Raw genomic sequence first — 144,179 nt, 5'->3', positions numbered from 1 at the left:
AATCTGGTTTCAATTTGGCCACTGTTGTTGATATTTAGAGAGTAAACTATTGAATTACATTTAAACGGCCAATAATGAGAAAATGACATTAAATTGGAGTAAAAGGAAGTCATTTGATGCACACATCAGCTCGTTAATATAACCATTCCAATCTGCAATATTAAATCATACAAATGCTTTTACTCCTGCGCCAACATGGATTTCCCGGAAATGTGATAGGCTTTCTCTACAATCATTCCGTTTGCAATTTTAAATCATGCGAATGCTATTCCTGTGTCAATTTGGATTTCACAGAAATGTGAAAAGCTTTCTTTGTAATAATTCTATTTACTACAATAAAAAATCATGCAAGTGCTTTTACTTCGGCGCAAACTTAAATTTCATGAAAATGTAAAGCCTATCTCCACAACCGTTCTTTAAAATCCTAATAACTAAAGGAAACATTTCAATACCAACACAAAATCCTCTTATTATAATTTCAAAAAAATCCAACAGTCAAATTGTTAAAAAAACAAATGAATAAATAAAATGCAACAGAGTACTGCATACACTTGCAGCATGTACAAATTATTATTTTTTAATGCAAAAAAAAAAAGAAATTTGAAAGTTAAAATTTTACAGAAAGATACTCAGTAGTAACTTATTTTCAGTACGTAAACATAAAATACTAAAATACCGCAACAGTGGAAGAAATAACTTCATATATATAATAGCGAATGATCGAGTAACGCTCCTGGCGTCATCAACAATGAAACTCGCTCCACGACATAATAATTTGACAATATTTTTTTTATTTCGATTCCGAGTCCCACCTGACTACAACTGTATTTATGTCGAGGATGCATACTAAGTGCCTTGCCTTCATTATTTTTTATACTGATAGATGGCAGCACCATCACCGGATCGAACAGTTAATGAGAATTTAGAACTAGACCAGGAGCTAATATCTACCTGGTGCTAGCACCCCCAGAGGTATCGTTTCACTTGGAGGACATTGAGACCACGAGCATATTTAACGTCGCCCAGTCCCCTTTAATGACGACGGTGATTCTTCGACCATCGAGGTTCGAACTCAGGACCCTCCGGTCCCGAATCCGACACTCTACCGATCAGGCTACCACGGCCCTATTTGACAATATGTTTTGGTAATGTTTGACATGCAGGGAAATGCTTTATTGTGACGAGGCGGAACTGGACCCGGTAACTTAACTGTTTTACAGGTAAGACTGTCATTTTCAGGGGAATGAAGAAACAAAAAAGCGGTCAACTATTAACGCAATCAACTGGAGCTTAGGGTTCATCCACTGGAGTTAGGGTGAACATTTCAACTATCAAAATATCACCAAACAGGCAATTTCTTCGTTCAAATGTAGAAGCAATTTTCACCCGTCATACTGTCCAACACGGATTGCATGGAATTTTCAAACGTCCAGATAAGACGAATCTATGTGAATAAGGGGGAAGGTAAAAATTTAATGCGCGTATTCCGTTATTTGAATGAGACTCTTACTTGTGCAAAAGTTGACATCGGTAAAAAAAAAAATAACAGATTCGTCCACTTCCGGCTGTAAAACGGATGTTTATCTTTCCATACAATCCGTGGTCAAAAAGTACCTTAACGGGTGGTTTTCTAGTTATAAAAATAACCACTACTTCTGCAAGAATTAAAATTTTACTAACCAGGTGGTAGCGGTATTTTTAAAATGGCGACAGCATTTTTGAATCCTGGACACGAGCCTGGTCGCTGCCAGTAGTTTTCTTGGTAAGTATATGTTTGTAAATTTTACCACTACCTAAATGTACGTTTGTACAATGCAATGCTCTCTTGTGTGTAGACATAACGGATTACGTTAAAGTTCTGATAAAAAGAAAGCGTGATGTTGTTTTTATAGCTAATGTGTGATTTTGTCACTTTAATGGCATTACTCCTCTGCATAGGCGTGCGTAGGGCTTTAGAAATGGGGGTACCACTGTACCAGGAAGTTGAAATTGTTCTTATAAAGGCTTCTATACTTGTTCGTTTAAGGAAAATTTTCAAATATTATGAGTAAAAAAATATTTTTAAAGCGTATGAGGTAAGAAATTAATGAATCTAAATATGTAAAATTTTAGCCACTTTCATATTAACTGACAGAACATTTTCCCCTAGTGTCTATGAAACTCAAAAAAGTTCAAACACCTTCAGGCCTTCATCTTTAACAAAGCTGACGGTAACTAGTGAAATAATGAGTATTAAACAAAACAGAAAACTGTTTCTTTGGACGCAAAAAATTCATTTACCGTATATATTCACCCAGATCTTCGTAAATCGTAACCCGTTTTAGAAAGTCACAATGGAAGAACACAAAATTTACGTGAGTGACCCGTTCATAGGTGTTTGTATATGAATGTAGCCAATGTGTGATAATTCAACAGATTTTTGCTTTATCTTAGATGTTTTATCTCCCGTATCTAATCTATAGTGAACCATAATCCTTGCACCGGCTTTTAAGCTTGAAGAATAACGACGTCGCAAAGCAAATAAGAAATTTGTCTAGTGCAAATTGCATACACGTGCACTGCACGTGTGTTCGAAGTTACGAAGATCTTGTTACTCAAAAAATGAAATTTGCAAAGTAGTATGCAATTTTCAATCGATACTTGTGCAGTGATTTGCTTTGGTGCATTTAATTTCTATGAATATGAATATCCGTTACTGTATTAAACTGTAAAAGTCCATAAAATTGAATTTGGTTTCGGTACATAAAGTGTACCGAATGAAATATGATATTCTATATATGATATATATGTATGCTAAATATGATATATATGTAGCAAATGAAATATGAAAAGTAGCAATTTTAAATGACTTAATTACTTATTACTAATGCTGAAAAAAATTGTTGCTGTTCCATCAAAAAGTTATTTAGTGATAAGTGACATGTTTAGGGAAGGAAATTCAGCTGACTTAGCATCACAAAGACAAAAACATTCTCATTTTTAATAGTTTCCCAAATGATTCAAAATTTTCCCAATTGGCTATTTTTCAACTCAAAGTAGGGCTTCGCTCCCTGCTCGCTTCGCTCTTCAACAACGTTTTCCGCTGCGGCGGGTGACAATTGATGATTTTAATGTTATTTTTATCAATCTCCGACCCCTCAAAGGTTTAGAGGGATGAGACAGGGCGGAATGGCTTACCCTGGAGATTCTATGTCCAACGGTACCAGTATTTACTCGTAGACATTAACGTAGAAGTTGATACACAGAAACAGACGCTCACAGATTTCAATAGTAATTTTTCACACCGTGCGTATTTTTCATTCAAGTAAACTAATTTATACAAATTATTTCTACTTTAACCTCAAAAGTAAATAAATAAATAAAACTGCAGAATATCTATCTGAAAATATACATGACATATTAAACTTATGCAAAATCCAGCTGGTTTGTATTGGTCGACCCAGTCAGAAAAGTGAAAAAAAAAGTGAGCTGATGTGTGCATCACATGACTTCCTTTTACTCCAATTTTAATTTCATTTTCCCATTATTGGCAATTTTAATGTGATTCAATAGTTTACTCTCTAAATATCACCAACAGTGGACAAATTGGAGCAAGATTTATAAAAAAAATCGCCAACTTGGCGACCAAAAGACTGGCGATATATCGCCAAGTGTCCGCCAAATTATAACACCGATTGAGTATACATCGAAATTAACAATGATTTCCCCCCAAAAAGGGGCAAAAGACCACTTTAGAAACACCCGAATGCATCCAAAATGGGGGGTGCACAACTAGACCCCACTAGGAGTCTACGTACCAAATTTCAACCTTCTAGGACTTACCGTTCTTGAGTTATGCGACATACGTACGCACATACATACATACATACGTACAGACGTCACGAGAAAATTCGTTGTAACTAACTCGGAAATCGCGTCATTACGGATATTTCGCGGGTCTATACGTTCTTAGGCACTTATCCACGTGTGGTCGAGTCGAAAAAAAAAAAAAAAAAAAAAACTCAACATTCATTCGGGGGGAGCAAAATGGAAATTAAGGTCGATTTTTGAGTGAAACTATTTTTGCGAATACAATACTTCCTTTTTTGTAAAAGGAAGTAAAAAGGCTTTCGTGTTTCTGGGCTGGACCGTGATGTCGTGATAGGTCACAGCTGGATCCAGTTCGCCAATCCTGCAAATGTTTGATTACAAAATTTAGAACATCCTCTTTCCACCATTTATTAAACACCGAAAATTGCCCCTCGTGAAATTCCTGCAGAAGCACTTCAGGGTTTAATACTTACGAATTATAGATCGATATCGCTATTTTTTTAGAAGAAAACTAACATCAATTTCGGAATTAAAGCGCATTTGATTTCTTTGGTTGCCAGAGGAAACACATTTAGAGACAGGTTCTCCCACTAACAAGAAGAATTGTCTATAAATACTTGTAATTAATCCTCAAATATACAGAGCATAGAAATTTGAAAATAAAAATAAAGTTTCAAAAATATAAAAAAACGATGTTTCAGAACTTGGGTAAATGCTTGATTGCTAAAATTGTAATTAGTCAGGAACAAATTCAATTTTGTTTTTCAAATTATTTTTAATTCTGGAAGTCAAATCGTACAGAAACTATTACAGTACTTTTTATACGCAGAGAATACTGCGAGAAATCAAAATTGGTTCTATTTGAACTAACTACGAATAATTCGCCATTACGTTTCAATTGGATTTCGTCCATTTCATGGGTGAAAATAACGCGTAATATTCATGTTTTCAGGATACTTAAAGCTGCATATTTTGCGTAAGTCATCTCTTTATTACTTTCTCTTTTGCCGAGGTAGAAATACTACCTTAATTTTTCTCCTTTCAAAATGAAACTTTTTTTTACTTCTGCCGTTCTCACAGACATCTATCATTATTGAATAGCCCGACTAATGACAGATGTTTTGGAATGATTTATTCAATGCGTATAATAGACGCATATGTTTCTTTACACCGAGTTTAATATTATTGGTTTCGAAACATTACCTGAAAACGATGAAGGGAAGTACAGTAGTCCCTGGTTTTACGCGGGGGTTACGTTGTAGACGGAGATGACGCGTAAATCAAAACCACCTAAAACTAAGACTGAAAAGTAGTGTTAAAATAATAGAGTAAGAGCCCATGGGTGCCAGACATACGTCATAGTATAAAGGCCCAAAACTTTCCTGCGTAAGCGCACTGGAGCAGGTATGAAGGGTTCGCTATTAGTTAAGCTGACTCGCGCTGGCTTTGGCGGGCAAGAGGTAGCAAAGGCGCGAAAAAATGGTGAACAAAAACATCATAGTATAACGCGTGATTTTTTAATATTTTATTAGGGGTACTATTACGAGTTAAACCTTACAAAGCCAGACACTTAGCAAGCTGGCTTTGCGCAGCCAGACACTTCAAAGCAGGGAAAAATCGTATCCAAAAACATCATAGTATAAAGCGTGATTTTTTTATATATTGTAAGGAGTGCTACTAGGAGTTACGCCTTACAATGCCAGACACTTCGCACGCTGGTCTTGCGCAGCCAGACACTTCAAAGTTGGGAAAAATCGTGTCCAAAAACATCATAGTATAAAGCGTGATTTTTTTATATTCTGTAAGGGGTGCTACTAGGAGTTACGCCTTACAATGCCAGACACTTCGCACGCTGGCCTTGCGCAGCCAGACACTTCAAAGTTGGGAAAAATCGTGTCTAAAAACATCATAGTATAAAGCGTAAATTTTTTATTTTTTGTAAAGAGTGCTACCATTAGTTACGCCTTACAATGCTCCGCCCCTGCTTTTCGTCTAGTTGCATTACAGAATTGTATTACTACTCGCCTTCAAGATGGTCGAACCCGCTTAATGGAATACTCAATTTTCAGCGAAAAATTATTATAATAAGTGGGATATTCCATTAAACGGGATTTAAATAATAGACATCAACGATTTGGTACATTTAAAATGTATTATTCATTTTTAGTTTTATACAGTACAACTTAGTTAGCCAAAACTGTTTAATTGGCATGGAAAGCAAGTGTTACATAATCTGAAGAGAAATATTCAAAACAAAAACAGTCGAACTAAAAATTAAAACAATATCAGTGTAAAATGTAAAAGTTTTCAAGCAGAAGTCCACTCTTTTGTAAAACAAACTAATTGGTATGAAGAAAACTTATTTGTAGAATCCTTACATTGTTCTGTTAGCTAGAACACATTTATGAAGAGTGCAGTTTGAGATATTTGACGTTTTTAATAGATATGAATGGAAAATACATTCCAAAAATTCAAAAAAATGTGTACAGAGAGCAATTTTTGAATATTTTCGTACTGAGTAAATTTTACTAATTTCAGTATACTTGTCGTAACTACATTCAGTAGATTTTGAATAGTAAACCTAAATGATAATTAAATTTCTAGTTCTAAGCTTCTACTTTTTATTGCTATTTAACAAAATGGTTTTGGAACATAAATTGTTCTACTATAATAAATTAAAGTTAAAATTTCATAAAAAGTGCTAAAACTTTTTAAAATATGATAGAAGTACAATCTTGCATTTCATGCAATCTTTACATTGTATTTAAGCTAAGTTGTAATCAACTTCGTTTACCTTAAAACAGTAGATGTTTAGTAAAATTAATATTTAACAGATATCTGCCAATAATTTAAGATTAAATGATTTTTGATGAAATATATATGTTAAGTCTAAACTATGACCACTTTACCCCAACTAGTTATTCAAAATATCGCATAAAATGAATCTAGCTTAGTGTTAATGCAGACGGATTCTTGAAAAGTGTGCCTTCTTCCTGCACTGCCAATCTGTTTAGAAATGGAGTTTTCTAGTGGTGTATAACAAGTTAAAGGTCTAGTTTTATCGAAAATTCAAGAAAAATATATTGTATATTTATTATTCATCGTTGTAGACGTTATGTTCAGTTTCTTCATCACTACTACACCAGTTCACATCTTCATTATTTTCGACGTCCTCTTTGTCAGTTTCTGTAAAAATATTAACTACGTTTTACAATCGTGAATATTTACGGCAGTGGTTTCCAAACGTTTTGTACCCTCACGCCATTTCATTCACAAAAATGCGCTGTCGACCTTCAATTGCATAAGAATCTGATTTAATAAATGCTGTCCCTGTGTTAAAATTTTATTTACGGATCTTTTATTAGAAAACACCACGTTTCAAAATACTTTGCAAACTTCTTACGTATAGCATCATTTTACAGGTTTTTTTTTTTGGCAAAAACTAAGGGACAATTTCCAATTTGGTTATTTTGCCGGCTTGGTTATATAGCGTCTGGCATTGCAAGGCGTAACTAATAGTAGCACTCTTTACAAAAAATAAAAAATTCACGCATTATACTATGATGTTTTTAGACACCATTTACTTTGAAGTGTCTGGCAGTGCAAGGCCAGCGTGAGAAGTGTCTGGCATTGTAAGGCGTAACTCCTAGTAGCACCCCTTACAAAATATAAAAAAAAATCACGCTTTATACTATGATGTTTTTGGACACGATTTTTCCCAACTTTGAAGTGTCTGGCTGCGCAAGGCCAGCGTGCGAAGTGTCTGGCATTGTAAGGCGTAACTCCTAGTAGCACCCCTTACAAAATATAAAAAAATCACGCTTTATACTATGATGTTTTTGGACACGATTTTTCCCAACTTTGAAGTGTCTGGCTGCGTAAGGCCAGCTTGCGAAGTGTCTGGCATTGTAAGGCGTAACTCCTAGTAGCACCCCTTACAAAATATAAAAAAATTACGCTTTATACTATGATGTTTTTGGACACGATTTTTCCCAACTTTGAAGTGTCTGGCTGCGCAAGGCCAGCGTGCGAAGTGTCTGGCATTGTAAGGCGTAACTCCTAGTAGCACTCCTTACAGTATATAAAAAAATTACGCTTTATACTATGATGTTTTTGGACACGATTTTTCCCAACTTTGAAGTGTCTGGCTGCGTAAGGCCAGCGTGCGAAGTGTCTGGCATTGTAAGGCATAACTCCTAGTAGCACCCCTTACAAAATATAAAAAAATCACGCTTTATACTATGATGTTTTTCGACACGATTTTTCCCAACTTTGAAGTGGCGCAAGGCCAGCGTGCGAAGTGTCTGGCATTGTAAGGCGTAACTCCTAGTAGCACCCCTTACAAAATATAAAAAAATCACGCTTTATACTATGATGTTTTTGGACACGATTTTTCCCAACTTTGAAGTGTCTGGCTGCGTAAGGCCAGCTTGCGAAGTGTCTGGCATTGTAAGGCGTAACTCCTAGTAGCACCCCTTACAAAATATAAAAAAATTACGCTTTATACTATGATGTTTTTGGACACGATTTTTCCCAACTTTGAAGTGTCTGGGCTGCGCAAGGCCAGCGTGCGAAGTGTCTGGCATTGTAAGGCGTAACTCCTAGTAGCACTCCTTACAGTATATAAAAAAATTACGCTTTATACTATGATGTTTTTGGATACGATTTTTCCCAACTTTGAAGTGTCTGGCTGCGTAAGGCCAGCGTGCAAAGTGTCTGGCATTGTAAGGCATAACTCCTAGTAGCACCCCTTACAAAATATAAAAAAAAAATCACGCTTTAATACTATGATGTTTTTGGACACGATTTTTCCCAACTTTGAAGTGTCCTGGCTGCGCAAGGCCAGCGTGCGAAGTGTCTGGCATTGTAAGGCGTAACTCCTAGTAGCACCCCTTACAAAATATAAAAAAAATCACGCTTTATACTATGATGTTTTTGGTCACGATTTTTCCCAACTTTGAAGTGTCTGGCTGCGCAAAGCCAGCGTGCGAAGTGTCTGGCATTGTAAGGCGTAACTCCTAGTAGCACTCCTTACAGTATATAAAAAAATTACGCTTTATACTATGATGTTTTTGGACACGATTTTTCCCAACTTTGAAGTGTCTGGCTGCGTAAGGCCAGCGTGCGAAGTGTCTGGCATTGTAAGGCATAACTCCTAGTAGCACCCCTTACAAAATATAAAAAAATCACGCTTTATACTATGATGTTTTTCGACACGATTTTTCCCAACTTTGAAGTGTCTGGCTGCGCAAGGCCAGCGTGCGAAGTGTCTGGCATTGTAAGGCGTAACTCCTAGTAGCACCCCTTACAAAATATAAAAAAATCACGCTTTATACTATGATGTTTTTGGTCACGATTTTTCCCAACTTTGAAGTGTCTGGCTGCGTAAGGCCAGCTTGCGAAGTGTCTGGCATTGTAAGGCGTAACTCCTAGTAGCACCCCTTACAAAATATAAAAAAATTACGCTTTATACTATGATGTTTTTTGGACACGATTTTTCCCAACTTTGAAGTGTCTGGCTGCGCAAGGCCAGCGTGCGAAGTGTCTGGCATTGTAAGGCGTAACTCCTAGTAGCACTCCTTACAGTATATAAAAAAATCACGCTTTATACTATGATGTTTTTGGTCACGATTTTTCCCAACTTTGAAGTGTCTGGCTGCGTAAGGCCAGCGTGCGAAGTGTCTGGCATTGTAAGGCGTAACTCCTAGTAGCACCCCTTACAAAATATAAAAAAATCACGCTTTATACTATGATGTTTTTGGTCACGATTTTTCCCAACTTTGAAGTGTCTGGCTGCGCAAAGCCAGCGTGCGAAGTGTCTGGCATTGTAAGGCGTAACTCCTAGTAGCACTCCTTACAGTATATAAAAAAATTACGCTTTATACTATGATGTTTTTGGACACGATTTTTCCCAACTTTGAAGTGTCTGGCTGCGTAAGGCCAGCGTGCGAAGTGTCTGGCATTGTAAGGCATAACTCCTAGTAGCACCCCTTACAAAATATAAAAAAATCACGCTTTATACTATGATGTTTTTCGACACGATTTTTCCCAACTTTGAAGTGTCTGGCTGCGCAAGGCCAGCGTGCGAAGTGTCTGGCATTGTAAGGCGTAACTCCTAGTAGCACCCCTTACAAAATATAAAAAAATCATGCTTTATACTATGATGTTTTTGTCACGATTTTTCCCAACTTTGAAGTGTCTGGCTGCGTAAGGCCAGCTTGCGAAGTGTCTGGCATTGTAAGGCGTAACTCCTAGTAGCACCCCTTACAAAATATAAAAAAATTACGCTTTATACTATGATGTTTTTGGACACGATTTTTCCCAACTTTGAAGTGTCTGGCTGCGCAAGGCCAGCGTGCGAAGTGTCTGGCATTGTAAGGCGTAACTCCTAGTAGCACTCCTTACAGTATATAAAAAAATTACGCTTTATACTATGATGTTTTTGGACACGATTTTTCCCAACTTTGAAGTGTCTGGCTGCGTAAGGCCAGCGTGCGAAGTGTCTGGCATTGTAAGGCATAACTCCTAGCAGCACCCCTTACAAAATATAAAAAAATCACGCTTTATACTATGATGTTTTTGGTCTCGATTTTTCCCAACTTTGAAGTGTCTGGCTGCGCAAGGCCAGCGTGCGAAGTGTCTGGCATTGTAAGGCGTAACTCCTAGTAGCACCCCTTACAAAATATAAAAAAATTACGCTTTATACTATGATGTTTTTGGACACGATTTTTCCCAACTTTGAAGTGTCTGGCTGCGCAAGGCCAGCGTGCGAAGTGTCTGGCATTGTAAGGCATAACTCCTAGTAGCACCCCTTACAAAATATAAAAAAATCACGCTTTATACTATGATGTTTTTGGACACGATTTTTCCCAACTTTGAAGTGTCTGGCTGCGCAAGGCCAGTGTGCGAAGTGTCTGGCATTGTAAGGCATAACTCCTAGCAGCACCCTTTACAAAATATAAAAAAATCACGCTTTATACTATGATGTTTTTGTGCACCATTTTTTCCCTGCTTTGAAGTGTCTGGCTGCGCAAAGCCAGCTTGCTAAGTGTCTGGCTTTGTAAGGTTTAACTCGTAATAGTACCCCTAATAAAATATTAAAAAATCACGCGTTATACTATGATGTTTTTGTTCACCATTTTTTCGCGCCTTTGCTACCTCTTGCCCGCCAAAGCCAGCGCGAGTCAGCTTAACTAATAGCGAACCCTTCATACCTGCTCCAGTGCGCTTACGCAGGAAAATTTTGGGCCTTTATACTATGACGTATGTCTGGCACCCATGGGCTCTTGGACTATAAGGGTTAGGTTCCACAGATGAAAAAAAAAATATTTGAATTTTGACATCTGGAATTCAAATTATGTTTTTCGCAATCAGGAGTGTGTGTGTGTGTGTGTGTGTGAATGTAGGCGTGTGTGTTTGTGTCTGTGTGCAGGTATGAGTGTGTGAGTAGTTGTGTGTATGAGTGTTTGTGGTGGGGGGGATGTGTATTGTGTGTAGGCATGTGTGTTTGTGCCTTTGTGCAGGCATGAGTGTGTGGGTAGTTGTGTGTAGGTGTATGTATGTGTGTGTATGTGTGTAGGCGTATATATGTATATGTGTGTGCGTAGGTGCTTGTATGTATGCGTGTAAGTGTAGGATATTGACGAAACCTGGAGACGGTTTTCGCTATAGGAGCAGCATCGTGAGGAGCCGATCGACGGTGATGCTGCAGAGGGTGCTGGCGGGAAAATAAAACGATAGCACATCAAAACAGTCAAATAAAAGCAATAAGCAATCGTGATTGCTCAAAAAAAAAAAAAAAAAAAAAAAAAAAAAAACTTTATTCTAGTGATAGATAATTAGAAAGTCGCCCGTCAAGGTATGACGGGTGAAAATTGCTTCTACATTTGAACGAAGTAATCGCCTCTTCGATAAAATTTTGATAATTGAAATGGTAACCCTAACTCCAGTGGATTAACCCTAAACTCCAGTAGATAGCGTTCATGGCGGACCACTTTTTCATTTCTTCATTCTCCTAAAATGACAGTCTCACCAGTAAAACAGCTTACTTACCGGATCCAGTTCAGCTTCGTCAAAACAAAGCAATTCCCTGCATGCCAAAGATTAGCAAAAATACAGTTGACTCCCGCTACAACGCGATCCGACTTACGCGAAATGGCTATAACGCGAATTTTTCAGGAGTAACGAAATTTAGAGCTAACGCGAATTTTTCGCTCACAACATGATTTTTTTTTTAGAAGTAAGTATCAGCTTCGTTATTGGCTACTAAATATTGATTTCGTGAATATTTTTACGTCCCCTTGAGCATCACTGACAGCCAAAGTTCCCACGCCAAACTAGTCTAGTGCATCAAATAACCATAATGGCACCTTAGTGTCACCTTCATCTAAAGTTTGAAAATGTGAAGAAAAAGAAAGTTTCTGATAAAAGAAATTACAAAGGCTAAGATTCTTGATATGCTTGAACAATCACAAAACGTCGAAGGTAGTGCGACAATAAGTATGAGTGAATCTTCCACATGTACAATTAAGAGTCAAAACAAAAAGATGTCCGTAAAAGTTTAGAACTTATTTTTAATATTGAAGCTTGCAGAGCAGTCTAGCAAAGTAAAAATGATGAAAATGGAAGCTACTTGCTCTTGCATTGTGGATTAATAAAAAGATTAGGTAGAGGAGATGTAGCCACCAATTGAAACGTTTTAAATAAAAGGTGAAGCGTATTTAAAAATGTATTAGATAAGAATAACGATCTGATCTTGGAGCATAAATCATCACTAGTGTCATCTTTTTTTAACTCGTAAATATTGCTACTGTATCTACTGTACAGTACTATTTTGTGCATCATTTTAATTTTACTGCATGCAGTGCGTACTTAAGGAATGCTTTAGAGCAGTTTGAGGGGAGTTTATAAGTGCCTAAAAGTATTTGGTATGCTTTAAAAAATTTGTATGCATATATTTTTCCACAACGCGAAATTTCAACTTACGCGAGGAGTCTTGGAACGCATCCCTCGCGTAAGTCGGGACTCGACTGTATTATAAAATTATCTTGCCGTGGCGCGAGTTTCTTTTTTAGTGACGTCAGGAGCATTACTCAATCATTCGCTATTATGTATACGAGAATAAATTTAAAGTGTACTTATTCCAATACATAAGCACAACGTGTGTAAAGAAAATACGAATTAACTTAGTGTTTGTATTAAAACAAAGGTGGTTATTTAGCTTTTGGGAGTCATTAGTTACTGTTCTCGGTAGTTCTTTGTAGGCATTAACGTATCCATGATCACTCGCGTCACTTCCATGACTGGATCTTCCTTTTCACTAACAAATCAGAAAGATTATTTGCCATTGTCAAGGAATGGTTCAAAATTTTCGATGTGTGCTTTTGGTTGTGCGTCGTCGATGTCAGTATCCTCGTTGGTTTCGTTCTCCTTTGTCACATCTAAAAACTCTTCTTCCAGTGAACTCTGAATTGTGTGAGTTTTGCAACATTACTTCTGGACAGGGCCGCAGAGAGCCAAGGCGGGACCCTTGTCAGTTATGTCGCCGGGTCCCTCTCGCCCTCCCCCCCCCAAAAAAAAGAAGAAAAAGAAAAGAAAATGGTTGAAAAGGAGAAAAGAAAAAGGGGAAAAAGAAAAGAAAAGGGGGGAAAGATGAAAAAATGGGGTCGGAAAAAGGAAAAAAAATAACAGAACTGCTTATTAGAAAACAACTAACTCTATTTGCTATACAACAGGAGAAACGAAAAGAGTAATTTTTACTTAATCTTTACGTTTTCTCTTATTCGGAAACCCTCCCCCTCCCCTTTTTTCCTTTCTTTTTCTCTTTTTCCCCTCCTTTCTTTCTTTCTTTCTTATTTTTTTTGCATCAGTGTCACCAGGAGCCCCCCCCCCCAAGGCCCGGGCCCCTAGTTTCCGACTAGGCTGACATGGCCTCTCGTCGGGCCTGCTTCTGGAAAGAGCTCTGGAACCAATTGCTAAAAATGTCTCCAGTATCTCAAGATCTCTTATTAACACGCCACAATGCAGATTTTAGCGTTATGTGCAATTTCATAAGTTTTGACTTCGAAGGAGGGGAAATTCTTATCTGTCTGCAGTGCTGCATCCGCGTAAAATCAAACCTCTTCAGCGTAAAATAAAGTAAAGGTGTCAAATCTTAACCGCGTATTGTCAAATCCGCGTAAAATGAGGGTTTACTCGTGCATTTGTGGGAAACGTAATGTCACTGAAATCGAATAACTAGAGAAAGGGAAAGCTGTATCGCAAACCACCTTCGATGCGTCAACGGAAAGGAGAAAACGGGAGAACTCATCGATTAGAAAGAATCTCTGGTCTTCTCTTTTGAAATCGATAATTTCCGCCGGATCAGCGGACTTTTAAAGCTTTAAAAGGACGCATGCTCCTTACTTGTAAACAAAAAATCTCTGTTATGAAAAATTTTATTTTGGAGTTTCAAAAACGCTGAGATTCGCGAAATGAGAATTCGTTGAATGCGCTTTACAAATCAATAACATTTTATGCTGAGATGAAAATGAAATTGTGTTTCATACCTGCTGTGCAAAAGATTTTTAACTTAAAATGTTGTTTTATTATTAAAGTGGTTTTCCTTATCACCGATTTGATGATACAAAGAATTATAAAAATTAAATTTTGAGGAGAACAAAAATGAAAAATGATTTTAATGGGTTTGTTTCCTTCAGTGAAAAGTACTACTTTTAGTCACTGAAATTGATAAGAATAAGCAAAACAATAACATGGAGCGAGATAAAACTTAAATTTTCCCAACGCTTAATTTTTAATTATTTTTTTTTAAATGCCCGATTTTGAAAATAAGGCGTGATCTTTATGGCGTCACAAATCGTGTACTTTGGCGCATGTGTCTACCGTGTTTCCACGTTATGATAATCCAGAAGAGAATGAAATACTGCGCTCTATGCTTGCTATCAACCATATCGTGGCAACACATGGGAGTAAAGAAGCGAATTAAATATTGTACTCTGCGAAAATGGCATTTCATCTTCTGTGATGTCATCGGCAAAAACGTAAACAATGAAAGCACACCGATTAAAATATTTCTTTTTAAATATTAAACGTATTCAAATTATTTAAAAAATGGTCAGATTCTATGTTTTAAGCATGCTGTTTCGGAAAAAAATACTTTTAAAATTTCGGAAACGACCCCATTGACCGAATTATTGCATTCATTCACCACACAACACTACATTAATAAGAAGTGAATAAAATAAAGTAATGGTCTTTTAAAATGTGCTAAAAGTGAGCAAAAAAAAAAAAAAAAATACGAAGCATAAAAACAATAAATAAATATGTGGAAGCATTCGAAAATCTGAAAAAATCCTGGAAACTACAAAAATTCCTATCGGATTCCTTTTGGAAGCATAGTTTCTATAAACCCTCGATACTAATCGAAATTCTCAGCGAAATTTGTCAATCAGTTTTTTAGTTTTAGGTCATATATATACGAAGATTGCCTTTTATTTTCATTGTGAATAGATAGATGTAGCTTTCTTTAATCATTAGCAGAAAATTCCAAATTTATTAGAAATTAGGAAGTTTTCGGATTGCAGAAAAAGAAAAGATTGTTGATGGTAATCAATTGGTGAAAAATGAAAAAAATCGGACGAATTTCATCACATTTTAGAAAGTGAAGAAATTATTGTTTTAATGTAAAAAATGAGATATTATCTGTGATCCTTAAGAGATATTGGACGATGGATAAAGAAAGCGATAGGAAATCGAAAAAGGCTCATTATGATTATGAAGGGTTAAAAAAAAATGTAGGTGCAAAAGAGAACAAGGAAAGAGTGCTTCGGCATTGGATATTTTTTTTAGTCGATTATTATAAGATATAACAACACGAAAAAAAAATTAAACTGAGGGACAACTGCAGTAGAGAAAAAGAATCTGCAAATTTTTCATTTTTTTGAATTTTTGTCATCAATTGTACTTTAGCTTTACTGTACACTAGCGGTACCCGCACGGCTTTGCCCATAGTAGAAAATTAAAAGGTCATTTGGTTCACCTGCAATTTACAAATAATGGATGATGAATTTCTCGCCAATTTGCTATGTTCATTTGCTCGCCCACGTTATAATAATTTGCTCGTCCACGTTATGATAATTTGCTCCTCCACGTTATGATAATTTGCTCGTCCATGTTGTGATAATTTTCTTGCTAAAATGTTCTTAAAGTTGGAATAGAAAAAGAACAAAATCGAATTTTCGAAAAATCGCTTCGAGGTGGATACCCCCATGCTACAAACTAATTTTGTGACGAATTCCATGAAAATTGGCTGAACGGTCTAGGCGCTATGCGGTCACAGACTTTCGGACATTCAGCTTTATTATTAGTAAAGAAGAGTGCTTGTTGCTTATTTGACTTCCGATAAAAAAAAGCACGAAAAAAAAAAAAAACGCCAAGATCCAACATTTTTCTACTGTTAGTATGGAATCAAAAATGCGTTTTATTTTTTGGAAGAATCTCAAAAACTTATTTTTACCCTTTACTTTCCTACAGCATAATAACATGCTAAATCGTTGGGCACGAGTCGTTGCCCAACGGTAACGCAATCACGCACAAGAAGCTCCGGGTTCGAATCTTGGTATCGCAGTTACAGCCCCCCACACATCCTCTGAGGGCACTAGGGATAGGGGTACAGCAGCAGAGAAGGGGGTTGAAAATATAGAGGGTAAAATTAAGTTCCACGTATATTTTCTAAGCTTGTGCCTGCAATGAAAAATCTGAAAGCAATTTTATTATTGTTAAATGTTTTGAACCACTTGGACTGTAATTGGAAATAACGCTTATTATTTTCCCCCTTCTTGTTCCCCGGCGTTTGCAGAATATCTACAGAAACTAAAGAAAACTTGCAAAATTATTTGGGGAAGGGAGTTTTGGAGCACACAAAATCTGCAGCTTTTTTTCTTTTTTTCTGCAGGAAATAAACACAGGGATATTCGGATCACAGAAATTATTTTATACCGAAAAGAAATCTGAAGAACCTGTGTACTTTCCGCAGATTTTTTTTTTTTTTTTTTGAGCAATCACGATTGCTTATTGTTCTCACTTGACTGTTTTGATGTCCTGTGATTTTATTCTCCCCCCCCCCACGGCCTCCAGCACAACCGTCGGCCGGCTCCTCACGATGCTGCTCCTCTAGCGAAAACCGTCTCGAGGTTGCGTCCATATCCTACACACACACGCATACATATACGCACCTACACATATGCATGTATACACCCACATACATACACACACATACACACACCTACACACTCACATACACACAACTACCCACACACATGTGTCATGCTTGCACACAGACACAAATACATATGCCTACACACACATACCCCCCACACACAAACGCACTTATTGCTACATACACACGCACTCGTGATTGCGAAAAACATAATTTGAATTCAAGATGACAAAATTCAAATTAATTTTTCCTTTTTTTAAATTAGGGTAGGCAAAAATGAAAAAAAAAAAAATGACCCAGGCTCGTCATTTAGGAGGGTCAGGAGTGGTGGACAACCTACCCCGTTACTGGCTTTGGAAAAAATCAATGTATGTTCATATATGTGAGAGAGCTTTTTGTTGTTCTCGATGAAATGTACCTTTAGTGTATTCTTTTCGACCCCCACCCCCCCCCCCCCCACACACAGAAAAATTGAAATGACGGGTCTGAAGGGGTCCCGAAGCAAATGCGGAGTTTATGATTTCTATTTCTGTGTTTCTTTTTCGTTGCAACTCAGTATAAAAACTTGAACGAAGATGGGTAGGAGCGGCAGTTTCTAAATTTGCCTCGCTTTGAAAAAAATAGTCGATCCGGCACTGTGAGCCCCTGCTTTTGTTCCTCACCAGGTAAATGAAATTTTAAGCCCAAGAAGGAACAAACAAAGGCGGGAACAAAAATAGCATTTCTTTTGTGCGGTGCTGCGTGACCGGTTTATGGTTTCTGGGTTAATGGCCAGACGACCAGAGCACGTGGATACGCTGGCAGTAGACCATGGACAGTTTGAAAAATAATCTTTCCTTAAACGGTAGTCTAAGTGAAGAACTTGTCTGAAAACATTTAATGCATACTTTAATTGATTCAGAAACGTTGTTGATTTTGGAAAAGAATCTACATAACATTTTTAAAGAAATATAGCATGTTTTTGTAAACACCTTCGTTTGTTGTTTCTCCTCCTGGGCAGATGACAGAAATTCGATAAAAATATATTTTATCCCAGTGAGTAAAAGTTAAATGCGTTTAATTAACCCTTTCTGACCCGAATTTTATTTTGAAAGTTATTTTCTTTTTTCTTTGACTTCCTCAGACTGAATACGAGGAGAGATATGAATACTCTTTCTACGAGGAGAAATATGCATTTTCCTCGAGTAGCTCACACTTTTTTTTCGTTGGAAAGGTTTTTTTTTTTTTTTTTTGAAACCCTGAAACTAATGTGTGGGTCTCCCCCGCCCCCTTCTCCCTGCTTGTGCTTTATTAAGCTTGTATATTTTTGCTTCTTTGTAAATGTTCAAAGCCTTCACCGAAATGCTATGCGATTCCATTTACAGTTGGGTTATTTCCAAGAGTGTGTCCCCCCCCCCGGGAGCAAGCGCGCACCTCCTAAATATCGTAACGACCCCCTCCCCTCAAAAAGCAAGAGACCCCCCCCCCAGAAAAAACGAAATACATCTCAAATCACCCACCCCTAAAAACTTCAATGTTGCTGCCTGCACCATGACACCCCCCTTCCCCCTTCTAGGAGGGCACCCCTGTTATTTCAAGGTTATTTTATCCGATATGGAAGGTTATCTTTGAAGTTCTTTATTTATTTGAATAAAAAAATTCAAAAAGGGCCTAACTCGAGATTTTCCCTGAATTGCCTTTTTTGCTTTTTTTACTTGTATATACAGTGGCTCCCAAAAGTCTTCGTACACCTACGACTTTCAACGAAATACGCCCCAATCCATTGGTTAGAATTAATATTTCGGAATAGGTATTAAATTATAAGATTTATGATCAACTTTTAACAAAACTACATGAAAAGTTTTTAAAAAATATTAAAACTTAATTTTTTAAAAATCAAAAACCAAAAAGTGCCGGAAATTTTATCTCACAAAAGTCTTCGTACACTTTATAAAATGTCTATATATTATTAAATAATCTAACCTTTGATTAAGTTATTAATTAGTAGAATATCATACAGTATTCATAACACCTTTTAAACGTCTGGGAATAGATTTCATTCTTTTTCTTTCTTTTTTTTGCGTAATTTCTGAGTAAGTGTTCAACCACACTTCGAGTCTCACTGTTTCTACTCTATTTTCGTCTTAAAGCCCTATTTTCGTAATCTAGCCTCCAAATATCTCTAAATACGTTACATTAAGTTAAAATCTGGAGATTGAGGGGGTATTTTCTAAATTTAAGGACAATTTTCGAGGCACCAGACGCAAACGTTGAAAACCGTGTGCTTCTTATCGTTATCTTGATAAAAAAACAAAGTTATTTCTAATAACCAAATTTTTGGCTAAGAGTTCAAAATTGGTTTTTAAAATATTTAAAGGAACAGCATGATTCATTATTTCATCAAAAAGTTACAAACTACCAAGTCCTGATGCTGATATGCACCCTCACGCTAGAACACCTCCAACGTCCTGATAAACTGATCCAAAAAAGTTCTTTAGATTAAGTTCCTAATTTTTTCTTCTACTTACAGTTATACAACAATTTAACCAAAAATGTTGAGTTAATATTTATCTGTAAGTAAGACATGATTCTAAAACGATTTTAGCTTATTTATCATTGATTTTGCGACGAAAAGCATAAGCTTTCTGTTTTAAGCACGACCAAGAAAATTTCTGCGGGAAGAGGTCCCATTTATTCCAGCTAATCAGAGACCTTGGCGAACAATTTTATATGAAAATTAAATGTAAAATGTTTCAGTTAACTCTGCAGAAACATTTACAGCACACAACTGTGTATTTTTCATAATTTTTTTAATTTTAAATCTCCGATCACGTTTTGTCAACTTTGCCGGTTAACCTTTTCTTACCTTGTTTTCGGTCCGTTTCCTCTCTTTAAAGCATTTTATCAAGCACTTTACTATACAAACAAATAAATTAACTAATTTAGAGGCATTTCAAACCAATTTACCACTACTGTGGGGAAAAAAATTCAAATTTTGAATGGTGTTTGCCATTTTTTACGAATACCAGCCTTTTTACAGTAATAAGCATAATATTAAGGAATAGATAAACAAAAAATTAAAGCAAAATGACTTATAAAGGTCAACACAATGCAAAAATATTAATAAAACGACATATGATAATTTTAATCATGAATTTATTCGAAAATATTTGAGTGAACGATGACTTTTGTGGCGTGTTATTTCTCTGTCTCTTCGTTTTCTGACCCATTTCGAAAAAAAGATCCATCAATATTTTGAAAAAACCAATGGGTTGTATTTAGAATGACATAGGAATGATGTGAAAAAATATTGGACTTCATATTCGAATTCAGTTTCGAGTTATTTTGGTTTTACTAAAAAATTTCAAAGTGTACGAACACTTTTGGGAGCCACTGTATGTTACGCGTAGTTCTATATTTTATCGAGCGAGATAGGCAAGTATCTGGTTTCCATTCTGGTGAAAAACACGTGATTTTTTGCAACAAATTTCGAAAGGTCTTATTTCGCTGAGATTGAGATCAGACCTTTTTGAAGATTTTTTAAGAAGACTGCAGGTATGACGGCATTCTGCAGCAACTGACAGATGCGGCATCACAGATGGGCGTCGAAGAAGATTTTTATTGAAAATATTATGGTGGGATATTTTTTCAGAAAATGTTATCACAATGCATAACAATAAAGTGAAATTAAGCATGTAGTTATTTTAAAGAACATGCCCAACTGTTCTGATGAATTTTGAAAGGGATGCATCTTAGAAAAACTGAACAACAATCAAGGGGTGCCCATCCACCCCTAAGAGCAAGGGTACACTCCCCCCCCCCTAAATATCGCGAAGACTCCCAAAAGCAAGGCCCCCTCCCAAAAGTGAAAAATACCCCTCAAAGCAACCCCATCTAAAATTTTCAATGGCGCAGTCTGAGCCAGATGGGCACCCCGACATTCATTTTCTCCCTCAAATTTTCCTTCATGGATACTATTTTGCCTTGATATAACTCGCACTCTATTCGATAATCTTACCCCCCCCCCCCCAAAAAAAAAAAAAAAAAAAAAAAAATCCTGCTTCAATCAGTTGAACGGTAAAACAGAAAATCAGTGTTTTGTGTCTCCTGCAAAACTTTAGCTTTCAGAATTGTGACATTTTGAAATTTGCTATTCATTTGTTACTTTACTGAAAGCGTTGTTATGCAATTATCACAAAACGTCTCCTCTTGCAACTTTGTAACACCAGCGGCAGCCCCTGAATCTTGAAGGGTCCATTTCGTTTCTTATCAGCAAGGGCGCCGAAACAGGGGAGCAAGGGGGGCTCAAGCCCCCCCCCTAGAAATTAGAACTTCCTTGCTTTTAGTACTTTTCCTTTGCAAAAATGTAAAAACAATTGTTTTCCAGCCATTAATGAATAAGTAATTAAAAATGTCAAATTTTAATGACTCTAATCTGTCCTAAAATCTGCTTCCATGGGAAAATATCCTGCTAAACCATGGTTAAAATATCTGAGCCCCCCCCCCCCTTACAATTTTGCATATGGGCGCCCATGCTTATCAGGGTTCGTGATTTTTTTTAAAAAGATCAAAAAAGTCGGATCTTTTAAATTTTAATCAGATTTTTGTATTTTTCTTTAAATCTTCAAAAATTTGTAGATATTAATAACTTTACATTTATAAACATAATGTAACGGATTCGGCGAGACTTCCAACTTTCTTGAAAGGACGACACAGTTCTTGATAAAAATACAGGAATTTATTTACACTATGTACAGGAAAGATCGTCAACAACTGCTAAATTAATCATCAGCAATTAAACAAATATCACTCAACACCGTACACTCAGCGGTTACACACGTATTTACTTCCAAATACGAAAACAACACAGCGAAATGCCTCGCAATAAACAGAGCTAATACACTCTCAGTTCGAATTCTCAATCGAAACTCCACTTTTTATCACGCGAGACGCTTTTATAAACATCGAAAAGTTTCCACAACATTCTTACTGCTTCTCGAAATGCGTAGACCGTTATCAAATTTTATCAATTAACAAAAAAGAAATAGGGGATCGTATACTTTAGCCGAATGTATAGGGGTTGTATATTCATTACGGGAAACTATTTACAGGTTACGTTACTACAATAATTACTATTTACAGAATTTGTAACAATAATATATTTCATACAATAGATGAATCCATTCAGCTTCCTTTTAAAATTAACACAGTTCTGTAACTATTTAATACATTTTTAAAATTTATAAATGCGTTTTAATGTTTAGATAAGATGTGATTTTGTTTAATGCTTTGCTTAAAGATAACGTTTCCATCATCATGTACGTTTTTAGTGTAAAATAATATGTTAAACAATTGTTTTTCAAAACAATATTAGTCATGGTGTATAAGGAAAAACTGCAAATTTTTATTTTGTTCCAAACTGTAATTTTGGAGTAAAAGCAATATTGAAAGAATGTAAATCTGTTACATTCACAGAAAGAGGGACCTATGTAGTTTTGCTTGTTGAAGTTGAGATAGTATAATGCAGTGAAGTTAAATTTAGAGCAATACATTTAAAAAATGCAAAATTAATTTATAAAACTAAAATCAGCTGATTTTAGTTAATGATTTTCTTAAAAAATCACTCGATTTAAATCAATGAATTTTTTAAAAAAAATCACTTGATTTAAATCAACGAACCCTGCTTCTTATGGCACCTTTAAATGTGGCACCCTTAAAGTATGGCACCTCTTCTCTCAGAGTGCCATTAGGCTCCCTCTGGCAACCTTAAGGGTACCATAGTGATAGAAATCAAATGGTACTTTTAAAGGGATGCTACTGGAGCGACAACGTTATTCCCAAATAGGTGGTGCCCCCTACCCAAGGCGATGACGCAATCCCCGCAAATACTGAAAAGCACCCCCTTTAGAACGAGCACCTCCAAATAAGATCAAAATCCTTGACAAGTTACCCCACCCCCTAAAAATTTCAATAGCGCAGTCTGCACACGGAACCCTTCCCCCCTTCCCCATTTGTGGGAACCCCTGATATGCAACCTGTAGTTTTAAGTGTTTCAAGTTTTCTTTCCTTTACCTGGAAGGTAAAGGACACGAAAAGTCACAAAAACAGAATTACGCAGGATATGAGTTTAAATGTTTACTTTTGTGATGATTTGTATTACCGGATTGTCATTCTCGAGCTTATAAAGTGAAAATTTATCTATCAAAATCTTGGTCCTCTTTTTTAAACGTCCGATTTTAGAAGTAAGGCGTGGTATTTTTGACGTCACAAGTAGTGTACTTTGGCGCGCTACTCCATTGCCGCGCTAAATGTTAACGCTCTGCTGTCAACCGCGTTGCGCTAATGGTATCAGTGAATGGCATTTCATCACTTGTGATGTCATGTGCAGAAGCGTAAAAAATGAATTTCAATCTGCACACCGATTAAAATAATTGTTAAAAAATATTAAATTTTGTCAAATTGATTAAAAAATGATTAATTCCTATGTTTTTAAGCATGCTCTTTCAGAAAAAATACTTTTAAAATTTCGGGGTCATTTCGTTTTTAGGGTCATTTGCGATAGGACCCTACTCGTTGGGTTTTCTTGTCTCTATTAATGACTTTTATCGTAACCACAATTTGAATTCAAGGCGTCAAAATTCAAATGAATGTCAGGAGCTGGATATTTTTTTTTTGCGTAAAAAGAAAAAGATTTGCGTGAAGTCGAGAAGGTCGTTTATAAATAATTTGATTCCAAGTCACATGGACGCCTGCATTATAAGCATAGAAATAGAAAAAATAAAATCAAAAGACAGATGTCATTCAACGGTCAAGTGAAAACAATAAGCAGTTCGTGCTGATTGTTCAACTAGAACCCTGTTAAGGATTCTAAATCGGTTTTCTGCCTTTTATTTTAGAAAATAAATTCGCATACAGGAGCACACCGAACTAAAAAAATTTTACATTTAGCGAATGGAACTCCAAATTTTGCCGAAAGATGAAACCAGAGGCACATCTGATGAAAATGGACATTCGAGTATTTAAAAATTGAAGCATTGCAATCACGTCCCTAAATTTGCTGAATCGTCAGACAAAATCTGACGAACAAGGAAATTTTTTAAGAGGTTGCCGTGACGTAACACCAGGGTGCCCCTATTCGCAAAACTGTGCGCAGCAAATTATATATATATATATACAGTGGCTCCCAAAAGTGTTCGTACACTTTGAAATTTTTTAGTAAAACCAAAATAACTCGAAACTGAATTCGAATATGAAGTCCAATATTTTTTCACATCATTCCTATGTCATTCTAAATACAACCCATTGGTTTTTTTCAAAATATTGATGGATCTTTTTTTCGAAATGGGTCAGAAAACGAAGAGACAGAGAAATAACACGCCACAAAAGTCATCGTTCACTCAAATATTTTCGAATAAATTCATGATTAAAATTATCATATGTCGTTTTATTAATATTTTTGCATTGTGTTGACCTTTATAAGTCATTTTGCTTTAATTTTTTGTTTATCTATTCCTTAATATTATGCTTATTACTGTAAAAAGGCTGGTATTCGTAAAAAATGGCAAACACCATTCAAAATTTGAATTTTTTTCCCCACAGTAGTGGTAAATTGGTTTGAAATGCCTCTAAATTAGTTAATTTATTTGTTTGTATAGTAAAGTGCTTGATAAAATGCTTTAAAGAGAGGAAACGGACCGAAAACAAGGTAAGAAAAGGTTAACCGGCAAAGTTGACAAAACGTGATCGGAGATTTAAAATTAAAAAAATTATGAAAAATACACAGTTGTGTGCTGTAAATGTTTCTGCAGAGTTAACTGAAACATTTTACATTTAATTTTCATATAAAATTGTTCGCCAAGGTCTCTGATTAGCTGGAATAAATGAGACCTCTTCCCGCAGAAATTTTCTTGGTCGTGCTTAAAACAGAAAGCTTATGCTTTTCGTCGCAAAATCAATGATAAATAAGCTAAAATCGTTTTAGAATCATGTCTTACTTACAGATAAATATTAACTCAACATTTTTGGTTAAATTGTTGTATAACTGTAAGTAGAAGAAAAAATTAGGAACTTAATCTAAAGAACTTTTTTGGATCAGTTTATCAGGACGTTGGAGGTGTTCTAGCGTGAGGGTGCATATCAGCATCAGGACTTGGTAGTTTGTAACTTTTTGATGAAATAATGAATCATGCTGTTCCTTTAAATATTTTAAAAACCAATTTTGAACTCTTAGCCAAAAATTTGGTTATTAGAAATAACTTTGTTTTTTTATCAAGATAACGATAAGAAGCACACGGTTTTCAACGTTTGCGTCTGGTGCCTCGAAAATTGTCCTTAAATTTAGAAAATACCCCCTCAATCTCCAGATTTTAACTTAATGTAACGTATTTAGAGATATTTGGAGGCTAGATTACGAAAATAGGGCTTTAAGACGAAAATAGAGTAGAAACAGTGAGACTCGAAGTGTGGTTGAACACTTACTCAGAAATTACGCAAAAAAAAGAAAGAAAAAGAATGAAATCTATTCCCAGACGTTTAAAAGGTGTTATGAATACTGTATGATATTCTACTAATTAATAACTTAATCAAAGGTTAGATTATTTAATAATATATAGACATTTTATAAAGTGTACGAAGACTTTTGTGAGATAAAATTTCCGGCACTTTTTGGTTTTTGATTTTTAAAAAATTAAGTTTTAATATTTTTTAAAAACTTTTCATGTAGTTTTGTTAAAAGTTGATCATAAATCTTATAATTTAATACCTATTCCGAAATATTAATTCTAACCAATGGATTGGGGCGTATTTCGTTGAAAGTCGTAGGTGTACGAAGACTTTTGGGAGCCACTGTATGTATATATATATATATATATATATATATATATATATATATATATATATATATATATATATATATATATATATATATATATATATATATATATATATATATATATATATATATATATATATATAAACAAATCTAAACTTACTACTTAGAAGCTATTTTGGAATGTCGATTTGAAGTTGTTGAAATTTGTGCTGCAGAATAACACTTATAGAATCATTATTTCATTCTATGATTGTTATGTAACTGTAACTTTTCTTTATTCATCATAAAGAAGAGTTACAGACAGAAAAAAAAAACTTTATTTGTCCACTCTCTGTTACATGAAGTGATTGAAATGTCTTCAAAAATTACTCACGGCCCAAACCATTGATTCGCAACTCCAACGAACTATAGGGTTCGGCAGTCACTGTCTAATGGCCGACTTAAAAACTAAAACAAACGCATGTGGTAACGAAGAAAATGCTAAAAGTGTTGTGATTTTTGTTCGTATTGTATGATATTTTTCGCTTTATTCTTTTTAAATTAATTTTCAAAGTCTTGTGGATATTCTGGCCCACGTAGAAAGAAATGAGAATTCAAGAAGCATTACTAAACGTCAAAGATTAATGCAAGCTATGTAGTTCGTAGTTCTAAGCAGCTATTTCCACGATGTTGAATTCGATATTTATCAATTCTTGATAAAACTAAATAATAATTGTGGCCTGACAAGAACAACAATTAATGCTAATAAATTCAATATGACATTACAAATTATTATCGAAAGAAGATGATACTTCTTTGCCTTGCTTGGCTAGCGCTTATTGTTTTGCATTTGTTGCTGAGTTATTTCTCTCGAATTCCCGAATCGGTTAATTTAAAATTTTTCTGTTTCGATTTTTCTAATTTCTGAGTTACGATTTAATTATGTCAAGTTATGCAAATCATCTACAGAATTCTTACGGATATATGGTGGTAGTTTTCTTTTCAGTTGATTGACCATTATTTCTTTTTACTTATCGAATTCTGTAATCTTACTACCATTTAATTCCACTCATGATAAAAATTAAAAATGGTTTAAACTAAAAACGCGAAATCCCGCCAAGGCTACTATGCTCGCACAATACTAAAACTATAACCCTAAACAAATTTGGCGAAACCTTTCAGCTGAGAATAAAAGGAATAAAGTAAATTCTTTCTCGGTGAAACAATTTTCATTTTGTTCTACGATAATATATTCAAGAAAATATTTTGTATACCGTCCATTCCAACTAAATGCTGCTGTAAAAGATGGTTAGTTAAATTAATTTAAGATTAAAAAAAACTCATATTCTTACAAATTCATACAAAACAATAAAATTTTTTACCTTGTATAACGTTATCCAAGTTTGTTAATCCAGTTTTCGCTTTCACCATTTTCAATCAACTCATATTTTAGAAGGAAATAAGGAAAACTAACATTATTTTGAGAAGCTCGAGAATACTACTAAGGGACGAATCAATCTCTGTAGCTGAAAGCAAACTAAGACACATCGATTGCGTTAATAAATACTCAGAACAAACTGCCTGTGTTTACGTCAACAGACACACGTGGAACGCAACGTGGCAATGTTTTAGTTTCTTCGGCAGTTTTGTAAATCACCGCAAGGTAGCGTATTCGAGCGCTGAAGTTCCGAATTCTTTATTATACAGAAATAAATGCAGAATCAAGGGGAAAAAAAAAAAAGATTAATCAGTGAAAAATTATTAAAATTCCAAAACAAAATCCAAAAATGTCGGACATGATTTGTTCTATTTTTTGTGAGAACGAGCTGTATTTTCATTGCAGAAATGGTCTGATAGCCGTTACTACGTACTTGTAATAACACTAAATAATAATAATTTTTAAAAAAATGTGTCGTAAAGACACACGATAGAAATGAAACTTTTATCTTTTCTCTTTTTCACATTCTGCTTCGCCCAAACGTTTTTTCTCACGCCACGCTCTTGTTCTTTCTGCGCCTGACTTGGGCAGATTCACAACAAAACTGTACATTTTAGAAAAGAAAATAGATTATAAACTACGAGAAAACTTACCAATTATCGAAATTCGCTTTTTACTTGTTGCCAGAAACAATAAAAACGTGTAAAAAATTAATTTTGATTATAAAAGTTAGCAAACTAATTTCAAGGCTAAACTTTAGCAATGTGGATTGTGCTTCTAAACTTTCAACTTGAATCAAAGAAATCTTGGAAGTCCTGCATTGTTTGAAAAGTTTAAAACCAAGAAATCCACAAATACGCTTGTTTCGGTCCAACCTTGAAATTAATGTATTCAATTTATTAGAAATACTAACTTTATAATCACTATTATTTTTCATTGTTTTTGGCAACAATTAAAAAACAACTACATCATTTCCGTCACACACGCACACACACACAAAAAAAAAGGTTGTGGATCAGAATTTCAAAACCCTTGCATAAAAAGTTTCACTTCGAAAAAAAAAAAAAAAAAGAAACAAAATGAAATGGGTACAATAGTTCTTTTAAAATGATCCACAAAATAGCTTATTTACAGAAGAACCACTGATTAATAACTACACACATTATTCATTGTATTGCTCGTGATCATCTTAAGAGATATATGTCATTTGAAGGACGCGTTCAAGGCCAAACTCCATAAGTACAGGTTTTCTCCATTGATGGCTCTCAGAATATATTAGTGAATAACTATTGCAGTTACGGTTTCCGCGTGATGCAGGACAATAAAATTCTTTAAGCACATTGAACTCTATAATGTTCTTCAAAATTTCGACGTTTTCAATGAAAATACGTTTTAGATAAGGAAAAAAGGAAAACAAAAAAGACATTTAAACTGTTGATGCAATATAAATGATTATGGGACATTAATATAAAAAACATCCAGTTAGACTTAATGAAAAGGTAAAAGTAAAATTTACATGTTTTTAAGTAATTCTGGGATAATTATTTGGATTTCGAAACCAAATTATGAATAAATGTCAATCACAACCTAAAGGTTATATTAATAATAAAGGTTATATTAATGTATTAGCCTTTGCACTGTGTTTTTGCGTATTTTGATGTAAATACGTGTGTTGTAGTTGAGCGGTGTTAATTGATATTTGCCTAATTGCTATAGTTAATTTAGCAGTTGTTAACAATATTTCTTGTACATAGTCTTTATCTTTACTAATAATAAAGCTGAAAGTCTCTCTGTCCGGAGGACGTCTGTAGGATGTCTGGATCTCTGTGACGCGCATAGCGCCTAGACCGTTCGACCGATTTTCATGAAATTTGGCACAAAGTTAGTTTGTAGCATGGAGGTGTGCACCTCGAAGCGATTTTTCGAAAATTCGATGTGGTTCTTTTTATATTCCAATTTTAAGAACAAAAATATCATAAGATGGACGAGTAAATTACGAAATTATCATAACGTGGAACCGTAACATGCGCACAAGCCAATTGGCGAGATACGAAATTATCCTAACGTGGAACAGTAACATGGGTACAAGCCAATTGGCGAGAAAATTCACCATACATTATTTGTAAATATACAGACGAACCAAAAGACCTTTTAATTTTTCTATTACGTGCAAAGCCGTGCGGGTACCACTAGTTGTAAATGAATCGCCTGTGTTTTCTCGAGAACTGTGTCGTCATTTAAAGAAAGTTTGAAGTTGCATCGAACTCGTAACAATATGATTTCCGCTCACATACATCGATGACTGAGACGGATTAGCTGGATTAGACAATTTCTCGACAGGCAATTTATCGGCGCAGTTGAATGTTTTTAGAGCACGGCTATTACGCCTTAAGTAGCATAATTATCCTTTTTGGAGTTCGAGAGACCGCGTTTCAAATGCTGCTCGAGACCTTTAGTCGCCTTTTTTTGGGGGGAGGGGGAGATTTCATGAATATAAAAAATTTTGAATTATGTTGAAATTAATATTTTTTCTTAAAATAAGTTAAACAAAATAGAAAGAAGAAGGAAAAAAAAAAAACCACACACACACAGAAATTTAAAATAACAATTTAAAAAATGAATTTATTTTTTTATATTTTTATTTATTTTTTTTTGTCTTAATATTTATTAAGAAGACACATTTTAGTCGCCATGGTTACAAATCGTTTGAATTCATTCAAGGCTTAACTTAAGCAGATTTTACTTTTAAAAGAGGGAAAATGTGTGAAATTACGTTTTTTTAAAGGAAAAACAAACTTTTGTAGCAGAATGAACTAAAAAGTAAAAAATAATCTTTAGATGATAAGTATATAAAGTAATTGACCAACACACTTAATTTTAATGTAATACAAAAAAGCTTGGGGGGGGGGGGAGTCTTATCAGTTGTCTTGAATTTCTTCCATTTGTTGTCCTTGCAAAAATGTAAATCGACAGTACCCTACGGTTTTTTTTTAAATATTTTTATTACATTAAAATTAAGTATTTGGTCAATTACTTTATATACTTTTATACTTATCATCCAAAGATTGTTTTTTATTTTTTTTAGTTCATTTTGCTACAAAAGCGTGTTTTTTTTTATTGAGCAATCACAATTGCTTATTGCTTTCATTTGACTGTTTTGATGTGCTATCATTTTCCCACCAGAGCACCCTCTGCAGCACCACTGTCGACTGGCTCCTCACGATGCTGCTCCTCTAGCGAAAGTCGTCTCGAGATTGCGTCCATATCCTACACTTACACGCATACATACACGCACGTACACACACACCTACAAAAACACATACACACACTCAAACACAAAAACAATACACACACACACACACACACGCATACATACACACCCTATACATACATACAGACACCTACACATACACACACACCTACACACACTCATGCCTTCACATAGACACAAACACATATGCCTACACACATACACATTCCCCACCACACACAAACACTCATACACACAACTACCCACACATTCATACCTGCACACAGACACAAACACACATGCCTACACACACATACCCCCTACACACAAACACACATACCCCTCACACACACATAAACACACATGCCTACATACACACACACACTCGTAATTGCGAAAAACATAATTTGAATTCAAGATGTCAAAATTCAAATTAATATTTAAATTTTTTTATTATTTTTTTCGACTTTTTTTTCCATTTTATGTGAATTTCAGCATTTTAGACGAAGTTCAAGCTTTCAGTGTACAAAAATAGGTTCGGAGGATTAAAGGGCTCCTGCACTTTTTGTTACAAATTAAGCCCTGCATTTCACCTTCGGATGTAATTGAAGAAATTACCGTCGTCAATTTTACCATGACACACACAGCCAAAGTTTTCAGATAATCAAAATGGAATGTTTTTATTAAATTAGGAGAATATCTTAAATGAGGTAATATTTCTGTTAAACTTTGAACAATTACTGTCAGTACATAGTTCATAGGGGATGGAATCTTTTTAAAATTACATTGAGCAATAAGATTGATTTTCGGCAAAATCAGACTTTTAATAACAATGCCCTCCAGCTTTAAGCAATTAAAAAATAATTTAAACAATACGACTTTAATCTTTTGAAAATGCAATATTAATTCATTTGCATAACAGTTATGTTTCAAGTTATAAGAATTCACAATAATTTTTTAAATTTATCATATTGAAAATAAATCATTAAAAGATAGAATTTAAGAGTTTAACTGTTTTATCAAAAAAGGAAAATGTAGAGCAGAAAATTGTCAAATGGCTGCACGCGCATCATGGTTTTTCCTTAAACAGTTCACGAGTCAAGAGTTCAAAGAAATTAGTTCAAAATTAGATGAAAAGTTTTGCAGAACTTCAAAAATAGGGTATGAATTTCATAAAACTGGAATCTCACCGAAAGATGTATCAGATTTTATTTCATTAATTGAAATAATAGTTAAAAATCTTCATTTTTCTGTCAGAACAGTGGTGCAGAAATTGTTTTAAATTGCAGTGGTTATACCGCATAAAAATTAACCAAAACACAAAACAACAATTTGCAACGAAAAAAAATGGCCTTTTAATATTTAAAAGGACTTGCACTCAATACCGTTCCGCACCTCTTTCCTACTTCCATCTCCTACCTCCCTTCTTTTTCCCCTACGAAAAAGAAAAACTAGGGGATCATTCAGAATTTTCGTTTTCGCAGCATATGGAAGAAATGTTTTCATGACGTCACACAAAGAGCAAAACCGGAATATATTACGTCAGCACTTCACGATTGGTGGATGATAGAGCAGAGGCGGAAATTTGATTGGCAGATCAAAGAGGAGCTTTCCAAGCGGTTCGCATTTTCTGCAGTTTAATCCGTCGCTTTAGAAGTCTACGTTTGCTTGCCGAAAAAATTGGATTCCGCGTTGTTGTACGTCTGTTTCCATAAGCTGTAAGTTTAGTGAATTTAAAATTTGCGATCATGCCGCCCCAACCGAGTGGCAAAGCTGTCAAAAAGGCTGGAAAAGCCCAAAAAGCTGTCCGTACTGGCGATAAACGTAAAAAGAAGAAGAAGAGGAAGGAAAGTTTCAGTATTTATATCTACAAGGTGTTGAAACAAGTGCACCCCGACACAGGTATTTCAAGTAAAGCCATGTCAATTATGAATAGCTTTGTGAATGATATTTTTGAGCGTATTGCTGCTGAATCGTCTCGCTTAGCTCAGTACAACAAACGATCAACTATCACTAGCAGAGAAATCCAAACTGCGGTTCGTTTGCTGTTACCCGGAGAACTTGCCAAGCACGCGGTTTCCGAAGGAACAAAAGCTGTTACCAAGTACACCAGCTCCAAATGAAGTGTGCTTTTCCAAAAAGGTTGTTCTTTTATCGTTTTCGGTCAAGTATTACTTATGCATCTGTAAGCATCATCTTTTATCATTTTTAACTCGCTCATAAAATATTTCGGAATTCGGCTCTTGCATCTAAAATTCGACAAAAACGTGCCCGTTGTTGACAAACATTGAAACGAGGGAACAAGCCATTTCTGAGAAAGGTACATTAAAAGCCATGTGACATTCACTTCAGACAAGATCCTGTAATATTGGTGTATACATCGTTAAATTGAACGTTAAGCCTAGCTCCAGTTTGTGTAATTGTGCATTATTTCTCCTCTGCAATTTGTTTAAAGTAATTTTCATAGTCATTTTTATTGACGTTTTACATTTTGTGTTGACGCTTTTTTCAACGATGATGTCTATCTAAGATGTGTTTTTTAAATTTTTCAAGAATACGATGTAAGTGTTTCATTCCAATCATTCGTTGATGATAAATAAAACTTGATGCTGAGTGCACACTGCTCGTTTATTATGTTCTTGTCTTTGAATTTTAATGCCATCAGAAAAGAATATTAGCTCTACACATTAATTTTATTGATCTCTTTCGTGCCTTCCTTAGAAATTGCGTATTCATGTTCAATTCCATTATAGGTTATTTTTTTTACAGCTCTTAAACTCTGAGTTGAATGCATGTGCATACATCTTGCCTGTTTTTCTGCCATTCTTTGTTTTTTGATGTAATAATGGGAACTAATTTTGCTTGAAAAGTAATATGTAGTCACAAGGTTTTTTTTTTCTTTTTAAGTCTTGATGTAAAACTTAAGGAATCTAATTATGGAACAGTATATATAGTGATTTTATAAAATGCTAATGATTTTATGGCTAGTTCGCATTTAATTTACACAGTACAAATGAATTGGGTTCTGTAAATCAGAATGTGAGTGCTATTTTTTCTACTCTTTGTTTTAAACGAAAAATGATGTGTTGCACAAAATCGATTATGTGGGAAGTCCCAATGATTTTCCATGTGTTTGACATACTCAATTACACAACAGGAATTTCAAAGTGTCATGCGTGTATTAAGTAAGCTTTAAAACAAAGTCACTTAAAAAACTATTGCCGAAATTTAGTTTAATGCATTTATAAAGTAAATGTTTCTGGTATTCAATATTGCTTATAATATAATGCTCATTTGGCTCCACCCATTAGTAGCAGTCCTGCATGATTCTTTGAGCATTTGTGTGTTATATCCTCTATTATTTTCATCAAAACTAAAACATCTCCAAATGTGCCAATGATAGTTGCCAATCTTGCTCAACACACATTCAAGAATTCTCAAATAGAAATTTTATGATCTTTATTTTCATTTGGTGATAATTTTGGTTTCAATGAATTAACATGCAAGTAAGATTCTTTTTTGTCAAAGGTGCTAAGTTTTTTTTCCATACTCAAGTTGATTATGGACACTTGTTCACTTATTGTTGGACTACAAACACATGAATGCGCCCCCCTCCAGGCCAAGGATGCACTCCTCAAATACCACAAGGACTCTCCTTGAAAGAAAAAGAAACCTTTTAAAACAAAGCCCCTACTATCCTACTAAAAATTTCAGGTCCAGTCTGCCATGATCATCCCCTACCCCTGAACTGATCAAAAACATAATACACCAGGGTTGTAGAGTCGGAAGAAAATACTGCTTTTGACTCCTGGAATTTTTAAAGCTTGGAATCCTTTACACTCGAAATAAGTAGACTGCAGCCCTGAAAATGAACTCTGAAGAGAAATTAGACTTTCTTTTGACCCAAAATCAGCAGACTGCTGATCAAGGAAAAAAGAAAAAAACTCTCAACTTTGGAACAGTGAGGTCTGGTTTTCTTGCATCATTTTCATCAATGAACCTAATCTAGTTATGAAAACCACTTGCCAGGATTTGGGGACCTAGGATAGTCATGGGTTCTTTCTAAACTGATAAAATAAATTTGTTAATTTCATTAAATGATTTTGAATTATGTTCTTGGAAATACAGATAAAACTAAAATAAGATTTGAATAAAATGGCTTTTGTTCAGCAAATTATAGTCGTCTAGTTACAAGGATCACACATGCCACAGGAGTAATATTTTATTTTGATTTCGGTTCGGCAGAATGCATTTTGTTTGCTTAACTAGTTAGATTAAATTTAGGGGTGCCATTAAAATTTTTACGGTGTGGGGCACCCCTGCTAAATTCAAGGGTACATATTATTGTAGCAAGGTAAACCTTGTTTATAGAGATCTAATTTTATGAGTTAAAATCATTGTTCAAGAAATAACTTTTTTAAATTTTTGATAGCAAGAATGGAACTATAACTGCACCAAATATTTCGTTTCTATATTTTTTTTTGATTAAATTTACAACTCTTGCATAGAATGTACAACAAAGTATAGTTCTAATCTGACAAACAACATAGTCTAATAAGAGCATCAGTCCAACATCATTCCAGCTAAACTATAAATGATAATGTATCTGTTAGAAATGGTAGTATGTAATTTTGTTACAGATCCATGTTTTTACTATAATAAAGGATCAGTCTGCTTATTTAAGAGCGTGTTTTGATTCTTACCCTAATTATCGGGATAACCTTTGGTCTCAGTTAGTCTGGATATTCAAGGTTGTATTGCAATTTGTCTATTAATAAGATTTCTAATTTCAGAAGCAAATTGAAATTGTTGGTTTCTTTTTCAATTTATAGGAGCAAAAGGGGCAACATGGAACTTCCTCAGCAAAAACCATAACACTAATCATAACCACATAGAGTAGCAATGCAATTTTAACTGCATAATATCTTCACATACAGTAAAACTTGTCTACTATGATACTGTTGGGACCTAAAAAAAATATCGTAATAGACAGGTTATCGTTATAGACAGTTTGATTATTCATGCTGACATTTTGCTGGGGCCAAAAAAATATTATAGACAGTTTATCGTTATAGACAGGTTTCACTGTATTACAAAATAGCATCCACTTTAAAATCTATAAAGAAAGTTTTGAATGGTCTACGAACAGATAGTGAAAATTAATCTATATCGTTTCTTTAAGTGAATTTATTGCAGAAAACATTTGGATTCATCTCATTTCACCTAATATAATTGTTCTGAAAATATAAGCATTAATTAACGATAGCTGATCTTAAAATATTGCATATTATACAGCCCACAATGCATATCCCTTCAGCCCACCGATGAAAAGGGGAAAAACATGTTAAGGTGCAAAATAATCTTTTGTTGGAAATATTTCTTCAATTTTGAAAATGCATCTTATTTTGGCATTTTAGGAATTAAATGAATAAATTTTCATGTGAAGTACTCTACTCAACATCTAGCTTGGCTTATGAGTAATTGAATAGCTCTCATATCTTACTTATTTTAAAACATGTTCTCAAAAGAAGAAAAAAAAACAGCGCTTGTTAAGTTAGCATTTTCTTCTGTTTTCAAGCGGAGAATCTTTCCATATGTTAAAAGAAATATTTGTAGATGGCATTTGAAATAGGTATATTAGGTCAATCATCTGAAACCAAAACAAAAAACACTTATCACTGCATGTATTTGAACATGTGGCTTGCTGCTATATTTTTTAATGATGTTATTTCTTGATGTATAATGAAATAATATCTATAAGGATTACAATAGTATACCTTAAAAGAGTATACCTTAGAAGTTAAAAAGTATACCTTAATGCACTGCTGTGGTTCCGGGGGGGGGGGGAAGAGCCATCCCAATTAAGCGCTCAAATATAGCCAAAGGTGGTATTTTGAAGACCTATATTTAAAAAAATTTGCCTCAGACTCCTTTTTGAACCCCAAATCACATGTTCACTTCCTCTTTCTCTATGATAACCCCTACCAAAACCAGGAGTGAGTTCTGCCATTGCCTGCTTTACCATTTGAATGCGACGAGGAGCTAAGCTATCATGCTTCTCTTTTGGACAAGGGAGGGGCGATGAGGGGGATCGCCCCTCCCTAGAGGGACTTTAAACATTAGCAATTTCTCCGAATTGACATCCTAAAAAAAAAGCATTTTTTTGTTAACATAAAGAAAAGGAATAGGGTTAAAATTTCCCTTCCGGATATTTTTTGTAATTGAAGTTTCAAAAAGGAAATTTTAGATGATCTTTGGCGGTTTTAGGGGAAGAAGTTTAGAAGCTATTCGCTGGCCATTTTACAAAATGTGCGTCTTAAAGACGTGATTTAGACATCTCGGCCCCTGTATTTTTGCCCTATACCCAGGGCTAAGGCAAAAATACATGAAATACACCGCTCGCTCAGTCAATTCCAGCCGATCACTGCAGTTTTGTGCTGATTAGCACTCATCAGCTCGGCATAGGGATGATGAGCACCTATGCCGGGTTGATGAGTGCTAATCAGCACGAAACTGCAGTCCTCGGCTGGAATTGACTGAGTTGGCGGTGTATTTCATGTACCTTCCATGATGTTTGGAGGAGAGGGTTTTGAACCATTCCCCCAGAATTATTACAAAACTAAAGTTCCAAAACGCAATTTTAGGGTACCTCTTTCAATGGAAAAAGAAAAGAATAATTTTGGGGACTTCCTTGGCCAAATTCTATAATTTTAGTTGTTTTAGATAAAAATACTGAGACAGCCTCCCCTCCCCTCCCCTCCCCGAATGTATAAATCAAATAAGTAGTAAGAGGACAGCTAAAACCTCAACCGCCCCCTCCTTGAAAATTTTCTGTATCCGTCCTTGCTTTTAGAGAACCGAAAATATGCTGAAGTGCAATCGTACTGCTGTTCGTTGCGATACTTTTCAAAATACCTAGACCACAATTTACTTCTGGCTTTTATTGATGAAAAAGAGAAGGAGTGGTTAGTAACCTCAAAATACAAGAAGTGTGTAAAAACATTTTGACTAATGAAATTATGAAAAATGTCCTGGGTGAAGCTTGTTAACGTGTGAAGTGTACACAGTAAAAAGAAATTAACGGAATTAAACTATGCAAATTTATTTACTCTATATAAAAAAGGTACTCATGAAATTTGTTCAGAAAGAGTTTTTATAACAAGTGGACATAAAAATATTTTTTTGGTCAAGATTACTTTTTATGTAATAATTAGAGTTAATTAAAAGGGGTTTCTATTATTTTTCAAAAATAAAATGAAATAAAAAATAATTACGCGATTTATTCAGCCCTTTTTAAGAGCAAGAAAATGCTTCAGCAGTTAAACAATAAATGTACGCAGTACATTTCTACCAAATAGCCGGACGTATAGTCCTTTTGAAAAAGATATAAATTTAAATGCTGTACTAACTTTGTAGCAGGAAAAAAGATTACATAGTTAGTCTGAGACAGTTTTCTAAAAGATACTTTTATAAATTATTCTTTGATTGACTTCTGTTTAGTGTTACAAATAAATGTACTGTTGTGTCAGAAAAATACTTTTAAAACTTTAAATCCCCTTTTTACAATGTGAAGAAGGATTTACAGCATACACAGAGATAAATACAGATGCAAATTAAACATTGAGAACCTAATTTAAGACTGAAACTGTCAGATATTTGAGTCAAACTTTGAGCTTTTTTATTCCACAACTATCCCAGTAATTATAATCACTGGGTTTGTTATTCGTTTAATTTTTTTAGCATTCATTTACTAGTTATCATTTTAGTTTTTTGAATTTTGAAAGTATTTGCACATATTTTGGTAATATGATTTCGTTTTTGTTATGAACTATTGAGAAACATCAAACTAAAACACTTCTCTAGAATTTTATTGTCGCGTGACTTTTTTTTTTCTTGTTACTTGTTACTGCATAAGGGGGAATTAACTTCTTTCGCCTTTTGGAAGGGGTTCGCAAGGGAAAAAAGATTGGGAACCGCTGGCATAGACCAAAGACTGTTAGGGGATAAAAAAACTGGAAGACTTATCCAAAATGCAGAGGATTATCTAAATTAAGCAATTATTAACTGGTGGTTCAACGGGCAGGCACGAGTCTGCAGAAAAAATTGAGCGGTATGAAATCACACCTGTGAAAAAAAAAAAAAAAATCACTTGATTTTGCGGTCTGTAGTTTAAGTTATCTTTTCTTTTTCAAAAAAATAAATAAATAAAAAATAAATTCATAATAATAAAGAAATAAAACATCACTGGGCCAGGTCCTCGGTTCAAAAAAGGTTGAGCTACTAATCAACAAAAGTAGAAGCTGCAAACATTTTAGTGCATATGATTGTTTAGTTGTATACATTTTTTATTTTCATTCATGATTTTTAGAATGACAGAAATCGAAAATTAAAATACAGTTAAAAAGAATTGATTAATTAAATTGCTACACAGGCGCATATACACAAAAATGGAAAAAAATATATATATTGTTTTAATGCAAAACTGGCCCTTATTTAAAAAAAAATCTCAATTACAAATTAGCCTTTTATGCTTCATTTTTCCGTTTGCAAAAACTGATTTTCAAATGTATATTTTGTTAACAATTTTCAATTTCGCAGAAGTAAAGCTCACTTTTTCAAAAGCGTTATTAACGACTATTGCATCGACGGGGGTGTAGCTCAGTGGTAGAGCGTTCGCTTTGCATGTGAAAGGCCCCGGGTTCGATCCCCGGCACCTCCACTCCTTTTGTTCATTTCCTCAATTTTTTTCGAACTTCGTTTGAAATTGCTCCCCCCTCCCTTTTTTCCCCACATATGATTTTTTTTTGGGGAGGGGGGAGTATAAAAAAATTAATTTGAATTTTGACACCTGGAATTCAAATTATGTTTTTTTCGCAATCACGAGTGTTTGTGTCTGTGTGCAGCATGAGTGTGTGTGTAGGGAGCAGCATCGTGGGGCCGGTCGACGGTGGTGCTGCAGAGGGAGGCGGAGGAAAATAAAATCATAGGAATTCAAAACAGTCAAGTGAGAACAATAAGCAATGTGATTGCTCAGAAAAACATCATACCGGGCCTGATGCTGCTTTGTCAATAAACGGTCATTGAAGTTAGTAGCAGTTAGTCTGATTCACTGATTTTTTTTCCCTTCATGTGTCAGAAATGGGAGCAAAATGAAAACCAACTAAACCATATGTTTTTTTAAGTAAGCTTTCGAAAATACGTATGAATAACGTCCCATTAGGGACCGAAGTGAAATAGTGCAATATCTTCGCTTTTTTTGCTTGATTTTCTAATCGTTCATGCTGCCATCTAGTGGAAGATAGATGTAGTAAAATAATAATTAGAAAGATAAGGTTGCAATGCGCTCTTAACGAAGGCTCTCTTTCTCTTTTTCGTATTAATTTATTCTTGAAAAAGACCAAAAATATAAGCATCTGAAAAATCAAATAGGTTCAATTTATTGTTTTTGGTGAAAAAAAATGAAAAGTTGATTTTTTTCGTTTACATACATGATTATTTACATTAAAGTGCAATCTTATTTTTGGTTACACTTGTTATAAATGAATGAATAAATTTTCGAACTCAGCAAAAAAAATAAATAATTTGAATTTTGTCATCTGGAATTCAAATTATGGTTTTCGCAATTACGAGTGTTTGTGTGTATGTAGGCGTGTGTGTTTGTGTGTGTGTGGGGGGGGTATGTGTGTGTAGACATGTGTGTTTGTGTCTGTGTGCAGGCATGAGTGTTGGTAGTTGTCATAGGCGGATTTAGGCCGAAATATTTGGGGGTGCAATAATAACAGGGATCTGGGGGGAAGAGGGGGGGGGGTTATTCCCGATATAACAAGGCAGTGGCGAATTCAGAAAATAATTTTAGGGGCGGGACACACTTTTAAGTCTAAAACGCGATGTAAACCATATTTAGTAAGATTAGGGGATGGGTAATTTTTAACATTTCAAACTGTAGAAAAAGTCTTAGACGAAAGTCGATATTAGAAGCAATGGGGGAATGCAGCTACTGATTAGGAATGGGATTCACGCCCCAGAAAAAATTTGAAATAGTAGTTTTGAAAATGCAGTTTTACAGTTCTTGGTGATATTTTAGGGGTGAGAAAGGAACGTGTGGCTCCAAGGCTATTTTTAGAAATTTTAATCGTATAAATGTGATTATAGTCCATATTTATAGTTTGGGTTTGGAATGAGACTCAGAAACTGTCTCCAATCGATTTTTTAAAAAGCAGATAGAAATACGTACCCCCCTCCCCTCCCCTACGCTACCTCTTTAACTTTTCATAACTGAAGTTCCAAAAATACTACGGAGGACAATTTTTGATGCTACCGGACGGGGTATTCTGGAGCTCTCCGTGGAAAATTTTCGAAATTGAAATTAAAAAAAAAAAAAAAAAAATCTTCCAAAATATTTCGAAATAGTAGTTTTCAAAATCAAAATATCAACACTCTTTGATGATATTAGAGAAAGAGGGTCGGAGGCCCTTGTTCGAATATTTTCCAAAATTAAAGTCTTAAACACCTGAGTGTAAGGCCATATTGGGGTAACGTTAGGGACACTGCAGTTTTTCAAAACTGAAGCTCCAAAAACGCAAATTTAAACGATTTTCAATGTATTTAGGTGATTAGAAGATCTTTCTTGGAAGTTTTGCGAAAGTGAAGCCCAAGAAACGAAATTTGAGGTACTCTGTAATAACTGGAAAAAGGGCTTTGGAGAAGAAAAATTTTGAGGACTAATAGAAAAAATGAAAACGAAATAGAAAAAACGAAAAAAAGGAGGAGGGGGGGGAGATATGAAAGAAAGATGATTGTGGGAGGAGGCACACAATTCGCCGCCAAGAATCTGAAGCTGTTAAAAAATTTAAATGTCAATTTTTTTGATTAAATATTTCTTTTCGAAAAAAAAAATAAGATTTTTTTTTCGCAACATTCTTTTTTTTTTTCGTAAAATAACTGCGTTTTTTCCCAAAATGAGATCTTTTCTTCTCCTCAATAATAAAGAATATATTTTTTAAACATCTATCTACTCAGCATTTTGTGGGGACGGTCACCCCCTGGATGCACCCACTGCAGCCAAATGTCCTGGAGTCCTCCTTCAAAAATTTTTGAAAATTTACCTTAAAAATGTTTGTTTTTAGTTGATTTCGGAGAAGAATTTTATTAATAAAGTTTCTTGCAATAGCCACGTTTTTATTTATTTATTTATTTATTTATTTATTTATTTTTTGACTTTATTAGCCATTGTTGTTTTCAAAATAGAAGAATTGGTATTGATATACGAATAAATGCCCAATCACAGAACATGCAATTATTCCTATACAATAACACAGCACTGAACAATAAATTGTTTGAGAATTCCTTTATTTGCATGAAATTATTTATTAGTTTTTTTCCCAAATGTATAAAATTACTTTAATTCTTAATATGAGCACAGTTATGTTTTTCTTGCACTAGCGACGTGTGGTGATACACTGGATTCAAGTAAATTTACTAGTATAGCTGCTATGAATTTTTTTCCCCCAAACTGCGTTTCTGAGTGGAAGTATACTAAACTAATTTTTTTCAAAACCCAACTAAAAATTTTGGGGGTGCGGCGCACCCCCGGGCACTCCCGTAAATCCGCCTATGGTCTGTGTGCAGGCATGAATTGTGTGGATAGTTGTGTGTATGTGTGTGTCTGTATGTATGCGTATTTGTACATGTTTGTGTGTGTATGTGTTTGTGCATGTGTGTATGTGTGTATGTGTATGTGTTTGTCCGTGTATAGTGTGTGTGCGTGCGTGCGTGCGTGCGTGTGTGTGTGTGTGTGGTAGCTGTGTATGTATGCTCGTGTGTGTAGGATATGGATGCAATCTGGAGGCGGTTTTCACTATAGGAGCAGCATCGTGAGGAGCCGGTCGACGGTGATGCTGCAGAGGGTGCTGGCCGAGAAAATAAAATGATAGCACATCAAAACAGTCAAATAAAAGCAATAAGCAATCGTGATTGCTCAAAAAAAAAAAAAATGAATTTTGTCCTCTTGAATTCAAATTATGTTTTTCGCAATCACGAGTGTGTGTATGTAGGCGTGTGCGTTTATAACTTTGTGTGGGGGTATGTGTGTTTGTATGTAGGGGGGTGTATGTGTGTAGGCATGTGTGTTTTGTGTCTGTGTGCAGGTATGAGTGTGTGGGTAGTTGTGTGCATGAGTGTTTGTGTGTGGGGGGAATGTGTATGTGTGTGTAGGCATATGTGTTTGTGTCTGTGTGCAGACATGAGTGTGGTGGGGAGTGTGTGTAGGTGTGTGTATGTGTTGTGTTTCTGTATGTATGCGTGTGTGTATGTGTTTGCTGTGTGTATGGTGTGTGTAGGTGTATGTGGTGTGTAGGTGTATGTATGAGTGTGTATGTGGTTGTGTACGTACGTGTATGAATGCGTGTAAGTGTAGGATATTGACGCAAACTGGAGACGGCTTTCGCTAGAGGAAAATAAAATGATATCACATCAAAACAGTCAAATGAAAGCAATAAGCAATCGTGATTGCTCAAAAAAAAAAAAAAAAAAAAAACTGATAAAATTCAAATTGCTTATACTTGTTAGTAATAATAAAATTATTCAAAGAGCACAAAAATAAAGTAGCATTATTAAACGTTTTTTCATTTGGGCTATTCTGAATAAATACACTGCGCATTCACATGAAATAGAATTAGGATATCTAAGAGCTACTGTTCATGAAAAGAGTAATTTAAATTGGACGAAAAAAATAACAAATATTGAACGTCCTTGGGAATTTGAAGGATGTAAAATTAATCCTTTGAACAAAAAAGTAAATGTAACCTCAATTGGTGAAAGATTCTGTCAACTTCACTGGAAAGTTTTTTACAAGCATAGTGGAAATTCAGTGGGGGCCCATGCTTAAACATTTTCAGAACGTGTTTTCCTACGTAAAATAATCTGCTGGATCCTCATTACAATCACAAGGAAAAATTCACGTAAAATGAAAAGAAATGTTGCATTTAACTAATAAAATTAATAAGCTTTCTTTCTATTGTAATATGCCTACCCTAACATATTATATAAGCATCCTTTTTCCAAACAATCTACTTTCTCGTTAAAATATTTTTAAAAAACAGTAGAAATAAATGACGAAATGAAAATAAAACTAATTTTTCCGTGAAAATATCGCTTAAAACAAAAAGAAAAAAAATTGTACAAAAATGAAAAATATTAAATTTGAAGAATACTTATAAGATGTACCTATCCGACAAAAAAAAAAAAAAAAAAAAAAAAAAAAAAAAAAAGAAGGATAACTGATAATTGTAAAAAAAATTACTGGAAGTTCGGAAGATATTCGCCAGTCTCCGAAATGGGTTCCTCTGTGTGTGGTGTGTGGTGGGGGGGGGGGGGCCTTCTACTATGAATACTCCATTGGGTTTTTTTCGTCGCGGAACATGTACAACAATTCTAATATTTGCGCCTCATTGGGATGTCATACGTCAAAGCGAATACATTAATAGTGTTAAACGTTCGTGATACAACTTCAAACTTTCTTGAAATGACGTCACAGTTCTTGAGAAAACACAGGAGATTTATTTACACTATGTACAGGAAAGATCGTTAACAACTGCTTTCATCATAGCAATTAGGCAAATATCAATTAACACCGTATACTCAACGATGGCACACGTATTTACATCAAATACGCAAAACAACACAGCGACATGCCTCGCAATAAACAGAGCTAATACACTCTCAGTACAAATTCTCAATCGAGACTGACTTTTTATCATGCGGCACGGCTATTTGTAGACATCGAAAGAGAACTTCTCAGATATTCTAGAAAATCCTACTCCGTTCTACAAATTTCTTATTTCTTTCCATTCACAAATTTTATCATTCAGAAATGAGGGACCATATACTTCATTCGGATGCTAGGATCTTGTATGTACATTACAAAAAGCTATTTACAGGTTAAGTTACTACAATAATTCTAGATGAAAGATAATTTAATAAACTCCAAATTTAAGCTAGATTACGACAAATTAATCACAAAAATAATTACTATTTACAGAATTGTTACAATAGAAAACTAATGCACAGAACAAGCACGCGAGTAATAAAATTATTATTAAAAAAAAAAATCTTTAAAGAGTGATAATCATTGTAACGATCTGATAGAGCAGCATCTTCTTCGTTTTTCATGTTATAAATATAGTAAATACCGTATCTACTGCCAAGGTCGTCAAGAGGGGGGGGGGGTAAGCCTATGCATTGCACAGGGGCCCGTGAGAGATTGGGGGGGGGGCGAAGCGGGGCCTAAGGAAAAGATAAATCCCCACCCTTTTTTTTTGAAAACTTTTTAGTTTGAGGCAGAGCCTGATAACCGCAGGAAACGCGGGGCACAGGCCCCTCCTCTTAGATTTCAGGGGGCACAAAATCCCCTTAATTTATCATAGTAATTAAAAATAAATGATTATGTCACTCAGAATCTAGAGTACAATGATATCATTGATATTTTTGCAAATGCCAAAATAAAGAAAATATCTCTTGTTTGTTGATAAAAATTTCCCCAAAAATTTGATCTCTGACAAATCCCAAAACCACTCCAAGTTTTGTCTTGTATTTACTATTAAAAATTATGTCATAGATAGTTTTGACACTTACGGTTTACTGCAACGGGCAAAGTTTAACCCACATTTTACATAACTATTCCATGTACTATATCTATTCTACTTTTTAAATGTTATGCTATATTGTGTATGAAGTACCTCCAAATTTAACATGGCTGTGTTAATGCGCAAATATCGAAATATTTTATTGCTTTATTATATAGAATAAGCGGGGAGAGGGGGGGGGGGGCAAAATGAATTTCGTGCCCAGTGTCTTCAAATATCTTGGTCTTGCCCTAGGGGGACCCCGAAATAGAAATGTGCCCCTTGTCCAAAATCAGAATGATCGGGGCTTTGGTTTGAGAGAAGTCATTCTCCTAGAGTTAAGATTAAAAGTTTTCAATTCGCGACTCCAGAGCTCGAATACGCTTTACCGAAAAAGGTAAAACATTTCATTCCACTTGTTTTTTGGGGGTAAATTACAAGCTTCAGATAGTTTGTGGAGTAATGTAATTTCAGAAGAATAGAAAAGAAAGCTTCCCACAAACACGATGAAAAATTACTGTCATTCACAAAGCGTCAAAGGCAAGTTATAACTTAAGGCATGTGTTTGTTTTACTTTTTTTCATCCGCCATTAGACAGTGGCTGAAGCGCCCCCTATAGTTCATTGGAGTTGCGAATCGAAGTGAGTTCAGTGAAAGTGATCATGTTCGAAGTGAGTCCGCCTATCGACGCCATTAACCAAAAAGAGTTATTATTATTATTTTTATTTATTTATCTATTTATTTTTTGCGTGAATTCAAAGCAAAAAGAAATCGCTTCTTTTTGGAAGGTAAACAAAACTTTACTGAAATAGACAAGGAGGGAAAAAAAGACTTTTAAATAAGCGCTTGCATTTTTAGCGTTCGAAACTCAAAACAAGGGCAGGAGACGCAGTTTGATGAAAAGATTTTAAAATATGAGTTGATTTGAGTTTTGGGTGCAGTGATACAAATTGAAACTATTTCTAGTGTTGTTTCTAGAACAAAAAACGTGGGGGGGGGGGGGGCGGCTTTTGAAAGAGCATTCCTCATCAAAGTGTATAAAACGCCCTTACGTGTCTAAAAGGGACACAGTTATGTCACCATTAATTAGAATCAGTGCTGGATTTACCTATAAGCTAAACAAGCTAAAATAGCTTAGGTCCCCCGCTTCTTTGGGGGCCCCCAACTCTCGAAAATATTGCATGATTCGATCCTAAAATAAGGAGGAACACTTTAAAATATTAATTTCATTTTCACGTGCTTAAAAACATTGAGATCTTGCCAACTAGGGACATTTTAAACTTCTTCAAATGCGAGGAGGGGGGAGGGGATGCCAAAATGTGCCATATTCATCTCCTTGCTACATTCTGCATTAAAAATGAAAAAAAAAAATGGTTATGACGTTCCTGTAACACATTGCTTGCTTGAGATATATTTTCGTGACTAGCATGTTCACATTTGCTATTTATTTTTAAACGTGAATTCCGTATTTTTAAAGTTCTTTTGTTATTGCTTGCTTTTTTATTACTTCTACTGCATACTGTCAATCTCTTTGGCTTGAGAAAAATTTACTACACTACCTCTATTCCTTTTCGTTTTCCACACTACTTGTTATTAAAAAATACAAGTAGTGCAGAATAATAGGGGTTTCTTACTAAGTTAGAATGTAAAACTATACAATCAATATTAAAATATCAGAGATTGGAAAGTACAAATGTACTGCTTTGAAAAACTTTAATTGTTCTAGAGGCCTTGAAAATAATTTAAAAAGTTTCTGAAACTGCTTGAAAAGTGCTTCAATTTTATTTCCTATCATGTGCATAAAGTAGGAATTGTCCGAATGGTTAGGGTGTTATTTTCTCATTACCTAATTTCTAAATAATCCCACCATTTCTTTTAAAGCATTTTAAAATCTTGATCCTTTTTTTTAGTAAATTCAGTGTTGTGTTTGTTGATGATTTGAAGAGATGGGGATCAAAAACTAATTATACCGAGAGTCGATGTGAGCAAGTGACAATGCGTCATCGTTTCTCATCTCTCACTCTTTCTCTCTGTAGATTAATATCAACGCTTTGTCGAACCAACAGCAATTTGTATTGTCTTAGTTTGCAAAAAAGTAGAGTTTAAGAATTTTTTTTCTTTTTTTTCCAATGTTATATTTGTAGTTTCTATTATCCCGTATAAGGCATCAAAATGCAGATTTTTTTAAATGTATTTTTCAAAAATTTTCCCGGGGTGAAACCCCCGGACCCCCTAAAATTGGAGATATTCTACCCTCAACCCAAAGGAGATCGCTACATCACTCTCCTGATGTCCCTCAGGAAAAAATCACGTCGTGAGGGAAAAACAATTATAAAATGTTCTGTTTTGCTATTGACATAAAGTTGTCCGAGCTCCAAAAAGGATTCCACATACCTGAAATCGCAAATCAGTTTTAACTGAGAAAAAACACCTTTTTATTAGATCAATTTAAAATTCTTTTTTTTTTTTGGGGGGGGGGGGGGATATTTATGTGAAAATGGAGCCTAGAAAGAGGAGGCTGACGGTTAAAGTGAAAAATTAGGGGCCTTGAAGAAAGTTGCATAGGGGCCCATAAATCCTGTCGACGACCCTGTCTACTGCACAGTCTTGTCATAGTGCAGCATTTTGTAATTAATACATACTGTACGTACCGTACTGTTTTATTTTATGTTCTTCCCTCCCACTGGTCATTGGTTTTCTGCGTCGTAACAGTATTTTACGTTGAATAATATAGCTTTTTTAAAATGCATTAAAAATTCAGTTATTTATGTAAGAAACGGTAATTTTTGATAAACAATTGTTTGAAACAGCTTTAGGGACGTTTGCAAGTGTTTAAAACATTTGCATATGTTTACGAAAAATTCCTAAACATGTCCTGTTCCACAACGCAAAATTTCGAGCAATGGAACGCATCCTTCGCGTAGACAGAGACTCGACTATGATAGCGAAGATAGGTTGTTTTCTTAGCACTGACACTGCGCAAGCAGAAAAACAGTTTCTACAGAATTCATGTATCAATTGAGAATTTGCATACGGCGAGTTCACAAAAATGATGTCGCGTTTTGAGGAGGATAGGGTTACACGCAGAAAAACAGTTTCTACAGAATTCATGTATCATTATTGAGAATTTGCATACGGCGAGTCCACAAAAATGATGTCGCGTTTTGAGGAGGATAGGGTTACAAGCAGAAAAACAGTTTCTACAGAATTCATGTATCATTATTGAGAATTTGCATACGGTGAGTCCACAAAAATGATGTCGCGTTTTGAGGAGGATAGGGTTTATGAAATTGAGAGTTTGTGACTGGAAGAAAAGTAACAAGAAGTACGGAACCATTTATCTTTTTCATATAACCCCTCAATTTCCGACCTCTCAAAAATTTAACTTCGGTGGCGCTACCGAGCAATTACACTAGGTGAACAATACCCCTTTTACTCATGAAACATTTATAGTGTTCTTGAGGTAATATTTGACTGAATATCTTATCAGAATCTTCCTATCACACATAGATTATGTGAAATCATTTGTCTGTTTCTCACTTGTTTTTCTGCATCAAGTTCTGTCAAAAACACAAAATTCTCAAATCCCGTCATGAAGACATAGGATTAGTGATTGCTATACCGGTATACCGAATACCGGTATTTCGAGCAATTTTGTAATTTTGTAATACCGGGATTTTTAGTATTAGCTGAAAATAATAATTCGCAACTCCGGAACTCGAATACGCTACCTTGCGTATTCGAGTTTGATTAACAATACTACCGAAAAAGGTAAAACATTCCATTCCACGTGTTATCCTTGCGGTAAATTACAAGCTTCAGACAGTTTATGGTGCAATGTAATATTACAGAAGAATTAAAAAGAAAGCTTCCCACAAACACGATGAAAAATTACTGTCATTCACTAAGCAACAAAGCAAGTTATAAGTTACGGCATTTGTTTGTTTTACCTTTTTCATCCGTCATTAGACAGTGACTTCAGCGCCCTCTATAGTTTGTTGGAGTTGCGAATTAGCTTCAATTAAGAAAATTTCAATTTAAACTTATTAAATACGTACTTATATCTCAAATGTACATTTCTCTTTCCATGATACAGAACCAAAATCGATCAAAAATTTAGCTTCAAAAGCACGAACTAATAGAATATCATTAAACAAACGTAGCGGAAAGATTGAAAAATAATATCGTCATTACTAGATGGTGAGATGAATCGCATTTTCGTGTTTTTTTTTGTGCACCATGTTTTTATTTTTTCCATTTCCCTGATCACTCACTTTTTCTTTTGTGAAACTTAATTTCCAGTGTAATTTTGAATGCATTTGTCCCATGAACAGTTTATTATAACCATCACTTGCAGCAATACTTTATTATTATTTTTTAAATATTTGTCTCAACTATACTAAATTTTGACAAAACCTTTTTCTTGTTGGCATAACAAATACCGACCTGCGTGAATTTGGAAAGAGTATTTTCAATCGTAGGAAAGTTGAACACTAAAATGAGTTCCAGGCTTAGAGACAATTCAATAGCTGCGTTTTTTTTTTTTTTTTTTTACTATTGATTTTTTTATTATGACATTTTTTCCTTCATTTTTTATTTGTTCACAACACGTTTTCATAAATAATACAGTCTTTTGTACAAAATTATGAAATGTGGCAACAAAACAATATGTTTTCAAGCATTTTTTGAGAAATTTCAAATATCGGTATTAATACCGGTATTCCGGTATCACGTTTTAAAAATACCGAATACCTGGGTTGAATGTTTGGTCCGGTATTGCAATCCCTACATAGAATAGTCAGTCTTATTTGTAAGGCAGTGGCAATGTGGTGATCAATCTCATTGGCTCCAATTTTCGTGGTAAATGCTACCTGCATTGACTCATTTTCTGTGCTGAGTGCAAACGTAAAGAACGTATAGTTTTTACTGAAAAAAAAATTATTTCGTATCCTTTACTGAATCCATAATGGATATGTTTGTATTTCAATATCAAACAGATTCGATGAGACTTGGTAAAGCTTGACCACAGAGAGATGGCGGGCAAACTCGAAGCGGAATCGGACCTCTTCATCCTGTAATAGGTAGAATCAACGAGAACGCGGAAAAAGTAAAGTCTCGCGTTCTCGCAGATCCTACCTATAACAAAATGAAGCGATTCGTTTCCGCTTCAAGTTCACGTGCCATCTCTCCGTTTTCAAGTTTTATTAACTCTTTCAAAACTAATTTAAAAGCTATACTACTACACAATAGCTTTTAAGTTAGAAAACATGCTACCCGAAACATGCTGCCCTCGGTACCTTTAACATATTTATTTAAAATAAAGGAAACATATGTAGGGTCACGGGCGCCCATGTAGGGGGGGGGCAAGTGGGGCTCAAGCCTCCACTTGAAATTGGAACCTCCATGGTTTTAATACTATTTTCTCTGAAAAAATGTAAAAACATTTCTTCTCTAGCCATCAATGAATAATTTATTAAAAATGTCAAACTTTAATAAGTCTAATCTGCATTGCAATCGGTTTCTATGGGGGAAATATCTGACGACCAAACGGCACAACCTTGAGGGTCACGGATTTTGACAAAATTCTAGCTATAGGTCCATTCCCACTAGGTATGAGCGCAGGTAAAGCGGTTTGACTGCATAGGCCCTGCTTTGGCTGCAACAAGGGCCCAAAGTTGCTAGTTTGGCCCTAGAAATGCAATGGCGTTTCCATTGGAATTTCAGACTTCGACACTATGTTCGATCTCCCAACACCTTTGGCATCTTCTGTTAGTAAATTGAGTATAAGGGAGAACACGTATTTATTTATGCGCACTATCTAACTTATTTGAAAAGTCGAAACGATCTTGTATTTTTTTCTTTTTTGTGTGTGTGCCATGTGCCATAAATCAGAGCTTTTTCTTCTCTCTCCTTTTTGCTTACCAATGTGGGGTATCTTTGATAGCAGACGATAAATATCCAGTTAAAGTAAATGTTTTTATCAGCAAACGGTAAATACTTTTTACTAGCACACGATTAATATAAAACGAATATAATTAGTTACATTTGCAAACGATAAATATCCTGTAACTATGTTAATTTGGCATTCAAGTTAATGAAATTAAAAGTAGTAACCAATTTAGATTTGAGAACCGCTTTTCAAAAATTAGTATCCAACATAATTAATTCGAAGGTAAGCATGCAAATGGCTCATACTGCAGTACAGAAGCAGAAAAATTGATAAAAATGGTAATTTGAAAGGAAACTCCGTTGCATCCTGGGTATAAATTATCAACTTCAGACCCCCGTTGCAGCCGAACTAGGGCCTATGCAGTCAAACCGCTTTACCTGCGCTCATACCTAATGGGAATTGACCTATATCTAGAATTTTGTCCACATCCGTGACCCTCAAGTTCGTGCCGTTTGGTAGTGAGCCCCCCCCCCCTAAAATTATGCATATGGGCGCCTATGCGTAGGGTTGAAAGTTTTATTATATAAAATTTAGTTCTACACGGGACAATCATTTCTGACATTAAATGAGCCAGTGAGAAGCAAAGGGATGTAAGTGGACATTTTCAAATTTTGAGTAAAACGCGTTTAAAGATAACATCCTAGGTAGGCTATCATTGAATTTTTTTTTTCTAAATCATGTTGTATAGCAGCAACTACCAGGGCTACTAGTACCATCTCTTGCCCCAAGACAAAGGAGAAGTTCACCTACCATGCGCACTGGTTATCTCCAAATTTTTAATTTTGCCATTTACATCCCTTTGCATCTCACTGCAACAAATGAAGTCTAAACTAATATGTTGTTGTTGTAGTCTTGTGCCAGCTAGGCTGGCAAACTTGGGATGCGCTGCTTCACTTTCCAAACTGCTCTGTTATTTGGTGTGAAGTCCATCTTCCACAATACACACATGCTATAAGGCCCCTTTTATACGTTAAATTGTCAGTCATATTTGTTTTATTTATAACTAGTGGCACCCGCACGGCTTTGCCCGTAGTAGAAAATTAATAGGTCATTTGGTTCGCCTGTATATTTACAAATAGTGTATGATGAATTTCTCGCCAATTGACTTGCCCATGTTACAGTTCCACGTTATGATAAGTTGGCAATTTACTCGTCCATCTTATGATAATTTTGCTAAGGAAAATGTTCTTAAAATTGGAATAGAAAACGAACGAAATCGAATTTTCGAAAATCGCTTCGAGGTGCAAACCCCCATGCTACAAACTAATTCTGTGCCAAATTTCATGAAAATCGGCCGAACGGTCTAGGCGCTATGCGCGTCACAGAGATCCTGACAGACAGAGAGAGATCCGGACAGAGAGATATTTAGACAGAGAGACTTTCAGCTTTATTATTAGCAAAGATTCTTCAAGAATTGATGTAATTTTAATCAAGTTAAAAAGTACGAAAATAAATATCCTTTTATTATTTAAGAAAATAAATAATCATTTAGGAAAAATGAGACTGATACCGTGAAAACTAAAACATCTACTTACCAAAATCAGTGAAATCCGTCTTTGAAAAAAATGATCAAAATCTTTATTTTCATGGAGAAAAAGGGGTTACAATTATCGTCCGGTTTGTATGCAACCACAGAAGTGCATATGCAGTTGCATATTGTTTCTTCTGGGAACGTTAGTTGCATATAAATCCATAGAAATTGTTGTTTTTCTTTTTTTTTTAAATGTACTTTACTGGTATTTACAGGTGTTTTTTGAGTTTTTAAACTGAAGTAAATACTTTGTATTTGAATAAGGAAAGAAAAAACGGGATGTGGAAATGAGTACTGCTCCTTCCGTCAATAACAAAAAAAAAAGTGTTCAGTCAGGCATCCCTAATTAGAGCATTTGTTTACGACTTCTTAGTAGGTCTGAGTGATTGAGATTTTAAAGTTTAAAAACTACAATATTATTCTTTAGAATACTTATTCCGTTTTCTCCATATAAAACGTAAAAGTTTTTTTATACCCATGAAAAACTAGATTTTCGAAAAAAGCTTGTCACAAATGGAAATAAAGCAAAAGTCTTCGCATTACAAAGTTAAATGCGTCAAGTACTTCCCAGTAAGTTCCACAGAAGTTGAAGAAATATTTTCATTTTTAGAAAGGATATTAAAAAGAAAAAGAAAAAAAAATCAGTGGCGCAACAACCTATAAGAGCCAGTGCCTACTGTGCACATCTCAGTTTTCCCGACCAAGGGGCTCTGAGAAGCAAGAGCGGATGTTCCGATAAATCGAACGCGGAACCCCCAGATTTTAGTTTCCAAGTACGCTTGGTTCTAATTTTATCGGGTAGCACAGAAGAGACGAAAAGCTCAGTAGACTTAGTAGACTAACTCAGGAAATTGAATCTGAGTATGCGGCGAGGAGCAACTTAGCCACTGGGCTTCTTTAGGAAAGATATCACTTGATGAAAAACATGTGATTTATCGTGATAAAGAGTAATTAATATGCAAACCATTTTCTGTGTGAATAATTTTTAATGCGTGTATTTTTCGTCAAAAAAGTGAAATAACAGAATATTTTAAAAATTACTAAGCACTTTTCATAATTCACTCAAAAGGACAAAATAACTTTTCTGGGTCAGAAAGGACAATTTAAGTATTCCTGTAGTATTTAATTATTCCAAGAAAAATACTTCACAAACGAAGAAAAATGCAGCTCAAGTCATGTAGAGGATGTTTTGTCATTATCTAGCTTTCAATCATAAATTTGAGTGTTGAGACATGCGTTTTTACTTCCTTTTACAAAAAAGGAAGTATTGTATTTGCGAAAAAATTTTCACTCAAAAATCGGCCTCAATTTCCGTTTTTCTCACCCCCTTATGAATGTTGAGTTTTTTTTTCGACTTGACCACACGTGAATAAGTGCCTAGGAACGTACAGACACCCGAAATATCCATTTTGATGACCCCCGAGTTAATTACAACGAATTTTCTCGTGACGTCCGTATGTACGTATGTATGTGCGTATGTGTGTATGTATCTCGCATAACTCATAAACGATATGTCCTAGAAAGTTGAAATCTGGTGCGTAGACTCCTAGTGGAGTCTAGTTGTGCACCTTCCCTTTTGGTTGCGTTTGGATGCTTCTAAGGGGGTCTTTTGCCCCTTTTTGAGGGGAAATCATTGTTAATTTCGATGTAAACTCAAGTTGTGTTATAATTTGTCGGACACTTGGCGATATATCGCCATTCTTTTTGTCGCCAAGTTTTTTCGCCAACTTGGCGGCAAATTTGGCGATTTTTTTTTTTTTTTTTTTTTGAATTTGGTTTCAATTTGGCAATTGTTGGTAATATTTAGAGAGTAAACAATTGAATCACATTAAAATTGCCAATAATGGGGAAATGACATTAAATTGGAGTAAAAGGAAGTCATGTGATGCACACATCAGCTCGTTTTCTTAATGGGAAAGTTTGGTTTGAAATGACTTGAGCGCACTAATCTTCGTTTATGAAGTCTTTTTCTTGGAATAATTGAATACTACAGGAATACTTAAATCGTCCTTTCTGATCCAGAAAAGTTATTTTATCCTTTTGAGTGCATTATGAAAAGTGCTTAGTATTTTTTTTAAAAAATCTGTTATGAGGAGGAGGGGGAGACAGTCAATCAACCTCTAGAGAGACAATGGGCCCAATGGGAACCACTGCCCCAGATATTAGTTTTCTATGAAAGCAAGTTCAAAAATCATGCAAAACAATTTTTGTAGCTGAAGGTATGTTAAAATCGCTTGAAGAATCAAGAGTGAAATTTTCTTGCACTACCACTGATCATACCTGAAAATGCATTGCTATGGATGACATTGCTAATACTGATGAACTAGAAAATCGCCCGTCAAGGTATGACGGGTGAAAATTGCTTCTACTTTTGAACGAAGCCATTGCCTGTTTGGTGATATTTTGATAGTTGAAATTGTAACCCTAACTCCAGTGGCTTAGACCTAAATTCCAGTAGATAGCGTTCATTGTTGACCACTTTTTCGTTTCTTCATTCCCCTGAAATGAGTCTTACCTGTAAAACAGTTAAGATACAGGATCCAGTTCCGCCTCGTCACACTAAAGCATTTCCCTGCACGTCAAACATTACCAAAACATATTATCAAATTATCATGCCGTGGCGCGAGTTTTATTGTTGATGACGTCAGGAGCGTTGCGCGATCAAGTAATTCGCTCTTAAATATATGAGGATTCCTGCTTTTGAAGCCAAATTTTTACTGCAATAGATTGATTTTGGTACTCTCTCATCGAAAAAGAAATTTAGATTTAAAATAACAGTAGATATCTAATTAGTTAAATTGAAAACTCTGTAATCAAAAACTTTTTTTGAAAAATCGAATACCCTAGTACTCTATCATTGGCTATTATCTATCGATCATTGGCTATTATGTATATGAGGATGATGCGAAGTGGAAAACGTTCTGCCTGAATTTTAAATATAGTCTCTTAAATATGACAGTGGCTAAGTTTAATGTTTGGCATTTTATTCAACAAGTGTTGCATAGAATGATACTTTTGTTTTCTTTCTCATTAAGCCATAAACAAAATACTTTTTTGTTATTTATTCATGTTAGTAGTCATTATATAAATTTAAAAATATTTCCTAGATTTTTTTTCCTTTAAAGATGCGTTCTATCCATTACCACAAGCGACCGATTCAACCCCATAGGCGGGGTCGGAATGGGACAAATGGATTTCTTCCTTTTTTTTTAATATTGTTCATTACAGGTTTTTTTTAGAATTTTTTTATGCTGCTAAATATTTGTGGATCATTCTCCAGAAAACGTAACTTTTGAACGCAAATATTTTTCAATTTCAAAACCTTTTTTTTTTTAAATTCTTACATGAAAGGGTTACCTACTAGAAGTAACTAGAAACAATGGTCCAGCTAAGTTCCAATTATTTTACTCATAAATAAAATAAATAAATAAATAAATGCCTTACTCACGGAAATAAAAAAAAAGAAAAAAACTTTTAATATTTAAAAATCTAAGCCAATTTAATATCAAAGTAGTAATTTTGTTAATTGTGCAAACAATAAGCTATTTTAATGATAAGTGGGAATATAATATTAAGCTCTCTTACTTAATGTACGGCTTAATTAGTAGTTTCAAATGTATGTTTAAAAAATATTTAGTAAATTTGAGGATATACTGGCAATTTATAATTTTGGTAGAATGCATATCATTGACGTATTTCCCCTCCATCAGTTATTTTCACCGCAGAAATAATGACATCGATAAGGTTTGTCACGGAGGTGAGATTCACGGAGGTGAGGATCTTTCCCTTAATATAGGCCTAATAGATACATTTTTATGGATTTTTTTTTCTTCGTTTGCTACAATCTGCACATGTTAAGCATATAAAAACATGTTCCCTTCTTATTTTACATTAATTTACATCCCTGAAATTCAAGTTCACGGAGGTGAGAAGTCAGAATATCCACACTAAGTTTTTAAAGCAAAATCTATCGTCTTGTTTTTCGACAAAAATCTCACAAATTCAACTCTGGCTGAAAATAAACAAGGGAAGCTCCCTTGTATCATGGAAAATAAAATGTGATGTTATTACTGCCACGTGTTAGCGAGGAATGGCATTTTGTGTTTAGGTAACGGAGGTGAGAATTTATTGTGTGACATGACTCCAGGGGCGGCATTTCACCATTTCATTTGGGGGGTCGAGTTTCTTAAATGTGTATAACCCCAAAACGAAACCAAACACACATTAGCTAACAAGAAGTTGTCATAAAATCGGTTTAGTATAAATAAAATTAGTGTTTAAAAACAATTAAAATTTTGATTCATTGACTAAAAAGTTATCATACAAAACATCTCGCTACTAAAGTTTTTATACCTTTTGGAAAAGTTATAATACATGATTTTTTTGAATTCGGAAGAGCAGGGAATCGTGTTACTAATCTATCAGTGCCCAATGTCATGCTGTTTTTTCCAGTTTAGCTAAATGGAAAAGGTATTTTTCCCCCCATTTGTGCTTCGAAAATATTTCTCTAACCTCTTGAGACATAAAAAAATTATTTCTCTACTGGCTGAGCTGATTGTTATAGTTAAAAAATAATTGAAGTAACACAAAGTTATGTATGAAAACACTTTTTATATCTTGTTCTTCAAAATCACCCAGGTGACTTCAAAAACTGTAAGGGGCTTAAACTTTTCATCACTGAATAATCTAGTCATGTCGGCACTCTCAGCTTCAATGAGATATCATCTGCCTCCAGATCTGTTATTCACTATTCCAGACTGATGAGCCCATAACAAGGACGAAACTGCAGTCTCTGAATGTGAAAACCATTCTGTCGGTATACTGCTTGTAATTTTTCTTGCCTCATGCTAAATATTTTAGTCACAGTTGAAACATTTTATTTTCCGTTTTCAAAATCTAATCCAAATAACCATAATACCAGCCAACCATACAGAAAAATAATTATCATCAAATCTTGTGTTAATTTCATTCGAAACTGAATTTATCACTTCATACAAAATATACAAAAATCAATGTTTGACTTCACATCATCATGTGGATTTTTGTCACTTTTTTTTTTTTTTTTTTTTTTTTTTTTTTTTTGCGCCTCTTTAAAATTCGCTCAAAGGAAGAATTTTTTTTGAAAATTTCACGATTAATTGAAATATAAATCTATAAAAAATCAATTTTCAGTTTCAATTGTATATTGAACTGTGGTAGTATGGTGCACAGATCAATTGTAGATTGAACTGTGGTTTGAATAGTCGAGTAGCGGATTGAAGATGTAAATTTTGATAGAGTAAAGCATTTTTCAAAAACCTTTTCCCGATGCAAACAAATTGGATAAAAATTCAAACAAAGTCATACATGCTAAAGGGCATGAGCTTTTTCACCATTGAAAGAATCGTTTTGCAGTAATTCTTCCAGTCGTCAAATCACTGCTTTGAAGTTATAGAGAAATGTTTTTATCGTTTTAACTCTTGAAGATTATCTTGTGTCACTCCGCGATTGCATAATTATAGAGCCCCATAAAAGGTATTTGGTTGATATGTCTTTTTTTATTCAATAATCACATGCATTTTTAAGAAGTTTCTATGAAAGCATTATAATGTATTAAACAGCTGAAACGTGTTTCTAGCAGAAGGCGGCGACGAACACTCATTAAATGAATATACACTTAAAAAATGAGCGTAAAAGTGATTGTAAAATATCAAGGAATTTTCTTGTGAAAACTATGCTGCTACACCACTTTTCACGGGCCTCTCACATTGGACGTACCATCATTACACTGGGCACACAAGTGTGAAAATGAAATATTTAGTTAAAATTAACCATGGTTTTCTATCAGTTTTCTATGTTCTGGAAAAGCTGAAAATACTTCATGAATTTCTGAGTCATCATCCAAATAACGAAAAACACTTTTTCTAGTCTGAGAATGTGTCGAGTTTCATCAAATAGTTGCTAAGAACCAGCGAGATTTCCTTTAATGAACATTGATTTCCGACTTACAAATTGAATTCGCCCCTTTTCTATTATTCAGCTCAAAAACTTTGGGGGTGCAACCGCCCCCTCTTGACCCCCCTATTTGCCTCCCCTGCATGACTCCTTGTCCTTCTAAAACAATCTAAAAAACACAATATTAAAAAATTAAATATACTTAAACAATTAGTATTTGAGACACTTATGAAAGGAAATAATAAATAAATAAGTATATACTTTTAATTAAATAAGTTATTAAGCAACATAAATAGCCACACAAGGTGTGTGACATGCCACGGAGGTGAGAATTCAACATGTTGTAGCCCAAAAATGTACTAAAATAAAAATTATTATTAAAAAATTGTTGACATCTTTAAATAGATATATTTTTGATGAAATTAAAAATCTTTGTTAAGTGAATTGTTCCTTAAAGTTTTTACTGTAAAAGGCGTGTGACAGAAAAGTTACACTTTTTGAAGAATGACCCTTATCAAACTTATCCTGAAGATTTTAATAACTTCTTTTTAAGCAATGCGCTACATTAGGACTTTCAGAAGCATGACGAGGGTGTGGCTAAGATTTCCTTGTACCACAACAAAGTATTACTTACTTAGTAACACAGAGGTCCTCCTTCTTTCGCGCTCGAATTGTAATCCCGAAATTCTCTCCCCTAATAACTCCCTAATCTCTTGAATGATCTATTGAAGTCATCATGATACCGGCATTACGCTCTGTGAATTTATGGAACGGAAATCTTTCTTAAAAAGCGAAAAGGGTATATAAACAAGGGGGGAGCAAAAAAAAAAAAAAAAAAAAAAAAAAATCAAGGCATTGCAACTAAATCAGGATTCAATCTGTCATACATTGCACCTCTAATGTTAGGCTATTATTAGGCACTTTCGCATAATTATAGAAAAAAAAAGTCTTATAGATAGAGAAATTGTTAGGATTTTATTACAAAAAACTTAATTTATCGAGCTGTTCGGAAAGTAATTTCGTTTTTTATTTTATGAAAAGGAAAAAAAAAATTCTTAAGGTGATTAAATAATTTAATGGATTATATATTTTCAATTATGGCCAGAAAAAAATTTCACCTGTAATCCAATTTCAAATTCACCTGAATTTGAAAAGAAGTGCAGGAGCGGAGCTCTCGTGAGCTCCCGTGCAAATTGAGCCCTAAATGTAAGATGAAAAATTTCAACGACTTCAAATAAGCATTCAAGAGTAGCTTCCAGAATGTCACTTCAGCAAGACCCAATTTCCCAATAAACAGAGTAGGCAGCTGCCTAGGGTGGCAAAATTTTCAGGGGCGGAAAACTTTGCTTTAATCACACATTTTTTTAAATTTGTCTTTTGTTCTTGAAAGTAAAACATTGGCATTCTTTCATTTTTCACAGATACAAATTTTTCTTGTCATTTAATAATGATTACTTTCACACATCTTATAAAAATCAAATGTTTTTCAATCATGGTAATTGATCAGCGTCAAATAGTAAGTGAAGACGAAAAGCGGGTGTCAATTTCAGAAAGTGTCGTGAGAAGCAAAGGGATGCAAGTGGGAAAATTAAAAATTTGGAGATAACCAGGACAGGAGATAACCAGTATAGTAGGTGAACCTCTCCTCTGTCTTGGGGCAAGAGATTTTACTAGTAGCTCTGGTAAGTGTTGCTGTATAGCATGATTTAGAAAAAAAATTCAATGAAAGCCTACCCAAGATCTGATCCTTAAACGCGTTTTACTCGAAACTTAGAATAGTTCACTTGAATTCCTTTGCTTCTTACTGCCTCAAATGTTGTTTTCCTGCCAGTAGTCGGCGAAAACTATTTACGTCAATAATTGTTCTTACTTAATTTATTTCTAATATATTCAAAAGTTTTCTCAGGAAAAATATTATCACTATTATTCGATTATCCGGGGAAATTATTCGTTTAAGCGGGGATCTTGAACAATCCGTCTTATGGGGAAATATTCGGTTCCGGGAGGCTTTATTCTTATAAGCGGGATATTCGTTTATCCGTTACCCTATTAAGCGTTGCTAACAGTATTGCGAATATTATTTTATTGATTAATTGATAACCTACCCAAGAGCAGCACTTGAGCCATGAACCCCGATGTACAAAATTAAATAATATAAACAGAGGAGCATCGAACTAAAATTTTCGGGAGGAAGAAAATTTACCGAATGATAAAACATGAGCTTAACACGCATATCAGACATTCGTACATAACATGTAATGAGAAAGAACGTTAGGTATCATTAAAAAACAATTTTTAGAATTTAAAAAAATAAAAAAGAATAAGTTGCAATGTAATCTCTCAATTTTCTGAATCGTCAGGAAAGTTTGCCGAATAAGGAGTTTTTTTGGGAGATTGCTGTATCTCCCATCGGGGAGCTCCTGAATGTAAAACGTCATCATTTTTTTTATAAGCTTGACAGTTTAAATTTCGGGAACACTTTTTTGCCTGTTTTTGAGTTTTTGCTTTTTTTAGGGGGGGGGGGGGGCATATTTCAAATCTGCCTAGAGGCGTCATGGAGCTAAATTCGGCCCCGCACTTCAGAATAATTCGACGATGCAATAAGTGGTGAACAGTGTTGCTACCTTATTTTTACCATAAAAAGTATGAAACTAATATCATAACTGATCATAACCCTGCTCAGGGCAGACGGGCCATCGGCCCGCTGACCGATGCGCCCTCCCACCTATGCGCCCTCATGTCTGAACACTTATGTTTTTTTTTTTGGTGCAAATTCCTTATTTATTACTAGTGGTACCCGCACGGCTTTGCCCGCAATAGAAAAATTAAAAGGTCGTTTGGTTCGCCTGTATATTTAAAATAATGTATGGTGAATTTTCTCGCCAATTGACTTGTAACCATGTTACGGTTCCACGTCATGATAATTTCGTATCTCGCCAAATTGGCTTGTGCCCATGTTACGGTTCCACGTTATGATAATTTCGTAATTTACTCGTCCATCTTATGATGTTTTTGTTCTTAAAATTGAAATAGAAAAAGAACCGCATCGATTTTTGAAAAATCGCTTCGAGGTGCACACCCCCATGCTACAAACTAATTTTGTGCCAAATTTCATGAAAATCGGCAGAACGGTCTAGACGCTAAGCGCGTCACAGAGATCCAGACATCCTCCGGACAGAGAGACTTTCAGCTTTATTATTAGTAAAGATAAAGATAAAGATTATTATTATTATTTTGCTTTCACAAACCTGTGCGACTTCGCTCTTTTTTTATTTTCTTTAAACTCGTAAACCTGTTTACCATCTTTTTTTTTCCCCGCCCTCTGGAGGCCAAGATTGGTGCCCTATTTGGGGACCCAGTCCTCCTCTGACCTTGCCATATATCATAGAAGAGCGTTGGGCCTGCAATAGTCTTTTTTGAAGCCTCAAATGTACTGACAAATACGATAGTGCAAAATTGACCCACGTGGTTCAAGCTCATCCCAAAAAACTAATTTTGGTTCTTAAATACAATCTAAGTGTTTCAGAGGCTTTAAATAATAAACAAGTGTCTTTACAGTATTCCCTGATATTAGTAAGAACCTTTAAAATAGAGTAAATGAAAAATAATAACGTGCAACATAAACATAACGTTCAGCAAAATACGTTGGACAATCTAACACGATTCATATAAATGACCGATATAAATGTAGATCAACTCTCTGACGAACGGCCGCACGGTTTTCAGAACACTGCGTCACTTACGAGGTCCTTGACCTAGGACAGAAAATAGAATCATTGTGCGATAATAATCAACGCTAGTAAGACCAATTCTAAATTGCTGCAATTGGCATTTTTTAATTTGATGAATGAGCGTACGCGTTGATGAGGAAGTCTTACTTGCATTTTTCAAACAATGGAAAATTGTGGACGAATATTTTAAATGCATAGAATTTGCTTCAACTTACTCTCACTAACGCAGCCTGAATTAACCTCCAAGCGTAGCGATTCTCAACCTGTGGTCAGGCGGACCGGCACCGGTCCGCAGAAATATTTCACCAGACCTCAGAAACAGGGGTACCCATCCCTTCCAAGTTCAATGACGCAAATTTCCCCCCAAAATTTTCTCAACAGTCTTTTCCTTTTTTATTATTTTTATTTTTAGCTTTTTAAAAAATTTATTTACTTTTTTTTAATATTAGTTCTTTTTTTTCCATTTACTTTTTTTAAAAATATTTTTGGCTTATTTATTTATTTAGTATCAGTATTATTATTTTATTAGAAAAGTTCTGTGCTACGCCAACACAAACAAAAACTAACTAAATGAATGAAATAAAATCTAAACAAAATAAAATAAAATAAAATAAAATATAATAAAAATAAATCAATAAATAAATTTTAAAATCCCCCCATGGTGCAACTTCCGTCAAAATCCCCCCCCCCCCCCGTGGGCACCCTTGCTCAGAGATTTTTGCTCGTCCACTTAAAAGAATTCTCCTTACTCAGGAACTGAAAACTCCATAATAATAAAAATAATATCCTGTACAACATCTTTTAGATGAATTTTCTGATTAACATTCGTACTTTTCTGTGGTTTTTCAATAACGTTTATCATTTCTGTGTTATGATTACAACAATTTCTTATCTTGTTCTTAACATTTAAATATTTTTTGTAACAGTTCTTTAACACCAAGTGAAGCTTTATTTACATATTTATTAATTCATTTTTATTCTTTTTATTATATTTTGAAAAAATGGAAAAAAAAAAACCCTCAGTCGTTCAAAAAATTTTTTTACCAATATTTAACGGTCCTCGAGTCTTTTTTTTTTTTTTTGAAGAAAAAGAAAAAAGGGACAAAACCTCACCAGCCTGTTAAATATTAATAATAATAATAATAATCTGGTATAACCTTACGCAGAAATGAGCGAGACGTTACGCTATAGTTACATTACCATGGTGTAACCTTGAACAAGCGATGTGTAATTTTACACCAGTTATACCAGTTCAGTTACTCCAAAGCAGTGTAGGCAGCTGAGCTCCGCCGATTTGATGTAGTAAGAGTAGATAAAATGTTTATACACGTACTTCGTACAAGGAAGTAAAAAAAAACTGTGCAAGAATGTTTTTTACAGTTCTATATCAGGACAGTCCTTTTAAAATTCCTTGTCAAAAGATACACACACACAAAAGCGTTGTTTTTATTATTAACAATCAGAATGGGGTTGTTTCCTTCAGTCAAAAGTAGTACTTTTAGTCACTGAAATTGATAGAATGAGCAAAAAAAAACATGGGCCCAGAAATTTTTTTCATTTTCCCAACAATTATTTTTTGATTAATTTTTTAAAATGTCCGATTTATGTTCAAGGTGTGGTCTTGATGACGTCACAAATGATGCTCTTTGGCACATTTTGCACCGTGTTACCACGTTATGACAATCAAGAAGCGAATTAAAATTGCGCTCTACGCTTGCTATCAACCATACCGTTGCCAATACACGTGAGTAAAGATACAAATTAAATATTTTGCTCTGTGAATGGCAACACAGAATGGCATTTCATCATTTGTGATGTCATCGGCAAGAAATGTAAACAATGAAAGCGCACCGATTTCTATAATTTTTTTAAAAATATTAAACAAACAATTTTTTTAAAAAATGGTTAAATTCTATGTTTTTAAGTATGTTCTTTCAGAAAAAAAATACTTTTAAAATTTTGGAAACGACCCTATTATGGAAACTTATTCTTTTAAAACTGTTGTCGTTCGCATTTTTTCCTACTAGGTGCTGTTTTGCAGAGCGGATTTGTGTGTCATATGGAAACTACGCCCTATCACTCCGTATGAGTTTCCCTATGACTTTAAGAGGATATAGCTGGCTTTCCTGTAGGCTTTCTAATGAAGGTGGTTGCTCAACAGTTGTGCTCTGAAGGAGAAGAAAAAAAAATGTTTTGTACCTAAGCATTTAAAAAAGTTTCTTTCTAGCTTCAGTGAAAGTGACCGAATCAATAAGTATTTAATACTTGCTATCCATCAAAGCATCGTTCTCCATTTGCAGTTATATTCAAGTGGATCACATAATCTAGCAAAAGTGTGGTGAGAACAAATTTTTTAAAATTTCTTTTCAAGTAGGGTTGCATGACCTTTTTCAGTGAACGGTCACTCACACTATAGGCGAACTAATGAAGAGCCACATGCACCCTCGTCATTTGAAGTGGTCAATGAGGGGCGCCCCCCCCCCACCAACTAGTGCTATTTTATTGATGTTAATTAACATGTGAAAAGTTTATACTCATGTATTGACTGAAATATTAAATACCTTTTACTAAATAATTATGCTGGGGAAAAAAAATCACCTTATTAAAACACTAAACTGGGAAAATAGTGAATAACACATGATTCAGAGTAAAAAGGTAAGCTTTTTTCAATGCAGAAAATGTTTTGAACTTTAAATGTTAAACAGCCTTGGCCGCTGTTTAGCCATCAGAAACTCCAAACTTAGCAGGCATAAAAAGGGGGTCACGTGAATGCAATATTTTTTTCAATAATGTTAAATTTTATCATTCATTTTTTATGCATGAAATTGAAATTTGTTTCCTACTGTAATATTTTTTAATTAAAAATATACCAAAGCATTATTATCAAAAACTAACAGCGCAAAAACAAACTGTTATTTAAAAAAAATTCCTTGCTAAAAGATTAGATTTTTTATGACATTCTATTAAACAAAATGATTGTCATGATAAAAATAACATTGTGTTAAAAAATTAAATTTTATAGCCATAAAAAGAAAGGTTTAGAAAACAACATTTAGGCAGCAGAACTAAAGAAATTAAACATGTAATTCAATAATATAACATTAAATTAAAAATGTAATTCTAGCTAAACAAAGGTTTAGAAAGTAATCTAGGTAAAATTATTGCAGTGCAAAGACAAGATTCTATCATTAGCTAAATATCATATGAATACCAAACCAAATGATGGGTTAACAAAAGAGTAGTTATTATACCAAAAATTATAAGCAACATTATACTAAAAATTCAGTTAAATTCAATGAAATCAAATTTATCAAGTGCATTACTGAGACTGAATTTTATCTATAAACTAGCTGCGTCACCGGGCTTTGCACGGTCTACCTCGAAAATAAAAGTTATGTCAAGTAACACGTGTTTAACGATCAAGCCAACTCTATACTAGAGACTGTTTCTAGTGTGGTGTTGATCAGGCTTGAAAAACAACAACAACAACAAAAAGTCTGTCAAGTTTCCTGACAGATCGTGGAAAAGTAACCAAGAAGTAAAATCTTTAAATCCATCGAGTACAGGAGAAGCCCCAAAACAAAAGCAAGAATTTTATTTGTTCACCGTCCAAAAAAAAAAAAAAAGCAAAGAGACTGAAATCAAGGCATTTGGTTAATTATTTCAGGTAGAAAGAGCCTTTTATTGCCATTTTCGGGTCCTAAAATTAGAATTCGAACGGTTCGGTACTTTTTAGCGTTTGAACCCCACCCCCCACCCCTACATTTTTTCTCGAGTGCCCAAGTATCTCCCTGACAGATTTGGTCAAGATCCGACATAAACTGTAGATTTGTATAGGGAACTTACATCAGTGGCGTAGCGAGAAAAAATCCTTGGTGGGGGTTAATTTTTTCTGAAGTTTAAAGTAAAGCCATGCCCTCAAGTTTATATACTTATACTGTATATATATATATATGTGTGTGTGTGTCTATATATATATATATATATATATATATATATATATATATATATATATTGTTTTGGGGCTCATGGGGGGGTTCTGACCCCCCTATCCCCCCCATGGCTACGCCACTGACTTACATACACATACATATACATACATAAAGAAGTCCTTCTGCCCTTAGAAGTTTGGTAAGACCTCATTTGAAGTATGCTGTTCAGTTTTGGTCTCCTTATCTTAAGAAAGATATTAATGTATTGGAAAGGGTTCAAAAACGGGATACAAGGCAATAAATGGACTTTCTCATTTAGACTATGATTCCAGGCTTAGAAGGCTAAAAATGTACAGTCTTGAGCAAAGAAGAGACCGAGGGGAAATGATTCAGTTGTTTAAATTTATTAAAATGAAAGATGTTACGGGGCTAAAGTTTAGCACTGAAAACAGGACAGGTCATTGTTTTAAGCTATTTAAATCTCAGGCTAACATGGATTTTAGGAAAAATTATTATTTTAGCAGGGTAGTGGAACCTTGGAACAGCTTACCAGAAGAGGTGGTAATGAGCAAGGGAGTAGATAGTTTTGAGAGGGCCATTGATCTTCACTGGTGATTGTAAATTGACTAGGACCAGCCTAGCTGGGCCCAGAGCCTGTTGCTGGTCGTCACTTTTGTATTTGTATATATTCTCTGTTTCATTTATGGAGATTTTAAAAGATTGGGTTCATTGTTGCTCGTTTAAATTCTCCATATTGGTTGCTAATGTTCGTCACGTTAACAAATGTATATGCTGCTCAACATTGTGACACACAGACTTGCATTTTCCTTAATATTGGTAAATCTTGGGGGAGCCCGAATTCTCTGAAACTTGAACGTATCAGAGGTTAGCAAGACAATAAGCTCCAAATGCATGCGTTCAAAACCTTTATCAACTGGAACTCTAAAACGGGTCTCCATACAGTGCTGGCCAAATTATTAGACTAAAGAGTTTTTTTTTTTTTTTGTTTTTTGTAAACTATTTGTACTAAAATACTATTTATTTTACTGTTAAAGTACAGTGCATACTGTACACTGATTATTACGTTGTTTTAGCATAATTTAATGTTTGCAGGTGGCAGCACTGTCTGCTTTGTTTATGTTCTTTGTTTATCTACTTACCATGAACATAACCTCAATCAGCTTAAACAGTTCACTAGTTCTTTTTATTATTGTGTTCTGTTATATTTAAAGTTAGTTTTAGGTAATTAGTGAGTATGTGTATGTGAGTATATATAATAGTGAGTATAAACAATTTTTTACTTCTTTTTTTAAAAAGTTAAGAACTGGTGAAAACCTTGTGAAAAGTATGCCAAAAAGATTTAAAATGCACATCAAGAACAAGGGAATGAATGCATACTAAATATTAGATAATTCTTTCACTGTTCGTTAATGTGTCTATAGTTATGTAATCAATAAAGAATTTGCTTTTAAAACAGTCTTAATCTAATAATTTGGCTAGCACTGTACAGTAGACCCTCGTTCTACGCGGAGGTTAAGTTCCAAAGAAATGCCGCGTAAATCAAAACCGCGAAAATTAAGACTTAATAGTAGTGTTAAAATAGGGGTTAGGTTCCATAGATTAAAAAAAAAAAAAAGAAAACTTCATTCTGGTGATGGCTAGTTATATAATGAGTTTAATGTGCACTTATTCCATTACACGTGCACAACGTGCCTAAAGAAAACTTGAATTAACTCAGTGCTTATAAAAAAGAGCTGCTTATGGTATTCTTTGGCATGCAATAAAAAAAATTCTCTGTAGTTCTTTGGGGGCCATTAACGCTTTCATGATCACTCGCTTAATTTCCATGACAGGATCTTCCTTCACTAAGAAATCAGAAAGATCATTTGCCATTGTCAAGGAGTGTGGCTCAAAAATTTCAGTGCGAAAGCGTTTGGTTGCGTATCATCGAAGTCGACATCTTCGTTGGTTTCGTTCTCCTTTAGTTATTCTAATAGCTCTCCTTCCAGTGAGCTCTGAATTGTGTGAGTTGAATAATTTTACTTCTGCAAAGAGTCCTGGAAGCATGCTCAAAAAATGTCTCCAGTGGCCCTAGCTCGCTTGCTAGCTCGCCAAAATGCAGTTGTTAGTGTTACTTACCAACCTCAATCTCAGAAGTTTGGATTTTGAAAGAAAGGAAAATTTTATCTGTTTGCAATGCCGCATTCACGCAAAATCAAAACTCATCCGCATAAAATAAAATAAAGGTGTCAGTTCTTAAACCGCGTATAATCGAAACCGCGTAAAACGAGGGTCTTAGTTTTATTGGACTCTTATTTTTTTTTCCTCGGCGGAAATGTCCATTCTCCATGTGGCGAGTACAGAAACAAAAACAAAAAAAAAAAAAAGTCCCAGTTGAATAAGTCACCTTTTTTTCCCGACGAATTTTGTTTCCACTTATTTTCAGTGTATACTCTGCGGAGGGGGGGGGGGGGAATCCAGATTTTTCGGGAATTTTTTTTAAAAAATTGGACAAAATGGAAAAATTGAATTTTAAAAATTATAATGTTTTTAATAGCCATATTTTCTTAGAAAATGTTTAAAATGTTAAATATTTACTTTTGACTGAAGGAAACCACCCTATTGACCTCTCTATTGCATTTTTATCATATTGTTACAAATTCTGTAAATAGTAATTATTGTAGTAACGTAACCTGTAAATAGTTTCCCGTAATGAATATATAGCCCCTATACATTCGGCTGAAGTATATTTATACCCCTATTTTTTAATTGATAAGATTTGTGAATGAAAATAAATAAGAAAGTGTGGAACGGTGTAGCATTTTCTGGAATAGTTGAGAGATCTCTTTCGGTGTGTATAAAAAGCCGTTATGCATGATAAAAAGTTTAGTTTCGATTGAGAATTTGTACTGAGAGTGTATTAGCTCTGTTTATTGCGAGGCATTTCGCTGTGTTGTTTTTCGTATTTGGAAGTAAATACGTGTGTAACCGTTGAGTTTACGGTGTTGTGTGATATTTGCTTAATTGCTGATGATTAATTTAGCAGTTGTTGACGATCTTTCCTGTTTTTAGTGTAAATAAATTTCCTGTGTTTTTAATCAAGAACTGTGTCGTCCTTTCAAGAAAGTTGGAAGTCGCACCGGATCCGTTACAATATAGTAACCGTAAACGCGGGTTGCTTTGGCCCTTTTCTTTGGCTCAAATTGAGAAAAAGATACAACGTTCTCTGTCAACCATCAGGGAGCAATTTTTAAACATATTTTGACACAATTCACGAGAGAGCAACCCCAAGCGCTCAGTAAAGTATAACAAGCAGTTTCATTGATCTGTTCAAGAAGCAACACCTTCATTCCTTATGCTAACTCGTGTCTCTATAACCTCTCAAACATTTCCATGTAGAAGCAGTTCTACATCAGCTAAAGTTTGTTCAGTACTGAACACTATTTAATATTTTATGTAGTACAGTTGTATTTGTATAGTTTTGCTTCTCATTTCTGTTTCGGATTTTATTTAAAACTTTAACAATGACAAAATATCTCCTACGTAATAACCTACAAATTACGGCCTACTTTGGCCCAGCATAAAAACTGGAAGCATTCTGTTAGAGAGATTTTGAAAAGAAATGAAAAGGTAAAAGTAAAACTCTTAACGGGAAAAACAAGAGAAAAAAAACCTGGAATTCTCAGCAACGGATGAAGAGAGCTATTACATACTCATCAGGACTCACTAGCTACACGACTTTTGTTATGGACTAGTGGTACCCGCACGGCTTTGCCCGTAATAGAAAAAAATTAAAAGGTCTTTTGGTTCGCCTGTATATTTACGAATAATGTATGGTGAATTTTCTCGCCAATTGGCTTGTACCCATGTTACAGTTCCACGTTATGATAATTTTGTAATTTACTCGTCCATCTTATGCCAAATTTCATGAAAATCGGCCGAACGGTCTAGGCGCTATGCGCGTCACAGAGATCCAGACATCCAGACATCCTCCGGACAGAGAGACTTTCAGCTTTATTATTAGTAAAGAAGATGAAGAGGAATTGAAAGTCGTAAGAGGTTTTAAAAACATTGACCCCAGTTGCATCTACTTTTCATAAATTTTTCGGAAAGTCTACGGAATTTAGTTGTAAAATGGAAAGGGTTCAGGTTTCCAGGCATAAATGTTGAATTGAGAGAAGGAGCTAATGTTGATAGCATTGGAACGCACCAGCAAGTTTTGGAAGTAGCTGACAATTTAGGATCCTTTGTTTTACGAATGGTGCTCTGTTAGAAAAATTATTCAACTCCTAAAACTAATGGAAAGATGACTGTTCTTTGTCGGCAATTTCCCAGACATTAACTAGGTATGCACATTCAAAATTTTAAAGTTTTCTCATAAATAAATATGTGTGACTCAAACTTTTCTTTTCACAAACGTATTTTCTTTTAAATAAATAGTTTTTCGTAAGAACACACGTCTTTCTTTGACTAGTTAGTTTTACAATGATTTTAAATAGGGAAACCCACTTTGGGCCACAGTAACCCAAATGCAAGAGCAATATTGGTCCAAAAACAAAAAAATATAAAGAGTAATAATACTTGGAAAAAAACTATCATTATTCAAAAATTAAATGAAGATGACTTTAGATGTGTAAAAAAGTTTCGACAGTTTGGAAATATGAATAGTTATAAAATTCATGTGAGAAAAGATGAGAAAAGTTCCAAAAAGTGGGCCAAAGTAGCCCGTGTTTACGGTATTTAAAAAGAACATAAAACACACAAAGCATATTTTGAATAAAAGCATCTTTGTTTGCTGAAGAAGTAATACTGGAGTCAGAGGCCAGAGGGGCTGAATACTTATAAGTCACTGGTTCAAGGGAACGTAACGTTGCGATTCGTCCATTAATTCTTCTTTGATGGAACAAATAATTAACAATTTTTAGAAAATGTGTAAGCATGCCTAAAAAAGTCATTTCGATCCAGGAAGCTATTTGCTAAATAATAGATTACTTTTTCAGCATATATAAAACGCAAAATGAAAGCAGTCATATGACATTTTATAGTTAAAATATAAATTAATTTATAAAAAATCAAACGAGGTATGGCTTTATTTAATAACCTTGCCCTCCTGCTATAATCATTATGACAGTGTTCTTATTTAAAATCCTCATTGTATAGCATCTCGGTGAAATTATATTGGGTTTAGTATTTAATTGGCTGCAAACGTTAAAGATGTTTTTAGTCCACATTCGAAATACATTGGTGCATAATATTTATGCACTTAAGTATTCATTGACCGGAAGGGATCGCTTAAAAAAATAAATATAAAATAAATAATTAAATAAACAAATAAAAACACTTAAAAATAAAGTCATGAAAATTTTGTTATGAAACATCGTATATGAGGGGAGGGAGTCTATTCAATTTCCCGGGTCCCCTCCAAAAGATTTTTCTGTATCCGTCCCTGCATGGAGACACGACCATTACCAAGTAAAAAATATTTAAATTTTTAGTTAAACATTTCCATTAATTGAAATCATGGACAAACTAATTTTGTTCTGTGTAGACATTTACTCTGAAAATGTGAAAAATTGCAAATAATACTTTGGTATTGTACGGGGAAATTAAATTAACTTACGGCTTGCACTGACAAACTTAGTTTTTTTATGTGAGATACTGAACGTAAAGAAATATTCGAAGGGAAATGCTTTTTGAATTTTTGGCATCTTGAATTTAAATTTTGATTTTCTTAATCACGAGTGTGTGTGTGTGTGTGTGTGTACAGTGGCTTACCTAGGAAATGGCAGCAGTGTCTCTCGCCAGGGGCACAACAGCAAGAGGGGCGGCAGTTTGCCAAGATTATTTTCAAAATCTTTTCCGATTCTTAAGCAAAATACTCTTATATCTTTTAGAAGAACAAGAAGTTCTGTCTAGAACTAGACGAGCCTACTTTCCCGTATACCCATACTACTTTCTAGTACCTGATCAATAATCTCAAAAATAGCTAAAATCGCAAATTTTTTCAAACATATTTTTAAAATACTTTAAGCTGATTTCTGGGAATAAAATATTCCTCACTCATCTAAAAAAATTAGATGTGTTAAAAAAAAAAACCGAACAAAAAGCAGCTAATACACTTTTTTACCATAAAAAAAATCTTTAACAGCTTTCAAAACGAAAGAATAATAATTAAAATTAATAAGCTCATTAAAATGAATACATAATATCAAAAAAAAAAAAAAATCGTTTCTTTTTCCCCTGTTGCCAAAAACATTATTTTAAATGAATTAATGCACTTACCAAAAAAAAAAAAAAAAACAATAAAATGTAAACTTAAAGAAATAATTTTCTTTGTCAAAAAAAAAAAGAAAAAAAAATCGTCTGCGCATGTCTTAATGTAGAAACATAAATGACTTCGAGTTTATTCGCCAAAAACCGAGTACCTAAATTGTAACTTTAGCGTAAAAATAAAAACAAGTCATATCAACAATAATTATTTCACAGTTAAAACCATAGCTGCGGAGTCGGAGTCGGAGTCAATCTCATTTTGAGATAAAGGAGTCGGAGTCGAATATTTAAGAATCGGAGTCAGTCATTTGTCCTCCGTGTATAAATTTTTGCCAAAACTACGAAGTCAGAGTCGAAGTCGGGGAGTCGGAGTCCGATTAATTGTCGGGCACAGGAGTCGGAGTCGGAGTCAAGTGCCCCTAAATTCTCGGAGTCGAAGTCTGGAGTTTGGCGTCAAGAGTTATTTAGAACAAAATTTGTTTGAAGTAAATCCGCCTTCAAGTGCGGAGTCTACATTGACTTTCATTTTCCCCGTAGGCGCTATTGTTAAGGGATTTGAACTGTTCAAAATTGAACGGAAAATTGTTCAAATCAAAAAGATATTTTATATACAAGTTCTTCATCAAAATCTTTTTGCTACAAAGCTTGTTTGAAGCAAATTCGCCTCACAGTTCGGAATTGCCTTGAATTTCCCCGTAGGCGCTAATGTTAAGTTTTTTGAACTGTTCAAAATTGAACAAAAAATAGTTCAAATCAAAAAATGAAATATGGGAATGAGGTGTCCTCGCCAAGATCTTTCGTACAAAAAAAAGTTTTTTCGAATCGGACTGTTCATTCAAAAGTTATTAGGGGGGGGACAGACAGACAGACAGACCGACAGACATTTTTCCCCATCTCAATACCCTACTTTCCAATTTTTAATTTTTCAATACTTATCTAATTATTTTATTTATTTTTGACTTTTTTTTTTGTTTTTCGGGATATTTTTAAGATGCATTAAGCCTTCTTTCATGCTTTTTTCTTCTTTCTCTGACTTTTACTGGGAAAGTAGGCTAAAAACGAGTAAGAATAAAGCTACAGGATACCCCCCCCCCTCTCTTTTTTTGGGATGGGACGGCCATTTCTACTTTGGATGGGGAAAAAAATATTTTGAAACATTTTTCAAGTAAGGTACAGCATATTTGCTATTAAAATTTAAAAGTCAACGGTCTTGAACTTTCATACAGTATTAGTTCAGGACCCGAGGGACGTGCATTGCGCACAGCGGAGTGGTTTTTTTTTTTAATTTTTAAATTCCATATTTGTGTTTTTGCAATTAATTTTTTTAGCTAAAAGTTCATTTCAATTGCCCAACAAGGAGGTGAAAAAAATCCCGCACTTCTTAACCTCATTTCATATACTGTTCGAAATACTTTTTTTTTTTTTTGCACAAGATGATGTTTTTCTTAAATTTCTCAATTAATTAGAACAGGAGATATAAGCTTTTCAATTTAGCAAAAATAATAGACTAAACTCAATCCCAGTGCTAAGCTACATAGCTAAATTCTACTAGCCGTGTTTGGAGATCAGGAATTTGAAAACAACTTTTCAAACATTACGTAAGGTCGTTTTGCTCTGTATAGGAACGTTGGCGGATTTAGGGCTGAGTTCTCCGGGGGGGGGGGGGGCAGTTTTTTTTTTTTTTGAGTAATCACGATTGCTTATTGTTCTTACTTGACTGTTTTGATGTGCTATCATTTTGTTTTCCCGCCAGCACCCTCTACAGCATCACTGTCGACCGGCTCCTCACGATGCTGCTCCTATAGCGAAAGCCATCTCCAGGTTGCATCCATATGCTACACACACGCGCATACATACACAACTACACACACACACACGCGCGCGCACACACACACAAATACATATACCTACACACACATACACATACACACAAACACATACACACACACCTACTCATACACACAACTGCCCACATACACATACCCCCCCCCACAAACACACATACACACAACTACCCACACACACAAACACACATGCCTACACACACATACAAACATACCCCTCCCCCACACTCAAACACACACGCCTACATACACACACTCGTGATTGCGAAAAACATAATTTGAATTCAAAATGTCAAAATTCAAATTAATTTTTATTTATTTATTTATTTATTTTTTTGAGCAATATTAGTTGTAATCAATGATGAATTCAGACTTAACGTGGCCCAAAGTTGTTTCAGGTTTTGGGTCTCTTTTGTAGCAGTCTGGACAACTTTTCTTCGAAAAAGCCCCTATGTTGTTGTTTTTGTATTCATGTGATACATAAGGTCATGCCTTGTTGTTATTTTCTTTTTTGTGTCGTTTTATTAATGTGTTGCCTGCTGTCCATCTTAAATTGAACTTAAGAGGGGAAATGGTATCCCTTTTAATTGGGGTATAGAACATCTCCAATTTTAGGGGCTCCCCCGGAGGAATTTTTGTAAAATAGATATCAAATTCTGCACTTTAAAGCCTTATAAAGGGCAATTGAAACTACAAAAATCTCAGGAAAAAAATAGGCAAACATACTGTTTTACAAATTACGATAATACACAGTAAAAATTGTTTTCTAGTCGACAAATCAATGACAGAAGTCCTCTGAGAGAAAAAGCAAGGGAGAACAGAATATTATGCATTGTTATTTGCTTACATCGGCTGTTGGTTCAATTCAATTAGTTTTTGATCACGCCTCCAACCTACCAACGATTACAACAATGAATTAAATACAAAATTATAAATAATAAAAAATGATTTAAAAGAAATAGTGTACAGATTTCGAAAATAGGTAACAAGAGAGTAATATGCTGCCCATTTGGACAATTCATAATTTATACACTTGATAAGAAATAAAATTGAAGCACACTTTGCTTTGGAATGTCAAAGTCTGATCTAATTCTTTTCAAGGACCCGAGAACAATTAAGATTATTTAAGGCACTTAATTTGCCCTTTCCATTCTCTGAAATTTAGTGCTAGATTGTACAGTTTTACAGTATTGTTCTAACTTTGTAAGAAACAATTATTTTAAATTTAAAAGAAAAGAAAAACTGTAAATTTCCCATTACATTAATTTTTTTTCAGTTATAAATAGTGCAGAAAACAAAAAAATAACAGAATTAGTGTTTTTTTTTTCCTGGCTAAACATATTAACAATATGCAGTAGAAGTAAGATAAAAGCAAGCAATACAAAAGAATTTCCGAAATACTGCATTCAGGATTAAATAAACAGCAAAGTATAAAACATGTGAGTCACAAAAAAATGATCTCTAGTAATACATTACAGAAATGTCAGGACCATGATTTTTATATTTTTGATGCAGGATGTGGCAAGAAGCTAAATTTGACATATTCCGGCATTTCTCCCCCAACTCCCTCCCCATTTCTTATAAATTAAAAAAGATTTGTCCACACTTTTCCAAATTTTCCAGGTTTTCAAGCATTTCAAAATGATATTAATTTTTTTAAGAGGACTTTTCTTTTATTTTTTACTAATGACTTCCGTACGGCTTTGCCCGTTGTAGAAAATTAAATATCAATTGGGTTGCCTGTATATTTACAAATAATGTATGAATTACAAATATGTACCAATTGGCTTGCCCATGCTACCGTTCCACGTTATGATAACTTGGTAATTTACTCGTCCATCTTATGATAATTTTGTCCGGGGAAATGTTTCTTAAAATTAGAACAGAAAAAGAACAAAATCGAATTTTTGAAAAACCACTTCGAGGTGCACACCCTCATGCTACAAACTAACTTTGTGCCAAATTTCATAAAAATCGGCCTAACGGTCTAGGCGCTATGCGCGTCACAGAGATCCAGACATCCTCCAGACATCCTCCAGACAGAGAGACTTTCAGCTTTATTATTAGTAAAGATTATTAGGAACAAGTCGTGAAGTTTTCGGGAGTTGAGGGCCTTCAACAAAGCGGGTGCCTTAAGCTATAGCTTGTTTAGTTTATTGGTACATCAGATTTTTTTTTTTTTAAATCTTTGTTTAGCTTCCAATTTGTTGAAATAACCGCCGATTATTTTAAACATTGCAGCTGAACGCATAAATTGCTGAGCCGATTGTTTCACTTATACAAGGTGGCGACAGGAACTGCAAAGAAAATTTCCCTTACTTTTCCCTGATCTCCCTGATCAAGTTCACCAAATTTCCCTGATTTACGTTACCAATAATAATGGTTTCCTTTCTTTACCCTACCTGAAAATCATTGCATATTAAATAAAATGCAGTGTTTAAAACGTTTCAAGCTGTTAATTTAAAATAAATTTGGAAAAGATGCTCTTTTTTATAGTAAAAATAGTATATTAAATTATCTACAAAGAAATATTATAGGAAATCTAAAACAAATACTTTACTTCCAGTAACCAGTAAACATAATTCTAAGAAATTATTAAAACCACTTTTAAAGACATATCTAATAATGATAAACCTAAAAAGGTTATGTGGAAATAATTTTGAACTGAATTTTCAAGCAGTATAGCTGTTGCTGTGAGAATAACAAATAATAGTGAAAGTTTAGAAATAATGTAGTTTTACTTACGTAAATAATACACAGATTTATGTAAAACAAATTGAAATTTTAATGGATGAATGCAGCATTTTAACTATTGAAAAACAGTAAAAATATTTACTTATATACAAACTCAATTTCAAATGATATCATTATTTGTCGAAAAGAATCTTTTGTAACGAACGACATTGAAATGCAAAAAACAATTATTAATTTCAAAATATATATGTATGTAACGTAGTTTTAAAATAAAAGAATTTTAAAGTCTGAAAAAAAAAAATCCTTTGTATAATCTCTGGCGACAACATATAATACTATGGCAAAAAACAAAGTTGATTTTCATTTAACATTTAATTTTAGTAATTAAATCAAAAACGCCAAGTAATAGGTAACTTTTAAGCTTTTAATCAGTATTAATTTAAAAAGCAAAGGTATTTTCTTGAAATCGTGATTACAGTACGCTAATTTATTCAAGACAATGAGTAAAAGCAAGGGGGTCAAATCATTAATGATTTCTTCATCTTTGCCTGTATGGTTGTTTATTTTACGTAGCATGGAACGCGTGGAAGAAAAATCCGAGCTACGTAAAATAAACAACTTTACAGACACAGAAACAATCTTAGGAAGTTCATCCTGTGGTTAATAACTTAAGATTCAATATTTTGACCTTGAGGAAAAAAGATACACAAATATCCGGCAGTGTATAATCACACCTAATTAATTTTACTTCTTTTTTGAAACAAATAATCGGCGGAAAATGCGTAGGAAAAAAAAGAGCACTTAATTTTACAAAGCAAGAAAAAAAAAATAATAATCAATTTTCCCAGATTTTTTGCTACTTTTCAAATTTTCCTGATTAATAAAGTTCCTTGACTTTTCCCTGATCTGTCGCCACCCTGTTATATACTGCCCCAATTGTTTTCAGTTCAAAATAGCCGTTTTTAACACATTTTCAGCAATCGAGTGACAGCTTTACCACTTATAATATAGTGAACGGTGTCCCCCCCCGCCCCATCTGAAAAGCACATTCGCTATTATCTTCATTTTCACTTCTGATCTATTCAAAAAAGAAAAAAAAATCATGATTTTTACTTTTAGGATCTTGGAAAGTGTGTTGTTACTATGTATAAAGTCCTCCCAAGACTGGGAAGGCATTCCCCTCCGCCCTTATCCCCCTTAAATCCGCCCATGCCTAGGAGCCCTCTTAGCACCACAGCCTTAATATTTGGTAAATTTTTTTTTTAAATTTTTTTATACCTTAAAAAAAAAAAAAAAAAAAAAAAACACCTCTTTTTTATTTGAGTGAAAGCAGAGTTTAATTTTTTTTTTCTTATCGTAACGCGTAATTCAATCCAATCCTTCCCAGCAGACGGTTTAACTCTTCGAGATGCAATCTTCGAGGTTTGATGAGAGTCAACGAGCAGGGAACGGAGCCCCCTTGTCGTGATAACTGAAGCTCATCCACAAGCTCCTACTTAGGTATTGATCCTGGAATGGGGTCGTTTGATCAAGACTCTTTAAGTGCACCAGTCACCATTGACGCACACGGGGATCTTCCACTCGTAGACAAAAATCCTGTAACCCTCCAGTTTCGAGTCCAACGCTTTAAGAATCAGGCCACCACCGTCTTTCAGCAAACTCCTCAAGACGAAATAAACTCTTCCAAAGTCAGATCTCATTTTATCTCAGCCAAGTATATACCGAATAAAATCTCATATCGTCTGGCTTGAACGGGCGAGGGATTAAGCATTTCCACTTGCAGAAACAGGTGTACCAAAAGCTAGTCTGCTTCGCAAATAAGGTTGTGCGATAGCTAATGGCCTTGTGCTAATTCACAGAGGAAGCAAAAATAATCGACTCGATTTCAAAAAATCATATTTTCGAAACTGCTGCACATGAAATTTAAAAATAAATCGTTTTTGTTTTTGTTTTTTCAAACCATTATTATTATTAATTTTTAAACAGCACAGAAGTTGTAAAAAAAAAAAAAAATCATTTCAATATTAAATTTTCTTAAAACTAAAAAAAAAAATCTTCTGATTTTCAAATTATTTTGAGGAAACATAACTGCGTTACTTAAAAATCATATAAAATTTATAAAATGAAAAAATAGCCGAAAAGTTTTCTAGCCAAGTGTGATCAAATGAGGCAATGAGAAACAAAGGGACGTAGGTGGCAAAATTAAAAATTTGGAGATAACCAGTACAAATAGTAGGGGAACCTCTCCTCTGTCTTGGGGCAAAATATAGTACTAGTAGCCCTTGTAGGTGCTGCTGTACAGCATGATTTCTTTCCTAATAATAAAGCTCAAAGTGTCTGTCTGGATATCTGTGACGCGCACGACGCCTAAACCATTTCGCGGATTTACATGAAATTTGACATAAAATTAGTTTGTAGCATGGGGGTGTGCACCTCGAAGCGATTTTTCAAAAATTCGATTTTGTTCTTTTTTATTCCAATTTTAAGAACATTTTACCCATCAAATTATCATAATGTGGAAGAGTAAATTACCCAATTATCATAACGTGGAACCGCATCATGGGCGAGCAAATGAACATAGCAAACTGGCGAAAAATTCATCATACATTATTTGTAGATATACAGACGAAGCAAATGACCTTTGAATTTTCTACTACGGGCAAAGCCGTGCGGGTACCACTAGTAGAAAATAAACTCGATGAAAGCCTACCTAGGACGTAATCTTTGTACGCGTTTTACTCGAAACTTGAAAATGTCCACTTGCATCCATTTGCTTCTCACTGCCTCAAATGTCAATCGACATTATGCAAGAGTTCTTGAATTCTCATTCTCCCTTTCAATGTGATGAAGCGATAAAGGTGGCAGATGCAAAGTAATGGTAACCTTAACACAGACAAGTTAATGCAAGCACAAACAAGTGAGAGGATGAAATAACAAGAAAAAGAACTTATTATTGTTTTTGAAGATCATGTAGAATTCTACATTAGGGGCCATTCATTTATTATGTAAGGGTCCCGATGGGGAGGGGGTTTGAAAAATCTTTACGTACCGTTACTTTGGGAGCGGAGGGGGGGGGGAGTGTCAAACCCATTCGAACGTAAGATTTTCCAAGTCAATACTTTATAATAAAAATCGCTCTGTCAAGTGGTTTGGTGGGGATTATATTTCATTTGCGTCTGGAAGGTAAAAACGTATTTGGCTGAGCTGTTTTTTATTTGTTTTTCAAAAAATGAATGGTGTAAAATATAATAAAAGAATCGCACTATGTATGGCATGTTTTATTTTTAATTAGTATCGCATCATATACGAAAAAGGTAGGAAAAACATTCGGTCTAGATTCCAACGTTTTAGTAAATATTTCTTTACACAAAAAGATTTAAAAAAAATTTTTTAATAACGATTCCAGTGGTGTAAGATTCATTATTTTATTATTTTGGAAAACGAAATGGAATCTTACGTAAGATTAAAGACGGGGGTGAAAAATCTTAGGTACCCTTACATAGGGGTAGGGGGTAAAAGTTGCCAATATCATCCTTAAGTAAATAATTAATGCCCCCTTACTCTTTGACAATCAGGCGCAATCATTATTATTGCTGGGAACGAAAAGCACTGACAAAAAAAAAAAAAAAAAAAAAAAGGAAAGGCGCCATTGACTTGTAAGTGAACGAATTCCATCGATACACCCAAAAAGTAAGAGAAATACAAAATTGGTTTGATTTTTTGAATTTAAAATCTTTGGAGGTCCTGAATTTTTGAGATTTAAAGGGGGGGGGGAGGAGTTTTAGATTTTAAAGCCATTATTGCATAGGTGTTTATCCTCTCCAAGAACGAGGGTCGTGCAACCCCCCCCCCCCCCCACCGACTCCCGTCAAGAGCGAAACCAGCGAAAACGGAACCGAAAATCGCATTTGATCCAGTGAGATACAATATACCTTCAGTCAGGCCCGTCATTTCATTTTTTTTTTTGAGGGGGAGGGGGGAAGGGAGGCAAAGGGTGTTTACTTGTATACTCAACACAAATTTAATCGGTAAACAACAAAACCCCTCTCCCACTTAAATCTATGGGCATTAATTTATCAAAGCCCGAGAGGGGGGAGGGCACAATACTTAATAGTATGTAAAGATGGCCGTAAATTTTTTTCATGAATGCGTTTTGAGTCTTAAAGTAATGTCTAGGTTCAAAAGCTTTTTTTAGTGACTTTTAAAAATACATTTGAATTAGCTGTTGCTGTTGGCAGACCTATCATTTAAAAGTTTTCAAGGTGGGGGGGGGGGGGGGCAAGAGGCTTGATACTTAATAAACTTTATGGGGAAAATACCCAATAAATTTTATCGGAAAAAACTGCAAAATACGTGTTTAAATGCATTACATTGGGTTTCAAAAAATCCGGGGGGGGGGGGGGATTTCCCCCCTTGTTCCACAAAATGAGAGCCCTGCTCGTTTGATATGTAAGATCTACAAAGATTCTGCCCAAGGATCTAGTGAGAATTTCTCTAGAGTTGACCTGTTTTTTGTTTAATCGGTAAGATTTCACTAACTAAAAAAATATCAATCATTAATTAAAAATAAATTAAAATGTAATTATAAAGATTTTTTTTTCAATAAATCTTTATAAGAAATCATTTTAACGTACAGAAAAAAAAATAATAGTAAGTAAAAATACTAAACATGCATTTTTTTTTTCTATTGGCTTGAAAAATAGTTACAGTATAGTTGAAAACGAATTTGTAATAAAACATTAACTATCAAAAAAAAAAAAAAAAAGTAATTTCTCTACATCCCAAAGCTTAAAAGTCATTAATAATCTTCATTTGATGTTACGTGAGAAAATAAATTCAATTTTGATTCTCAAAAAATATTTCTATATTAAAGATCTGTTCCTATAGTATTACGTATTCAAAACGAAAATAGTTATATTTGTCTTTTAAACTTTTACCAGAGACTTATAAAATATTAATAATTAAGTAAATAGTTGTAAAAAATTATTAATTAGTCGTGATGAACATCAGTGATCATTATATTTGAAAACTAGCAATAATAATTTTATCTATTTTAAGGATCTACACCTTTGAATTAATAACACAGCTCGATCCAATACCCTTTTTTGATATGATCCAAAAAATGCATTTTTTTGACGCTCAATACGTTGTATTTTGGTCAGAAAAAGAATTTTTATGTCATTTTTTAGGAGTTCATTCATCAAAATGTGTAATAAATTTTAATATTTAATAAAATAAAAGTATTATAGTAATGCTTCAATGGCGGCATGTTTTCCACATATAGCAATATGCTGTGCTAGGTGACTTCAGGAAAATATTATTTTAAAAGAAATGTAAACCAGTTTAGGATTTACTGAGGCGCATTTATTATGGAGTAACATTTCAGGATTTTAATTGAACATGAAAAAAAACCTAGAATAGATTTTAATTTAAAGATAAACATAAAAGTTTTCGAAAGTCCGAAATTTTTCAACACTCCATATTCAAAATAAAATATTTTTAACGCCAGATAATCAAGGATATTTTTAGTTATTTTACAAATAAATATAGTCTGAAGATGGCTGTTTATGTTTAAAATGGAAGAATAAGGTTTCATGCAATATTTAATAAGATATAAGTGTTTAAAGTCAGTCAAGAAACACAACTTATGACCTAAAATATGTTAGTTTGGAAGAGAAGGAGGTTGCGTTGCGCTCGGAGTTTATAGCTTTCCACGACGTCCGCACGTCGCCTATAAATATCAGTGCAGCAATGGTTTCGTTTACTTGCGAACTTTTTCATCGACGTTGTAACTGTGAGCTCTTCGGTCTTGAATTTGTGAATTGTTTTAATTGAAAGCTCTCAAATATTAACTATGGCGGAAACTACTTCACCCGCAGCATCACCAGCAAAGAAAACGAAGGCAGCTGGGAAAGCTAAAAAGCCCAAAGTAGCCCCCACGCATCCGAAAGTCGCCGATATGGTCAACACTGCCATCTCTACCCTGAAAGAACGTGGCGGTTCATCTCTGCAGGCTATTAAGAAATACATCGGAGCCCACTACAAAGTTGATTTGGAAAAATTGTCCCCTTTCATCAGGAAGTACCTTAAATCGGCTGTGGCTTCTGGAAATCTCGTACAGACCAAGGGAAAGGGAGCCAGTGGTTCTTTCCGCATCGGTAGTGCCGCGGGAGCCAAGGGAGCATCGACGGCAGCTAAGCCCAAGAAGAGTCCAGCGAAAAAGGCGGCAAAACCCAAAAAGGAAAAAGCCGCTGCTTCTCCTAAAAAGGCCGCTAAACCCAAAAAGGCTGCTGTGAAAAAGACCCCAAAGAAAGCATCTCCTGTTAAAAAAGCGAAGCCCGCAGCTAAAAAGGCTAAACCAGCAAAAAGTCCAAAACCCAAAAAGGCAGCGGCCAAGAAGGCATCTCCTAAAAAGGGCAAGAAATGAACTGGCGTAAGTTAAAAATGTATATAACAAACTTTTTCATTTTGTGAACAGACTCATGCGTTTTCGATTGTGTCAACGTGGACATTATGGATATAATTGCTCAAGATGCACCATCGAACTTACCATCACCATTTTTCATGTTTATAGCATCTTCTGATGTTCATTTTGTCTTTCATTGCGCTGCATTGTGTTTCTGTATTTATTTCATTTGTTCAAATGTTAAAGATTTTCTATGATGCATGTATATAGCGGTTATATTTGAAGGAAATGAATACGAATGTTCTTATTCTGAGATTACCTTTTTCAAGTTTTAACTATTGGTTAAGAGATCTTTGACTTAAATTATGTTTTACTTTGCAATAATTTAAATTTAAAAATGTTTAGTTTTCGTAATTTCTTACCAATAAGTTTTACTGTTCAAAAAATTTTATTGCTAACGTACCTGATCATTTTGTACATATTTCATCAATAAAATGTTATTTTCTTTATCATATAAATTTTTTGACTTAAATTCTAATTTTGTAAACTATTTTCAGCAAGAGGGCATTGCATACAATATGATCAATTTTTAAGCAAAAGAAACTTGAAAAGCTAATATATTTTGAAGTTATCTTGCATCTGTATGAAAATGGTTAAGTATGAATTGCTGTGCTTGCAGAAGTAAGGTAGAAATATGTTTTAACTATTGCACTTAGATGACAAATCCGTTTACCGAAAGGCATTTTTTAAAACTTGCTCTCAAAATGCGAGTAAAAAAAGTAAGGTTGAATCATTTGCTGTAAATGAGTGTAGTATTTTCATGATCATATTTATATTATGTTTAAAATCATAAATAAGCATTAGTTATTTAAGTATTTTTAAGTTGGAATTTTTTACCATGGATTTTTCTAGCTCTATTTCAATATTTTACTTGTTACAAAACTAACGTTAAATTTCTTAAAGAAATTAGAATCTAAATCAACCAAAATTATTCTAAATATCTATGTTAACATAACTGTGAAAATACTTGATTAATATAGATTTTCTTTGTTGAGATTATAAATCTTTCAACATTGTTGTTGTAGAAATAGCTTATGAAAATTTAGAGCTTCATTCAGGTTTTCTGCATTTTCTGAAAATTATATTTTTTTTATTGAAACAACTTAATTGAACAGTTTTAACAAGTTTTAAAGAAGTATTAAGTAAAACTAATGCAATTATGCAAAATTTCACAACAAATTAATGATTATAACTGGCACAAATATACGGAGAATGACATAAGGAAAATCAATTTTAAACGAATATTATTAAATGTATATTATGGTACAATTTATGAAGAAATATTTTCACAGGTAATGTTATAGCAAACAGAATTTCTTTCCAGAACAAGGTTTGAAAAGAGATTAAATAGTGATATTCAGATTTCAGTGAATACTTCCCAAGTCTTCTGTAGTTGGAACCAGTGGTTATGTATGATCCATTCATTACGAAGCTTTTTACCACATTTTTCATAAAATGGTTGTTTGGCTATAGTTGAATATAAGCTTACACTACCCAAATTCAGGTAGTATTCAAAACAAAACAAATTTTATCAACTTTATTAATTCAGATGGATAACTTTCTTCCAACAGATTAGTATAAACAAACGCTTACTTATCAATCTAACTAGCTAACTTTTTGATTCAGCTCATATGTTGGTTGCTTATGAAATTCAATAAAGGGACCTTAAAATGGCTTTGCACTATAATCTTAATTTAAAAGGAATATATAAGTAGATTTTTTATTAGTGTTTGAAGATTGTGGGTCAAATATCAAACATGAGTGATTAATAATTTCAAGTTTGGTAAGAGGTTAATTTGATAAAAAAAAGGCATGCTTAACATTTTGGATACCAATGATATCATTGGCACCATGCCAAACTAACCAAATGTGAAAAATCTTGTTTTTCAAATTCAATGTTTGTTGTAGTACTCAAAAAGGGCTACTGGTTATAACTAGGTTTGCCAGATTTTTGAAATGTTCAACCGGGACAGCTGTATGACCTCCCTCCCTCCAGCGTCTTCAGAATTCAAAAAAATGCACACTCCTTGCTGGTTTTTAGTGTTATAAAGAGTATTTCATTCCTACTGCTATTAATAAATAGTTACTAATTATGAGCCAAACCTGGGGTAGTTATAAATGACACAAGCAAATAAATTTAAATATTTTATTTCTTACATTTATAATTTACTTTAAACTTTAGTAAGAAGAAACACTTCGAATGGGGAATAAAAGTTCGAACGATATTTCATTCGCTAGGATGGTTGTTGAAAGGTTTTTTGATTTTAATCTTGTAAAAATCCTCGAAAGCTAATCTGATATTAGTTTTACAAGTTAAATGTTTTAAATAAAAAAGTAATTATCCTAAATAATCCTTCACAGTAAATTGTTTTTAGACTTCTTTGGTCATCTGTAATCAAATGTATGTTTTTCGGGGACAGGAAGTAAACCTACTGGGATTTTGCCTGAAAACTGGAACGTTTGGCAAGCCTAGTTATAACTGCTTCAAACGATTGTTTTTTTGCTCTTTAAATCTACAGAAGGTTGAAACATATAAAGTAACTAAAGGTGTCGGGTGGGGAAAATTTTATTCAGTGTTTTGGCCCTCCTGAAAAGTGCCAATTTTCACATTCGTTAGTTTATTATAGTGCAGACGATATCCATTCTTGCATAATATAGACGAACGCGTGAACGGCGTTTGCAGAAAATTTTTAGCTCTGCAGAAATTTTTTTTAAATCTGCTAATGTTATTAGTTAAAAAAAAATAAAGGAAAATTTTAAAAAATCCCAGTTTATTTCTACCAATGCACATGTGTGAAAAAAAAAAAAAATGGGATTGGCAGTTTTCTTCAGTTGCTGAAAAATAAGCAAACTATATATTATTGTTTAAAAAAATGATTTAAAGCACTTTTCTTTTTACTCTTCGTATTTAAATATAATTTTAATTCTTTATTCAAGGGTGCCTTTTTCAGATTTTAATATAAATTAAGAATGAATTAGGCAAAATAATTATTTGCAGAAAATTTCCCAGTTAGGATTTGTGTTTGTAGAAAGCTTTTCATTTTATCTGTCTGACGATATCATAGAGAACAAGATGGAAGAATTGGAATGCATTTATGTCGAAAAGATGCAAGACAGACCTTGGCTATTAATACAGATTTATTATTTTGCTCACTTAGCGAAACTCAAAACTTCAAGAAAATTGAGCAGAGAACAAAATTATTTTTTCAGCACATTGAACGCCATATACTAAGCTTTACTTTCTGTTCAGACCGATGTGTTTATAGCAATGAGGTTGGGTATGAACTTTGCAGTTCAGTCATAATTACAAAATTCTTAAAAAATATGCCCTTTTTTTAATGTTAAAGCTTTATCAATATTTGTGAACATTTGAAACTCTTTTAACTTTTCAAGAGTTTTCGAGACATTGTTAGATGTGTTGAAATATGACACATCCTGATTTTTTCTTCAAGCCCTGGGCAAAGAATTCATCGGGGGCAACATCTTACATTGTAATAAAAAAGTTTTATCAACTGTCAAAAATACAAAATTATGTGGCAGACATTTGCACACAAATTCACACCAAATTTTAGAATAATAAATAAACTCGGCATAGAAACTACTTAAGAAATTTTTTTTAAAACGGGATTTTGAGGCATTGGATAGGTGTACCACTTACGGAACTCAGGGTCTGATAAGAGAGACTGAGAGTTTTGTTTTGTTCTGAGGGTACATTTACTGGTTCCGAATTGTCTCAAATTAATAAATTAAGCCGTACTGATATGATTTGTGTAGTTGTTGAGCAATCTATCCCAATCATAACTGCTACTACTAAATGAGCCTAATATCAACTACAATCAGGACAGAGGAATGGATCATGGGATTTTAATTTTGAAATCCATTTTCAGTAGTTAGGTTTTATGTAGAATGTAGTATAAAGTTATCTGATTCAAGATATTTTTTAAATTTATTTATTTAGACACTTATTTATTATAACGTAAATTTATTAAATCGCCACCGTACCAATGTAGAGCTCCTTAGTCTTAGGTTTAACCAAATGTACTGATAGGGGAAAATTGAACAAAATTATTTATGTTAATTTAGAAATTGTTAATATTTAATTAGTTGTCTGGAATGATAAAATTTGAACACTTTTACACCCAAGTATAAGCTAGCTGCTATGCATTTTAACTCTTAGGGGAGGTCTCCCTGATAGGTCCTACACTAATATTTTACAAAATGTGATCTTGCCAATTGGTTGGCAATAAAGGTAAAATTTCTATGCCTACAAAAACAAAACAATTTTGAAAGTATTGCATTTTGATAACAAATCAGTTGTCAAGAATAAAACCAAAAACACTTTACATTTTCTTTATTATAGACGGTTATTTGTCAAAATTCACAATAAACAATGAAGTTGATTAATTTTCATTTTAATGGAACTAATGGCTGTTCAAGCACTTTTTTTTGAGGCTCGTTGTGGCATATTTTTTAACTTATGGTTTTGTTCATATATAATCTGCAAAATCACCCATCTCTTCATTTTTGCAAAAATTAATGCCTGTGAAAATAGGTGCTTTTACCAGTAGGTAATTTCATGACAAAAAAAAAAAAAAAAGGTGGTTGGGCATTTAGTGAAAGAAAAAATTAGAATGGGATTTTAAATATTTTTTAAAGCCCAGTATTTGGTGGAATTTTTACATTTTCATAGAATTTTTGGAATGCCTATGATGCCAAAATTTTTGAAAACTCCCTAGCATCATGTTGCTAACTCTACCCAAATTTTTATGATAGTAGAAATAAGTTGTGTCCTTACAATCAAATTGACATTTTCACTAAATGATTAATGCAACTGGTCGGGTCAATCAAACTTGAATCCAAAAGGGGACAAAAACTAAACCTAGGATTCTTCCAGGAAAATATTTTATTCTCCATACAAATCATTTCTCAGAGTTTAAAAGCAAATTCAGTGTGTTATGGCTTCAAGACTTGTTCTGAAAAGTCTAGTGGCTAAGATATTTTTGTTAACTATCTCTAATTTTGTCAGACCCAACTTTAATCATTTGGTGAAAATATGAACTTGATTGTAAAACTCGAGCTAAGTTTCTTCCAGCATAGATCACTAATATTTGTTGAGCAGTTTTTGAAGTTTTTCTACGACTGAAAGGGTTTTATAGTTAGAGGAACAATATTTTATATACAATGTTCCAGCATCAATTATCATGATGCCGCTAAACTAAAATAATTTTTCTAAAAAAAGGCGTAGAGAACCGAAGCTTGTGTGCAATACAAATGATCACACCTTGGCTTAATGATATTAGCATGTATAAAAGTTAAAATATTCAACAAATTTAGTTTCACTTTAATCAAACTTTTGTTTGCATCTTAATTATACTTTTCCCCACCAAAAATATTATAATTAAGTTTTCTGCAAAAATTAATTTTCCTCTAAATTAATTTTTAAGGACGCAAGCTGTCATTGTCATCTGTCAACTAACAGTTCGAAAACGAAACTAAGTTTTACGAGTATGGTCACAGTTAAAATGAATATAGCTATTTTAACTTTGAATATTTGAAGCTCCTTATTTCAACAGTTCGAGATTTAGATTGAAAAGCAAGTTTGACGCATCCTTAAACAAAATGAGTGCATTTCATTTTAATTATCATTAGAACCTTATATTTTTCATTTAATAATTATTAAAGTGAAGAAACTGAAGTGAAGCTACCATCATGAAACCGGAAGTTGACGTTACAATTTGGTTTCTGCTCAAAGCAGCGTGATTTGCTGATGGAAAAAGGTTGACTTGTTATTAGGCGGCAGGTCAAGGTTGTATGAACGCTGTAAATCTAAGAATGTAAATACCTGATTCATGACATCATCTTTCTTGGGTTTTTATTAGGTAATGCAGGCTCTGGTTTTTCTTTGACATAAATTGTAGAAATTTTGTTGTTTTCAAATGAAATAACTGTTTTCGTCTTCAGGTAGTTGTCATCTTGACTTAACCTTTCATTGTGTGCTGTCAAGAAGCGATTTAAAGATATATTCGCAATGATGATGCTTTCAATTCAGAGTAAGTTCTGTGTCATTTTCGATTCCTCTATTGAGGCGTAAACTTGACGCGGGTACGTACACTATATGAAATTTCAAAATAAAGTTTATGTATGTGGGTGTTTAGATTTAACAGTCTGCTAAACACCCGCATACTTTTTGTTGTCATTTTCGCTATCGATGTGTCAATGGTTTGATTTAATTTCACCGTAGTGCAAAATTTGTCAATTGTTTGTTTATTTATTTTTGTATGATAATTGTAAACTTCACCACTTGCATTTTCCACATGTCTAATTTCTTCCCTTAAATATGACATGATAGGTTTAGTTTTTTGCCCTGTAACTAAAAGCAGAATGTTTCACGATTTTCCTAGCTTCTAAATTACTTTATCAGTTGGAACAATGAGTGCAGATATCAATTTGTGTTACGTTTTGTTGTGTGTTTTAAATTTTAATTATTGATTTAAAATGTCATAGGTTCTCATGATGTACTTAAATTTCAGTAAGATTAATGTTAACAAAATGCTGGGGTAGAGTAAAACATTTGGTTATGTGTAACGTGACCAGAAATTTTTTCCCTCAAAACGGAGACTTTAGAATTTTAGGCAACATTATGCTTTTTATTAAAAAAAGAAATGACACTTCTTTTAACGGTTTGTGCTTATTACAAAGAACAGAAATGAACAGATAAAAAAGAACAGGGCGAATGGTACTCAAATTTTAATTGAAACACATACACTATATGATCAAAAAGTATTGGGACACTTTTCAAAAATCTACATTTTTAAGTATTTCTCGAGAAATAAATTATTGATTGCTTTGTAATTTTAATCACATAAAAGGTGTGTTTTAGTTGTCATTTTCCATTAAAAGTTATATCATCCATGCATTTAGTAGACCAGCTACAAATTGAGGAAAACAAAACTTTTTTTGATCATCCATTGTAAATAGCTGAGAATGAGCTGTAAATTTAAGAAATTAGTTACCTTACTATGTACAATTATTTTATGTACTTTCAAGAAAATATCACTGATATTCATGAAGATATAAGCATTTCTTTCAGAACTACAAATTTTATTTGAAGGTTTTTGCCTCATAACGCATAAAGTTTTCCATCAATGTTTACCAAACTTTCAGAAAACTTGACAGCACACAAGAAAAGTATAATATTAAAATTTGAAACCAAAATGTTGAAAATTTGATGAAATATGAACGTTTAAAGGAATTAATTTTTCTCTGCGCATGCGCAAAAGATAGCAATTTATAACTTTCATAGTCTAAACCTTAACTATATTTTCCAACTCATAATAAAATTTCAGTTCAATATCTTAAAAATTCAAAGAGTACTCAGCATTCTAATAAGTTGAATTTGAATAGCTCTTGGGCAGACTACAAATCGTGAGGGATCGTTTGCAAATAATCTGTATTTATCATGAATCACACTGAGCGATTGCAAGCAAATGTTGCAAACTTGAGAACAACCCCTTACAAGTCGTCGCCTATCAAAGATCTATTCAAATTAGGCTCGTTATATCGCTGATAACTTTTTGAATTTTTAAGATACAGTAGAATACATTTATAACGCCAACCTATATAATGCAATTCTCTATAAAACGCACAACTTTTCAGATGTAAAAACTAGGTTTTGAAGTTTAAGAAATCCATTTGTTTTGCTTTGCAAACATAAAAATTGTAAGGAAAATTAAACTTTTTAGCACTTTTTCATTTTTTCATTATAATTCAAAGCTTTTAAATAAAAATTATTGCTTACAGTATAAAGAAGTACCAGATGGCTCTTGAAAATGCAGCTGTTATGAAGCTACCAGAAGTGCAAGATAATTCACTTTCTTTTGATTGTGAAACATATTTATTTGTGAATGACTAACTCTATAATGAGTGCTGCAGATAAAATTGCTATCTTTCATGCATGCACAGAGAAAAGAGAATTGCTTTAAATGTTCATATTTCATCAAATTTTCAATATTTTAATTTCAAATTTGAATAGTATGCCTCTCTTGTGTGCTGTCAAGTTTCTGAAAGTTTGGTAAGCTTTGATGGAAAACTTCATGCATTATGAGCCAAAAACCTTCAAATAAAATTCCTTTAAAATGAAAAAATGATCTGCCCAATATTTTAATTAATTGGTTAAAATGTAAAATGACTTGCTAGAAATCAAGTCGTGAAATAACTTGAGAAGTTTAATTCAAATGTTCCGCCAACTGTAATACAACGTTCAAGTCTCCATGAAGGATTAAATAATTTGCCTAAAAGATATTGATTTGTTAATGAACAATAATAGTTGATTAAAATGTAAAATTATATGAAGAGAACCAAACACAGCCAGTACGTAAACATTATTTTTCTATTTCCACCAAGTTAGAAAGTAAACACGTTGACAAGCCAAGTGACGTACTTACCTTAATGGAAGATGTACCTATTTAAATGTATTGATCTAATTTTAATTGAATTTTGAACTTTAAATATTTTTGACTAAGAAATTTTTGTTGTAGGTATGATTTCTCTGATTTGAGGTCTTAAAAATTCTCTATTGTATAATTTAATATTCCTTTGAATTCAATTTCTTTTTTTTTAATTCAGATTTTTGAAATGGCCAATTCAATGTCAAACAATGATTTGATTCCGTTGGATACCCGACAATCAAATATGACTGACAATGATTCTGATTATGAAGAATTGCCAACTGTTGATATTGAATATGAAGAAACAGATGATTCATCTCCAAGTAGTGGTAAGAATATTTTTTACAGACCTTTTAACTTTTTAATTACTTTTTATTTAATCGTTTTATTTTCATCCAACTGGTATCATTCCATGTAGATTTTCTCACAAATATAGTAACCTCTAATTACATTCTGGCCGTCTTATATCAGTCATTCGGCTGTTTCTCACATTTTTTTGGCCTCTTGAAAATTAAATATAAATAAAACCGTACTTTAAATTTAAGACCACTGAAGTAAAACTATTACATTTCTCGGGAAAAGTCGTTTTGTCTTTTTTTAATAAATGAACAAAACTGGTGTTTTCTATTTCTTTAAACTTGCTGCCCTAAGCTGCATTTTTAGATTTTTATTTTATCAAAGACTAATTGAAATATTTTAAATACATTTTTATCACACATGGAGCATTTTACTGCCAAATAAATGCATGCAGTTGATATAAAAATATTAATACTGCATGTAGTTTATTGATACTACAATTGCTGCTGTTGATTAACACTTGTCAAGCAAATTTGGTATCTAGTTTATAATTTGTCTTGCTCAATTCTCTACCAAATATAAAATTTACTAAATACCAAACAGGTTTTCTTTTTTTTTTTCTTCAAATTCAGCTTAAAATTAGTAGTGTCAAAGTTTTGGAACTGCAGTTCCTAATTGTATATGTGGTGAAAAATTGAAAGCAGGAAGCATTTTTAAAGTTTTAATAAAGTCTTTATTAAAATTTCAAAATTAAAAAGTGTGATTGAATGATTTGTTTTTGAGAACTTAGTTTGTTAATTAATAATAGTAATAGGGGAACATGGGGCAAAGTGAAATAGTGAAATATTTACTCTGCTTTTAGCTCTACCTATCTGGTATTATTTTAACTATGTAGTCTATTACAGCCAGGAAAAAAATACTGCTGGAGATTAAAGCAGTTGGTAATATAGACAATTTTTAAAAAATGCTACTCGTATTGTAATATTTTATTGTAAGTCAAATATTATTATTTTTTCTATAAAATGATAAAGTTATTGTTATTAAGATTTTAAATATTAAATTGAGACCTTCTAATATTCAATGCAGTATCAATTTAGTTAATATTAAGCTTATTTGGACTTTACATAAATTGTTCAATTAGTCCAGCACATACGGGGCAAAGTGAAATAGTTGGTCTCATTTACTCACTCAATCATTTAATATAAATCACTTATGTTTTCATTTATTAATTAATTCATTTACATTCCTTCATTTAGTTATTCACTTTTTTATTCATTCATTCCTTATTTTACTCGCTGATTTATTTTTCTTTATATAGTACTTTATTTATTCATTTAATTGTTTGTTAATTGTATCATTATTTTTTCATTTATCCATACAACCTTTTATTTACTGATTCTTTTGATAAAATATATGTTTTATAATCAAACAGAAAATATTTGATTAGAAAAATATTTTATTTTTCACTTTGCCTCATAAAAAAAAGGGAAATTTTTCCACTTTTTTTTTGAAGACTCAAGTTTACTACCAAAAATAATAAATACTTTTTCAATGCAAGTTTTATTGTAAAATACAATGTTCTTTCTTTGTGTACTGTCATTTTCAAAACAAATTTCTGATTTTTTCATTTTGAAAAAACTCTGTCATTGCCCCACATTCCCCTACTTTCATATTTATCAATATTTGTATACTTAACTAGCAAGATTACCCTATTTGGCATGTTACCTTTACAGCCTGCACTCTAGTAGACATAATTAAAAAGTCCTAATCTTCCAAAAGTTTGGTAGATATAGCAGGAAAATTGGGCCGAGTTCTTTAAGCAGCCACCTTCGGCAACTTCCTAGCATTTGGAAGGGAATATGAGCATATGCTGCTAAATTTGACCCATCTAATATCTACATTTCATAAAAACTAGACTATTAAACCATATTTTAAAAATTCAAAAAAATGCAAAAATTGTGCCTCATCAATATTAAAATTGGATTTCAAAATCAGGACTAGGTCAAAAAATATTTCTCAGATGCAATTATTTCTGGGTCTTAAGGGTAAACAGTGCTCAAAATTACACCTGGAAAAAAATTGTAATTCATCAAAGAAGGGGGGGGGGGGGAGCAATTTTGTGCAACTTCTGCAGAAGTTTTATTTATTTTGTTATATGTATGAATTGATTTAGCAATAAAAGCTTGACTGTAGTGGTTTCATGCTGTGATAAGAAATATTTATAAAATATGTTTTTATCATTTTAAAATCTTTTGTAGGTTGTGAGTGTCATTCCTTTTCTAAAATCCATAGTCCTCCATTAAGTTTCAAGGATCCCAAGGTGAACATGTTGGTCCCAGGCCGTGCAATCAATGTCAAAATAGTAGATGTCGAACGAAGTCCAGCTACTCATATAATTAATCCGAATTTGTAAGTTACTTTGTGGAATATATATGTCTATAGATTAACGAATTTTGATTGTTTGTCGCTGTCATATATCTAAACATTAGGGGATCGGAATCTTCCATGGGCCTATGGGGGCATATTCTTTCCATTTTAGCATGTAAATGTATTTATCATCAAAAACACTTTCAACTGCTGAATATTCGATTCTCTTGTCATTCCTTATTTGGCTTTTATTTTCTTTTATACCAGTGGTGCCTGACCTTTTTGTATCCAAGGGCCGCACCTCATGTTTAAATGATTCTCGCGGGCCGGAACACATATAGTATTTCATAATATTAAACTTTCTTAATAACGGGGGAAAGAAATATGGAAAAGAAAAAAAAAAGTTAAAAGCAAATCAACTTTTATTATCATTACTTCGTGCTTTTTTTATGTCCATCTATTTTTCAGAAATAAATATCTAAAATTTTGGATCCAAGTTTGTAACATTGTCATTTATTGTGCTTTTCGATTTGTAACATTAAGGAGAACAACGGTCACACGGTTCAGCTTGGGGTGCCATATTTGGCATACATGCAGTGGGTTGGGCATCACTTTTCATGCCTTTGTGTGTGAATATTTTTAATTTCTAATTTACCCTACATTTTTTTCGACAAAATTCAATCTTGATCTTAAGTACAGTGAAACTTCTACGAGCGACCACCTCTATATAGCGACCAATTTTCTGAGGCACCAAATTTCTCCTATATATGACTAATGTTAATATACCTCTGGGAAAGACCATCGAAACCTCTCACAATCACCGGCAAATTGTAAACCTCAGCATTAAAAAATACAGGAATTTTTGTTAGAGAAAACTCAAAAAGAGAGAGACAACAAAAGAAAAGCAATAGAACATAATGTTCGTACGTACACAGAAAGTTTTCTCATGTTAACAAAGGTGGAAGGAAACCAGAATAAGGCATTAAAATCTATTTTCCAGTGGGTTCAAACGTGTTCCTTTCTTGCTCTCTCTGCTTTGAACTTCATTAAAGTCACAAAAAAGGAGGGGATTGTTTTTTGGACCATTGGGAAGCTAAGGTGGCACATGCAAATCTCAAGGCAAGTCAAGCGTGCACCTTTCATTGAGAGAGGTTGATAAGAACAGAACTTTGTTAAAAGGTTGTTTCTTAGAATTTCTTGGTTACATGTGTGAGCGTGGGGTTAGAAGGGAGCATTCCTACTTCATCACAGTGGACAAAATCTATTTTTAGTGCCTTTGAATATCTCAAGAATTGGTTTCAGTGAAGTTGCATTCTGCTTTTCATCACTATACCATACATCACAGTCAAAATTTCTAAAAACCAAGTTATCTCACGCTCTAGAAACGTGCAAAAGTCATGAACTTACACAAGAAGAGAAATGAAAGGAAATTGGCGATAAAAAAAAAATGTTTTTGCTTTTCAGGCACTCAGATTCAAATGAGGAAAATGTAGGTGATGAAAATGCTGAGTTGAGGGAAACTGTACGACCAAAGGGGTCAGTACAACAAACTCGAACAGAAATAGATAATCTTATCTTGCACTAATAATGAGGACATATTACTAATTTATTTTTGCAGCTGAAAACTAAACAAGAAACTAAAGTTGTTTTAGGAAAAACTAAAAATCTAAACCGGGCTAATTTTAAAGCTGTTAGTTTTTAAATAGAAAAATCATGTAAAAAGTATATTTTACATTAATTTTTTTAAAAAAAAGTTCCTTTATTTAAATACATTCTTATCATAATGTTCTTGGTTAATACATTGTATTAAAAAGGTAAATGACGACTATGGTGCTATATTTGAGTGTTCAAAAGTGACCTTCAAGAACGACCAACCTCCATTAACGACCACTTTTTTCAGGAACTTATAGTGGTCGCTCCAGAGAAGTTTCACTGTAGTATTAATTATAGTTTAATATGTTGTTTTTACAATTAATGTGTATATTTTTAATATAACAAAAAATTTTAATTTTTATAATTATCTAGTTTTGCTTGAATCAGAAAAATGATCTTATCATTAGTTCAAAAGTACTTAGTGGTGAAAATATCTGTAACTTCATTTAATACTTTGAATGAATTTATTTTTAATTTTTTACATATTAATAGTCATTGTTAAAAGGAGGTTTAATTTGTTTTATGTGTATGTGAAACAATTTTACATTTTAAAACGGTTATTTATTTTATAAAAAGGTATGTACTGCAGCTGCAACATGGACAGTATGAGTGGACAGTCAGAAAACGCTACAAACATTTTCAGCATTTACATCAGCAGTTACGAATTTTTAGGACAACTTTATCAATTCCTATTCCTACTAAAAGGTAAACACTATTTTTAACATAAATTCATTAGAATGTTTCCTAATATTTTTGTTTAGGTCTTTCTTTTCATGCTATTTAAAATTCATGTCAAAATGCATAAGATGCAAAAGCATGAAATTAGTTTGGCCATGTTTCCCATAAGAGCTAATTTTATGTCTAAAATAAAGTATCTATGTTTTGCTGGTGATGTAAAAGGTATGGGGATTATAGAAAATCAGGAACAAGTAAAACAGCTTCAAGAGGATTTAGATCATATTACTAAGTAGGCGGATGAGTGGGGTATGCAGTTAATGTAGGGAAATGTCAAGTGCTACACTTAGGTCATGGAAATAAGCGTATGAGTTATCGTTTCCAAGCTTCAATCATTAGTCAGGCAGAAAATGTTATTGATCTGAAATAATAAATCAGGATTTTAAGTTTAGTCAACAGTGCAGCTTTGCAAGTAACAAAGCCAACAGAATGTTTGGGTTTATCAATAGATCTATTTCAAACACATCTAAGAAAGTTCTTCTGCCTTTATATAGGAGTTAAGTAAGACTTCATTTAGAGTATGCTGTTCAGTTTTGGTGACCTTATATGAAGAAAGATATTTCTGTGTTGGAAAGGGTTCAAGGAAGAGTAACTAGATTAGTAAGGCAGGGTTCCTACGGGTCATGGAAATGCTGGAAAGTCATGGAAAAAAATTAACAATTTTTTCAGACCTGGAAAAATTGTGGAAAATTAATATTTTCATTAAAAGTCATGAAATTTTATTTAAAGTCACATGGAAAAATGTCTTGCACCGTAAGAAAGTAACAATAGCTAAAAGTGTGCTAGAAATTTTGCGTGATTTAGTAATATTGCATATAAAAGCTATTGATACTAAAACACTGAACGATCTCATAAACAAATGCGAGCTTTGGAATCCAATTGCATCCCCTTCTGTAACAGCTGCCTGCCTTATTTTGTAATGTGATTTTACTTCTGGGACATCCGTAGTTTTGAATTCACCATTATTTTCAGCGCATCTTATATTTTATATTCTGTAGCAGTGGGCTTGGATGTTCTTGATTTTCGCCATGCACGTTCAAAGTGTAATTAAATTACATTCCAGTTCATTTCAACTACTCATAAAAAATTCATTATTAAATTTCTCAGAGTTTATCTTAATTTGTTGAAGGCTTTAGAAAATAAAGACTTTTGTCTGGCAATAAAACACAGAAATAGGGAAATTCTAATAATCTAAAACAGTGGTGCCCAACATCAGCTTGCAAAACTTACTGCAAAACCATGTGGCCAGATGAAATAGCTAGTTTAGAAAAATGAATTCGCTGAGAACGTCACTTTACTTTAATGAAAGAATATACTGTGAAGTTACATGTATGATACGATACACTTTTGACACCAAAAAGGCAATATTTTTATGAAGTAAATTTATCATTGGAAACTAAGTAATGACTCATTCAACCTTTGTCCCATTCATTACTATTCTGCTCAATTTACTAAATATTTATTAGACACTTAAACATCAGTGTATTGCATTCGCTATGTTTTTACTTTTCTTAAATTTATATGATAAAGACAAATAAGAATAATTTATTAGTATCTGCAGTGTGCGTTGATATTTTTTCAGTCACAAGTAAGTCCTCCGAGGAGGTAGTGGCATTCAGGTAAAAGTTTTGCTAATGCCCATTTCCGAAAATTGCCAAGTTTGACATTAAATAATAAGACACATGAATATTCTCTTTGTGTAACAAGGTCATGAAAATTTTTATGAAATCATGGAAAAGTCATGGAAATTTTTTACCCAAATTGAGTATGAACCCTGGTAAGGGGACTTTCAGATTTAGTTTATGAATCCAGACTTAATAGGCTTAATATGTACAGCCTGGAGCAAAGGAGAGTCAGAGGGGATATGATTCAGTTGTTTAAATTTATCGAAATGAAAGATGTTATTGGATTAAATTTTTGCATGGAAAACGAGACCAGGGGTCATTGCTTTAAGCTAGGGGTTCGCAAACTTTTTCAACTCGCGGCACCCTTTAAAGAATGAGAATTTTCTCACGGCACCCTAGTCCATCTCTATTATTTAGGTAAGTGTGTAAATGCGCCAAATAAGGTTACCATGAGGTTCAATACCTAAAATACAGGTCTTTCTCCTTTGTAATTGAACTACTTCAACTTTTGCATGTTCATCAGATGACTCATAAAAACTATTTAAAAAAAAGGAAAACCAAGTGAAAATGTAAGTTTTAATTGTGTTTTTCCGCAGGTATAGTAAAGAAAAGCGATTTATTCTTATTAGGAATATGGGTCCTTATAAGGAAGATTATGGATAAAGATCACTGCACACAAAGACACAACAAAAATGCCAAAAAGTACTTTTAAAACAAAAAGAATAGAGTATTTAATATCAATATATAGTAAACTAGAATTTGATAACCTCAAAAACATTACCAAAAAGTTGATGCTTACTTCCACGGATAGGAGAAAGATCTTCAATCGTCATATTCGGGACAACTGATAATTTTTTATTTTCTGCTGTTTTTTTCGCACATGGGCACAATTTGTGCATATAAATGCAGCATATACAACACATGATCATATTCACCCAATACTCCTATGTCATATTATAAGGACATCAGAGTGCTAAGAAAGCAAATCACTGTCTTAACGGTTAACAATCTACATTTCTTCATTATCAAAGCACAGGTGGATAAAATGACGGTACACTGCAAACATTTTTATTTGTGAATTTGTCAACATCATAAATTAGGCTACAAGAACATCAAACAACTTTTTTTTGTGCTAGTAACCAACAGTGAACCATATAAAAGCAAAACCGTTAGCAAAATAAGATCAGTTCATTTTTAGATCACTCCTCTGTAATGACTTTTGATGCACTATATTCTGGTTCGTAAAAGTTGATTGTTAATAAAGATTAATCATCAGTTAGGCTTTCTGATGAAGATGAAGTTTTTTACGGAACATATTTAAGGGAATTTTTACAATTCCATATCAAAAAATGGGGGGTGGCCTCATTAATCTACGGGACCTTATTTGACCTAATTTATTACCCCCTTATTACTTATTTTTTACTATATTGATTACCTGAAAACTTTGAGGCACCCCTCGGCTCCTTGTACGGCACCCAATTTGAGAACCCCTGCTTTAAGCTACTCAAATTTCAGGCTAACTGGGAAATTAGGAAAAATTTCTACTTTAGTAGGGTTGTGAACTCTTAGAACAGCTTTTCGGAAGAGGCGGTAATGAGCAAGGGGTGGATAGCTCTAACAGGGCCATTGGTCTTTGTTGAGGACTAATGAACTGACCAGGACCAGCCTAGCTGGGCTCAAAGCCTGTTGCTGGTCGTCACATTTGTATTTGTATTACATACTTGCAAAATTTAAAATTGCCCTTTGCTTAAATTTATGTTTAATCTAAAAATAATACACTATGTTCTTTCTAAAGCCATTTTAATTTGATTTAATTTAATACTTCAAGAGCAGTTTTTAAAATTCACTTAATTAACTAAAAATGTTTGAAATATTTTAGTATGATAAATTTACACTCAATTACTCCTAACTTGCTCGTACATATATATTTTTGATTGTTGGTTAAAATATTTTTGATAAATGAATTTGTATAAAGTGGCACACATAGTTTGAAAATGGGAGAAAAGTCATATTTTATCCAAATCACTATCGAATTAAATTAAATATATTCAAAATGATATAAATTAACATTTTCATTTCTTTTATAATTTTAGAATTAGCAAAATATGAATAATAAGTAAAGCAATTATTGTTTCCTCACAGTTGTAAATTTGAGATTCAATTTAGTGATTACTAAATGAGGTAGTGAGAAGCAAAGGGATGTAAGTGGACTTTTTATAGTTTTTAGTAAAATCGAGGTGCAGTTCAGATCGTAGCTAGGCTTTCATTATTTTTTTTACTAAATTTTGCTGTACAGCAGCACCTATCAGAGGAATTAATACCATCTTTTGCCCCATAACAGAGAAGTCCCAACATTTGCACTAGATAATTTTTGTCTCTTACATCCCTTTGCTTCTTGCCGCTAATGATTAATCCAAATCTTGTTTCTATGTTTGAATTTTCAGACACAAAGCTCGGAGAAAAAGTTGCAGAAACATTGAAAAAAGTCGACTTCCAAGGTTTCCGAAAAGGCCTGATGCTTTGTTGCCTCATGATAAAATAGAGCATCGAGTAGTAAGTTGCAAGGAATTTGAATTTTCTTCCTTTATGCATTTGTTTTGAGAAAGCAGTTTTTGTTTGTCACCTTTTTCCATTTATTCACACCACATAGGGGGTGCCCTCCTATGACACAGACTGTACCATTGAAATTTTTAGGAGGGGATTGTTTTGAGGGGTATTTTTTTACTTTGGGGGGTGGGGTTCTTGCTCTGGGACAACATTTAGGGGGGTTAGGTACGCTTTTGCTCTTAGGGGTTGGTTGACACCCTTGCATCAGCACCACCCATTATCATATGAAGCCTTTTTTAATTGGACTGAAATGTTTTAAAAATTATTTAACTTGCAAATTTTTTGGACGAGACTTCGTATGGGCTGTGCTAAATTATTGAATCGTTTGAGATCAAATATTTGGTGTGCAGGGGCGTCCTGAGCTAAAATTTTTATAGAAGCAGACAATCCTCAGTTTGCCATATAAAATTGCAGTTTTACCGAATGATAAAAACAGTTTTAAGAATTTTTATAAAAAATAGAATTCAAAGTTGCAATATTGTCTCCAAATTTGACGAATCAGAGGCAAAATTTGCCAAATATGGAAAATTTTGGAAATATGGAAAATTTTGGGAGGTTCAGGAAACCTCCCATCGGGGTGCCCCTGCTTATATGCTTGAAAAATAAATGAGCCAACCATTATTTAAACTCCACTTGTATTGAAACACCACCTGTAAGCTAAGCAACTCACAATGAAGAATTCATTGTAATTACTGCTTAGCATTTATAAGTGTTTCACGTTGAAAAAAAGATTGCATGAAACTCAAACAAAAGCTGATACAATTTCTTTGCAATTTATGCTTTGCATTGTGACATTTCACAATTATAATCATTTCATTAACATTTAGGTTGATTTGCCAGTAAGTAACCCCTCGAGCACAAAAAACGCACAAACAAGAACAAATAGATATTATTAATCGGATTTCCAGAACTAATTTCTAGCATCCCACAGAATGCTCTATTATTATTTGCAGTTTTTGGTTGGAGGCTATGATGGTACACTTACAAAGCCATCTAGTCACTTTTCTTACTAGTGAGAATTGTCATGAGATGAAATATATAATCGTATTTCTCAAGGTTATATAAATTTTATTCTACTAGTTCATGTACTGAGATATGTTGATTATTTTTGTTTGTTTTAAGTAAATAAAATAATTTGCATTTAATGACTGACCATTTATCTTAAGATTAAAGGGTGGTCAATGACTGGTCATCCATAATACATACCAGTATATGACCAAAACTATTAAATAATGAACTTGGTAATATAGCTTTTTTCTTAATTTAAATTTTTTTATTCAATAAGTTTTACCAAGATTATTTATTTATTTTTATAGCAACAGTTAGAAGAGTATTTGAAAAATGTACTTAGAATTCCCTTATATCGAAATCATCCAGAAATGGTAAGTTAACTTTGCTTTTATTTAAAAAAGAAAAGGTTTCTTTCCTAAGTTGGTTTTTATATGATTCATTAATTAATTCTGTGCTGTAAAATTAAAACACTTATCCAAAGAGAGGCCATATTGGAAAAATCTCCATTTCAATTATAAAACACTAATGAATTACAAGATTTTTTTTGCTTAGTGAGAATTTTTTGAATTAAATTCCCCATCCCTTTGTACATATTCAGCAATGTTAAATTTAGCAAATTATGGGATGGCGTAATTTAGTGATTTTCAAATTACTTTCAAAAATATTATTGAGAGTTCATTTAAGGTAAATTCAAGATGTGAAAAACTCTTCTTTTCAACCATGCTTCATGCCTTGGACCCCCCGCCTCCAGCTCAGTTACTTAATTCCTATTCCGGGCTGATGAGTGCTAAAAAGCCCGAAACTGCAGTCCTCGGATGGAATAACTGAGCTGGCAGTGTATTTTATGCATGCTTCATGCTTTAATGCTCCGTTTTTCACATAGAATAAATGGAAAATGATAATTTTTGAGAATGTTGTTTTATTTAAAAGTTAACAATTTTTGTCTGTTACCTAAAAAATATTCGTTATAGATGGAGTTTCTGGAAATTTCGCCGTTATCTTTTATTTGTGATTTGGGAAAAAAGAATAAAGAAGGTATTGTTCAAAAGCGTTCTGGTGGTCATAGGACTACCATGGGATGTTTCCGTCTTAAGAGGGGTTTCATCGATTGGTGTGGAAGGTGGAGATGGAGGTAAGTGTTTCGTACAGAAGATTGTTTTTCAAAATTACTCATTCTTCTTATTATTATTTTCCTTATTATATTATTCTTATTCTTTTATCTCCCCCCCCCTTTATTCTAATTCTTTGAATACCTATTTTCAACATTAAAACTGTGTTTTTGCAATTGTTTATTTTGAAGTTTTGGGATCTCAGACTTCAATGAATAAAATAATTCTGATTATGTGCTCTTGAAAATGCTTCCTTTTTTGTTAAACTTTGTATGTTTTTCAAAGTACTGCAAATTGATTTGATAAAGTCATTACAAACTTCTTTAATAATAAAACAGATTTTGATGCAGTTTGTGTGGTATTACATAACCATGAAATTTGGAAAAAACGTCATATGAAAGAAATAAAAGCCTAAAAGTTTGACATAATAGCAAATATTTTACTTTTTGTAAAGTTTAATACCCTCAAGGACAGTTTTCTGAAATTGGGTTGAAGGAGCTCTTGATGTAAAATGTCTTCCAGCAGGATTTTTGTATTCTAAAAGTATTGTTCATTAAGTTCTTTACTATTTCCATTATACAGGTAAAAGGGAATGCATAATTTTATAACATAAATACTTTTAACTGGGCTCTATCACAAAGAAAAATAAAGTGCTTCACTCTAAGGAAACAAAATATATTCTAAGATGGCACATGTGTGTATTATCCCTTTTAATCATCTGTATTCTTCTTGCATACAGTTAAACTCAAATATTACCTTTCCCAGTGTGGAGAAATGTATATGCTCTGTTGTGAAAAATTAAATAATCTAATTTTACAATAGAAAATATAATGAATGAAATAATCAACAAAATCTTGAAATCCAATTCTTTTTCATTCTTGTAGATAACTCTAAGAATGTAAAATAAATTTAATTTTCATAATGAATCTGTTGTATTAGTGTGAATAATAATTTCTAATTGGGAGAAAATTATGTTACATTTGTACTAATCTGCGATGCAAATTTTATAAAATCTAAGTAAGACAAAGAATATATATGTGTGTTCTATGATAGAAATCTATAGTTTATGTTGGATCTCGACCAAATTCGGCAGGGAGATACTTCAACACCCGAGAAAGAACGTGGGGGGGGGGGGGCGGTTTCAATGGCCAAAAAAGTACTGGACTGTACGAAATTTAATTTTAGGACCCGAAAATTGCACTAAATGGCTCTTTCTATCCAAAATAATTATCCGTTTGTTTTGAGTTCAGTTTCATTCGAAAGCTTGCAAAATATACACCTGAAATAGATTAAATTCCTTCAAATTTCAAAATCACCAGAAGAAAAGTTATCAGCATTTTTAAATAAAAGAACATGAATTTTAAAGTGGAAATGTCTCGTCTGCTGTGAGCTCAGTTTTAATTAGCGTGAATAAAATCATAGAGAAGAAGGATCTGTTGCCTTTTTTTTCTCTACTGTGAACAAATAAAATTCTTGCTTTTGTTTTGAGGCTTTTTTTTTTTTTTTTTTTGAATTTGGAAGATTTAGAAGCTTTCTGTTTTGCTTAGTTTTCGGTGATTGGTTGGGAAATTTTTTTCGGATATATTTTTGTTAAAGCCTGATTGTTGAGCACACATCACTTGACATAACGTTTATTTTCGAGGTAGACCATGCAAAGCTGAGGGACACAGCTAGTTCAGAATAAATTTAGTGGTCATAGCTATGATGGAAAAGTGTAGTTTAACATTGTATAGTTTATTGAGCAGATTACTGAGCAGATGCTTGCCCAGCAGATGCTTAAAAAGTAAGTAATGAAAAGTTTATTTTAGCAGTATTTTTAGTAGTTTTTCCAAAGCTTGTCATTTTTCAGCCCATAGTTAAAAAAGTCACATATTTTGAAATAATTTCAACCTGGAAAAAAAAAGAGGCATATTGGGCTTATTAACTTGATGCTATTACCATTTCACCCAATTTTTCCTCATTATAGCATTTTTAATTGAGTACTTATAGTCACAGAAAAAGTGAAGCCAAAGCTTCATTTCTGAATAACCAAAGCTACATTTCTTATAACAATGTGCTCATTTTCTTCCTCCATTGGGCTTCTTTTGTTGAAAAAATTTCTCGACTTGTCTCAGCAATTAGTATTTTTTGCTATTCAAAATCCATTAGAAAACAGTAAAAAAGTTAATTTGTTCATTCTTGTTTTAAATTTTGGAGAAATGTTCAAATTATTTCCTAAAATAATTAGGGAGCACAACAAAATTATAATATTAGATGCAAGAATTTTTATTTTAATGTTTTCAAGTTTTTTCCCTCTAAAACGTGACTTTTTGTAGAAAATTTCTGAAATTGTAAGAAATTATTCCAGATTTTTAGCCAATTTACAAAATTGTTTGTTTTTATCTTTGTTTTGTATTGTTTGTTCATTAAATTTACTTCTGGAAGCATTAAAAGGTATTCTGCTGTCATGTAAATATATCATTTTAGGGGGGGTCATGGTAAAACAGGAGCCCCCCCCCCCCAAATAAATCTACGGTTTTGGGTGCGAAAAATTTCTGAAACTGCTTGGGTGTCAATGAAAAACACCAAATCGGCCAGGAATACGGCACCTAATAAGACGTCAACTAATACTAATTAATTTTAAACAATTAAAAGAAATAGTACTTCAGTTATTTACTTTTAAAAATAATTGAGGAATCGAAAAATTATTGAAATCGTTTACATTTTATTCATAAAATGTTTGAACACCATGTGAACGGATATTGTGGTCGAGGTTTTAGGGGGGGGGCTTGATTCCATGGGGGGGGGGGACCCTCCCCTTGTATCCACCACTGTGTAAAAATTCATTTTGAGTTGCACCATTTCATTCCTTTAATAATCTTCATCTTAAATTTTATTGGTGTAAGTTGTGATTAATTTTATTCAATTTCAGGTGGTTGATAGTTAAAGATTCATGGATAGCATATATAAAACCTAAAGATGGACGTGTGCGATGTGTTTTGCTTATGGATCAAGGATTTCATGTAGAATCTGGATTTCTCAGTACTGGTATTCACCATGGTCTTCAGATATCAAATTTAACAAGGTACCAATTGTATTCATTGTATTTTTCATTCAGAACTTTAGTATCATTCGAAATCATTATTATTATTTTTTTTAAAAGTAGAATATTTATTTTGAAGTGCAATGTCTACAAATTCTTTTGTTTTGAATCATCATTAAATGTATGTTTGGAGTGTGTTTCTTTTAAAATTGCTGTCATCATGTATATAATAGCGAATGATCGAGTATCGCTCCTGACGTCCTCAGCACTAAAACTCGCGCCACGACATGATAATTTGATAATATTTTCGGGCAATGTTTGACATGCTGGGAAAGGCTTTATTTTGACGAGGCCGAACTGGTAACTTAACTGTTTTACTGGTAAGACTCATTTTAGGAGAATGAAGAAACAAAAAGTGGTCAACCATGAACGCTATCTACTGGAGTTTAGGGTAAATCCACTAGAGTGAGGGTTAAAATTTCAATTATCAAAATATCACCAAACAGCATTGGTGTATGTAGAATGCAAATGTAGAAGCAATTTTCATCTGACATATCTTGGAGGAAGAGTTTCTAGTTTATGAAATAAAAGATCAATTGCCTCACTTGTCCTTTGTTGTTGGGTAAAAGAAGGTAATCATGATTTTTTATGCTTTTCTGAGATTTGTAAGTGTTTGCTGTGGAAAGTAATATCATGTTAGTATAAAATTATTGCAAGCCATTTTTGTTTTACATTTGCTGGCGATCATACAATAGTAAATTTAATTAATGCTACACGTTTCTCTTAATTTAGGCATTTATTAGTTAGATGTTGGACAAAACGAAAATCCCGAGAATGGACTGAAGCATTATTAAATACCTCAAAAACCGAGGGAAGAGACTTTACTCAGCCAAACCGATATGATGCTTTTGCACCAGTTCGGAACAATAATGAATGTAGATGGTAATTTTAATTTTCCTTTTGATTCTGTTTTATGTCTTGATAGCTAGAAGGATTAAAATTGAAATACATATTTTCTGACACTGTTTCATCATTTTTCTGTTGATTGTTGGGGTGGGGAGTCATGACCTCCCTTAAGTGATAAATGTAGCAATCATATGTAGCCTAAAACTGTGTTGTTTCCAAAAACTTGCTTCAGACCCCCTATTTGTACCTGAACATTACTCTTTGACCCCCCCTCCCCCTCGCAGAGAGAGAGAAATTTTGAGAATGAACCTCTACAAAATCAAAAGCTAGATCCGGCCTTGGTTTGTTGCTTGAAAAAAAAGGTGTAACTAATCTTTTGCTCTGAATATTTTCCAAATCCACCTGTTTCCTTTTAAATGTTTGTTGCTATTGAAAGATTGCAACTTTTTTTTTTCTTTTTTCAAATTTTGTAGTTGAAGCTAATGTTATTAGAAAAATGTACATATTGTTTTTCAGATTTAAAAAAAAGTTAAAGAAAAATACAATGAAGTAAAACATTTTTGTAGACAAATGCAGATTATGTAGAGATTTAAGTTCAAGAAGTTCAAATTAACAAGGTTCTACTGTACAAATTGTATTAAAATATTTTGTTTTGTGTGGAGTTGAATGTAATGTTGTTCTCTTATGTTCTTTTACATTTAAAGATATTTGCTACTTAATTAAAGCATATTGTTTAAATTCTTTAGATTAAATATTATTTTAAAGAATTTTGAAATCAAACTTTAAAGATGCATTTATTAAAAATGTTAATGTAATATAGGGTTGATAGGAAATAGATTCATTATTACAAATGCTTAAATTGTAAATCTTGAAAGAAAAAAAAAACAGCTTTTCAACTACTATTGTTTGAAAATGTGAACTTGTTTCAGGAAAATCAAGATGATGCTATTGGTTTATTGCAGTTTAACATAAAAGTTAAATTTTGGAAGTATTTAATCAACCAATGAAATTTAATGCTAAAAAATAACTAGACCTGATATAACTTCAGTAAAACAAAGCTAATAAAAATGTTTATTATTTATTTATATGTAATTTATTAGAATTATAAGTTTAGTGTTAACAAGTTTTATTTTACTTATAAAATAAAAAAACTAAATATAAGCTAATGGGCGTACCCACACACTCCTGCGTAATCCTAAAACTAAACCCTTCTGAAAGAATGATTACTTCTACCTTTATCCCTAAAAACTACACACATTGACTTTGCAATCAGTTTATTCAAACTGAATAACGTTCAAAGATGGCACAATATATCATTGGCAGCTAGTGATCACATGCTTTTCGGCTGTTGTAGATTGCTGTTGAAGCATTATTTTACGAATTAAAAGTTTTAATCATTTGGAACACATAATTTTGAAGAATTTCTCATAATCTGATGTTCAAAGTAGGTGATTTTTTGCTTTGAAAAATTATTATAGCCTTTATCCTTCTATTTCTTATGAAACGAAAATGTTTCTGTCAAAAATTAATTTTTGCTCCAGTTTCCATGCAAGACACCTTTTTAGAGAATTTTTCTCATGTTTTTCACAAACAATACCTATCAGAATTTTTTGAAACAACATGACAATATCAAGTGTATGTTCAAAATTAAATGCTTACATAAAACCAAAATTACCTAAAATTGTGATGTGTAATTTATAGGTTTATAGATGGAGCAACATATTTTGAAGCGGTTGCAGAAGCTTTAGAGAAAGCAAAAGAAGAAATTTTCATTGCAGATTGGTGGTTAAGTCCAGAAATATACATGAAACGTCCTGTAATTCAAGGGGAAATTTGGCGTCTTGATCATATCCTCAAAAGAAAAGCTGTAAGTTTAACTCTGCCCTATCTTTTTCTCTTGAATATCTGACATATTTCTTAAACATTCCAGTAAATATTGTGAAATGTATGGTAGGCAATAAATTTTAGTCTAAAAGCTTTGTTTATTCACTTTAAATTGGAGTCAAGCTTTTAATGTTCAGATGCAAGATCTCCTTGCTACCCTCTAAGAAGCAAATTGTGCATTTTGATGCCTCTGCTAATTTTATATTTTTTCTAAGTAGAAAAATTTCAAATGTGTAAAAAAAGAAAATAAATAAATAATGAATAATTGCCTTAATCTATGATTTTCTATGGCAACAAAATTATCTTACAAATGTTTTACTTTGGGCTCTTTCTGGTTTATAGGGTGAGGTTCATCAATGATATCTCTGAATAATATTCTACCTGGCATGTTTCATGCTTTTTCAAAGCACGAATCTTTGAAGCTTGAGACATGTGTCAAGCAAACATTATTGATAAACTTCCTGGACTGATTATGACCAATGAGGTTTTGTGAACACTAGAATAGGGATATGGCAATTCATCAGCAGTAATTGATTGCTTTGCTAGTTATTTGTTATCAGCCAAGTTTTGCCATTTTTGTTCATATTGAGATGTGTGTATAGACTTTTTGGATTTAATCTTTTCATTTGATCACTCATGCAAAGTTCAAAATTTTCAGCACACCAACACAATCATCATCATTGTAAAGGCAGTGTTGCCAGATGGTCAAATCCAGATTTCCCCAATTCCCTTCCAACTTTTCCCCAAAAAGCGATGTTTTCTGTCAAAATTCCCCAAATTCAAAAATTATTTTTCCGCTAATATTTTCATAAAATGAATCGACTTCCTCTGATATTTTTGTCTCTTAAAAATTCCCCCCCCCCAAATAGCCAAATTTTCTTATAAAATTCCCAGCTTTTTTTTTCTTCCCATTTTCGCTTTTTTTTTTTTTGACTTTATCTTTATCTTTTTTTATCTTTACTAATAATAAAGCTGAAAGTCTCTCTGCCTGAATCTCTGTCTGTCTGTCAGGATCTCTGTGACGCGCATAGCCCCTAGACCGTTCGGCCAATTTTCATGAAATTTGGCACAGAATTAGTTTGTAGCATGGGGGTGTGCACCTCGAAGCGATTTTTCGAAAATTCGATTTTGTTCTTTTTCTATTCCAATTTTAAGAACATTTTTCCAAGCAAAATTATCATAAGATGGACGACTAAATTACTAAATTATCATAATGTGGAACCGTGACGTGGGCAAGCCAATTGGCGAGAAATTCATTATGCGTTATTTGTAAATATACAGGGGAACCACAATACCTTTTAATTTTCTACTACGGGTAAAGCCGTGCGGGTGCCACTAGTCATAAATACAAGCGATTGACCGAGTTAAGAACTAATCAAATATTTTTTTTCTACTCCCATTTACTACTCCTGCTTCTGTATGTACATTTAAACTGCGATTTTTGTATGTATTTATCCAAGAACATTCTTTATCACACTTATTTTTGCCTGTTTTACGTATCAACTAGTTACTCAGGCAGAACTATTAATGAGAATTCCGTAGCATAATATTCCACATAATGCGAAATGCGAATTCCATAAAGTTGAGCAAAGCTTAACCAACGCTGTTTGATACAAACAATGTAACTGCTAGATGTCAAGACGCAAATTTAAATACGAAAAAAAAAATCCCCGAGTTTTTTTTTCCTCCAAGTTTTCCCCAAGAAAAAAATTTTCCCCCAAAGAATTCCCCTCAAAACCCATTTCCCCAAAATTTCCCCAGAGAGCACCAGATTTCCCCAGAATGGGGAAATTTCCCCCAATCTGTCAACACTGTGTAAAAGTTAATGAATGCTTATTGTGCACTTGTACCACCCATAATCTCGCAACTGATTTTATGAGTACAAATGTTCCTGTTGCACTATATCAATTTTATTATTATGCAAAATTTGATATTATACATATGTATATTTTTACTTTAGCAACAAGGTGTGAAAGTTTTTGTACTTCTTTATAAAGAGGTTGAATTTGCTCTAGGAATTAACAGCCAATACAGTAAGCAACAACTTGTAAATATGCATCCTAATATTAAGGTACAGTATAAAAATAATCCAGCTTGAACATTTTTTATTATGAAATTTAATCTTTGATTACTTTTAGATTGTCAAAATATTATCGAGGCTGTCACAATTCAAATCATGTAGGAAAGAAGGCTTTGTTTATATTATATTTTTATATACCTAACATTCTGTACATTTCAAACTAATATTAAGGTAGAAATATGATAAAAATCAGTTTTGTTGCTTATGAAAAATAATTTCATATTGTTGATTTAGTCACTTTTCCCATGCTTATCAATTAATGGTACAAATATAAATACTTTGTTTTGAGCAATATTGGATGAAATAATGGGGTTGAAATAAAACAATGAACTAAAAACTACGCTTAGTCTAGAGAAACATTTTGAAAGTAGGCTTTGCTGCAAAATGTTTTTTTTTTTTGGAAGAAAGTTTTTTTAGAATTGAACAAAATGTTTCTATATTTTCCTCTTTTTTGTATTTTATGTAATTGTTTGTGATTATACACATTATAAACACTATTTTGTCATATCTGCAATAAATTCTGTCATCATGCAATTATATTTAGTTGCGAGGAAATACTGATTTCTTGTTAGCTTAAGTGAATTTGAGTTTTATATAAAATATAAATTCCTCTAAAAGTTTTAATGTTCTACTTTATTTATTTATTCATTTTTTGAGACATGTTTTTAGAATTAATTTTCTGTGTTCATTAAACAAGTATATAAATATTTTGTGACATAAATCTGCAATTTACTTTGGTTCTTGGAGTTCATATTTGGCACAATTATTTTAGGTTTTACGTCATCCTGATCATGTTAAAAATGGAACATTATTGTGGGCTCATCATGAGAAAATTGTGTGCATAGACCAGACGTATGCATTTCTTGGTGGAATTGACCTGTGTTATGGACGATGGGATGACTATCAGCATAGGTAACTTTAATTATTGAAGTCAGTGTTAGAAAAAATCCTAGCCTTTAAATTTTTTATGCATTTTAATTTTGATGCCCAGTTTATCAGGATTACTGATTGCAATACCGGTATACCCAATACCGGTATTTTGAACAATTTTTTTTCAATTTCGTCATACTGGTATTTGCTGAGGTAAAATAACGGTATTTTTAGTATTATTTGGAAAGTATTAAACAGTTTCAATTAAAGGATATTCTCTCTAAATTTAACTTATTAAATATCTACTTATATTTTAAATGTGCATTTCTTTTTCTATGATACAGAACCTATTGATGTAAAATTTTGACTTCAAAAGCACGAACTAATAGAATATCATTAAATAAAAGTAACTGAAAGATTGCAAAAAGATATTGCCATTACTAGATGATGAAATAAATCGCATTTTCATGCGCTTATGTGCACCATCTTTTTATTTTTTCCATTTCCCTTTGGTGAAAGTTAATTTCGAGTATAATTTTGAATGCATTTGTCCTATGAGCAGTTTATTCCAACCGTCAATTGCAGTATGAGTTTATGATTTGTTTTTTAATTAATTGTCTCAACTGTACTAAATTTTGACAAAAACTTTTTCTTGCTAGCTATATGGGCGCCCTTGGTACTAAAGTCTGATATAAAAGAAATTTGTCAAAATGAGCTTCGTCTATATATTTTTTAAAGCAATTAATTGTAAAGATGATGTTAGATTTAAATTTGATTTATAATTCATCCCAAACTTATGAAGGCAAACTTTTATTTATATATTTCTAAAAAATTACTCTTTCATTTGAAATAAAGTTGTTTTAATTATACTATTATTTTCAGATTGACTGATCTTGGTGGCATGGGTAAGAAACTGAGCCAAGGTACACTAGCAGGCGACGTTAAAACTTCTGCTGTGACTGTAGGCTCTCCTGTGCTGCGGAGATCTCATTCGCTGTCTGAGATTGCTTCTGAATTGGGTGCTAATTTTCAGAGTGAAGTAATAACCAATTCTAACATTTAAGCAAACTTTAGGTGGATTTTGTTTTCTCTTGACTTTTTAAAAATGAATTCTCTTTAATAATTTTGTTTGAGTCACATGACATTTGAAATACAGTTAAACTCTCTTAATACGATCATGTTTAATAGGAAATTATGACTAAAAGGAACATTTTGCTCATTAAGTTTGGTTTGCTATTTAATTGCATTACAAATTTCATGTACATTATAATACGTACATTAAATTGGAAGTCTTAGCTAAGACAAACAAAATATTGTGACCTCTTTACTTAAAATGTTTGTGGTTGAATACTGTAATTTTGTTTTTTAGAAAGTATTCATCATTTTGTTAGGCAGTAGAACTCCCATTGTGTGTTGAGAAGAAAATGATAAGAATTTCTCATAGAAAATATGGCCCGCACCTTTATTTACCTGTTGACACTTCAATTTACCCAAAGATAAAGCTGTTCATCTTCCATTGTGGATTATAACCCGTTTTGCAATTGTCGATTATCCTCTTCCTTTTTCGATATTTTCCAAAAACAATCATTTATAAAAGATAAAAAAAAAAATCTGAATGGACTAATAGTTATATTATAATATGTGTTACTAGTAATATTTAAAAAAAATATATATATAGGTTCGCATTCCTTAACTTTTTCCCAGTATCATTCACTCACGGTTGTGATGAATAACAGATAATACGAACAAATTCATGGATTTTTGACCGTTTGTATTAACAGAGTTCAACTGTATATTTGGAGCAAAATCTTGTTTTGGATAACACCTAAATTAATTTTTATGTTTGAACCTAGGAAATTTTAGACATTGTGGTTTTATAAAGCATTTATTGAAGTTAAAGTTTGTATATTCAGTTGTTGCTCAGCTTGTGTTCTTAACCATAAAAAAAAAAAGCTTTTTGAGTTCAAGTCGGTTGCGTAAACTTGCCCGGAACACAGAGCAAGTTTACGCATCGAGTGGGGCACGTTTACGTGTAATAAAAATGATACCAAAGAGTAAGTGTTATAGATATTTAACCAAATTTAAATGTTTTATTTCTCTTAAAATACTTTGAAAATAAGAAAATCACAAAAGATTAATTAAAGAGCATTTTATAGGCTAAACTAAAATCATTGGGCTTATTGCTAATTAAAAACAGAAACTATTTAGTCATCTTCTTCTTCACTGTTAGATTTTACTAACAAAAATAAAGTATTTCTTTTTGCATACTTGTCCGGGGACTGCTTTTTGACACCTAAGATATTGAATCCTGTATTGTCCTTTTTTTTCGATTGATTGTGTGCTTTCAAACAGTAGATGCAAGCACAATTTTCTACTTCGTAAACAGAATCGTTCATTAATTTCCTTTTCACAGAGTGTACTAACTTTTCCCCTGTCGCAGGTTTTGGTTGCGTACTTTTTTCTTTGATATCTTATATTTCTGCTTCAATAGAAACTTGTAAATTTTAAAGTAATTTCTCCTTTTTTTTTGTTTTGCCCATTTTGTTTTTTTCTTCGTAGCTTCTAACTGCTCTTGTCTGAGAGCTTCTTTAATTGGAGTATCAGTTTAGAAAAAAAAGAGGATGCTCACAATCCTTTCCTGGTTCCTAAGCTTTGGTCCTACTTTTTCAAGTGGTCCACTTGGGGTAGTCAATATGTGACAATGTGGAAGGCCTAGTGGGAGAAATACTTGGATTACTGGATAAGCCTTTTCATTATTTAGATAATGAAGATGAGATTTAGATAATGATTTCATAAGATGCGAAATGTTACTTAATTAACTATGAATGGTGATTTTCCAAACTAAATAACCTGAAAATGCTAAAGGTTTGGACGGTACAGGGCGAAAAAAGTGTCCAGGGTCCGTTTAGAAGTAAGACAGAGTAGTAAGACACAGTAAGAATGTGTATAAATGTGTCCCAATGAAAATGCGTAAATGTGCCCTGTCGGCAAGTTTGGATTTATCTTTAATGTGCAACAAAATTTAATAACTTTTCGGTCCATATAAATATAATTCTCAAAAAAAAAAAAAAAAAAAAAGGATAAAATTCAGCTATTTTTAGTATATTTATTTGTTTTTAACAAAGTATTATTTATTCACAATAAGCTTCATAACATTTAACACAATTTACTTTGCTCTGTAGAAAACAGATTTTTCTATCCGCATGCTAAACCGAAGCTTGACTGATGCTCAAAAACTTGTGAGAATATTTGCTAGGGAGTAGCATCAATCTTTTATGACTGTCGGCTCTCCATTTATAACTCATTTTGAAAAATAAGGCACTGCATAAATGTACCCAATGCATAAACGTGCCCCGGTCTACCCGATAGTTATCGAATTTTCTGTTATGGTAGCCTTTTGTAAAGTTATCTTAGCCTTTGTGAAGGGAGAAATAAAAGCAGGAGAATGATTATAGATTTAAAAAAAAAAGCTTTTTTTGTATCAAAATACTTAGGTTTAAAATGGGGGGGGGGGGGATTGAGCTAAAGTGAAAAAAGATGGGGGATGCTGTTTCACCATATCCCCCTCCATTTGCTCTAAAGAGTGGATGCTGGTTATTTCTCTTTGAATGTGGAATGATAAAAGAAACATAGCCAAATTGGTTAAAAAAAAAAAAAAAAAAAACTTTTTGTGATAAAATCTTTAAGGGGCCATCCACAAATTATGTCATGCTTTGAGAGGGGAGGGGGGTTCACAAAATTGTGTGTTTGTGACAAGAAGGATGGGGGGGGGGGGTAACAAGAAGTGTGATATCACACATTTTTATAACAATATGATTATGAAAAACTGACATGTGATGGGGTGGGGGGAGAAGGCTAAGGTGTGAAAGTGGGGAGAGAGGGAGGTCAATTTTTTTTTTTAAAAATGTGACATCATTTGTTATGGACAGCCCTAAAGTGTTTCACCGAGTTTAGTTTTTCCCCCAAAAATCTAGTAGTAGATCAAGAAGATTTTTCTCTCAAGTGAATGAGTAATTAAAAATACAATTAAGTATCTAGCAGAAGTTTTTGTGAAGAGGTCTTCACAAAAGTGAAATTTGTGGTTATGAGTTAAAAAGGGTTAATGAAGCTTCTGGGCAAAGAAGAAAATATTTAACTTAGAGATGAAATCATGATACATTATTAAAGCAGTGCTCTAATTTGCATTTAATTTTTATATCCAATAAATAATTCTTAAGCTTAATTTGCGTTTGTCCTACTATTGTCCATTTTCAACTTAGTCTTTTCATTTTATTTTCTTTCTTTTTTTTTAAATTAAAAGTGATCTTTAGTGTGTAGCCTTCAATTAAAGGAAAGAGATTTTTTAGTTTGATTTATTTAAAAAATAAAATAAAAATTAAGGTATAGAGTTCTATTTCTGGAAAATATTTGAATGGATTTTTAAAATGCAATAAAATTTGATTTAAAAAATACTTGAATAATCCTTTTTTTTAATGTGAATTCTTGCTGCAGGTGCATAATCAAAAATGTTTTATTTTGTTATGAATGTATATATTTCGTGTTTTACATCATTATTCTCTTTTTCTTCTATTAACATTCACTTTCAAACTAACATAGCGTTGGAAATTTGTCCGTCTTTCTCTCCTTCCCCAGCCCACCCCCTTTTTTACTGCAGATGAACAGCTGAGCAACAACTCTGAAGATCATCCAGTGAAAATCAAAGTCGAAGAGGCCACACCTACTTCGTCTCAGATCATTACCCCTTCTTCTGAGGAAAAAAGCTTGCCAAATGATAAGGAATATTCAACAAGTCATCTGAGGGCAGTTGATAATGAAGAATGTGCCAAAAAGAGGTTTACTTCGAGAAAATTAAAAGCAAAACGTGTTATGCAAGCTGTTGTTGTGAGTATGCCTTTAGTTCACTTGAATTTATAATTCATTTGAGTGATATTTTAACACCTTTGCTGAACTTTAGTATGCTCGTTTCGTAGATCTGTGTCTACAATTTATTTAATTGTATAATTATCAAATTGTTCTACTGGAGTGAGTCACCATCATGTGCTATCTTCTGAAGCCAGTTCTTCTATACACGTGACAATAACATTTTGTTATGATTATTATAATGTTAATCCTAACCACACATATTAAAAAATATTTATGCTATAATAACCATGTGTATTGCAGAAATATAGTCGCCTGAGATTTCACCTTTTACACATCACATGCTGTCGACTCTCTAAACTCAAAGTCCGAGAAACTGGCTAAAACATTCGAGTTATTGGTAGTTTAGGTTATGGGAAGTTCCCACAGCCTTCTCAAGAATTTGGGACCCATTAAAAATTCTGAGATAAAGTGATGTTCCACCTTTCACGCACATGCTTACACGTTCACAGTATGTTTTGTGAAAATCTGCTTTTGTCAAATGTTTCAAAATTGGTGACTCACTGTAATATCTAAGGGAATGTATTTAATTTGCATTTTTAGGCATTAAGTTGTATTTATTTTTTCTTGAAAAATAGTATGGGTATGAGAGCATAAGGGTGTGTAGAGCTTTAGAATTGTGTGTTTTTTTTTTTTTTTTGAGGAGGGGGGGGGGGATTTGAGAATTTAGATCATGCCCAAAAGATCGCAGGTTCTCCTCCACTGGAAGTTTAAAAAAATTAAGCTCTGAAAAGCATTTCAAAGGCATTTTGAGGGTTTTAATTAACAAACCAAAAATAATGACCATTGTGTACATGCTTATAGGGGGAAGGGAATTTACCAGAGGTTGACCATCAACTGTAAATGAAGAATTATAGCTTTTCTGAAAATAATCCTTAAACTGCAGTAGCTCATATGTTTCAGATAAGTAGGTAAAATTCTGTTTCTTTTTAACCCATAGTTGACTTTTATTCAATGTATCAAAAAGAGCTTCATTTTGATGAATCAGTTACTTTTTTTTTTTTTTTTTGGAAAAGGATTTTTTTTTTTTTTTTTACAATCCAGCTAGTTCACTTAATTCATTAAGTAGCTCCTAACCACTTGCTGAGTTTAAACTATTTAATATACTGTACATAAATAATTCATACATTCTTTTTTTTTTCTGTAGCGTTTGCAAGGTTTGAAAAAGCAATCTCATAATAAATCACTTGACTCTCTTTCTTCAACAGTTGATAAGTAAGCATTAATTTTCATTTATTTAGTTTATTTTAGTTTAGTTTTTCTTATTAATAATTTTATTTGACATTAACACATTTAATTTCAAATGTGAAGAACTTGGTCAATATTGTATATTTTAAACTGAACTTAGTTTTGTCTTGATGAAAAATGTTCCAATTGTTGTCTAAAGGACCCTGATTGTTAAGTTTTAACAGCAATGAATTGACTCATATAACAACATATAACTGTATTTGAAATCTTGCACTTATTCTGCATTGCTGTTTATTGTATGAATAAAAATTACCTCTTTTAAAGGCTTTTTTGCTGGATTCCAATCCCTTGAATAGGAACCATAATGTCTGCAATAAAGGGCCATTGTTGAGAGAAATTACGAAATTTTACATATAAATGGATGAGAAATATTTACTGGAATTCAAATACACTTTTTCCACAAAAAAATAACTGGTTTGAGTAGAAGAACACATACAAAGAAATAAGTATAAATTCTAAAACGCCTGCCAAGACCTGGCTAGGTGCTGTTATTACTTGATGAATTTCCTTAATATCAGCTACATTATTAGTATACAAAACACTTGATGTGGGCCGTAAATAATACAATAAGCATAGTTCTGTCATTTTAAACTTAAAAAACTGCTTTTAAGGATGTGAAATTATTTGTCTTGAAGAAATTTGCAAGTTCATATGCTTTGACATTTGTGGCAAAAAAGTTTGAAAATTTTCTCATATTTTTATTTGATGTATATTTTTACCTAACTATTCCTCAATATTTCTGTTTTGTGAAAGGCATGCTTTAAATCATCTTTTACACCAGTCTAGATTTGCCTGACGCTGACATGAGACGCACTACAAGCGAAGTTGCATTAAATGAACTTGGATTACAAGGGAGTCCTAAATTGTGGATTGGGAAGGACTATATTAATTTCATTATTAAAGATTTTGAGCATCTACACAAACCTTACCAAGGTTCTTATTTAGTTGTTTTTTAGTAATATGTAAAATATCCTGCATGATGTTATTTTTAAATTACTTTTTTATTTGTGTACAAATTACATGAATTTATATTTTGGTCTTTGAAATTATTGTTGCTTTGAAACATTTTATTTTGCTTTAAAACCACAAAAAATAATAATTTTAATACTAATTGAAATGTTCAGAATTCAATATGACGAATACTGTTTATTTTTAAAGTGGTCTCTATACAATTTGTTTTCTTCTTGCTTCTCATAATGAAGGAATAGCAATGTACAGTACACTCTCGATATCTCAAACTTCAATATCTCGAAAACCTTGATTTGATGAAAAATTATTTTCCCCCTTAATTTTATGTTACTTTTCATTTTATGTCGAAGAGTTCTTGATTAAAACTTTGTTATGTTGAATATTTTTCGAAGTCAAATGTAATTTTTCCGAAAAACCGCAGTTTATTGTCTTGAAGCAACTCGAGGAATGTTTCCAAAAAGGTCTCACACCCTTCATTAATTTTCTCAGTGGTTAAGAATGATTCGGAGAAATTTATCTACAGTCACTTTTATTCTAGAACCCCGACCCAGGGATCTCAGAAAATGTAAGTCCTGAGAAGCCCCCCAAAAAAAACCTACATAAAACTTTTTGTCTCCTTCTCTTGCCATTTTGTTGGACATTTCGACCCTATTTCCACCTCTGTAAGAAACTCATTTGAAACAGTTCTGCAACTTGAGAATCCAAATCTTTGATAAATTTAGTCACGGTAAATCACTACATTTTGCTACTTCACTATAGTGTTCTTTTTTTTGTTCTTCTTTCTCTATTATTTTCGACTCGTTTATTTTCGGCTTTTGTTATTGTATTGAAACTTTTTTCAACTTTCATTGGATCTTTCCACTTATTTGTAACTGTCGTGACAAATATTTAGAATATTATTTTATTATGATTATGACCTTGTTATCTCGAAAACTGGATATCTCCAAAAATTTTTTACTGTCCTTTCGACTTTGTGATATCAAGAGTATACTGTATTTTTAAAAGTAATGATATAATGCCTAATTTAAAAGTAAATCAAATTCCTCTCCCCAATTGGAATTAATTAAAAATGACACATTTAAATTCATTAAATTAAAAATAGATTTGAATTTTTAAAGGTTATGTGCTAGAAATTTTCTTCTTGATAAGAACAATTCATGAAAGCTAAAAATTTTGTATGATGCTAAAGCATTACATGGAAACAAAGAGCTTTTTTGCTTGGGATAAGGATTGCATTAAAGAAAATGCTATGTTTTTTCCGGAAATTTCATAAATAACTCTAAAATACATTGATTGCTGCACATCATTGTTATTATTTAATGCAGCTGGTAAAGACCGATTGTTAAAAATTAATCGAATTAAAAAGGAGGACCTGAAAAGGTCAAAGCGAGCATCTTATTTAAATTTTTTATTTTTTAGGATTTCCTTCATTCTTTCGGTTTTTTTATTGATGAAAATTCTTCCTGTTAAACCTGTATCTGTAATCTTATTGCTATTTGCATGTTCATTATACTGCTTTTCTTATTTGTTAAATGCATCGTTATTTACTTAGAATTATTAACTACAGCTGAAAGAGTATCAATTTTTTGCTAATTATAGTTTTGAATTAAGTTTTGAAACTAGGTATATTAAATTTTACAATGGCCAATTAAAAGTCAATATTTTAATTACAGATTTGATTGATCGACATACAACTCCCAGAATGCCTTGGCATGATATAGGTCTTTTTGTTCAAGGTTTCTGCAGCACGAGACGTAGCTCGTCACTTCATTCAGCGTTGGAATTTTTACAAAAGTATTTGCTAGCCATTTTTTTAAGATAATTTCCTATTTTACTTTTCTAAAGCTGCTATATATTGTGTAAATTTATTCTGGTAAACATAGTTAAAAGTAAATAAAATAATGAACCAAATATTTCATATTGCAAGAACTAGATTCATGTTATTAAAATGTAATTTGCTTTGGTTATCATCTGTGCAAAAGCAAGTATTAATGTTAAGGTTGATTCTGCACACTTCAATTCAAATGATGCAACTTAAATGGTTTCTGGCTCAGTTTTAGAGATTTTTGTATTTAGCAAAAAAAAAAAATACTTTTTTTAACTCTGTTTTTAAATATTTACCTTATTGCATTCAGATCATAATTCACCTATTGGTTTAGCTGTTGAATAATTTATTACACTGGGTAAACAAAGATTTTGCCGTATAAAAACACTTAATAGTGTTAGTAATGTAGTTTTTGACACTGATTTCAAATATCCAAGCAGAGTTTTTTCTGCCACCCACTGTCTTTGGGTAGTCGTAGGTTTTTAGTTATTTATTTCCCCATGCTTTCCTATTTCATGTAATGATAAAAAACTCATAATTAATAATCAAAACCAATTCATAAAAATAAGAAATGTGAAAATTTGTTGTCAGATGCTATTACTGCAGTAGCAGCAGTGTGGTCGGTCTTATTGTCGTCAATTTTCAATGCATAATGCTACCTGAATTGAATCATTTTCCATGCATATTTGAATGAAGGTAGAAAAAATTATAGATTTTTATTCTGAGGAAAATGATTTAGTATACTGAAATGGTATTGACTCTGTAATGGATATGTTCATAATTGAAAATCAAATATAATAGGTGACTGTTGCCCTCGGTACTACTAAGCATAGTCAGTTAAAATAAAGAAAATATATAAAGGCTTGAAAGTTTTATTAGATAAAATTTAGTACAACACAATAATTTTGGACATAAAACGAAGTCTTTCCTACAATGAAATAAATTAAAGGGTCAACTGATTGGACTTTTCACAGTTTTTGCTATTTCCTGTGCAAATGGGACAGCAATGGCAAGATGAATAGAAAAAGAGTGTCCCCGTTATTCCTCTGATGCTTCATGTTCAATTATTCGTTTTCAGAAACTTAATAAGGACTATTGATAACACGGGTGCTGGATTTCAATATTTTAAACCAGAATGTCCATGTATTAGTGATGCAAAGCCTGCAGAAGGAATATTTGCAGGGCCTCACCAAGTGGGAAAATGCTTGCCGATTATTGCTGGACATTTAAGGGGGATGTTTCCTAAAACCAAATACAGCAAGAAACGAAACAATCGCTATGTATTTGATAATTATTACAATGTAAGTCATGCATGTGAATATACACATTTCTTTCAAACCTCAATTTAATTTCAAAAAAATGTGTGGATGATGGAAAGAAACTGTTTACATATTAGGCAATGAGATGAAAAGGGATTAAGTGTCTAAATTAATTAATTTGTTGATGGTGTGTGGGGGGGGGGGTCATGACCACCATGACGCTCCCTTTGTACCCGCCCCTACTATAAAGGTTGTTCTTAATTGTAACTTATTCAGCAGAAGCAATTGGTTAAGTAGTCATTATTCATTTTGTATTATTAACTACTTTATACTATTGACTTTTGTATTATTGAACTTATAAAGCAAATTTTACTCTGTTTTCTAGTTTGAGAAGGCAAAATATTATGACAGATATCCATGGCTGCTCCCTAAATCTTACCAGGACTGTGATAGTGTCCAGCCATTGCAAATCAGCTCCACCAATAAACTGTTTTGTGCAAATTGTCAAGTTAGTATTCTTAACAAGTTGAGTGTTAATATTTAATCCATCACATAATATTTTATTCAAATTTTATTCTTGTAGAATTTGTTAATGTCTCCCTGATTCTAGCAGCAGCATGTTATAGAGACATCAAAAACTTTTTCATCCAAATTTAATTTAGTTTTTCTCTTTCTTGGAAACTCATTTAATTTAAAAAAAATTTTTTTTTTTTTTTTCAATTTTCCCCCCTTATATCTAAAGATCTTCAAACATGTTTTTAAATTTTAACATTTACAAGAGTTTGAAAAAAAAAAAACATGCAAAAATTTTTCTTTTGGTAAGTATTTTATTTTTAATTATGCCATTGCATCTTAAGTTGGTTATATTAGTAGACATCATTTCAACATTTGAAAGAAAAATAGCTCTGCATTCATCCTTTTCTTAAAAATAAAAAATAATAGTAATAATATAGTCTATTCAATGCTCAAAACGTATAAAGACAGTTATTGTATTGCTTTTCAAATTATCTACCTTCTCTCCTTATTTACAGCTAATTATTTATCGAAATACATATTTATTTAGAAGATGCAATCAATGGCTATTTTATAACTTAATTTGGTAAAATCTTTTGATCTGAAGAAACTTTTGTAATTACATTCTGTATTTAATGATGTTCGTTTTGATTAAAATAAAAAAAATATGGCTACTTTAGTGGCTACTCCCCCCCCCCCCCCAAAAAAAAAAGTAAAAAAAAAACTTTTTTTTAAGTAAAGTTTATTGAAGGAAAGTTTTTGTAAGAGTTCAAATCGTTGTCACTTTTAATATGATGTTCAGGAAATTCAAAAAGCAAAGAAATATGAGTGCCAAAACTAATACAAATAAGAGAAACTCTCTGTTTTAGAGCAAGAGATGATAATAGTAGCCCTGGAAGGTGCTGCTATACAGAATGATTTAGAAAGAATCTTTTCAAAGAAAGCCTACCTGTAGTTTGAACTTTGCGCACATTTTACTTAAAATGTTAAAAATTCCAGTCACATCCCTTGCTTCTCACTGCCTCAATGGAAAATAGCTGAATGATCTTAATCTTGATCTTTAGTTTTTAACCTGCTGATTTTTTAATTTCAACTGTTATTACTCATGAGCATTCAGATAGAAACTGAAAGCCCCATGATCAACTGTTATTACTCATGAGCATTCAGATAGAAACTGAAAGCCCCATGATTAGTGAATAAATAAATCTTAAAATTTATTTTTCAAAGTAATAGCAAACCATGAAACAACTTGAATCTTTAAATTGCTAAATATTTGACAGAAGTTTTCATTGCTGTCCTTTAAAGTTTGTCTTAACTTTATCATTATCAATGGAATTTTTCTCCTCAATCAAAAATAGCTATTATACTTTATGTGTAATACATAATATCTGTTATTCATTTTTTCGGCTGAACCTAAATGGTATTACAATCAAAGATAATAGCTCTAATACTCTATTTGTTTTTTAAATTTTACTATTTTATTTCCCTACCATATAAAAATCAATCTTTTTAATACTTACACAAATGATGGAACAATCTTTATTAAGAGTTTTTTTTCTTTATTTTTAGGTTCTTCGAAGTGTTAGTACATGGTCAGGTGGCATCAAAACGATGGAACAATCAATACATACAGCATATATAGAAACCATTAGGAATGCCAAACATTATGTTTACATTGAAGTTAGTTCCCTAATTTAATGATTTTTTTTGTTATTTGCACTATTTTTTATATTTTTGTAAAAGTTATAATTTCAAACAGCAATAACTATATTCAGTAAATTACCGCTCATTAGCCAGGGCTAAAGGGGAAATACATGCAATACACCGCCAGCTCAATCAATTCCAGCCGAGGACTGCAGTTTCGTGCTTATTAGCACTCAAAAGCCCGGCATAGGAAAGTGACTGAGCTGGAGATGGAAAACCTCTCAAGGAAGCCAAGAGTGCCACACAAACTGGTAGCCAATATAGAATTAGCACCAACCAGAAGAGTGACCGAAACAATGTTTCGGTTCAACTCGAAGATTGAAGGCAAGGCATGGTATATTCAGTAAGTTACTGGCCCATTAACCAGGGCTAAAGCGGAAATACATGCTTGCCTTCAATCTTCGAGTTGAACCGAACCATTGTTTCGGTCACGCGTCTGGTCTGTGCTAATTCTACATTAGCTACCAGTTTGTTTGGCACTCTTGGCTTCCTTGAGAGGTTTTCCATCTCCAGCTCAGTCACTTAACTATGCCGGGCTGATGAGTGCTAATAAGTACAAAACTGCAGTCCTTGACTGGAAATGTTTGAGCTGACGGAGCAATAACTAATTTGCTCAGAATAGGGTAAACTTCTGAATCAGACTTATGTATTTAAAAGGCATATTTTATTGTTTTATGATAAAAAGTACAGTTGAGTCTCCATTTAACAAAGCTTTTAATTAGCAGACATTTTTAGGTAACCACGATTTCATCGATAATTTATTTTGTAGAAATTATTTCTCAATACATTTCTTGTGATCATCGCTTTTTTCATTTAAAAAAAAAAAATTCTATCATTTTGTAAAACATGTATAAATCATTTAAATCTGGATATCTGTTTCGAAAATAAGTGGAAACTTGCTTCATTTTTCATTATTTTTTTCCCTTTGTCACTCTCTTTGTGTATGTCAATAGTGTTGAAAGTATGCATTTGTGAATCATATTTTGCGCATAAACATTTTGTCATATTTAAGAGATTCTAACTTTTAATTATTTACTACAGAATCAGTTTTTCATTACTCAAGCTGTGGGTCACAAAGATGTTTTGAATGGAATTGGTGAAGCACTTTTCCAGCGCATCATTGAAGCTCACAGGTATTTAATATTTAGGTCACAAAACTAAACTGCTTTATTTTCAATAATTTACAGCCCTATAGCCAGTAGAGATGAGTTCGGGCTCATTTTTGAGAGCCCGGGCCCGCCCGAGCCCGAAAATTTGTAACCGAGCCCGGCCGAGCCCGAATGATATTGTCTCGGACCAAAATCCGAGCCCGCCCAGGTTCGAAGGAAACTTTCTTGTATCAAAAACTAAACCTTCTGCAGTCTGACATGATCTCTGTTAATGAAAAATGTTATGTCAAATGTTCTTCATTAACGGAAGTTTCTAAATTTTCTTAAAATGCTCCACTTCAAATGCATTACTGTATGACATATTGCAATAGTAATTGCCAAAAGAACATTATAAATAAGCGTTAATGTTTTTAATTAATTTTTTTTGAGGGGAGGGGGGCAAATTTGACATTGATTGAACTGATTTAAATGTTCCTTTCATTTTCTCACAGTGGGAAAATGTTTATTTGCTTTGAATTTGTATGGAGATTGACAACTGAATATGTGTGCTTGAGCCCGCCCGAGCCCGAAACCTATTTTCGGTTTTAGAGCCCGAGCCCGCTTCGGGCTCTAAAACATGATTCAGAAATCAGTTTACATAATTACACAAGCAGTTTTTAATACTTCCTAAGATTTTCGCAAAGTAATAGCGCTTTGAATAGTTTCAGAAAGAGAAATATTTAGTTGATGAAATACTTTAAATCATAATAATCAAATTAACTAGATTTTGATGAAAAAGTAGCTAAGTAAGTGAAATTTTATGTACATTTTGTGTGTGTACACTATGATGATTCAAAAATTAATTTTAACGAAGTACATTGTTTTGTCTTCTTTTCGAAAATGTCCTAATAAACAGATCTAATTAGAGCATTTTATTTAAGCTTGTTGTAAGTTACAAATCATTGCACTATAATTGTTTAAGGTGTGTAATATATTTATGTGTGCATATATATGTATTAAAAACATTTCAGTCTTATGAATTTTGAAATCAAAGCTATTTTCATCGTTATTATTACAGTAAAACCCCTCCTAACAGGCACCTCTCTTATACAGACATTTTTTAATTCCCCGATTCCAATGCATATAACATTATTGAAACCCTGTCCTGCAGACACCTCTCTATTGTGGACAAAAAAATTTGTCCCGTTAGTGTCCTCATTGGAGGGATTTTACTGTAGGTTGAAAATATTTAAGTGCTATATCTTACTTTTTGTGGTAAGAAATATTTTGTAGTTAGAAACTCAATTTTTTAAGATTGCAGAATATTAAACTAATTGAAATTATGTGTGACTTTTACTTAGAAATAGAGAAAACTTTCGAGTTTATGTTGTTATGCCACTTCTTCCTGCATTTGAAGGTGAAATTGGAACTGGCACTGGTACTGCTATTCAAGCTATAACACACTGGAACTATGCTTCTATGTGTAGGGGGCCAGGCTCCTTGTATCAACGATTGCTAAAAGAAGGTAAAAGAAAATACATTGGCTTTATTTCAATTGAATATAAACATTTTAATGTAGTGTAGTCCGAGTTAAACTCAGTCGGAAAAGAGAAGTCAGTGAATGTTTAAGCTTGAATTTTTCGAAATTAGTTTGATTTGTAATAATTTTTGAATATCAGTCACAGTTATGATAAAATCTTCCATACGTAGTTAAACTTGATCGCTAAAACTATCCCCAGACTCAAGGAGCACTCTTTTAGCTTTGATGTGTATGATGGACCAATGTTCTGTAAGGAATGTATAAACAAACTTGCAAAGATTTTTAAAATACTCCTCCTCCAATACATGAGATTTCCACAATCTGTAAATAATTAAAATGCGCTCTTCATATCCTTTGTTCTTCATAAACCATGTAGGCATATTCTATGTACTTGATAAACTTACTAAAATAAATCAGAAAATCTATGCAACAAGGAACCTCTTGAACATTGTAAAAGTGTTTGAAGAAATTTGTTGTCCCGTCACTTAAATCTTAAAACTTCCTAGTTTTTGGTTTCTAATTTTATTTATATTTGACTTGATGATTCTGGCAATCGATATGAAAATGTTATTGTTCTTGCATTCTTAGGATTTTGATTGAAAAGTTACAATTTGTTACATTTAATAAAAAAGTTTTAAGTTATACAATAATTATCTTTCAGAAATATGAATATAAGTTCAAGAACTTGTATATCAACTTCTCATCAGTATTCATATAGTTATATTCGGTGTTGAAATAAATCAATAAAAAAATAATAATAATTTGAATTTTGACATCTTGAATTCAAATTATGTTTTTCGCAATCACAAGTGTGTATGTAGGTGTGTGTTTGTGTGTAGGGGGTATGTGTATGTGTGTGTAGGCATGTGTGTTTGTGTCTGTTACAGGCATGAATGTGTGGGTAGTTGTATGTATGTTTTTGTCTGTGTGTATGTGTAGGTGTCTGTATGTGTGCATGTGTGTGTTTGTATGTGTATGTGTGCGTTTGTATGTGTATGTGTGTGTGTATGTGTGTGTATGTGTGTGCATGTGTGTGTAGTTGTGTATGTATGCGCATGTGTGTAGGACATGGATACAACCTGGAGACTGCTTTCGCTAGAGGAGCAGCATCGTGAGGAGCCGGTCGATGGTGACGGTGTGGAGGGTGGCGGTGGGAAAATAAAATGATAGGACGCCAAAAACAGTCAAATGAAAACAATAAGCAATCGTGATTGCTCAAAAAAAAAAAACATTTGTCTCAACAAAACCCTAAAAGCAGATAGAGCTTTGCTTTTTCACTTTATACATCCCAAAGTTTAGTTTTTCTATTGTAAGGGGATTCCTTGTTAATCATAGAATACATGTCATTAGTTTTATTGCTGTTTATGCAGTTATTAAATTCTATTACATTTATGCATGCCTATCTCACTTATTATTTTTGCACAAAGTTAAACTTCTTGCTTTAAATGTCCAATGGTTTTTATAGTTCTGTGCAAAACAATATCAGTAGATTTTACTGATAATCTTTACATAGTTCACTGATCAATAACAGCAGATCTTGACAAGAATCTTTACTTTTTATTTAGTATTATTTGGCTGTTTAAGAAATTTATTTTGCTATTCTGGTTGATTATACATAGTTTTTGCTACATTAAAAAATATATTAAACGTGGCTTTTTATTTTATTTTAGTTGGGGATCCTAACACATATATTACTTTTTATGGCTTGAGAACGCATGGCTTATTAAATGAAAAAATTGTAAGTTTGATTTTGCTGAGTAGAATTCAATTTAAAAAGATGCACCTATTTTTTTTTTTAATTCAAATTTCATATAATTTCTAACTAACAGCTTAAATCTTTTTCAGATAACAGAATTAGTGTATGTTCATAGCAAATTACTAATAGCAGATGATAAAACTGTAATTATTGGATCTGCAAATATAAATGACAGAAGTTTGCTTGGAAACAGAGACAGTGAGATCTGTATGATTATTGAAGATTCAGATTTCGAAAAAGCAGTAATGGATGGAAAGCCCTATGATGCGGGTCGTTACGCGTGTAGTCTGAGAAGAACATTATTCAGGTAATTTGTTTTTATCCTCTGAAAATAACTACAAAACATACAGGGTGTCCTGAAAAAGACTGACTGTTTTTAGAAATCGATAACAAGAAAACTGTAAATTATTCTTACAGAAAATTCATGTGGTGGGTTGTAAATTCCCCCCCTCTCCCCCCCCCTGGAGTTCCAAATTTTAGTTGAAATTTTTTCCAACAGATGGCGCTGCAAATAGTAAGCCCGTAAATTAAAAAATATCAGGCATCGCAGCGTTCCTATATTCCTATATTTTCCTATATTTCTGAAAAAGTTCCTATAATTCCTATAATTCCTATATTTTCCTATATTTTCAGTTTCCGATTCCTTTTTTTTTTTTTTTTTTACTTTTCCCCTCGACTTTTGGCTACCGCCTTTTCCGCGATCCACGTGCAGCCGCCATTTTATCTTTCCTACTGTGCAGGGCTCCCAAATGGTTCGCTTTTCCCGCCAAAGTCCGTGTTTTATGGTAAAGTCCGCTTTAGACTTTTGACATTATGGTCTGATTAGTTCGCTTTTATATTGTTTTTATTTAAATATCAGATTTTAAAAGTTTTTCATTTCGTTAAAAGTTACTGTTCTCCCAAGCACGCCGCCGCAGCGCGTGTTAAACAAAGTTCGTACGCCCATGAAAAACCTTGAAAAGTTCTTGGGGGGGGGGGGGGGAAAGGTCATACACACACATTTTCTAGTGTTTGAAAACCTTGAAAAAGTATAAAAAGTTTCTTTATTGCTTGAATTTATTTATTGTTTGGATTGTGCTTGTAATTCTTTTAAAAATATTTCATTAGTGCAATTTTCTGAACATATATATTCGATATGATTTATCGCGAAAAATTGCTTTCGTGTTTGAGGTTTCAATCCTTTTGCATCTTGTTAATATTTTGATTCTTTTTACAATCCAAAGTGATTTTGACATGTGCTTACCTTAGCTTAGCTTATTTTTCGTTTAATTTCAATAATTAATGAAGGAATTATTTTGGAAACCATGGCAACATTGAACTTACTCGGCTCGGACGCGGAAAAATGCTTCTCGCTTTTGAAATTTCAATCCTTTTGCATCTTGTTAATATGTTGATGTTTTCCACAATTAGAAGTTATTTTAGTATATGCTACTTTAGTTTAGCTTATTTTTCGTTTGATTTTAATAACTAACGAAGGAAATATTTTGGAAACCATAACAATAACATTGAGCTTATTCGGACTTCGCTGAAAATTGCATCTCGCGTTTGAAATTTCAATCCTTTTGCATCTTGTGAACATTTTGATGTTTTTGGCAATTTGAAGTTATTTTGACGTATGTTTCTATAGATTGGCTTATTTTTCGTTTTATTTCAATAGTTAACCAAGGAAATATTTTGGAAACCATAACAATAACATTGAGCTTATTCGGACTTCGCGGAAAATTGCATCTCGCATTTGAAATTTCAATCCTTTTGCATCTTGTGAACATTTTGATGTTTTGACAATTGGAAGTTATTTTGACATATGTTTTTATAGATTAGCTTATTTTTCGTTTAATTTCAATAATTAATGAAGGAATTATTTTGGAAGCCATGGCAACATTGAACTTACTCGGATTTCGCGGAAAAATGCTTCTCGCGTTGGAAATTTCAATCCTTTTGCATCTTGTAAATATTTTGATGTTTTCCACAATTGGAAGTTATTTTGACATATGCTACCTTAGTTTAGCTTATTTTTCGTTTAATTTCAATAATTAACGAAGGAAATATTTTGAAAACCATAACAACATTGAGCTTATTCGGAATTCGCGGAAAATAGTTTCAATCCTTTTGCACCTTGTAAACATTTTGATGTTTTTGACAATTGGAAGTTATTTTGACATATGCTACTATAGATTAGCTTATTTTTCGTTTAATTTCAATAATTAACGAAGGAATTATTTTGGAAGCCATGGCAACATTGAACTTAATCGGATTTCGCGGAAAAATGCTTCTCGCGTTGGAAATTTCAATCCTTTTGCATCTCGTAAATATTTTGATGTTTTCCACAATTGGAAGTTATTTTGACATATGCTACCTTAGTTTAGCTTATTTTTCGTTCAATTTCAATAATTAACGAAGGAAATATTTTGAAAATAATAACAACATTGAGCTTATTCGGACTTCGCGGAAAATAATTTCAATCCTTTTGCATCTTGTAAACATTTAGATGTTTTTGACAATTGGAAGTTATTTTGACATATGCTACCTTAGTTTAGCTTATTTTTCGTTTAATTTCAATAATTAACGAAGGAAATATTTTGAAAACCATAACAACATTGAGCTTATTCGGAATTCGCGGAAAATAGTTTCAATCCTTTTGCATCTTGTGAACATTTTGATGTTTTTGGCAATTTGAAGTTATTTTGACGTATGTTTCTATAGATTGGCTTATTTTTCGTTTTATTTCAATAGTTAACCAAGGAAATATTTTGGAAACCATAACAATAACATTGAGCTTATTCGGACTTCGCGGAAAATTGCATCTCGCATTTGAAATTTCAATCCTTTTGCATCTTGTGAACATTTTGATGTTTTGACAATTGGAAGTTATTTTGACATATGTTTTTATAGATTAGCTTATTTTTCGTTTAATTTCAATAATTAATGAAGGAATTATTTTGGAAGCCATGGCAACATTGAACTTACTCGGATTTCGCGGAAAAATGCTTCTCGCGTTGGAAATTTCAATCCTTTTGCATCTTGTAAATATTTTGATGTTTTCCACAATTGGAAGTTATTTTGACATATGCTACCTTAGTTTAGCTTATTTTTCGTTTAATTTCAATAATTAACGAAGGAAATATTTTGAAAACCATAACAACATTGAGCTTATTCGGAATTCGCGGAAAATAGTTTCAATCCTTTTGCACCTTGTAAACATTTTGATGTTTTTGACAATTGGAAGTTATTTTGACATATGCTACTATAGATTAGCTTATTTTTCGTTTAATTTCAATAATTAACGAAGGAATTATTTTGGAAGCCATGGCAACATTGAACTTAATCGGATTTCGCGGAAAAATGCTTCTCGCGTTGGAAATTTCAATCCTTTTGCATCTCGTAAATATTTTGATGTTTTCCACAATTGGAAGTTATTTTGACATATGCTACCTTAGTTTAGCTTATTTTTCGTTCAATTTCAATAATTAACGAAGGAAATATTTTGAAAATAATAACAACATTGAGCTTATTCGGACTTCGCGGAAAATAATTTCAATCCTTTTGCATCTTGTAAACATTTAGATGTTTTTGACAATTGGAAGTTATTTTGACATATACTACTTTAGATTAGCTTATTTTTCATTTAATTTCAATAATTAATGTAGGAATTATTTTGGAAACCATGGTAACATTGAACTTACTCGGACTTCGCGGAAAATTGCTTTTAATGTTTGAAATTTCAATCTTTTTGAATCATGTAAATATTAAAATATTTTGCCCAATCGAATGTTATTTTCCCATATTCCAACTTAGATTAGCATGTTTTAGGTTTAATTTAGTAGAAAATAAATAAATTTATTTTATAGGAAGCATGCCAACATTGAACTTGGTTCGTGAAAATTTGCTTCTCTGAGCTTTCAATCGTTTTGCATCTTATAAATATTTTTATATTTATGGCAATTAGAAGTTATTTTGACATGCTACGTCAGATTAACTCGATTAAATTTTTACTTAAATAACTAAAAAATTAATATTTTTTGTGTTGTTTAATTCAAGCTTATTTAGTTTTCCAAACATAATTTTGATTATCATTAGCTTATTTTCGGTTATTACTGTTTTTTTGTGTGGGAGGGGGAGGGGTATTAAATTTAAACAATTGAGCACATAACATTTTAAAGTAGCGTCTGTATATGAAACAAAGTTGAATTATGTAATTATATGAAGTTGAATTTGTACATCATTTCATTGTCATGATGCCTGCTGCTGTTGTTGTCGTGTGCCAAGTAGGCTGGCAATTTGAGGTGCACTGCTTCACTTTTCCAACTGTAGAGTAATTTGGTGTGAAGTCCGACTTCTACAGTACACACATGCCATAAGGGCCCGTTTATAGGGGACAAGGACAGGAGAGAGAAAGTACGTCCATGCCCGAGCCGGGATTCGAACCCAGACCTTCCTATCGCAGTCAGACTTCTCTGACCACTAGACAAGGCAGGCAGCATGATGCCTGCTAAAGGGGGGAATTTGTTCCCCCCCATAAAAGTTCAAAGCACTCATGGCCCTGCAATCATGAATTATTTTTTTTTAATGTAAGCTTTATGATTCTTGAAAATATACTTTAAATATGAAAATTGCAAAACTATGCCTCATGTGATCTGCTTCTCTTTGTGATTGAGAATTTCAGACATTTTTAGGGAAACTTTCAATACAATAGATCTGTTTGGTATGTGATGGATTCATATCAGTGGAGAAGGGATATAAATGCTATTAAAGAAGCATTACAATACAGAAAAACACAAAAATAATTTTAAACTATAGAGAGATGAAGCACAGCTTCATCTATCCTTCAGTGAGACTACCAGCATCCCTGATTCAATTCAAAATGTATCATTACGCCCATTTAGTTCTATGGAGGCTGCCTTAAGTGCTGCGCAAAGTGCCTCCCCCCCCTCCCATCCAAATGTTTGTGTAAATAATATTATTCAATGGATAAAAAGATCAGTTGTGCAGAAGGTGATAAAGGAATTGTATCATTAAAAATCAGTATTATGGTTAATTAACAAATTGTTTTCAGGGATTTAGCAGCAGGCAGCTAATTTGCCTTTTGATGCTTCCTTGTGTTTAAATGAATGATCCTCTCAAGATCCTCTTTTTAATCCTAACTGGTCCTCTTTAGTCCTCTTTTTGATTGAAATTGGCCCTCTTTTACCCTTTTCTAAAACTAAAATGTGTTGGGAGCCCTGCATTAGTTTCTAGAAAAGGGAAATTTTATCTGCACAATTGCATTCGATCCTCATTGATTTGGAGGCTTTGGTATGAACTTAAAGAAACGGTTTTGATTACTAAAATGCAGTTTCCTAACGACTTCTCATTTATTTATTTTGAAGTAATTTAAAAACCTATTTTAACTTAAATTTTCCAAAATGCATGTTTTTGTAAACAAGTGCAAGGTTCTATTTATTAATTTTTTTTACGAAAGTAGTAAAAACTACCCCCCCCCCTCACTTTTTGTACTTTAAAACTTTGGGACAGTGGTGGCCACCAAGTTTTTTTAGGTCTGGATTATTTTGCTTTAATGACCAAATATTTCTAAATCAAATATATATTTTACTGGGTGTCCTTCAAAGTCATGGGAAATCGTGGATTTCAACTATGATCGAATTTGGTACTGAAAAGTCAGGATTTTCAGGGGGGAAAAAATGGTCAAAAAGTATCATATCAGAGATTTTTCTGAAAAAAAAAACACAGTATACATTTAAATTTTTAATTTGCGTACATTTAAATTTTTACCTGAACACTTTTTTCTAGAAAAGAAAAGGAAATTCACAATAATTTCTTTTTCACAAAAATAAAGAAAATTCACAAAAAATATTTTGCTTTTTCGCATAACGGGGACTTAAAAAATGAAACCTGGATTGACCCCTGATATTACGGTGACATGTGACTTTGATTTCAGCATAGCACATGTTTCAACAACTTATAAAACTTTAAGTTTGGCTTTTACTGCATTGTCAAGTGATAACATAAATTAGAACAGAACTTCACGAATTTCATTCTACTGCACAGCTTGCCCATCGCAGTATCGGATCATGCAAAATCTTTCATTAAAAATTAGATTAGTGATACAACTAATTTAAGAAAGATTTGTGTTCATCTACAAAAAGTTTGGTCTATTTTTTTTTATTTTTAAAGAAATATGCCTTAATATGTTTAGTACAAATTACAGTTTTACGCTCTTTTACTGTTTGTAAAATTGATTTTGTGTGTATTTTTAGACTTATTTATGCGTATGTATTGCACTTATGTCAGGTAGTGTAATTACATGTTTTTAATCGAATAGTAGTATTGCATTTTGAAAAAAAAATGTCATACTGGCGAGCTTTGTTATCGAAATTCCTGTATATCCTTTTTTTTTTTTTCAAAATATTCCTATATTTCGAAAAATTCCTATATTGTTTGCAGAAAATTCCTATATTTTCCATCGAATTCCTATATTTTTTTCAGAAAATTCCTATATTTTCCTATATTTTTGTTGGCAAATGTCACTTCTATCCCTGAAAAATATACATAAAAATTACATCATAATTTTTCGAAAATAATGAACAAAAAAACAAAACAATATTTTCAAACAATCGTCGGCTGTAATCCCATGTCGCAATCAGAGGAAAAATTGAGAATTTCAATTCTTCTTTCTTGACTTACCGCCGAACTATGTGCAGCGCCATCTATTGAAATATTTTTGAACTAAAATTTGGAATTCTGAGGGAAAAAATTTAGGACCCACCACATGAATTTTCTGCAAGAATTTGTTTTTTTTTTATCATTAACCTTTCTCCTGTTATAATTTTTTGAAAACAGTCAGTCTTTTTCAGGACACCCTGTACTTGAAATTAATTTAAATTCCAAAGCGTTAAAATTACTTGATTGCTTCAAATATATTGTTTGCATTTTGTAAATTTCAAGGCAACAGATAAATACAAATCATCTTTATGAATAAAAGTACATGTGTTGGTCTGTATGTACGTACATATACGAATCGGACTCTTTTTATGTTGAATTTTTACAAAATTTGGCTTAGGTACTTTTGTGCCAGAAAATTTTTGTAGTTTTTTTTTTTTTGAAATTTAAACATTCCAGACTGTTCCAATCTCAGTTTAGAAACTGAGCATTCATATTTATCCATCATATGAATGCATCATATTAATTCATTCATAACAATCACTCATATTAATCTCTATAAATATGAATAAATTTCTGTATCATTTAGATTTTTATGCCGCTTTTAAGCTGATGAAAAATTGCACCAGATTTATTTCTACCAAAATGTGCAAAGCAATTCAAACATTTAGGATTCTTGTTTCCCAAAGAACCAATATAAACAGCTCACCTGAATTTGATAGAGATTCGAGAAATTCTATTTTAAAATATAATAATTATAGTAATAAAAATTAACAAAGAAACGTGAATGCACTTAATAAAATGTCTTCCACTTTTGTTATCCTGCTTTTATTAAAATTTTGCTTATATCAAAGCATAAAATATAGTGCAAATCTTTAAAGCTTTATTTTAACTCTTTGAGACCAGAGCCATCTTCTTAGAAGAGTTATGAGCTATATCAGATTTTGAAAGTTATATTTTGTCAACGTTTTTTTCTCTTTTTAATGAATCTTTACATCATATGACAATGGTTTGCAAATTTTAAAACAGGGGTGCCCACCTAGAGGGGTCATGGCACAGACTGCACCATTGAAATTTTTAGGGAGGGTTTTGAGGGGTATTTTTCTCATTTGGGGGGGGGGGCTTGCTTTGGGGGGCCTTTCCGATATTGGTGCGCCTTTGCTATTAGGGAGGTGGGCACCGCTGCTTATAATTTTGTGTGGCTTGGATGTTCGATAAGAAAATGTTCTGGAAGAAACTCATTGGCTATTTATTAAGCTCATATTAGAATGTATTTTGTAAGTCAAGTCTAAAGTTGAATACCTTTGCTCTTGAAAACTAAAATTAAGAAATAACATATTACAGTAAAACCTGTCTACAACGATACTGTTGGGACCTAAAAAAATATCGTAATGGACAGGTTATCATTTTAGACAGTTTGATTATTCATGCTGACATTTTGCTGGGGGCAAAAACAAATATTGTTATAGATAGTTTATCATTATAGACAGTATCGTTATACACAGGTTTCACGGTATTGCACAAAAATTGCAGATTACTGCATACACGTGTTTCGGAGTTACAAGGAACCCCTTTTTGAATGCAAAATAGGTGAGCTTATGGATAGAAAGACATCTAACAAAAGCGTCTAGATAAAAGCTTTTGTAGATTTTCAATTCTGTCACAGCTGCTCCTTGAAGTGAAAGTTTTCGGTTTGCCTTCGGTTCAAAGGGTCGACCTGATCACATGTGAAAAAAGCATATCCCTCCCCCATGTTTGCCCATATGCAAAATTGTAAGTGGAGCTCAGAAATTTCAACCATGGTTTAGCAGGATATTTTCCCCATGGAGGCAGATTTCAGGACAGATTAGAGTCATTAAAATTCGACATTTTTAATTATTTATTCTTTAATGGCTGGAGAAGAAATATTTTTATATTTTCGCAAAGAAAAAAATTCTAAAGCAAGGAAAATCTAATTTCCAAGGGGGGCTCAAGCCCCCCTTGGCCCCTATATGGTCTCCTTCCCCCCCCCCTTAAGACATAATCAAACTTTATTGCCCTTGCAACAATAAGATTCTCTTTTGTGTATAGTGAAGAAAGGACACTACGCACATAGCCGTTGTTAGGCACGTAATGCAAACTATGTAAGCATCGTGTGTAACCATAGTTAAGTGGTTAATGTTATATTTCTTTTGCAGGGAGCATTTGGGACTGTTGGATAAAAACAGTCGATCAGTTGATGTTCGAGATCCTGTTAGTGAATCATTTTATAAAGATGTGTGGATAAGAACAGCTGCATTAAATACTTCTGTTTATGAGAAAGTGAGTTTTTGATAATTTAATCCAAGTTTAGTTTAACTTTCCACTATATTATGTTATTTACAGGTTATGTGTTTGTAATGTTCAGTGCAATGAGAATCATAAATATAACTGTTTTTTTTTTTGATTCTCTTAAGTATATAATTTATGTAAAGTTTTTTTAATGTGGAAGAAGTTAAAAATAATAATACTATTTTCATGAATGCGCAGCATGGGGAGGGGGGATTATGATGCCAAATGGTCCTTTGAAATTTTTAAGAGGGTTGTTCTTTAGGTTTCTTTCAGTCTTTTTTTTTTTGGTGGGGTCTTGTTCTTGGCAGATGTTCCGCCACTCTTGGAGGGAGTTAAACAATTTTCATATAGTATTCTTTACTAATAATAAAGCGGAAAGTCTCTCTGTCTGGATGTCTGTAGGATGTCTGTGACGCGCATAGCGCCTAGACCGTTCTGCCGATTTTCATGAAATTTGGCACAAAGTTAGTTTGTAGCATGGGGGTGTGCACCTCGAAGCGAATTTTCGAAAATTTGATTTTGATCTTTTTCTATTCCGATTTTAAGAACATTTTCATGAGCAAAATTATCATAAGATGGACAAGTAAATTACGAAATTATCATGACCTGGAATGGGAGAGTGAATGAACATAGCCGATTGGCGAGGAATTTGTCATCCATTATTTGTAAATATACAGGCAAACCGAATGACCTTTTAATTTTCAACTACGGGCAAAGCCGTGCAGGTACCACTAGTATACAATAATGAATTATCATATTCGATTCTCATATTTTGTTTAACTTTGCTTGACCTTTGCATTTTTCAATATCAAAAATTTTGGAATTTTGGAACAAGCTTAATCTGTTCTTTCGGCCCCGCTTAATCGAATATCGTCAGTTCCAAGAAATATTATTTGATAAAGCGGGGTATTTGATTAAGCGGGGAAATTTTCTTTAGCTTTCTGAATTGATAACGTTTGTCTTAAATCGTAATAATAATAAATCCATAGCTATATAAAGGAAATAATGTTATTGCTAAAAAGTTTTTGAAATAAGCTGAATAAACTAAAAAATAGTTCAATAATTAGTAAACAAATTATAAGTATGGATGAAAATTATAAAAAGTAACTAACAACTTGAGTTATGAAATTGTTGTTTTGTCACCGTTTTTCACTAAGTTATTTTTTGAAAAATTCCATAATAGGTGATTGCTTGCTCAAGGTCTTTTGGGAACAGTTTTCTGACTTCCTTTTTCCCCTCCTTGTCTACTGTATTTCATATTTAATATTTTATCAATTTATCATGGTCTGAAATGTGTTTTCATTTTATTATCGACTGCACTATTTTTTTTTGGTAATGACAAAGACAAAATAAATTTGATAGAATAATAAAAACATTTTGAAAGAATATGATCACTTTCTCGTCCGTTGTCAGCAATAAATATTACTTTATATTTTAATGTCAGTAATTGTTCTTACTTAATTTCTTTCTCATTTATTCAAATTTTTTTTCAACAAAAATATTTGCTAAAGCTGATATCCGGGGAAATTATTCGATTAAGCGAGGATTTTTAACATTGCTTCTATTGGGAAATATTCAGTTCCGAGTGGTTTTATTTGTATAACCGGGGTATTCGTTTATCCATTACCCGATAAAGCGAGGCTGTTTAGCATTGAAGGAAGGGTTCTATCCGAAAATTGTCAAAATTCCCTACTTGAAAATTGTCCAGGCAGAAAACTCTTATTCATTGAAGATTTACCATAGCCCATAGAGGCAAAATCCTCTCAAAACAAATTTGACATTTTGAATCATCCTCTCCTACATGAAAAGTAATATTAGAGAAACTCCCAATGTGTTGAAATTCTACAAGGGAGCCGAAGAAAGGGAAATTAACCTTTTGTTATTTGTTGTTAAATCATCATCAATAAGGCAGAATATTAGAAGAAAATATCCCGCTTCTCCCAGGTTTGTAAAGAAACAAAGAAGATTGCCTTAAGCATTGCACATCAAATTGGAATGCAATGCCACTGTGGTGGTAAGCAGTGGCGTACCGAAGGGGGGGTGGAGGGGGCGGTCCGCCCCAGGCCCCGCTTTGACATAGGCCCCCAAATCTCAATTTTTGGTTTTCACCAATATTGTCGCATATCTTGGTTTGAATGCTTAAACAAGTTGGCTTAATAAATCATAATTTTTTTAAAGACCAAATATTTGTTCAGGGATACAATCAATACCTCTTCGGGATCAATGGAGGGTTTATGATACCAAGGCCCCGCTTTGACATAGGCCCCAAAATTTTAATTCGTTTTCTTTTTCGCCAGACGTGCCTTATGCCATGGTTTAGATAAATAAAAAGTTGACTTTTCATGTAGAATGAATATTTTCTCAGTGACTCTTCCCTAAACAAAGAGAGGGCAAATTATGTCCCAAAGGCCCCGTTTTGACATAAGCCCCGAAATTGTATCTTATTTTTCCAGTAGATCTGTCATATACATCATGATTAGAAATATTAATCAGTTACCTATATATGCGAGTATATATCATAAATTTTGTTAAATATGACTTTTTTTCATAGTGAACCGTCTTAGTGTACAAAGGCACATGAGCGCTTGGGCCACGAATTTAATGGGGGCCCCAAATTTTTAAATTAACCAAACCTATAAAAATCGTTTGCTTTTATTTCGTTAAGTGCTTTCAGCAAAGTTTTATGCATTTTTTTTTTCAAACAATTTATTAAAAAAAAAAAAAACGAATGCATAGCAGATGCACGTTTATAATTTTTGATCATTACAGTATACAGCTAAAATATCTGTTTTATGTTTTGTTTTGTGTATTAAGACTACGATGGTCTAGTCTTAATTCATACACTATTTTTGAAACCGAATTCAAACATATAACCAAGAAAATCCATTCCTAAATGAGCAGTTGTCTATCCTTTGTGGCGTTGGAAGAATCAGCCAGATAAATTTTTCTTTTTACCATCAGCTGCACTTCTGTGGTTTTAAATTTCGTCTTCTGCCCGAAGCTATAACTTCTAAGAGCAAATCGGATGGACCCCTTCTGACTCAAGCAAAGGGGACTTCCTCTTTGCTATGCCCCTTTCGACAGCATAAAACTGTTTAATTGGTCAATCCTTCAGGACTTTTGACCTTGACTGCATAATACCTCCTCCCATCCATTCTATACTCGATTGCAAGCTCACTTGACTATGGAGAAATGAGCTGCGGCCAAGCGAAAGAAATAGTTCCTAGCGCTTTGTCCGATAATCGGGGGAAATTACGCTCTTCGCTTTAGAAATCGGTTCTATATTTTGAATGCTCTCATTTCTACACATGCGTATAAGGTCAGTAAAATGTAGTTACTAATATTTTTAAAAAAATATTTCAATTCATGAGTACTAATTGAATTTTGTAATGAAGAATTGCAACTTCTATACAACTAGATTAGAATTAGCTGCTTTAATTTGTTTTATATGTTTTTAAATATATACTTGGATGTTCAGATGCAATAATTTTTTTAAATACAATATAATTTTAAGATTTTTTTCTGTTTCTGATATTTTCTGACAAAGCACAATTTTATTAAAAATATAGTATTTACTTAATTTTACTTAAAACCATGTGTTTTACTGTGGTATTTACAATAGTGTCCGAAATCAAACCAACACTACCTGAAATATGTAAAAATGTACCACTTAAAGTAATTACTGTAAATATGGTACGTACACATAGTTTGAGAAACTTCTGTTTCAATACCAGATAGGCCCCCATTTCGAGTAGCGCCCCAGGCCCCCATCCGTCTTGGTACGCCACTGGTGGTAAGCCCAAGAAAACTTATGCACCAAGATAATTACATATGATGCCTGTTCTTACAAAACTACGAAAATTTGCCTGAATTTAGTTGAAAAGTATACCAAAATCTTGAAATGAAGTGTTCTAATTTTTCCAAAACTGTTCTTTGAACTTTTATACCATTTCTATTCTTTTCTTGTTTTAGTTCATAGCTTATCATTTAAAGTCTTCCCCCTACAGGTTTTCAGATGCATACCCTCAGATGAAGTTCGCAATTTTGTTCAGCTGAAAGAATATTTATCTAAGCCAAGTCTTGCAGTTAGTGATCCTGACTCTGCCTCTCAGCTACTGGGCAGTGTCCAGGGACATTTGGTTCTGATGCCATTTTTTTTCTTATGTGATGAGAACTTAACTCCTTCTGCTGGTACTAAAGAATCTCTAATGCCTGTGTGTCTTTGGACGTAGTATGTTTGTAAGCAAAGAAGCAGGTACACTTTTAAATCTGAAAATCATGCTCTCGATAAATGAGAAAATCAACGTTATTAAGGCATAATATTATCGACATACGCATATAATTGGGTCATTAGGAATTCATATTGTTCAATTATGAGCTCTGGTATGTATAAGCTTCAAATATATTTTTCATATCTTCAAGCTCTCAAATTTATGCACTGATAGAGGGATTCTTTGCAACCTCAAAACACATTTCTGCAATATTTTTGCAAATTGTACTTTAATTAGGTTTGTTTTCTCATTTATATTTTTCGCACAAAAGTGAATGTTTTACTTCTCATATCTCAGAGTGCTGAGAAAAATATGCAGACCTTTTATTACCTTAAAACAAAGTATATTTACATTAATGTTAAGTGATAAATTGACAAATATTACTAATAAAAAAATCAACAAAAACAAATTTCAAAGATTAAAGTTATATCTTGGAAATACAATGACGATAGTTTTGACATTGCACTATATGAAATGCTGTATTTAATCATATGATCTTTCTGTGCACTTTTTCCTTTAATATATATTTTTTTAAATGATAAGTGGAGCACAAAGTTTTATCTTGCCAAATTTTGCATTTTTTAAAAATCTTACTTGTTCTATACTAAGCATACTGTTACAAAGTACAAACTTTGTTTTGTGTGTTTCATCATTCAACATGTGCACTTGCTTTTGCAATTGCACGTGATAGAATAAACAACCAGAAAATAAAAATTTGTCAGATTGAAAATTTGAAATCTCAATGAATTCAAAAATCATAACTTTTGTAGATTCGGCATTTACTTGTTTGGGAACTCTTGCTCAATATCATAGTCTTCTTCTATATCATTGTTGTCAAAAAATGTAAAAAATTGAAAATCAATTAAGTTTGGCAATTTACGTATAAATTTTTATAATGTAGTTATATCATTATATTTTGGCCTGAAACAAAGTCAATCAAGGTCAATCTCATTTTGAATTAACTTTTATACTACGTAATCATAAAATTTTTGAATCTCTACTGGATCTTGTTGAAGTTTTGATATTAAATTTTTATGTTTCTTGTTTATACACATTTTATACTGTTTTGTAAATTAGTGAAAATTGAATACTATATGGATAAATTAAAGAAATTATTGTTTTTCTCTCTTTGATTGTGCAATGTTGATGGTGAAAAAAATTATTCAACTAATTTTAAAATACAACTTGAGTTTTTCAAAAGCGTTGTTGTTAATGTTTCATTACATGAAAAATATATTTATAAAGTTGTTAGAATCTCATATATTTTATGGAGAAAGCCCAAATGTTTTATATTTGTGGCATTGTGATATATCGTAGGAAAATCTTTTAAATTTGTGGATGGATCAAATGGTGTATATAAGTGATAAAATTTTACAAGCTAAGTTTTCTATCAATTTGCAGTTTGAACCTTTTTTACTCCTTTACGGCTGTTGTATTAAGAGTCAAACTGAAGGTGAATTTTTGCAAAAGTAAATTTTTTAATCATAGATTTCCAATGCACATGTTAAAACATATCTTAACTCTGTGTCAATAAATATAGTACAATATTTGTTTTATCATGATTTTATCCTATTTTCAATGCAAAGAATTTGTTTTATTCCTTAGTTCTTTTCATTTTTCTTTATTAGAAAAATATTTTGTTTTAGTAAAGAGCAATATAACTGACATTTTTTCTAAAAACTATGTTTGTGTACATATATAAATATGTGTGTATATTTATGCATTAAACATATCTCCTGTTACCTTATAACACAATATATACATTTTTTTTTTTGTATTAATTATTCAATGCATAATGTCTTTCAATTATAAATCTTTCATATTTTGCATTGAACCTTTGACTAGTATTTAGTACTAACTGTTTATGGTGTTGATCAATTTAAGTTCGAAATCATGTAATATCTATATCACTAATACATAAATCAAGGGAAATGAATCAAGGCTCCTATTCTAATAAGTTAGTTTTTTTTTAATACATAAAAGCAGGGGTGCTCATCCCCCCAAGAGCAAAGGTGCACCCCTTAAGTACCA

At 33.0% G+C, this 144,179-nt stretch overlaps 2 protein-coding genes and 1 non-coding gene across 3 annotated transcripts; all 3 read left to right on the top strand.

The window, feature by feature from the left end:
- Window positions 1-39,149: 39,149 nt before the first annotated feature.
- Trnaa-ugc (transfer RNA alanine (anticodon UGC)) lies at window positions 39,150-39,221 on the top strand. Its single transcript has one exon. It is a non-coding gene; the product is annotated as a tRNA-Ala (tRNA).
- A 43,539-nt stretch (window positions 39,222-82,760) lies between these two features.
- On the top strand, window positions 82,761-83,933 carry LOC129227679 (histone H1-II-like). The gene has a single exon (XM_054862272.1). It carries the CDS (start codon window positions 82,864-82,866, stop codon window positions 83,434-83,436), a length of 573 nt encoding a protein of 190 aa, XP_054718247.1. The 5' UTR covers window positions 82,761-82,863; the 3' UTR covers window positions 83,437-83,933.
- Window positions 83,934-89,247: 5,314 nt separating this feature from the next.
- Window positions 89,248-142,846, top strand: LOC129228246 (phospholipase D1-like). Its single transcript, XM_054862914.1, is given in 27 exon segments — window positions 89,248-89,354; window positions 89,437-89,525; window positions 92,101-92,251; window positions 94,478-94,628; window positions 96,816-96,944; window positions 101,044-101,152; window positions 102,523-102,588; window positions 103,189-103,349; window positions 106,238-106,390; window positions 107,141-107,290; window positions 108,956-109,121; window positions 111,099-111,209; window positions 111,991-112,130; window positions 112,971-113,127; window positions 116,685-116,969; window positions 118,156-118,223; window positions 119,038-119,189; window positions 120,899-120,963; window positions 120,965-121,016; window positions 122,693-122,817; window positions 124,392-124,502; window positions 125,568-125,659; window positions 126,976-127,139; window positions 128,825-128,892; window positions 129,000-129,217; window positions 137,745-137,868; window positions 141,885-142,846. Coding segments are annotated over 25 exon segments (3,384 nt in total). The 5' UTR covers window positions 89,248-89,354; window positions 89,437-89,525; window positions 92,101-92,109; the 3' UTR covers window positions 142,110-142,846.
- The last annotated feature ends 1,333 nt before the right edge of the window (window positions 142,847-144,179 follow it).

The sequence above is a fragment of the Uloborus diversus genome, chromosome 8 (genome assembly GCF_026930045.1).
Source record: "Uloborus diversus isolate 005 chromosome 8, Udiv.v.3.1, whole genome shotgun sequence".
Taxonomy (NCBI): domain Eukaryota; kingdom Metazoa; phylum Arthropoda; class Arachnida; order Araneae; family Uloboridae; genus Uloborus; species Uloborus diversus.
The sequence above is the reverse complement of the archived record's forward strand: the minus strand, read 5'-3'. Positions and strand labels throughout refer to the sequence as shown.

Excerpts from the sequence above, each read along its gene's own strand:
- LOC129227679 (XM_054862272.1), top strand. The coding sequence starts at position 82,864 with ATGGCGGAAACTACTTCACCCGCAGCATCACCAGCAAAGAAAACGAAG.